Consider the following 110055-nt stretch of genomic DNA (forward strand, 5'->3'; position numbering starts at 1 on the left):
GGAACTGAGGCTTAGAGAATACTACTAATAATAATAATGTTGGCATTTGTTGAGCGCTTACTATGTGCAAAGCACTGTTCTAAGCGCTTGGGGGGATACAAAGTGATCAGGTTGCCCCACGTGGGGCTCACAGTCTTAATCCCCATTTTACAGATGAGGTAACTGAGGCTCAGAGAAGTGAAGTGGCTTGCCCAAGGTCACACAGCCTACGTGGCAGAGTCGAAATTAGAACCCACGACCTCTGACTCCCAAGCCTGCACTCTTTCCACTGAGCCAAGCTGCTTCTATTTATTTATTGAGGGCTTACTGTGTGCAGAGCACTGTACTACGGGCTTGGGAAAAGTACAGTACAGCAATAAACAGTGACAATCCCTGCCCACAACGAACTCACAGTCTAGTTAGAGAAGTCAGAGGACATGGGTTCTAATTCTGGCTCCGCCACTTGTCTGCTGTGTGACCTCGGACAAGTCACTTCACTTCCTCTGTGCTCTCTATATGTTGCCAACTTGTACTTCCCAAGCGCTTAGTACAGTGCTCTGCACACAGTAAGCACTCAATAAATACGATTGATTGATTGATTGATTCAGTGACCTCATCTGTAAAATGGGGATTAAGACTGTGAGCCCCACGTGGGACAACCTCATCACCTTGTATCTACCCCATTCATTCATTCATTCATTCAATCGTATTTATTGAGCACTTACTGTGTGTAGAGCACTGTATTATCCCAGTGCTTTGAACAGTGCTTGGGACATAATAAGCGCTTAAGAAATACCATTATTATTATTATTATTCTAATCCCAACTCTGCCACTCCTCTGCTGTGTGACCTCGGACCACTTCACTTCCTCTGTGCTTCAGTGACTCCATCTGTAAAATGGGGATTAAGACTGTGAGCCTCACGTGGGACAACCTGATCACCTTGTATCTACCCCATTCATTCATTCATTCATTCATTCAATCGTATTTATTGAGCATTTACTGTGTGCGGAGCACTGGACTACCCCAGTGCTTAGAACAGCGCTTGGGACATAATATGTGCTTAACAAATACCATTATTTTTATTATTATTCTCATCCCGACTCTGCCACTCTTCTGCTGTGTGACCTTGGACAAGTCACTAGTAGAAAGAGCCCGGACTTGGGAGTCTGAGGACGTGGGTTCTAATCCCAGCTCCGCCACTTGTCTGCTGTGACCTCAGTGACCTCATCTGTAAAATGGGGATTAAACGTGTGACCCCCATGGGGGACAACGTGATTACCCTGTATCTCCCCCAGCGCTTAGAACAGTGCTTGGCACATACTAAGCGCTTAACAAAGGCCATCATTATTAAGACTGTGAGCTCCACGTGGGACAACCTGATAACGTTGTATTTACCCCAGCGCTTAGAACAATCAATCAATCGTATTTATTGAGCACTTACTGTGTGCAGAGCACTGTACTAAGTGCTTGGGAAGTACAAGTTGGCAACATATAGAGACGGTCCCTACCCAACAGTGGGCTCACAGTCTAAGAGGGGGAGACAGAGAACAAAACCAAACATACTAACAAAATAAAATAAATAGAATAGATATGTACAAGTAAAATAAATAAATAAATACAGTAATAAATATGTACAAACATATATACAGTACAGAACAGTGCTTCGCACAGAGTAAGCGCTTAACAGTTATTATTATTATTATTACTATTACTATTATTATTATTATTATTATTATTATACGGATAAGGGAGGAGGCGGTGTCACGCGGCTCCACGGGCCGGCAGCGCCCCCTGCTGGACGGATGAGGGAGATACTGCGCCTCCGAGTTGGCAGAGCCCCCTGCTGGACGGATGAGGGAAAGTCAGCGACACTTGGTTCCACGGCCGGCAGCGCCCCCTGCTGGACGGATGAGGAAGTGGGCCGGCGGCCCGCGGCTCCGCGAGCTGGCAGAGCCCCCTGCTGGACGGATGAGGGAAGGGGCGGTGACACGCGGCTCCGCGAGCCGGCAGAGCCCCCTGCTGGACGGATGAGGGAGCTGCGGCGCCACGGAGTTGGCAGAGCCCCCTGCTGGACGGATGAGGGAGTGGGCCGGCGGCTCCCGGCTGCGCGGGCCGGCGGCTCCCGGCAGCGCGGGCCGGCAGCGCCCCCTGCTGGAAGGATCGGAGGATGCGGCGCCGCGGAGTTGGCAGAGCCCCCTGCTGGTCGGATGAAGAAGTGGGCCGGCGGCTCCCGGCTCTGCGAGCCGGCAGAGCCCCCTGCTGGACGGAGGAGGGAAAGGAGGCGACACGCGGCTCCACGGGCCGGCAGCGCCCCCTGCTGGACGGATGAGGAAGTGGGCCGGCGGCCCGCGGCTCCGCGAGCCGGCAGAGCCCCCTGCTGGACGGATGAGGGAGATGCGGCGCCACGGAGTTAGCAGAGCCCCCTGCTGGACGGATGAGGGAAGGAGCGGTGACACGCGACTCCAAGAACTGGCAGAGCCCCCTGCTGGACGGATGAGGGAGATGCGGCGCCACGGAGTTAGCAGAGCCCCCGGCTGGACAGGTGAGGGAGATGCGGCGCCACGGAGTTAGCAGAGCCCCCTGCTGGACGGATGAGGAAGTGGACCGGCGGCTCCCGGCGCCGCGAGCCGGCAGCGCCCCCTGCTGGACGGATGCGGGAAGGGGCGGCGACAAGGAGTTGGCAGAGCCCCCTGCTGGACGGATGAGGAAGTGGGCCGGCGGCCCGCGGCTCCATGGTCCGGCAGAGCCCCCTGCTGGACGGATGAGGGGGACGCGGCGCCACGGAGTTGTCAGAGCCCCCTGCTGGACGGATGAGGAAGTGGGCCGGCGGCCCGCGGCTCCGCGAGCCGGCAGAGCCCCCTGCTGGACGGATGAGGGAGACGCGGCGCCGCGAAGTTGTCAGAGCCCCCTGCTGGTCGGAGGAGGGGAGGCGCGGGTCCCTGCCGGCCCTGGCCGGGGAAGGTGACAGGCAAGTCAAGTCAATCGCATTTATTGAGCGCTTACTGTGTGCAGAGCACTGCACTAAGCGCTGGGGAGAGTACGCTATAGCACATTCCTTGCCCACAATGAGCTTACAGTCTAGAGGGGGAGACAGACATGGATAGAAATAATCAATCAATCAATCGTATTTATTGAGCGCTTACTGTGTGCAGACCACTGTACTAAGCGCTTGGGAAGTACAAGTTGGCAACATACATATAGAGACGGTCCCTACCCGACAGTGGGCTCACAGTCTGAAAGGGGGAGACAGAGAACAAAACCAAACACACTAACAAAATAAAATACATAGAATAGATATGTACAAGTAAAATAAATAAAGAGTAATAAATATGTTCAAACATATATACATATATACAGGTGCTGTGGGGAGGGAAGGAGGTAAGATGGGGGAGATGGGGGGGGCAAGGGGGAGAGGAAGGAGGGGGCTCAGTCTGGGAAGGCCTCCTGGAGGAGGTGAGCTCTCAGCAGGGCCTTGAAGGGAGAAAGAGAGCGAGCTTGGCGGATGGGCGGAGGGACGGCAGTCCGGGCCAGGGTGAGGACGTGGGCCGGGGGTCGATGGCGGGACAGGCGAGAACGAGGCCTAACGGTGAGGAGATTAGCGGCAGAGGAGCGGAGGGTGCGGGCTGCGCTGGACAAGGAGAGAAGGGAGGTGAGGTAGGAGGGGGCCAGGGGATGGACAGCCTGGAAGCCCAGGGGGAGGAGTTTCTGCCTGATGCGCAGATTGATCGGTAGCCATTGGAGGTTTTTGAGGAGGGGAGTAATATGTCCAGAGCGTTTCTGGACAAAGATAATCCGGGCCGCAGCATGAAGTATGGATTGAAGTGGAGAGAGACACGAGGATGGGAGATCAGAGAGAAGGCTAGTGCAGTAGTCCAGACGGGATAGGATGAGAGCTTGAATTAGCAGGGTAGCGGTTGGGATGGAGAGGAAAGGGCGGATCTTGGCATGACATGTTGAGTTTTAGGTGGCGGGCAGACATCCAGATGGAGATGTCCTGAAGGCAGGAGGAGATGCGAGCCTGAAGAGAGGGGGAGAGAGCAGGGGCAGAGATGAAGATCTTGGTGTCATCAATCAATCAATCAATCAATCGTATTTATTGAGCGCTTACTATATGCAGAGCACTGTACTAAGCACTTGGGAAGTACAAATTGGCAACATATAGAGACAGTCCCTACCCAACAGTGGGCTCACAGTCATCAGCGTAGAGATGATAGTTGAAGCTGTGGGAGCGAATGAGGTCACCAAGGGAGTGAGTGTAAATAGAGAACAGAAGGGGACCAAGGACTGAACCTTGGGGAACCCCCACAGTAAGAGGATGGGAGGGGGAGGAGGAGCCCGCAAAAGAGACTGAGAATGAATGACCAGAGAGATGGACATGTGGTGTGGGGCTGGGTGGAGGGGGGATAATAATGATGGCATTTGTTAAGCGCTTACTACATGCCAAGCACTGTTCTAAGCGCTGGGGTAGATACAAGGTGATCAGGTGGTCCCACGTGGGGCTCACAGTCTTCATCCCCATTTGACAGATGGGTAACTGAGGCCCAGAGAAGTTAAGTGACTTGCCCAAAGTCAAACAGCTGACAAGTGGTGGAGCCAGGATTAGAACCTATGACCTCTGACTCCCAAGTCCAGGCTCTTTCCACTGAACCACACCACTTTTCTGTAATAATAATAATAATGTTGGTATTTGTTAAGCGCTTACTATGTGCCAAGCACTGTTCTAAGTGCTGGGGGAGATACAAGTTCATCAGGTTGTGCCATGTGGGGCTCACAGTCTTCATCCCTATTTTACAGATGAGGCACAGAGAAGTGAAGTCACTTGCCCAAAGTCACAGAGCTAAGCGCTTAGTCCAGTGCTCTGCACACAGTAAGCGCTCAATAAATACGATTGAATGAGCGAATGAAAGTGGCAGAGGCGGGATTAGAACCCACAGCCTCTGACTCCGAAGCCTGGGCTCTTTTCACTGAGCCACGCTGTTCTCTAGTAGGAATCATTCTAGGATGAAGGAAGGGAGCAAGTCATCATCATCATCATCATCATCAATCGTATTTATTGCGCGCTTACTGTGTGCAGAGCACTGTACTAAGCGCTTGGGAAGTACAAGTTGGCAACATATAGAGACAGTCCCTACCCAGCAGTGGGCTCAGGACAATGCAGAAGGGAGAGAGAGAAAGGGAAGGTGGGGCTTAGTCTGGGAAGGCTTCTTGGAGGAGATGGGCCTTCAGTAAGGCTTTGAAGGTAGGGAGAGTCGCGGTCTGTGGGATTTGATTACTAGAACTTCCCAAGCGCTTAGTACAGTGTTCTGCACACAGTAAGCGCTCAATAAATCGTATGAATGAATTGAATGAATCGTATGAATCAATCATCTGAATCAATGAATGAATTGAATGGATCGTTTTTATTAATGAATCACGGTCTGTGGGATTTGATTACTTGTACTTCCCTAGCACTTAGTACAGTGTTCTGCACACAGTAAGCGCTCAATAAATCATATGAATGAATTGAATTGAATGAATCGTCTGAATCAACCGTATGAATCAATGAATGAGTTGAATGAATCGTATTTATTAATGAATCACAGTCTGTGGGATTTGATTACTTGTACTTCCCAAGAGCTTAGTACAGTGTTCTGCACACAGTAAGCGCTCAATAAATCCCGGCTCCGCCAATTGTCAGCTGTGTGACTTTGGGCAAGTCGCTTCACTTGGCTCAGTGGAAAAGAGCCCGGGCTTGGGAGTCCGAGGTCATGGGTTCAAATCCCTACTCCACCAATTGTCAGCTGTGGGACTTTGGGCAAGCTCCCCCTTCTAGACTGTGAGCCCACTGTTGGGTAGGGACCGTCTCTAGATGTTGCCAACTTGTACTTCCCAAGCGCTTAGTACAGTGCTCTGCACACAGTAAGTGCTCAATAAATACGATTGAATGAATGAATGAATGAATGAATGAACTTAACTTCTCTGTGCCTCAGTTACCTCCTCTGTAAAATGGGGAATAATAATAATAATAATGTTGGTATTTGTTAACTATGTGCCAAGCACTGTTCTAAGCGCTGTGGGGGAAAACAAGGTAATCAAGGTTGTCCCACGGGGGGCTCACAGTCTTCATCCCCATTTTACAGACGAGGGTAGTACTGAGGCACAGAGAAGTTAAGTGACTTGCCCAAAGTCACACAGCTGACAAGTGGCAGAGCCGGGACTGTGAGCCCCCCGTGGGACAACCTTCTTCTAGACTGTGAGCCCACTGTTGGGTAGGGACCGTCTCTATATGTAGCCAACTTGGAATTCCCAAGCGCTTAGTACAGTGCTCTGCACACAGTAAGTGCTCAATAAATACGATTGAATGAATGAACAAACGAACAACCTGATCACCTTGTAACCTCCCCAGCGCTTAGAACAGTACTTAGTAAGCCCTTAATAAATGCCATTATTTATTTATAATAATAATAATGACATTTATTAAGCACTTACTATGTGCCAAGCACTGTTTTAAGCGCTGGGGAGGTTACAAGGTAATCAGGTTGTCCCACGGTGGGCTCAAAGTCTTCATCCCCATTTTACAGATGAGGGAACCGAGGCACAGAGAGGTGAAGTGACTTGCCCAAAGTCACACAGCTGACAAGTGGCGGAGGACGGATTCGAACCCATGACCTCAGACTCCCAAGCCCGGGCTCTTTCCACTGAGCCACGTGAATGAGTTTGAGGAGGGCAGGCGTTCCAGGCCAGAGGGAGGACGGGGGCGAGATGTCGGCGGCGAAATAGACCGGATCGAGGAACAGGGAGAAGGTTAGCATTAGAATATTGTTGTCTTGCCCTCTCCCAAGAGCTTAGTCCAGTGCTCTGCACACAGTAAGCGCTCAATAAATATGACTGTATGAAGGAAAAGCAGCACGTGAAGCAGCATGGCTCAGTGGAAAGAGCCCGGGCTTTGGAGTCAGAGGTCATGGGTTCAAACCCCAGCTCCGCCAACTGTCAGCTGTGTGACTTGGGGCAAGTCACTTCACTTCTCTGGGCCTCAGTTACCTCATCTGTAATATGGGGATTATAATAATAATAATAATGGCATTTAGTAAGCACTTACTGTGTGCCAAGCACTGTTCTAAACGCTGGGGAGGTTACAAGGTGATCAGGTTGTCCCACGGGGGGCTCACAGTCCTGGCTCCGCCACTTGTCAGCTGACTTTGGGCAAGTCACTTAACTTCTCCGTGCCTCAGTTCCCTCATCTGTAAAATGGGGATAACGACTGTGAGCCCCACGTGGGACAACCTTGATTACCTTGTATTCCCCCTCAGTGCTTAGAACAGTGCTTGGCACATAGTAAGCACTTAACAAATACCAACATTATTATTATTAATCCCCTACTGAGAGCTCACCTCCTCCAGGAGGCCTTCCCACACTGAGCCCCCTCCTTCCTCTCCCCCTCCTCCCCCTCCCCATCCCCACCGCCTTACCTCCTTCCCCTCCCCACAGCACCTGTATATATGTATATATGTCTGCATGCATTTATTACTCTATTTATTTTATTTGTACATATTTATTCTATTTATTTTATTTTGTTAATATGTTTGGTTTTGTTCCCTGTCTCCCCCTTCTAGACTGTGAGCCCGCTGTCAGGCAGGGACCGTCTCTATATGTTGCCAACTTGTACTTCCCAAGCACTTAGTACAGTGCTCTGCACACAGTAAGCACTCAATACAATTGAATGAATGAATGAATTCTCTAAGACTGTGAGCCCCCTGTGGGACAATCTTGTACAATCTTGTACATATTCTATTTATTCTTGTACATATTCTATTTATTTTATTTTGTTAATATGTTTTGTTTTGTTCTCTGTCTCCCCCTTCTAGACTGTGAGCCTGCTGTTGGGTAGGGACCGTCTCTAGATGTTGCCAACTTGGACTTCCCAAGTGCTTAGTACAGTGCTCTGCACACAGTAAGTGCTCAATAAATACGATTGAATGAATGAATGAATCTGACAATCTGATCCCCTTGTCATCTCCCTAGCGCTTAGAACAGTGCTTTGCACATAGTAAGTGCTTAATAAATGCCATTCTTCTTCTTCTTCTTCTTCTCCCCCTCCTCCCCCTCTCCATCCCATCTTACCTCCTTCCCTTCCCCACAGCACCTGTATATATGTATATATGTTTGTACATATTTATTACTCTATTTATTTATTTATCTTACTTGTACCTATCTATTCTATTTATTTTATTTTGTTAGTATGTTTGGTTTTGTTCTCTGTCTCCCCCTTCTAGACTGTGAGCCCACTGTTGGGGTGGGACTGTCTGTGTTGCCGACTTGTACTTCCCAAGCGCTTAGTACAGTGCTCTGCACACAGTAAGCGCTCAATAAATACGATTGATTGATTGATTGATTATTATTATTATTTTGTTAATATGTTTTGTTTTGTTCTGTCTCCCCCTTCTAGACTGTGAGCCCACTGTTGTGTAGGGGCCATCTCTAGATGTTGCCAACTTGTACTTCCCAAGTGCTTAGTATAGTGTTCTGCACACAGTAAGCGCTCCATAAATACGACTGATTGATTGATTGATTTATTAGCAGGGGCTTGGGCAGGCTGAGGAGAAAAACCGCGCCTGCGCAGACGGAGCAGGGGTTGAGCCGTCGCCCTCGGGTCACGTGGTCGGCAGGAGATGCTCCGGCCTGACGCTGGGGGGGCGGTGCGCGGACGACGTCATGACGTCACCCTAGTCCCCGCCCCTCCAGGGCGCTGATTCGCTCCCGCTTGGCTCCCCCTTCGCTCCCATTGGTCGGGATCCCCTAACGTGTAGCGTCAGGCTCCAGCTTTCCCGTCTTGCTTTGCGCGGGGGGGGGGGGGCAGACATGGTCCGATTCAAGCACAGGTGAGGCCTTCTCCTCGCGGCTCTGCCTTACATTCATTAATAACAATAATAATAATAATAATAATAACGGTGCTATTTGTTAAGCGCTTACTGTGTGCCCAGTGCTCTGCACACAGTAAGCGCTCAATAAATACGACTGATGATGCCAAGCACTGTTCTAAACGCTGGGGTAGATACAAGGTCATCAGAGAAGCAGCGTGGCTCAGTGGAAAGAGCCCGGGCTTTGGAGTCAGAGGTCATGGGTTCGAATCCCGGCTCCACCACAAGTCTGCTGTGTGACCTTGGGCAAGTCACTTCACTTCTCTGAGCCTCAGTCCCCTCATCTGTAAAAATGGGGATGAAGACTGTGCGCCCCACATGGGACAACTTGATCATACTGTATCCCCCCAGCGCTTAGAACAGTGCTTTGCACATAGTAAACGCTTAACAAATGCGTTATTATCAGGTCGTCCCACGTGGGGCCCACAGTCTTCGTCCCCATTTTACAGATGAGGGAACTGAGGCCCAGAGAAGAATAAGAATGATGGCATTTATTAAGCGCTTACTATGTGCAAAGCGCTGTTCTAAGCGCTGGGGAGGTTACAAGGTGACTAAGCGCTAATGAAGCGCTTAGTACAGTACTCTGCACACAGTAAGCGCTCAATAAATACGATTGATTGTGGACTGTGAGCCCGTTGTTGCGTAGGGATCCTCCCCCTCTCCAACCCCCCCCCCCCCCCCCGCCTTACCTCCTTCCCTTCCCCACAGCACCTATATATATGTAGATGTGTTTGTACGGATTTATTTTTACTCTATTTTACTTGTACATATCCATTTTATTTTGTTAATATGATTTGTTTTGTTCTCTGTCTCCCCCTTCTAGACTGTGAGCCCGCTGTTGGGTAGGGACCGTCTCTATATGTTGCCAACTTGGACTTCCCAAGCGCTTAGTACAGTGCTCTGCACACAGTAAGCGCTCAATAAATACAGTTGATTGATCGACCGTCTCTATATGTTGCCAAGTTTTACTTCCCAAGCGCTTAGTACAGTGCTGTGCACACAGCGCTCAATAAATACGATTGATTGATTGACCGTCCCTATATGTTGCCAACTTTTACTTCCCAAGCGCTTAGTACAGTGCTCTGCACACAATAAGCGCTCAATAAATACGATTGATTGACCATCTCTATATGTTGCTAACTTGTACTTCCCAAGTGCTTAGTACAGTGCTCTGCACCCAGTAAGCGCTCAGTAAATACGATTGAATGAATGAAGGTGATCAGGTCCCACGTGGGGCTCACAGTCTTCATCCCCATTTTACAGATGAGGGAACTGAGGCCCAGAGAAGAATAATAATGATGGCATTTAGTTAGCACTTACAATGCGCAAAGCACTGTTCTAAGCACTGGGGAGGTTACAAGGTGATCAGGTGGCTCCCACGGGTGGCTCACAGTCTTCATCCCCATTTTACAGTTGAGGTTACTGAGGCCCGCTGAAGTGACTTGCCCAAAGTCACACAGCTGACAAGTGGCGGAGCCAGGATTAATAATAATAATAATGACATTTATTAAGCGCTTACTATGTGCAAAGCACTGTTCTAAGCGCTGGGGTGGATACAGGGTGATTAGATTGCCCCACGTGGGGCTCACAGTCTTCATCCCCATTTGACAGATGATTTTATTTCTTTCTTTTTTATTTTTTATTTTTATTATTTATTTTTTATTGCTATCTGTCTGCCCACCAACCCCAGACTGTGAACTCGTTGTGGGTAGGGATTGTTTCTCTTTATTGCTGGATTGTACTCTCCCAAGCGCTTAGTCCAGTGCTCTGCACACAGTAAACCCTCAATAAATCCGACTGAATGAACAGAGAAGGAGCATGGCTTAGTGGAACGCACCCGGGCTTGGGAGTCAGAAGTCATGGGTTCTAATCCCGGCTCCACCAATTGTCAGCTGTGTGACTTTGGGCAAGTCATTTAACTTCTCTGGAACTCGGTGACCTCATCTGGAAAATGGGGATTAGGACTGTGAGCCCCACGTGGGGCAGCCTGATTACCTTGTATAATAATAATAATAATGGTATTTGTTAAGCGCTTACTATGTGCCCAGCACTGTTCTAAGTGCTGGGGTAGAGGTCATCAGGTTGTCCCTTTCCACATGTTTTGTTTGTTGTCTGTCTCCCTCTTCTAGAGTGTGAGCCCATTGTTGGGTAGGGACCGTCTCTAGATGTTGCCAACTTGGGCTTCCCAAGCACTTAGTACAGTGCTCTGCACACAGTAAGCGCTCAACAAATACGATTGAATGAATGAATGAATGAATAAGCCACGCTGCTCCCCTTGTATCTACCCCAGTACTTAGAACAGTGCTTGGCACATAGTAAGCACTTAACAAATACCGTTATTATTATGATTAAGCGCTTACTGGGAAATGGGAAATGTTTTGTTGTCTGTCTCCCCCTTCTATTCATTCATTCAGTCGTATTTATTGAGCGCTTACTGTGTACAGAGCACTGGACTAAGCGCTTGGGAAGTACAAGTCGGCAACATACAGAGACAGTCCCTACCCGGCAGCGGACTCACAGTCTAGAAGGGGGAGACAGACAACAAAACAAAACGTGTGGACAGGTGTCAAGTCGTCAGACTGTGAGCCCATTGTGGGGTAGGGACCGTCTCTATATGTTGTCTACTTGTACTTCCCAAGCGCTTAGTCCAGTGCTCTGCCCACAGTAAGCGCTCAATAAATACGGTTGAATGAATGAATGAAAAATGGGAGGTGAGGTAGGAGGGGGCGAGGGGATGGAGAGCTTTGAAGTCACATCCCGGTGTGTTTTCCCTCACGCCTGTTCCCCGGTCAGGTACCTGCTGTGCGAAGTGGTGTGTGCGGAGCCCCGCTGCCGCCCGGGGCTGGAGGATCGGTTCCTGGTCCGCCTGGTGCGAGAGGCCGTCGCCCGCCTGCACGGAGACTTCGGCGCCGCCGCCTGCGGCATCGCCTTCACGGGTGAGCCCCGCGGGCCGGAGAGATGCATGCTCGCTTCGGCAGCACATGTACTAAAATTGGGAACGATACAGAGCAGATTAGCACGGCCCCCGCGCAAGGATGACACGCAAATTCATGAAGCGTTCCATATCTATCCTATTTATTTTATTTTGTTAGTATGTTTGGTTTTGTTCTCTATCTCCCCCTTTTAGACTGTGAGCCCACTGTTGGGTAGGGACTGTCTCTATATGTTGCCAGTTTGTACTTCCCAAGCGCTTAGTCCAGTGCTCTGCACACAGTAAGCGCTCAGTAAATACGATTGATGATGACCGCGTTCATTAATGATACTAATAAGAACAATGGCATCCATTAATCGCTTACTATTTGCCAGGCCCCGTACGAAGCGCTGGGGTGGAGCCAAGCAAATCGGGTTGGACGCAGTCCTTGTCCCACGTGAGGCTCGCGGTCTCCGTCTCCCTTTTACAGATGAGGGAACTGAGGCCCAGAGAATAATAATAATAATAGTGATGGCATTTGTTAAGCGCTTACTATGTGCAGAGCACTGTTCTAAGCGCTGGGGAAGTTACAGGGTGATGAGGTTGTCCCACGGGGGGCTCATTCATTCATTCAGTCGTGTTTATTGAGCGCTTACTGTGTGCAGAGCACTGGACTAAGCTCTTGGGAAGTACAAGTTGGCAACATATAGAGACGGTCCCTACCCAACAGCAGGCTCACAGTCTAGAAAAACAAAACAAAACATATTAACAAAATAAAATAAATAGAATAAATAAGTACAAGTAAAATAAATAAATACAGTATATGTACAAACATATATACATATATACAGGTGTTGTGGGGAGGGGAAGGAGGTAAGGGAGGAGTGGGAGAGGAAGGAGGAGGCTCAGTTTTGGAATGCCTCCCAGTCTTAATCCCCATTTTACAGATGAGGGAATTGAGGCCCAATGAAGTGACTTGCCCAAAGTCACACAGCTGACAATTGGCGGAGCAGGGACTTGAACCCATGACCTCTGACTCCAAAGCCCGGGCTCTTTCCACTGAGCCACGCTGCTTCTCGTAGCCCAAGGTCACACAGCAGACACGTGGCAGAGCGAAGCAGCATGGCTTAATCAATCAATCAATCAATTGTATTTATTGAGCGCTTACTGTGTGCAGAGCACTGTACTAAGTGCTTGGGAAGTACAAGTTGGCAACACATAGAGACAGTCCCTACCCAACAGCGGGCTCACAGTCTAGAAGGGGGAGACAGAGAACAAAACCAAACATACTAACAAAATAAAATAAATAGAATAGATATGTACAAGTAAGATAAATAGAGTAATAAATATGTACAAACATATATCCATATATACAGCTGCTGTGGGGAAGGGAAGGAGGAAAGATGGGGGCGATGGAGAGGGGGACGAGAGGGAGAGGAAGGAAGGGGCTCAGTCTGGGAAGGCCTCCTGGAGGAGGTGAGCTCTCAGTAGGGCTTAGTGGAAAGACTTCAAATTCCGACTCCGCCATTTGTTGCTGCGGGATCTTGGGCAAGTCACTCTACTTCTCTGTGCCTCAGTTACCTCATCTGTAAAGTGGGGATTAGGACTGTGAGCCCCAGTGGGGCAGCCTGATTACCTTGTATCTACCCCAGCGCTTAGAACAGTGCTTGCCTCATAGTAAGCACTTAACATATACCATTATTATTATGATTAAGCGCTTACTGGGTGCAGAACACTGTACTAAGTGCTTATGAGGGGACCCTGCTGTTACTTCCCTTTATTTTCATAGTGCTTATTAAGCACATCCTATGGGCTAGGAAATGTACTAAGCACTGGATTAGAAACATGGTGATCAGGTCGGACACAGTCCCTGTCCCAGGTGGGGTTCACAGTCTTCGTCCCCATTGTCCAGATGACATATATATGTGTATATATATATGTATATATGGTTGTACATATTTATTACTCTTTATTTTACTTGTACATATCTATCCTATTTATTTTATTCTGTTAGTATGTTTGGTTTTGTTCTCTGTCTCCCCCTTTTAGACTGTGAGCCCACTGTTGGGTAGGGACCGTCTCTATATGTTGCCAATTTGTACTTCCCAAGCGCTTAGTCCAGTGCTCTGCACATAGTAAGCGCTCAATAAATGCGATTGATGATCATGATGAGGTAACTGAGGCACAGAGAAGCAAAGTGACTTGACCAAGATCACACAGCAGGCAAGTGGTGGAGCAGGAATTAGAACCCAGGTCCTTCTTACTCTCACGCCCGGGTTCTATCTACCAGGCCACAGTGCTTCTCAGTTATACCAGTCGTGCAAATGGGCTCACTGGCCAGATTGATTAATTGTGGCATTTGTTAGGTGCTCAGGACTCTTCTTCAAATGCCAACTCTGTTGTCGTCTCTCAAGTCCTTAGGGCTATGTTCACAGAAATGGCTCAATAAATACCATTGATTGATTGATTAAGGCTGTGTCCCATGGCCATGAGGGGAGGGGCGGGCCCGCGGCAGATCAAGGATTCCCAATGGTAGCAGTGCTTTGCACATAGTAAGCGCTTAATAAATGCCGTTATTATTATTAATTAGCCTTCTCGTCTCCCTGCCCTGAGAGTCGCGACTGCCATGGCGAGAGGAAGCCTCACTGATGCGTGGCTCAGCGGAAAGAGCACGGGCTTGGGAGTCAGAGGCTGTGGGTTCGAACCCCGCCTCCCCCACATGTCTGCTGTGTGACCTTGGGCAAGTCACTTCACTTCTCTGTGCCTCAGTTCCCTCATCTGTAAAATGGGGATTAAGACTGTAAACCCCACATGGGACGACCTCATCTCCTTGTATTCCCCCCAGCACTTAGAACAGTGCTTTGCACATAGTAAGCGCTTAACAAGTACCAACATTATTATTATTATTATTATAAAAAGAAGAGCCGTGCCACACAGAATGGGATCAGTATTCTCTCCCCGGTATCTGTGCCAAACTGTGATGGTTGTTTATGTCTGTGGATTATGGCTGTGCCTTCCAACATTTCTAACTTACCTCTGGTAACTCACGAACCTATCGTCCACACCAAACTTTCCATGAGCCGTGTAATATTCCTAATTTTTCACTTAAAATGTCCCTCACTTTTCTCTCTCAAACCTATTAAGACATTCTCGTCCAGAGTGACAGCCAGGAGAGGGTGAAATAAATGAATCAGTCATCAGTGGTATGTATTGAATGCTTACAGTGGGAAGAACACTGTACTAATCAATCAATCAATCGTATTTATTGAGCGCTTACTGTGTGCAGAGCACTGGACTAAGCACTCAGGAGGGTACAGTACAACAAAAGTTGGGAGGCACGATCCCTGCTTACAGTCTAGGAGACAAGAACGTTGTAGGGTAGAATGATATGTATATATGTTTGTACATATTTATTACTCTACTTATTTATTTTATTTGTACATATCTATTCTATGTATTTTATTTTGTTAGTATGTTTGGTTTTGTTCTCTGTCTCCCCCTTTTAGACTGTGAGCCCACCGTTGGGTAGGGACTGTCTCTATATGTTGCCAATTTGGACTTCCCAAGCGCTTAGTACAGTGCTCTGCACATAGTAAGCGCTCAATAAATACGATTGATGATGATGATGATATTGAGAGGTATGGAGGGCGGATATTCTGTTAAATCCAAGAGCAGAAAATCTCGGGCTCAGTCTGAAGAATCCAACAATAAACCTAGTTTTGCCACTTGCCTGTTGTGTGACCCTGGATAAATCACTTATTTTCTTTGTGCCTCAGTTACCCCATCTGTTAAAAGGGGATAAGGTACCTGTTCTTACTCCGTCGTAGAGCGGGCAGGGAACGTGTCTACCAACTGATAATAATAATGGTATTTGTTAAGCACAGTTCTGTTGTATTCTACTCTTCCAGATGCTTAGTCCAGTGCTCTGCCCATGATAATCAATCAATCGTATTTATTGAGCGCTTACTGTGTGCAAAGCACTGTACTAAGCGCTTGGGAAGTACAAGTTGGCAATATATACAGTCCCTACCCAACAGTGGGCTCACAGTCTGGAAGGGGGAGACAGAGAACAAAACCAAACATACTAACAAAATAAAATAAATAGAATAGATATGTACAAGTAAAATAAATACACAGAGTAATAAATATGTACAAACATATACAGGTTATATAACTGCTCAGTAAATACCAATGACTGATTTGCTTATATTGTACCCACCCCAACACTTAGTACATAGTAGGCATTTAACAAATACTATTATCATTATCATTAGTAGTCACAGTAGTAGTAGAGGATCCAACCCACAGGCCTAGCTTTAGCAGGAAGGTTTGGCTAGAATTACAAACTCAAGTTTCCACTCTGGATCTGATACTATTTACCCATTTACCCTGTATATATGTATATATGTTTGTACATATTTATTACTCTATTTATTTTACTTGTACATATTTATTCTATTTTATTTTGTTAATATGTTTTGTTTTGTTGTCTGCCTCCCCCTTCTAGACTGTGAGCCCACTGTTGGGTAGGGACCGTCTCTATATGTTGCCAACTTGGACTTCCCAAGCGCTTAGTCCAGTGCTCTGCACACAGTAAGCGCTCAGTAAATACGATTGATTGATTGATTTCTTTTTCTTGCTGCCAAGAAACAGTTACTGTGTCACATGAAGACTGAGGGTTGGCAGAGTCCTTTATAATACTTTGCAAAACTACAGATAATAGTAATTGTGGAATTAATTAAAAAGTGCTTACTATGGGCCAAGCACTGTGCTAAACCCCCGGTTGTTCTCATGAATTAGAATACCCCGTCACCCGGTATTCTGTAGCCCAGCTGTGGAATAAAAGTTGAGGACAGAGGCCTTAGATCTTATTTTGGACTCTGGAGTGAGCCCCATTAGGGCCCACTGACCTACCCCAGGCTCAGAGGAAAGGATCGTGCCGTCATTTAATAATAATAATAATAACTGTGGCATTTGTTAAGCGCTTACTATGTGCCAGACACTGTACTAAGCGTTGGGGTGGATACAAGCAAATCAGGTTGGACCCAGCCCCAGTCCCACAGCGGGCTCACGGTCTCAATCCCCATTTTGCAGCTAGGGGAACTGAGGCCCAGAGAAGTGAAGTGAGTTGCCCAAGGTCACACAGCTAACAAGTGGCAGAGCTAGGATTAGAACCCATGACCCTCTAACCCCCAGGCCCGTGCTCTATCCACTGTGCCTTCTCCTTTCTTTAGTAGTCGTGTCTTCAGCCCATTCGCCTTGCCCTCTCTACTTGCACATACGACCTGCCTCTGGAACGGAAAGCCCTCCCTCCCTCTTCATAGCTAACAGACAGTGACTCTCCCCACCCTCAGAAGTGTTTGTGCAGTTCCCCCATTAGATGGTAAGCATCTTGAGGGCAGGGCCTGAGTGTGTTGCTCGTACCCTCCCCAGTATCTAGGACACAGAAGCCGCGGTAAGCGCCGTTAATTGAGGGGCCGCGTTTGACCCAATTTCTCCGGATTTAGCAGTCACGGAGAATCAATCAATCAATCAATCGTATTTATTGAGCGCTTACTGTGTGCAGAGCACTGGACTAAGCGCTTGGGAAGTACAATCAATCAATCGTGTTTATTGAGCGCTTACTGTGTGCAGAGCACTGTACTAAGCGCTTGGGAAGTACAAATTGGCAACACATAGAGACAGTCCCTACCCAACAGTGGGCTCACAGTCTAAAAGGGGGAGACAGAGAACAAAACCAAATATATTAACAAAATAAACTAAATAGAACAGATATGTACAAGGAAGATAAATAGAGTAATAAATATGTACAAACATATATACATATATACAGGTGCTGTGGGGAAGGGAAGGAGGTAAGGCGGTGGGGGGGGATGAAGAGGGGGAGGAGAAGTGTCTACCACTGTATCGGACTTGTTTTCATCATCAATCATCAGTCGTATTTATTGAGCACTTACTGTGTGCACTGTACTAAGCGCTTGGGAAGTACAATCAATCAATCAATCGTATTTATTGAGCGCTTACTGTGTGCAGAGTACTGTACTAAGCGCTTGGGAAGTAGAAGTTGGCAACACATAGAGACAGTCCCTACCCAACAGTGGGCTCACAGTCTGAAAGGGGGAGACAGAGAACAAAACCAAACATACTAACAAAATAAAATAAATAGAATAGATATGTACAAGTAAAATAAATAGAGTAATAAATATGTACAAACATATGAACATATATACAGGTTTTCATCGTCAACCTAAAATAACGTACAGCTCTACAACCGGCACAACAACTAGACAATAGATAGGAGATTTAAATGAACGTACTTAGTGTTTTTAATTTATTATTATTATTTTTTCCGTTTTTAATGTATTTAAATGAGAAGGGAGGGGCTCCGGCGACAAAGGGAGCCGAGCTAAATCCCAGCTTCTGTAATCTGGGCCATCCTTTTGGCAAATCCGTCAGCCGGAGGGTGGCCCAAAGGGATGGGGGATTAGCCCTTTGCGATGGCTCGCCATCTGAGCTGCAGCTGTGACTCGTTCGGCCCTGCCGCTGCCGCAGGCCGGAGCGGCTCCGGAAATATTCCACCCGTTTTCCCGTCCCGTGCCGCTTACCGTTTGGGAGTTTGGTGCCTGCGGCTCTTTCTCGAAGGCATCGAAGAGTCCCGGGAGGGCTGTGGAAGGCTAATCAGAGCCTAATGGGGCTCACTCCAGAGTCCAAAATAAGATCTGAGGCCTCTGTCCTCAGCTTTTATCCCACAGCTGGGCTACAGAATACCGGGTGACGGGGTATTCTAATTCATGAAAACAACCGGGGGTTTAGCCCGGCACTTGGCCCATAGTAAGCGCTTTTTAATTAATTCCACAATTGGCTTCCTAGTGAAATACCTCAACGCCTACACGGGAACAGTGCTGTTGCGCTGTCGCCGAGATTACTACCAGCTCCTCTGGTCCACTCTCCCCTTCATCACTTGCTTGGAGAACAAGGGGCAACGATACCCGTGTTTCTTCAACACCTTGCACGTCGGAGGTGAGTCGCCTTTCTGCTCTCCGGGCCGGAAACTTGCACGCTCCGTGTACGCTCTGTGTGAAGCAGCATCTCTTCATTTATATGAATGTCTGTTTCCCTCTCTAGACTGGAAGCTCACTGTGCGCTGGGAATGGATCTATTCTGTTGTACCCTCCCAGGTGTTTAGTACAGCGCTCTGCGCATACGAAGCACTCAGTAAATACAACTGACAAAGCAGCGTGGCTCTCTGGAAAGAGCCTGGGCTTGGGAGCCAGAGGTCACGGGTTCTGATAATAATAATAATAATGATGATGGCATTTATTAAGCGCTTACTGTGTGCAAAGCACTGTTCTAAGCGTAGGGAGGTTACAAGGTGATTAGGTTGTCCCACAGGGGCTCACAATCTTAATCCCCATTTTACAGATGAGGGAACTGAGGCCCAGGGAATAATAATAATCATAATGATGGCATTTATTAGACGCTTACTGTGTGCAAAGCCCTGTTCTAAGCGCTAGGGAGGTTACAAGGTGACCAGGTTGTCCCACAGGGGCTCACAGTCTTCATCCCCATTTTACAGATAAGGGAACTGAGGCCCAGGGAATAATAAGAATCATAATGATGGCATTTATTAGGCACTTACTGTGTGAAAGCACTCTTCTAAGCGCTGGGGAGGTTACAAGGTGATCAGGTTGTCCCACAGGAGCTCACAGTCTTCATCCCCATTTTACAGATGAGGGAACTGAGGCCCAGAGAATAATACTGGCATTTATTAGGCGGTTACTATGTGCCAAGCACTGTTCTAAGCGCTGGGGAGGTTACAAGGTGATCAGGTTGTCCCACGGGGGGCTCACAGTCTTCATCCCCATTTTACAGATGAGGGAACTGAGGCCCAGAGGATAATAATAATAATGATGATGGCATTTATTAGGCGCTTACTATGTGCAAAGCACTGTCTAAGCACTTGGGAGGTTACAAGGTGATCAGGTTGTCCCAAGGGGGGCTCACAGTCTTCATCCCCATTTTACAGGTGAGGGAACTGAGGCCCGGAGAAGTGAAGTGACTTGCCCAGAGTCACAAAGCTGACAAGTGGCGGAGCTGGGATTTGAACCCATGACCTCCGACTCCAAAGCCCGGGCTCTTTCCACCGAGCCCCGCTGCTGCTTTCCTTCCTCAGTGGAGGGATTGCCTTGAATGCGTCAGTCCACCAGGCTGCCCCATCATCCACGGTGTCCCTAGCACACTGCACAACCCCAGGTCTAACTGGTTGCACTGGAGGGGGGGGGTGACCGTGCAGAAAAAGGAGCAAGGCGCATGTGTGTGTGTGTGTACACACACACACACACACACACACACACAAAATCTCTCTCTCTCTCTCTCTCTCTCTCTCTCTCTCTCTCACTCTCACTCTCACTCACTCACTCTCACTCTCTCTTACATCACTCTGAGAATTGGACCGCATGTTGAACCTATGTAAACTGAAGCAAAAGTGTCTGTAGCTGGGGTACCACCCAGGATCGATCGATCAATCAATCAATCGTATTTATTGAGCGCTTACTGTGTGCCGAGCACTGTACTAAGCGCTTGGGAAGTACAAATTGGCAACCTATAGAGACGGTCCCTACCCAGCAGTGGGCTCACAGTCTAAAAGGGGGAGACAGAGAACAAAACCAAGCATACTAATAAAATAAAATAAATAGAATAGATATGTACAAGTAAAATAAATAAATAAATAGAGTAATAAATATGTACAAACATATATACAGGTGCTGTGGGAAAGGGAAGGAGGTAGGATGGGGGGGTGGGGGGACGAGGTGATGACCTGGAATGTGTGTGATTCTCTGTGTGACCTATTAAGTCCGACATGGAACTTTGAACAATTAAACTGCCACTCCCTTCTCTAAAATGCCAGTAAACTAATAGACTTAATTAACAGTCCAATCGCTTGTGATTACCTTGGTTCCTTTGGCTAACGGTATAGGAATTTAATCCATTAAACCTCAGAAGGCAGTGTTAACGACCCTGGATCTAATTTCTTCCTTTAATTTATGAAAGCATGCTGACTATTGTGTGCACAGTAAGTACCCAGGAAATTCATTCCATTAAACCTCGGAAGGCAGTGTTATCAACCCTGGATTTAATTTCTTCCCTTAATTTATGAAAGCATGCTGACTATTGTGTGCACAGTAAGTACCCGGGAAATTCATTCCATTAAACCTCAGAAGGCAGTGTTATCGACCCTGGATTAAATTTCTTCCCTTAATTTATGAAAGCATGCTGACTATTTTGTGTGCCCAGTAAGTACCCAGTAAATTCATTCATTCATTCATTCATTCAGTCGTATTTATTGAGCGCTTACTGTGTGCAGAGCACTGTACTAAGCGCTTGGGAAGTCCAAGTTGGCAACATATAGTGACGGTCCATACCCAACAGCGGGCTCACAGTCTAGAAGGGGGAGACAGACAACAAAACAAAACATATTAACAAAATAAAATAAATAGAATAAATATGTACAAGTAAAATAGAGTAATAAATACGTACAAACCTACATACATATAGTAGTAAATGCTACTGAATGACCAATTGATGAAATCAGAATAAGGTCTGTGAGCATAAAGAAGATCCACAAACAACTCTGTTCCTAGCGGTTTCCAACATGCCTTGGAATGAACACGCAATACCTCAGCTACTCTATTATGAAAGCATTAGTCTGAAAGCATTAGTCAGTGGGATGGGTACTGAGATTCTGAAATCCCTAATAAAAACAATAATATTGATAATAATGGCATTGGTTATATGCTTACTATGGGTCTAGCACTATACTAGGTGCTGGGATAGATACAAGTTCATCAGGTTAGGACAAAGTCCCCAACCCACCTGGGGCTCACAGTTTAAGTTGGAGAGACATTAGGTAACCATTACACCTCAATCAATCAATCAGTCATATTTATTGAGCGCTTACTGTGTGCAGAGCACTGTACTAAGCGCACCTCAATTTAAGACTTGTTATGGGATGCTTTTTTTCTCCCCCGAAAATCCAGTGACTGGCTCTGACAAAGGAGATAAAGTAGTTCATTTTCCAAGAGAATTCAGATCGAGTGATGGGATGGGGACTGGAGTGGGATTGGAAAAAAGAAAACATGGCCTGGGAAACATATCTATAAATAATAGATTATAAAGTATTTATTATGTATTTATGTTTATTTATCTCCCCCTGTAGACTGTAGGCAGCCTCCTTGAAGTCAGGGAGCATGTTTACCAATTCTTTTGTATTGTGCTTTCCCAGGAGCTTACTATAGTGCCCTGCATACAGTAAGCACTCAAATACTAGTGATTGACTGATCACTGACTGGGAAAGCTTTACCATGTAAAGAGGATAGAAGAGCAAATTAGGATTTTCCTTGTACTGAGCCCAGGGAAAAGAGGGTTAGAAATCAGGGAAATGTGGGAAGAAGTGACCTACAGGATGCTCTAGGACTTTTTTTCCCATTTTGCCATTTGTACTTTGTTTAAAAATCAATTAACTCCCCAAATGCAAATAATCTTCTTATCCCGACTCTGCCACTTGTCAGATGCGTGATTTTGAGCAAGTCACTTAACTTCTGTGTTCCTCAGTTACCTCATCTGTAAAATGGGGATTAAAACTGTGAGCCCTATGTGGGACAACCTGATCACCTTGTTCCCCCCCCCTTCCCCCCCCCCCACCCCGTGCTTAGAACAGTGCTTGGCACATAGCGCTGAACAAATGCCATCATCATCATCATTATTATTATTAGTGGATAGAGGCACTGCACTCAGATGACCAGTCTGACTGGAGGCATCTGTAAAATGGGGGTTAAGACTGTGAAGCCCCGTGTGGGACATGGACTGGGTCCAACCTGATTAACTTGTATCTTCGTCAGCGCTTAGTACAGTGTCTGTTACACAGTTTAAATGCTTAACACCACGATTCTCGTTATGACGTTCATTAGGCACCATACTGAGCGCTGGGGTAATTAGGTTGGAGACGGTCCCTGTCCCCCATATGGCTCTTGGTTTTCATCTCTACGCTGGTGACACCCAAATCTACATTTCTGCATCTGCTCTCTCTCCCTCCCTTCAGGCTCGTCTCTCCTCCTGCCTTCAAGACATCTCCATCTGGATGTCTGCCCGCCATCTAAAACTCAGTGTGTCCAAGACTGAACTCCTTATCTTCCCTCCCACACCCTGCCCTCTCCCTGACTTTCCCATCTCTGTTGACGGCACTACCATCCTTCCCGTCTCACAAGCCCGCAACCTTGGTGTCATCCTCGACTCTGCTCTCTCATTCACCCCTCACATCCAACCCGTCACCAAAACCTGCCGGTCTCACCTCTGCAGCATCGCCAAGATCCGCCCTTTCCTCTCCATCCAAACCGCTACCCTGCTGGCTCCATCTCATCCTCTCCCGACTGGATGACTGCATCGGCCTCCTCTCTGATCTCCCATCCTCGTGTCTCTCCCCACTTCAGTCTATGCTTCACGCCGCTGCCCGGATCATTTTTGTGCAGAAACGCTCTGGGCATGTTACTCCCCTCCTCAAAAATCTCCAGTGGCTACCAATCAACCTATGCATCAGGCAAAAACTCCTCACCCTGGGCTTCAAGGCTGTCCATCCATCCCCTCGCCCCCTCCTACCTCACCCCCCTTCTGTCCTTCTCCAGCCCAGCCCGCACCCTCCGCTCCTCTGCCGCCGCTCACCTCCTCACTGGGCCTCGTTCTCGCCTGTCCCGCCGTCGACCCCCGGCCCACGTCCTCCCCCTGGCCCGGAATGCCCTCCCTCCGCCCATCCGCCAAGCTTGCTCTCTTCCTCCCTTCAAATCCCTCCTGAGAGCTCACCTCCTCCAGGAGGCCTTCCCACACTCAGCCCCCTTTTTCCTCTCTCCCTCCCCCCACCCTACCTCCTTCCCCTCCCCACAGCACCTGTATATATGTTTGTACAGATTTATTACTCTATTTTACTTGTACATATTTACTATTCTATTTATTTTATTTGGTTAATATGTGTCGTTTTGTCGTCTGCCTCCCCCTTCTAGACTGTGAGCCCGCTATTGGGTAGGGACCGTCTCTGTATGTTGCCAACTTGTACTTCCCAAGCGCTTAGTCCAGTGCTCTGCACACAGTAAGCGCTTAATAAATACGATTGAACGAATGGATGAAATGCCAATTTTCAGATGCGGGGGCTTTTTAGCTCCCTTGCTCCAAAGGTTAATGGATTATAAAGCCTGAGGTTTCTGTCTAGTGAGGGAAGAGCGCTCGAAAGCTATAGCCTTTTCTTTAGGCTGTATGCCTAAAGGTGGGGTAGGTGGGGGCAGGCCTTCCTCACCTGTACTAGAAATTTACCGTTTCTTCCGTTGGGCAGGTACAATCAGAAGCTGTCAGAAGTTCCTGATTCAGTACAACAGCCGGCAACTACAGATCTTACTGCAGAAGTGCACCAGCGAAGGTAAGGCGCGGTTCGCGGGGGCTCGGCCCCTCTCATCCCACCGGACGGAGTTTCGGGTTTCGTGACCGTCTCTGCCCGAGGCCTCTTCTTCACCCCCCGGTTTCTGCCTCCCTGCCAGAGGAGCGGGAATCCATCCGGAAGTCCATCCTGAGCTGTTCGTTGGAGGAAGAGCAAGGGCAGGATGAGCTGTCCGACGCCGGAGAGGAGACCGCGGCGGCACTGGAGCCGACGGCTTCCTGAGAAGTCGGGCTTCATCAAGGTGAAGGGGGAGAACGATGACTTCCACGGCCTCGCCGAAGGGCCGGTCGAATCGGGGATTCTTGGCCGCTGCCCGCGTTCTGTTCGGAGTTGGCTCTTGCGTCTTTCCGAGCACCGAGGACTGGTATTCCCACTTGCTTTTCACCCTAAAGATGCCCCGCCTCCACTTCCCTTGGAGCTGGGCCACGGTGGGCTCTCTGCCTGGCAGCAGTTGTCCTCCCAAACCCAAAGAGGGGACCAAAGAAATGCTTTCCTCGGGCTCGAGACCACGTAGCCGTGGAGGGATTTCAGAAGGGGAGACGTTGCCGACGGACGCAGTGGCCGTCAGTGTGCGTGAGAATGAGCTGAGGAGACCTTTAATAAAGCCCTCTCAGAGGCACGGCCACGGCGGGCTTCCTTCCTTTTCTCCTAATAATAATCGTGGTAGTAATTAATGATGGCATTTGTTAAGCACTTACCATGTGCCAAGCACTGTTCTAAGCACTGGGGCAGATACAAGTAATCAGGTTGTCCCATGTGGGGCGGGGGGGGGGGGGTGTCACCGTCTTAATCCGCGTTTTATAGATGAGGTAACTGAGGCCCAGAGAAGTCAAGTGGCGTGCCCGAAGTCACACAGCTGATAAGCGGCAGAGCCGGGATTTGAGCGCACTGCTTACTCTGTGCCAGACGCTGTTCTAACTGCTGGGGTAGATACAGGATTGGACATGGGGTTTCAGGGTCTTAATCACCATTTTACGGATGAGGAAACAGGCCCAGAGACGAGAAGCGACTTGCCCGGGGTCACACGTAGGCAGCTGGCGGAGCCAGGGTTCGAACCCAGGTCCTCTGACTCCCTAGGCCTGGGTTCTTTCCGCCTGGCCGCCTTGCTTCTTTTCCCAAGCTGTCTCCTCCTGCTCTGCCACCATCATCTCTTTGCTACTCAAAAATTCCCAAGTGCTTAGTCCAGTGCTCTGCACACAGTAAGCGCTCAATAAATACGATTGATTGATTGATTGATTGCTCCAAGGGAACCCTGCCATGAAAGATGGTGCAACACAGGTGAGCTCTGAGGTGAGTGAAGAACTTGGGTTCCAGCTCCTCCTCCTCCTTCCACTGGCCTGCTCTGTTGTTTGTTATCTAAGCCTGTTTCTTTTCTCTTTTTTTTTTTTTAAAAAAAAGGTACCTATGTGCTTGCCAAGCACTGTAATAATAATAATAATAATGTTGGTATTTGTTAAGCGCTTACTATGTGCACAGCACTGTTCTAAGCGCTGGGGGGAACACAAGGAGATGAGGTTGTCCCATGTTGGGCTCACAGTCTTAATCCCCATTTTACAGATGAGGGGACTGAGGCACAGAGAAGTGACTTGCTCATGGTCACACAGCAGACGTGGGGGAGGCGGGATTCAAACCCATGACCTCTGGCTCCCAAGCCCACGCTCTTTCCACTGAGCCACACTGTAGTAAGCACTAGGGTAGATACAAGATAATCAGGTTGGACACAGTCCCATGTGGGCCTCAGTTTGTCAGAGGAGGATTTAATCCCCATTTTACAGCTTCCCTCTGGCCCGTAAACTCCTCGGAGGCAGGGAATGCTGCCAACTCTCAGTGCTTAGGACAGTGCTCTGCACTCGGTAAGCACTCAAACGCTATATTGGTTGATTGAAATGAGACACAGAGAAGTTAAATGCCCAAAGCCAGGATTAAAACCCAGGTCTTGATACCCAGGCCCTGCTCTTTCCCCTAGGCCCCACTCCTTTCTCATCTTTTAAAGGGGAAGGAACGCTTCCCTCTCCCTAGGTCCAAGGAGCGTGTGAAAATGGGATGATGCACGTGCTTTTTCTAATTCAAGGAAGAAGGGAGACCGTTTTTCTCTCTCCTAGATGACAGCCTGACCGACCGAAGGGACAGGTGCAGCAAACGGCTCATCCCGGCCCGGCCTAACCACCGCAGGGGCAGCCGGAGAAACGGAGGGCTCACACTTCCTCTTGTGCATATGATTTATTGCAACTGTTTGCCTTGGCCATTACGGTACACCTAGGGTTCATTGAATTCATCACCACCAACAACAACAACAAAAAGAAAACAAAACAACATCACTTAACTCAGTTTCAAATCAAACCCCGGGTAGAGGAGAGACTGTGCTTGTAGACGAAGCGGGAGGGAGGCCGGAGGAGCCCAGAGCCCAGCCGGGGAGGGCTGAGTTCGGGGCGTACGAGGCCCTGCCATCTCCGCGCACATTGGCGACTCCCACTCCCCTTTATCGGGAACCTTTCCCTTCCCCGCTCCCATAAGGTCACTGATTTTTGCTCCCGGGTCAGCAGGCCGAGTGGTTAAGAGCCCATCCCCTCTCACTGGGTGTCCGGAAATCCAGCCCTCTGAAGCCGGCCCCTCTCCGGGACGGAGTTGGGATAGCTGCCTGACTGGAGAGACGGCTGTGATCGGATCCTGATTCCACTCCCATCCCTCCCACTGTTAGGAAAAAAGAAAAAAATCAAAAAAGTCGGAGAGACTAATTATCGAAAAGACGGGAGCTGCGATTAGTGTGCTCCATGACACCGTGCCTTCGCCCCGGGAGACGCAACGCAGCAGCCCGAGGGGGTGGGGGGCGGTTGTTTTTTGGCTAAAAGCAACCCCCCGACCCTCCGGCCGGCAGTCGGTCACTAAGGGCACAGCTTCCCGGATTTCCAGCTGGGCCCGGACACGCGCCGCCACGTGACTCGGACGTCGGACCGACTTGGCACACGCCAGAAACCTTGGCGGACGCTTCTCTCGTGGGAGGGGGGGGTGTCAATACTTTATTTCGGTGTAAAGTGGTGAAGCTGGAAAATACACTGTATTTAAAAATTATTTTCTTGGTTTCCCCTTCGAGCCCCGGAAACCGCCCTTCCCACCCACCCCCCACCCAGAGCTCATCTGCTCAGACTCCAGTACTTAAAAACTCTAGCAGCAAAAACAAAGCAAAAGGGAAAGAAAAACCGGGAGAGGGGAAGTTTCTGGGGCCAGCAGAGTCACTTGGTGTGGACCACTGAGGTGCTGAACAGCAGTTTCTTCTTCTGTTTCTTCCTCTTCTTGCCGCCTTTCTCGTCTGTTAAAGAAAAGTCGGCCACCTTAGCTCTGGGTCTGTTCTTGCATTTCTTAATAATAATAATGGCATTTGTTAAGCGCTTACCCTGTGCAAAGCACTGTTCTAAGCCCTGGGGAGGATGCAAGTCGATGAGGTTGTCCCACGAGGGGCTCACAGTTTTAATCCCCATTTTACAGGTAACTGAGGCACAGAGAAGTGACTTGCCCAGAGTCACACGGCTGACAATCAGCAGAGCCAGGATTTGAACCCACGACCTCTGACTCCAAAGCCCGGGCTCTTTCCACTGAGCCACGCTGCTTCTTAAGCGCTTACTATGTGCAAAGCACCGTTCTAAGCGCTGGGCAGGTTACAAGGTGATCAGGTGGTCCCACGGGGGGCTCACGGTTTTAATCCCCATTTTACAGATGAGGTCACTGAGGCACAGAGAAGTTAAGTGACTTGCCCAAAGTCACGCAGATGACAGTTGGTGGAGTCAGGATTCAAACCCATGACCTCTGACTCCAAAGCCCGTGCTCTTTCCACTGAGCCACACTGCTTCTCTAATAATGATGGCATTTATTAAGTGCTTACTATGTGCTAAGCACTGGGGGGGATACAAGGTGATCAGGTTGTCCCACAGGGGGGCTCACACTCAATCCCCATTTTACAGATGAGGTCACTGAGGCACAGAGAAGTTAAGTGACTTGCCCAAAGTCACACAGCTGACAACTGGCAGAGCCGGGATTTGAACCCCTGACCACTGGACTCCAAAGCCCGGGCTCTTTCCACTGAGCCATGCGGCTTAATTAATAATAATTTTGGTATTTGTTAAGAGCTTACTATGTGCCAAGCACTGGATACAAGGTAATCACGTTGTCCCACATGGGGCTCAGCCTTAATCCCCATTTTCCAGACGAGGGAACTGAGGCCCAGAGACGTTAAGTGACACCCCAAGTCACACAGCTGATCGTCTAGACTGTGAGCCCACCGTTGGGTAGGGACCGTCTCTAGATGTTGCCAACTTGGACTTCCCAAGCGCTTAGTACAGTGCTCTGCACACACTAAGAGCTCAATAAATACGACTGAATGAATAAGAGGCGGAGCTGGGATTAGAACCCATGACCTCTGACTCCCAAGCCCGGGCTCTTTCCACTGAGCCACGCTCTCTTAAGCGTTTACTATGTGCCAGGCACTGAACTGAACGCTGCGGTGAGACCCAAGCCAGCGGGCTTGGGTACAGTCCACGTTCCAGATGATGGCTCATAATCCCTGTTTTATAGAGAACCGAAGCGTGGCAGTGCTATGAAGTAAGCGCTCCACAGGCCACCATCATCCAGTGGACTTGCCCAACCAAGGTCGCCCAGGAGACAGGTGGTGGAGCCGGCTTTAGAACCCAAGTCCAGTGACTTCATCATCATCATCATCATCAATCGTATTTATTGAGCGCTTACTATGTGCAGAGCACTGTACTAAGCGCTTGGGAAGGACAAATTGGCAACGTAACTTCCCCTTTGGCCACGCCGCTTCTAGGGCTGGGAACTCAGGGGCGCTGCCCTTAATAATAAATAATGATGATGGCATTTATTAAGCGCTTACTACGTGCAAAGCACTGTTCTAAGCGCTGGGGAGGTTACAAGGTGATCGGGTTGCCCCACGGGGGGGCTCACGGTCTTCATCCCCATTTTACAGATGAGGTAACTGAGGCACGGAGAAGTCAAGTGACTTGCCCAAAATCACACAGCTGGCAATTGGTAGAGCCAGGATTTGAACCCATGACCTCTGACTCCAAAGCCCATGTTCTATTCTATTTATTTTGTTAATATGTTTTGTTTTGTTGTCTGTCTCCCCCTTCTAGACTGTGAGCCCACTGTTGGGTAGGGACTGTCTCTATGTGTTGCCGACTTGTACTTCCCAAGTGCTTAGTACAGTGCTCTGCACACAGTAAGTGCTCAATAAATATGATTGATTGATTGATTTGGGCAAGTCACTTCACTTCTCTGGGCCTCAGTTCCATCTGTAAAATGGGGGTGAAGACTGTGAGCCCTGCGGGGGGCAACCTGATCACCTTGTAACCCCCCCAGCGCTTAGAACAGTGCTTCATTCATTCATTCATTCCGTTGTATTTATGGAGCGCTTACTGTGGGCAGAGCACTGTACTAAGCGCTTGGGAAGTTCGGAAGCAGCGTGGCTCAGTGGAAAGAGCCCGGGCTTTGAAGTCCGAGGTCATCGGTTCAAATCCCGGCTCTGCCACTTGTCAGCTGGGTGACTTCGGGCGAGTCACTTCACTTCTCCGGGCCTCAGTTACCTCCTCTGTAAAATGGGGATCAATCAATCAATCAATCAATCAATCGTATTGATTAAGACGGCGTGGGGCAACCTGGTCACCTTGTAAATTCCCCAGCGCTTAGAACAGTGCTTTGCACGTAGTAAGCGCTTAATAAATGCCATCATTATTATTATTATCATCAGGTTGTCCCACGGGGGGGGGGGCTCCCAGTCTTCAACCCCATTTCACAGACAGGGAAACTGAGGCCCTGAGAAGTGAAGCCACCCAGCTGACAGGTGGCGGAGTGGGAATCCGAACCCGCGACGTCAGACTCCAAAGCCCGGGCTCTTTCCACTGAGCCGCGCTGCTTCAGTTGGGAGCAGGCGTGAGGCCAGACCCGAGCAGATCTCCTTGTCCTTCCCAAGCGCTTAGCACAGTGCTCCGCACAGAGTAAGCGCTCAGTAAAGACGATTGATGATGGTGACCTCCGCCCTGCCTTACCGGGGAGGGGCCGTCCGGGGGCCGGGGTGTCCAGTCTGAGGAAGGCCGCCTCGATCGCCTGGCTGAAGGAGTTCTGGAAGCTGGGCACGGGCACCCGGTCCGAGCTGTCGCTCTCGCCGTCGCTGTCCACGGCGCCGGGAGGGGCAAGGCAGTTCTCGTCTGGAAGCAGCAGCGGACGACGGGTCAGGATCCCGTAGCCCACCCTTTGTTGCCCTCCCTCATTTAGACCTGAATATTCATCATCATCATCATCATCATCATCATCAGTCGTATTTATTGAGCTCTTACTATGTGCAGAGCACTGGACTTAAGCGCTTGGGAAGTACAAACTGGCAACATCTAGAGCCAGTCCCTACCCAACAGTGGGCTCACAGTCTAAAATCATGCATTTGTTCGTTGAGCGCTTACTACGTGCCAAGCGCTGGGGGAGATATACCTGTATATACGTTTGTACATATTTATTACTCTATTTATTTTACTTGTACATATCTATATTTTATTTTGTTGGTATGTTTGGTTTTGTTCTCCGTCTCCCCCTTCTAGACTGTGAGACAGCTGTTGGGTAGGGACCGTCTCTATATGTTGCCAACTTGTACTTCCCAAGAGCTTAGTACAGTGCTCTGCACATAGTAAGTGCTCAATAAATATGATTGATTGATATACCTGTATATATGTATATGTTTGTATATATTTATTACTCTATTTTACTTGTACGTATCTATTCTATTCTATTGAATTCTATTCTATCTATTCTATTCTATATCTATTCTATTCTATATCTATTCTATTCTTTATCTATTCTATTCTATTCTATATCTATTCTATTCTACATCTATTCTATTCTATATCTATTCTATTCTATTCTATATCTATTCTATTCTATTCTATTGAGGAGCAGCGTGGCTCAGTGGAGAAGAGCCTGGGCTTTGGAGTCAGAGGTCATGGGTTCGAATCCCGGCTCCGCCACATGTCTGCTGTGTGACCTTGGGCAAGTCACTTAACTTCTCTGAGCCTCAGTTCCCTCATCTGGAAAATGGGGATGAAGACTGTGAGCCCCCCGTGGGACAACTTGATCACCTTGTATCCACCCCCAGCGCTTAGAACAGTGCTCTGCACATAGTAAGCGCTTAACAAATGCCATCATTATTATTATTCTATTTATTTTATTTTGTTAGTATGTTTGGTTTTGTTCTCTGTCTCCCCCTTTTAGACTGGGAGCCCACTGGTGGGTAGGGACTGTCTCTAGATGTTGCCAATTTGTACTTCCCAAGCGCTTAGTACAGTGCTCTGCACATAGTAAGCGCTCAATAAATACGATTGATGATGATGATGATGATGGTCAGGTTGTCCCCTGTGGGGCTCACAGTCTTCATCCCCATTTTACAGATGAGGTCACTGAGGCACAGAGAAGTTGGGTGACTGGGCCAGCTGACAAGTGGGGGAGCCGGGATTAGAACCCACGACCTCTGGCTCCCAAGCCCGGGCTCTTTCCACGGAGCCAAGCTGCTTCTCAGCAGTCATCATCATCATCAATCATATTTATTGAGCGCTTACTGTGTGCACAGCACTGTACTAAGCGCTTGGGAAGTACAAATTGGCAACATATAGAGACAGTCCCTACCCAACAGTGGGCTCACAGTCTAAAAGACCATTCTAGACTGTAGGGAAGCTTGTTGTGGGCAGGGGGCCAGCCTGCCCACTCGGTTCCATTGTTGTCTCCCACGCCCTTAGTACAGTGCTCGATACATAATAATGACAATTATGGTACTTAAGTGCTCAATAATAATAATGGCATTTGTTAGGCGCTTACTACATGCAAAGCACTGTTCTAAGCGCTGGGGGGGATACAAGGTGATCAGGTTGTCCCACGGGGGGCTCACAGTCAATCCCCATTTTCCAGATGGGGTAACTGAGGCTCAGACAAGTTAAGTGACTGGCCCAAGGTCACACAGCAGACATGTGGCAGAGTCGGGGTTCGAACCCGTGACCTCTGACTCCCAAGCCCGGGCTCTTTCCACTGAGCCACGCTGCTTCCTATGTGCCCAGACTGTGAGCCCACTGTTGGGTAGGGACCGTCTCTATATGTTGCCAACTTGTACTTCCCAAGCGCTTAGTACAGTGCTCTGCACACAGTAAGCGCTCAATAAATACGATTGATTGACTGACTGATTGCCAGGCACTGTACTAAGTGCTGCAGTAGATACAAGCAAGTGGGGTTGGGCACAGTCCCTGTCCCCTGTGGGGGGGCTCCCGGTCTCAATCCCCATTTTAAAGGTGAGGTCACTGAGGCCCGGAGACATAAAGTGACTTGCCCAGGGTAACGCAGCAGAGAAGGGGCAGAGTCGGCATTCGAACCCATGACCTCTGACTCCAAAGCCCGGGCTCTTTCCACTGAGCCATGCTGCTTCTAGACTGTGAGCCCACTGTTGGGTAGGGACTGTCTCTATATGTTGCCAACTTGTACTTCCCAAGCGCTTAGTCCACTGCTCCGCACACAGTAAGCGCTCAATAAATACGACTGATTGATTGACTGATTGCCAGGCACCGTAATAATAATAATAATTGGCATTTGTTAAGCACTTACTATGTGCAAAGCACGGTTCTAAGCGCTGCAGTAGATACAAGCAAATGGGGTTGGGCACAGTCCCTGTCCCTTCATCATCATCAATCATATTTATTGAGCGCTTACTATGTGCAGAGCACTGGACTAAGCGCTTGGGAAGTACAAACTGGCAACACACAGAGACGGTCCCTACCCAACAGTGGGCTCACAGTCTAAAAGAGCTAAAATGGGCTTTAAAGGGCTTCAATGCCCTTTAAAATGGGCATTGAGACTGGGAGCCCCCCACGGTGGGGGGCTCCCAGTCTCAATGCCCATTTTAAAGGTGAGGTCACTGAGGCCCGGAGAGGTAAAGTGACTTGCCCAAGGTCACGCAGTCGGGATTAGAGCCCCCCCCCCAGGCCCGGGATCTCGTCAAATACCACTGATGATGATGATGATGATGGCGGCTCATTGACCTCGGGAGCTTCCTCACCTTTCTTCGGGGCAGCTTTGGGCCACAGGTCCGCTTTCGCCTTTCCAACCCTCAGCATCTGCCGGAAAGAAAGAGCCATCAGGGATCGGCGGTAGACTCCAACGACCCAGCTTGGCCCCGCCGCCGCCCGCCCCGGCCCATTTAGCTATTTATATCCTCCTCCTCGGATCCCTGCCCGGACGGGACCATCGAGTCGTTACTCCGATTCCGAGCAGCCAGGCGGGAGGCCCCGGGAAGCAGCGCGGCCCAGACTCTTAAGCCCGGTGTACAGGATAAAAAGTGATAAATAATAAATGAATGATGAATAAAAAGTGCTTAAACACTGTTAAAGAAAGATAGCGATATTTTAGACCGTGAGCCCACTGTTGGGTAGGGACCGTCTCTATATGTTGCCCACTTGGACTTCCCAAGCGCTTAGTCCAGTGCTCTGCACACAGTAAGCGCTCAATAAATATTGATTGATTGACCTTAGGCGCTTTTAGACTGTGAGCCCACTGCTGGGTAGGGACTGTCTCTATATGTTGCCAATTTGTACTTCCCAAGTGGTGGTGGTGATGATGAGGGTATGTGTGAAGGCACTGTTCTAAGCGCTGGGGGGGGGAGGATACAAGGTGATCAGGTCGCCCCACGTGGGGCTCACAGTTTTAATCCCCATTTTCCAGATGAGGGAACTGAGGCCCAGAGAAGTGAAGTGACTTGCCCCAAGTCACACAGCTGACAAGTGGCGGAGCGGGGATTTGAACCCATGACCTCTGACTCCAAAGCCCGGGCTCTTCCCACTGAGCCACGCTGCTTCACAAGTGCTTAGTACAGTGCTCTGCACACAGTAAGCGCTCAATAAATATGATTGATTGATTGATTGACCTTAGGCGCTTTTAGACTGTGAGCCCACTGTTGGGTAGGGACTGTCTCTATATGTTGCCAATTTGTACTTCCCAAGTGGTGATGATGATGATGATGATGGTATTTGGTATTTGTTAAGCGCTTACTGTGTGCGAAGGCACTGTTCTAAGTGCTGGGGCGGGGTGGGGGAGGATACAAGGTGATCAGGATGCCCCACGTGGGGCTCACAGTTTTAATCCCCATTTTACAGATGACGGAACTGAGCCCCAGAGAAGTGAAGTGACTTGCCCGAAGTCACCCAGCTGACAAGTGGCGGAGCCGGGATTTGAACCCATGACCTCTGACTCCGAAGCCCGGGCTCTTCCCACTGAGCCACGCTGCTTCCCAAGTGCTTAGTACGGTGCTCTGCACACAGTAAGCGCTCAATAAATACGATTGATTGATTGATTGACCCAGTCTTTACGGGGAGTTGGGGAGAGTGGGCTCCTCAGTAATGGCTGCAGGGACGAAAGGGAGAGAGGTGGTTTTGCTTCGCCCCACTGGGTGCGGCCGGCCCCCACCTCATCCGGAGCTTCATCAGATTTCCTGCTTTTCCTGAGATAGTCCTTCTCCCACATCCCCTCGGGCCTTGTATGAGCAACAGCGAGCGATTAAGCGAGGGATTTGTTGGCATAAGGAACTTACTCATTCACCCCACCGTCTCCATGGTCTCAAATTATCCCTGCACCTCAAATTTTTCCCTCAAATTTCCCAAACGCCCCTAGCCAAGGGGCTGCTTTCCCGCACGCGCCTCTCCGCCCAGGTTTTACTTTCTTCGAAACCACTGGTTTCTCCTTTGGATTAGGAGGCTCGACCAGCGGGGTCATCCCCGTGAAAATCTTTCCCCTAAAAGCTCCCAAGGCTCTCAAATCCAATGCCCCTTCGTCCCCCTCTCCATCCCCCCCACGTCTCACCTCCTTCCCTTCCCCAGAGCACCTGTATATATGCGTGTTTGTACATATTTATTACTCTATTTTACTTGTACATATCTATTCCATTTATTTTATCTTGTTAAAATTATTTATTCTATTTATTTTATTTTGTTAGTCTGTTTGGTTTTGTTCTCTGTCTCCCCCTTTTAGACTGTGAGCCCACTGGTGGGTAGGGACTGTCTCGATATGTTGCCAACTTGGACTTCCCAAGCGCTTAGTGCAGTGCTCTGCACACAGTAAGCGCTCAATAAATACGATTGATGATGGTGATGATGATGCCAACTTGTACTTCCCAAACGCTCTGCATACAGTGCTCTGCATACAGTAAGCGCTCAATAAATACGATTGATTGATTGATTGATTGATTGATGCCCCGACACTGGGACTCTACGGGTCAGACTCGCGCTTGGCTCTTCCAAACCCGCAGGTGAGCGTGACAATCTGAGTCGTTTGCTAAACGAACCTCGAAGACGTCTGCCCGGTTTACGGCTCCGCTACCCGCCGAGAAGCAGGCCGTCTCCTGTTCTTTCTAGCGGGCAGGAGGCTTAGCGACGGGAACGGCAGAAACGATTCAGGCAGGGTTTTCCGCTCTCACGGCGGCTTTTACCCTCCACCCTGCCCGTGGTGGGCAGGGAACGTGTCTTCTACCGACTCTGCTGTGCTGGAGTCACCCAAGCGCTTAGTACAGTGCTCTGCACACCATAAGCCCTCGATAAATACCACCAATGATGCTTTTCCAAGCAGACATTCCCGGGTACGTAAATCCATCTAGACTCTGAAGGCACAGGGCTGAAAAGGCCTCTCTGCTGCTTGGGCCAATTTTTGCTACAAGCCGCTGTCTGCCTCCGGCAGCCTCTTGCTCCAGACACTCCGTGAAGATTACTACTACTTATTATTACTACTATTACTGCTAATAGTGGTACCTGTTAAACCCCGTGCCAAGCACTGTCCTAAACACCGGGGCGGTTACCAGATCAGGTGGACACAGTCCCTGTCCCACATGGGGCTCTTAGAGCCTGAAGAGGAGGGAGTGGGATTGAATCCCCATTTTATGGGTGAGGAAACTGAGGCCCAGAAAAGTGAAGTGACTTGCTCACGGTCACCCGGGAGACATGGGGCCGAACCAGGATTAGAACCCAGGTCCTCTGACTGCCTCTTCCCGCTACGCCGTGCTGCTCCCTACGCGGGGAAGCAGCAGGGCCTATCGGATTGAACTTCCCTCATCCTCGGAAACGGGCCAACGTTCGCTTCCTCCCCAGGCCTCGGCACCCATTCTGCCTCCTTTGAGAGCGCCCAGATCGGCACGACTTAAGATCCATCTGATCTTCCCAACTAGGAGGGATATCGCCCTAATGAAGGGCGTCTGATCTTCCCAACTAGCAGGGATATCGCCCTAACGAAGCATCTCCTAACGCTGGACCGGAAAAATGGGCTTCGTCTCCACCGCTGAGAAAGGAGCCCCGGCGGCTCCGGCGGAAACCCTTCGCTGGGCCGGAGCCACTGGCCCCTCAGATGCCACATCCGTCAGGGCTTTTCCTTTGCCCTCTAGTGATTTCTATTTCTGACGTCAAGTCGGTCCAAGAGGCACTCCTGGACAGTTGTTCCCGAAACGCTTCTGCCATTTAGCTTTAGATGGCTACAGCTGACTCCCCTTTCCTTCCCTCTGCCCCGCTCTCTGCCCCCAGCAAACAAAAGTGGTTTAATCCGACAGCACGATGGGAACCTTTCCACTTCCTCTCGGCGGCCGTGAACCTCGACGCCTCTCGGGCCTCAAACCACCGCTCGGCTTCCAGAAGCGGGGTTTGCCTAGGCAAAGTCCCCTGTTAATAATGACGGTGTTAAGCGCTCGCTACGTGCTGTCCTAAGCGCTGTTCTCCCCACTTCCCAACTCCCTTCAGGTGAGCTCCCCTCCGGCGACCTCGGCCCACCAGGAGGACGGACGGAGGTGACGCTCCTTACCCTCTCCGCTCCGGGGGCTTTTACCTGGGCAAAGGACGGGAAAGGAGACTCTTCTTCCAGGCTGCCGACAGAGAACGGTGGGCTGCCGGTTCTGGCGGCAGGGGACCCAGGAGGCGGGTGACAGTCTGTGAGAGAGGAACCAGAGACGCCATTACCCTCTCTGATCTCCCATCCTCGTGTCTCTCTCCACTTCAATCCATACTTCACGCTGCTGCCCGGATTATCTTTGTCCAGAAACGCTCTGGGCATATCACTCCCCTCCTCAAAAATCTCCAGTGGCTACCAATCAATCTGCGCATCAGGCAGAAACTCCTCCCCCTGGGCTTCAAGGCTGTCCATCCCCTGGCCCCCTCCTACCTCCCCTCCCTTCTCTCCTTCTACTGCCCAGCCCGCACCCTCCGCTCCTCCACCGCTAACCTCCTCACTGTACCTCGTTCTCGCCTGTCCCGCCGTCGACCCCCGGCCCACGTCCTCCCCCGGGCCTGGAATGCCCCCAATCCCTCTGCCCTTCCGCCAAGCTCGCTCTCTTCCTCCCTTCAAGGCTCTGCTGAGAGCTCACCTCCTCCAGGAGGCCTTCCCAGACTGAGCCCTTTCCTTCCTCTTCCCCTCGTCCCCCTCTCCATCCCCCCATCTTACCTCCTTCCCTTCCCCACAGCACCTGTATATATGTATATATGGTTGTACATATTTATTACTCTATTTATTTATTTTACTTGTACATTTCTATCCTATTTATTTTATTTTGTTGGTATGTTTGGTTCTGTTCTCTGTCTCCCCCTTTTAGACTGTGAGCCCACTGTTGGGTAGGGACTGTCTCTATGTGTTGCCAATTTGTACTTCCCAAGCGCTTAGTCCAGTGCTCTGCACATAGTAAGCGCTCAATAAATACGATTGATTGATTGATTGATTACCGCCGCAGAGCCGGCGAAGCCCGCCACGGAAACGAAGGCACGGGGCAGCGGTCGGGATAAGGGGAAAAAATGTTCCGGTGCGGGGAACAAGCCTACGCCGGGGGGTAAGATTTCCAGTAGCGGCCGAGACCGTCACCTGTTTGAGAGCCAGGGCTTTTGCTGAGAGGAGACTGGGAGAAGGAACCCTGGCCTTCGGTGCTGGTGGGAACAGAAGTCGAGTCTGCCGGGCAGGAGCTGAAGGCGGGAAACTGCTGCAGGTTCTCCAGGGCGATATGGACTTCTGGGTCTAGGGTGGAAATGGGCAGAGTCATCATCATCATCATCATCATCATCAATCGTATTTATTGAGCGCTTACTATGTGCAGAGCACCGTATTAAGCGCTTGGGAAGTCCAAGTTGGCAACATCTAGAGACAGTCCCTACCCAACGGCGGGCTCACAGTCTAAAAGGGGGAGACAGAGAACAAAACCAAACATACTAACAAAATAAAATAAATAGAATAGATATGTACAAGTAAAATAAATAACTAGAGTAATAAATATGTACAAACATATATTGTCAATTTACTTTATATGTACAGACATATATTGTCAATTTATTTTATCTGTACATATTTATTCTGTTTATTTTGTTAATATGTTTGGTGTTGTCCTCTGTCTCCCCCTCCTAGACTGTGAGCCCGCTGTTGGGTAGGGACCGTCTCTAGATGTTGCCAACTTGGACTTCCCAAGCGCTTAGTATGGTGCTCTGCACACAGTAAGCGCTCAATAAATACGATTGATTGATTGATTGGACTTCCCAAGCGTTTAGTACAGTGCTCTGCACACAGTAAGCGCTCAAATACGATTGAATGAATGAATGAATGAATGAATTTCACAGTTGGGAAAGCACCGGGAGGTAACTTCCCCAGAAAGGTGATGGTAATAATAATAATGATAAATAACAGTAATAATGGCATGTTAAGTGCCAAGCACCGTACAAAGCGTTGGGGAGGATACATGCCAATCAGGTTGGCTACAGTATAATAATAATAGTAATAATGGTATTTATTAAGCGCTTACTATGTGCAACGCACTGTTCTAAGCGTTGGGGGTATACAAGGTGATCAGTTTGTCCCACGTGGGGCTCACAGTCTTAATCCCCATTTTACAGATGAGGGAACTGAGGCACAGAGAAGTTAACTGACTTGCCCAGAGTCCCACAGCTGACAACTGGCGGAGGTGGGATTTGAACCCATGACCTCTGACTCCAAAGCCCGGGCTCTTTCCACTGAGCCAGGCTGCTTCTCGGGACAGCAGTATCTGTCCCACAAGGGCTCAAAGTTTAAGTAGGATGGAGAAGAGGGACTGAACCCCCATTTTTCAGATGAGGAACCCAAGGGCCAGAGAAGGGAAGTGACTCGCCCACGGTCACACAGCAGGCAACTGGCAGAGCCGGGATTAGAACCCACGTCCTCTGACTCCCAAGCCCTGCTCCTTCCACTGGGCCACACTGCTCCTCCATTTATTTGTTTCCTAATGGACTACATCGAGTAACACTGAGAAGCAGCGTGGCTCAGTGGAAAGAGCCCGCGCTTTGGAGTCAGAGGTCAGGGGTTCAAATCCCGGCTCCGCCAACTGTCAGCTGGGTGACTTTGGGCAAGTCACTTCTCTGCGCCTCAGTGACCTCATCTGTAAAATGGGGGTTAAGACTGTGAGCCCCCGGGGGACAACCTGATCACCCTGTAACCTCCCCAGCGCTTAGAACAGTGCACATAGTAAGCGCTTAACAAATACCATCATCATTATTATTATTATTATTATTAATGGACTACATCGAGTAACGTGATGCAGCAGAACTCTTCATCAGTTATTACGCGGCTCACACACAGTGGCTGTATTATTTATGAGCTCCCTGCTCCAGGAGGCCTTCCCAGACTGAGCCCCCTCCTTCCCCTCTCCATCCCCCCCGCCTTATTACGGACTTATTACTCTATTTTATCTGTACATATTTATTCTATTTATTGTATTTTGTTAATGTTTTGTTTTGTTCTCTGTCTCCTCCTAGACTGTGAGCCCCTACTGAGAGCTCACCTTCTCCAGGAGGCCTTCCCAGACTGAGCCCCTTCCTTCCTCTCCCCCTCGTCCCCCTCTCCATCCCCCCCAGCTTACCTCCTTCCCTTCCCCACAGCACCTGTATATAGGGATATATGTTTGTACATATTTATTACTCTATTTATTTTACTTCCCCCCATCTTACCTCCTTCCCTTCCCCACAGCACCTGTATATATGTATATATGCCTGTACATATTTATTACTCTATTTATTTAATTATTTTACTTGTACATATCTATTCTATTTATTTTATTTGGTTAGTATGTTTGGTTTTGTTCTCTGTCTCCCCCTTTTAGACTGTGAGCCCACTGATGGGTAGGGACTGTCTCTATATGTTGCCAACTTGGACTTCCCAAGCGCTTAGTCCAGTGCTCTGCACATAGTAAGCGCTCAATAAATATGATTGATGATGACTTATTACTCTATTTATTTATTTTACTTGTACATATCTATTCTATTTATTTTATTTTGTTAGTATGTTTGGTTTTGTTCTCCGTCTCCCCCTTTTAGACTGTGAGCCCACTGTCGGGTCGGGACCGTCTCTATATGTTGCCAACTTGGACTTCCCAGGCGCTTAGTCCAGCGCTCTGCACACAGTAAGCGCTCAATAAATACGATTGATTGATTGATTGGGTAGGGACCGTCTCTATATGTTGCCAACTTGGACTTCCCAGGCGCTTAGTCCAGCGCTCTGCACACAGTAAGCGCTCAATAAATACGATTGATTGATTGATTGATTGGGTAGGGACCGTCTCTAGATGTTGCCAACTTGGACTTCCCAAGCGCTTAGTCCAGTGCTCTGCACATAGTAAGCGCTCAATAAATACGATTGATTGATTGATTGGGTAGGGACCGTCTCTAGATGTTGCCAACTTGGACTTCCCAAGCACTTAGTCCAGTGCTCTGCACACAGTACGCGCTCAATAAATACGATTGACTGATTGATTGGGTAGGGACCGTCTCTAGATGTTGCCAACTTGGACTTCCCAAGCGCTTAGTCCAGTGCTCTGCACACAGTAAGCGCTCCATAAATACGACTGAATGAATGAATCAACGAACATCCCCAGAACGCCCGCTCGCCGTTCCAGTTACCGGAACGGTTCCGGTTTCTGCGGCGCTCTCGGCTCTTCGGTCACGGAGTGGAGCGGCCCCGGTCCCAGAGCGCGCGCGTGCGCATCTTCCCGGAGGTGAGATCCGGGATCCGGGGGAGGCCGACCGAAACCCGGCCCGGGAATGCCGCACTTACACTTGCCCTGCTTCTTGTTCTCCTCCATCTCGATCCTGCGCTCCCGCCGCCGCTCGTCGCGAGCCTTCTTCTGCCGCAGCCGCTTCCTCTTCTCGATGTCATCTGCGGGTGACAGTCGGGCTACGTCAGCCTTCCTGGCGGCCCGGGGGCGGCGGGGCACGCGGCCGGAAGAGTTTGGGGGTCTCAAACGACAAAGCGGGGGGCAGACTGGAAGGAGCAGAAGCCCTGGACGGGACAGCTGGTTCTTGGGAGCGGCACGGCAATGCATAAAACACAAGGAGGAGGGAATCGGGACTTCCCCGGGAATGACAGAAAAATAACAATAATAACAACAATGGCATTTGCTAAGCGCTTACTATGTGCAAAGCACTATTGTAAGCGCTAAGGGAGATACAAGGTGATCAGGTTGTCCACGTGGGGCTCACAGTCTTAATCCCCATTTGGGAGCGTGGCTCAGTGGAAAGAGCCCGGGCTTTGGAGTCAGAGGTCATGGGTTCGGATCCTGGCTCCGCCAACTGTCAGCTGTGTGACTTTGGGCAAGTCGCTTGACTTCTCTGTGCCTCAGTGACCTCATCTGTAAAATGGGGATGAAGACTGTGAGCCCCCCGTGGGACAACCTGATCACCTTGTAACCTCCCCAGCGCTTAGAACGGGGCTTGGCACATAATAAGCGCTTAAGCAGCAGCGTGGCTCAGTGGAAAGAGCCCGGTTGTACTTCCCAAGCGCTTAGTACAGTGCTCTGCACACAGCAAGCGCTCAATAAATACAATTGATTGATTGATTTGGGCAAGTCACAACTTCTCTTGTGCCTCAGTGACCTCATCTGAAAAACGGGGATTAAAACTGTGAGCCCCCCGTGGGACAGTCTCATCACCTTGTAACCTCCCCAGTGCTTAGATCAGTGCTTTGCATGTAGTAAGCACTTAACAAATACCATCATTATTATTATTTTTACAGATGAGGTAACTGAGGCACAGAGAAGTTAAGTGACTTGCCCAAAGTCTCACAGCTGACAAGCGGCGGAGCCGGGATTTGAACCCAAACCTTCCAGAGTCAAGTCGGAGGCTAGGAAGCCCATCTTTGGGAGGGGCTTGGGAAGAGGGAAGGGATGGTGGAGTGGTTAAGAGAGGGATCGGGGGCAATAATCTTTGTTCTGCAGGCTGGAGACCAGTGGCTCAGTGGAAAAAGCACAGGCTTTGGAGTCAGAGGTCATGGGTTCAAATCCCAGCTCCGCCACTTGTCAATCAATCGTATTTATTGAGCGCTTACTATGTGCAGAGCACTGTACTAAGCGCTTGGGAAGTACAAATTGGCAACATATAGAGACAGTCCCTACCCAACAGTGGGCTCACAGTCTAGAAGGGTGACTGGGTGAAAGGTCAGCTGGGTGACTTTGGGCAAGTCACTTCACTTCTCTGTGCCTCAGTTCCCTCATCTGTAAAAATGGGGATGAAGACTGCGAGCCCCATGTGGGACAACCTGATCACCCTGTAACCTCCCCGGTGCTTAGAACAGTGCTTGGCACATAGTAAGCGCTTAATAAATGCCATCACTATTATTATTATTATTGTCATCTATGTAAAGGTGAGCCAGTAAATTGCATTGCTGCGACATCTCACTCTCGGACTGCTAATTTATAATGGGGCGATGGGCGGGTTCTTCCCCTTTTCTTGGGGGGTGAAGGAAAGGGGAGGATTCTCTTCCAGGAACTCCGGTACACGCTTGACCAGAGGTGGCCGTTATCCACACCGGCCACGGATACGAGTCCCCGGGCTCGGTGGCTCGGTGCTCCGCGGCCCGGGATCTTCCCGGGAAAAAGCGGCACGCGGGGACGTGCTCACCGGAGAAGATCTCCAGCGTTTCCCGGGACACCACCGGCGGCTGCAGGGCCAGTTCACAGATGCTGAACTCACAGGTGAGCGGCAGGTGACAGAGGTAGCGATGGCGCTGCCGGACATCCTGCAACGGCAACGAGATTCCAGCGCCGGCCGGGATACGGGGCCGCGGGAGAGGGAGCCGGAGCTCCGCCGGGCTGCTTTAAGGAGGGCAAACGCTCACCTCGTTCATGGAGTAGCCGGCTACCTCCACCACAGTGGCGGTGATCTTTTCCGGGCTCTGCTCCAGGCTGCCGTACTGCCGCACGAGACAACGCACGTTCACGGGGTGCAGGAACATGTACTGCCCGTCCTCCGCTGGGGAACAGGACCGTCATCGTCACATCAGCATCATCGTCGTCTTGGGGCCCCGCCGCCCTCCACGGCCCCCCGGCCGCCGGAACCCCGACTTGGGCTCTGGGGAGGACTTTTTTTGGACCCGGGGAAGAGGCCAACTGGAGGAAACTCCCCCGGGGAGCACCCAAGCCCTCCGTTAGAGGCCCGCACCTTGATAGAAGTAGTAACAGGGAGAGGTTCCCGGGTCCTGGAGGCCCTGGCTCCCGGCTTTCGGCTCCTGCCCGGTGGTCTCCAGGCAACCGGTCCCTTCCCCGGCACTTCCACCGGCGACGTCCGAGCCGCCCGCCGCCGACGTCGCCGCCGGACCCGCTTCGGCGGCCGGCTCGTCGTCCTCCGCCGGCGGGGGAGCGGGAGGGGGAGGAGAAAGGCGGGGAGGGGAGGTGGCCGGGCCCCCGGGACAAACCTCTGCGGTTACTTCGTCAAAGGCGGACAGATACTCCAGCACGCCCTGGTGGGACGGAAACCCAGTCGGTGGCAATCAAATTCCGGGGAAGCGGCAGTCTAGGGTCCATTCCCAGCTCTGCCTCGGGCCCAGTGGGTGTCGGGAATGGGAACGGAGCGGGATTGAGGGGAGACCCCCACCACTGCTTCCTCACAGAGGTTCGCGGGGGGCACTTGGGGATGGCGTCCAACCAGATTAATTTGCATCCACCCTAGTACTTAGAACAGTGCTCGGCACACTAATGGTAACAATAATATGAAAAATAATAACGTGAAGGGCTATAATCACCCAAAGGGGGTCCTTGGAAGCTGGAGTCCTGGCCTCAAGACCGGCATCCCTGCCTCATCGGGCCGAGAGCAGGATCGATGATGAGGCCGCCGGGGCCGGGGCGGGGCACACCCACCTTGTCCGGCTGGACCACGGTCTCCTTGTCAGCTTCGAGCAGAACCAGAGCCTCTAAAGCTGTGACCACGCCGCTAACCCCGCCTCCTCCAGCTTCTTCCAACCCGGATAAAGCCTCCTCTCGATCCTGGAGAAATAAAGAGGAGCCGTGGAGCAGAGCAGAGGTAACCTGCAGCGAGCGGGGCAAGGGCACGCTCCGCCTCTAACAAGGGGCACATTACCTCCAAGAGGCCTTCCCTGACTAAACCTTCATCTCCTCTTCTCCCCTTCTGTGCCGCCCTTACGTTTGGATTTTCACCCTTCCCTCAGCCCCATGGCTCTGACGTCTACATCCCTCATTTACCTGCTCATTCGTAGTAACGGTCCGTCTCCCCCTTTAGACCGTAAGCCTGTTGTGGGCGAGGGAACGGGTCTATCGCCTCTGTTTTATTGTGCTCTCCCGAGCGCTTAGTACGGTGCTCTGCACACAGTAAGTGCTCAATAAATACGATTGAATGAACTGAATGAATGAATGAACAGAAAGCGCTCAGCAAGTAGGACCCACTTCTAGACTGTGAGCCCACTGTTGGGTAGGGACCGTCTCTATGTGTTGCCAACTTGTTCTTCCCAAGCGCTTAGTACAGTGCTCTGCACACAGTAAGCGCTCAATAAATTTGAATGAATGAATGAATGGATGGTGCGTCTTGTTCCAGGCCCGGGACTGGGATTCAGGGCGGCAGATTCCAGGAAGTTGGGAGTGGGACTCCTGTTCCTCCCAAGCTGTTCCTCCCAGGGCATGATGGTGTCTCAGGAAACACCTCTGATGCAAGTGAACCTAATGACTGCAGCTAGAACAGTGCTTTGCACATAGTAAGTGCTTAATAAATGCCATTATTATTATTATTATTATTATTATTATTATTATTATTATTATTATTATTATCAGAAACCAATGCCCCCCTAAGGGGGCAGAGGGCCCGGCTGGCAGCAATGCCAAATGAGTAGTTCTTGTTACTCGGGCTCTTCGGCATATGGCACTGTCGCCTGTTAGGCCAGTCTTTTGTCACTCATTCATTCATATTTATTGAGCGCTTACTGTGTGCAGAGCACTGGACTAAGCGCTTGGGAAGTACAAATCGGCGACACATAGAGACAGTCCCTACCCAACAACGGGCTCACAGTCTAGAAGGGGGAGACAACAAAACAAAACAAGTAGACAGGTGTCAATACCGTCAAAATAAATAGAATTATAGCTATATACACATCATTAATAAAATAGAGTAATAACTATGTACAAATAGACACAAGTGCTGTGGGGAGGGGAAAAGGGTAGGGCGGGGGGGGCGATGGGGAGGGGAGGAGGAGGAGAGGATAAGGGGGGGCTCAGCTTGGGAAGGCCTCCTGGAGGAGGTGAGCTCTCAGTAGGGCTTTAAAGGGAGGAGGAGAGCCAGCTTGGCGGATGTGTGGAGGGAGGGTATTCCAGGCCAGGGGGAGGACGTGGGTCGGGGGTTGACGATGGGATGGGAGAGAACAAGGAACACTGAGGAGGTGAGCGGTGGCAGAGGAGCGGAGGGTGCGGCCTAGGATGGAGAAGGACAGATGGGAAATGAGGGAGGAGGGGGCGAGGTGATGGAGAGCCTTGAAGCCGAGAGTGAGGAGTTTTTGCTTGATTTGTAGGTTGACAGGCAGCCACAGGAGATTTTTGAGGAGGGGAGTGACATGCCCAGAGCGTTTCTGTACAAAGAAGTATAGACGGAAGCGGGGAGAGACAGGAGGATGGGAGATCAGAGAGGAGGCCGATGCAGTCATCCAGTCGGGAGAGGACGAGAGATTTTACCGGCAAGGTAGCGGTTTGGATGGAGAGGAGAGGGCGGATCTTGGTGATGTTGTGGAGGTGGGACCGGCAGGTTTTGGTGACGGGCTGGATGTGTGGGGTGAATGAGAGAGCGAAGGCGGGGGTAATGCCGAGGTCGCAAGCTTGTGAGATGGGAAGGATGGGAGTGCCGTCCACAGTGACGGGAAATTCAGGGAGAGGACAGGGTTTGGGAGGGAAGATAAGGAGCTCGGTCTTGGACATGTTGAGCTTTAGATGGCAGGCAGATATCCAGGAGGAGATGCCCTGAAGGCAGGAGGAGATGCGAGCCTGGAGGGAGGGAGAGAGGACAGGGGAGGAGATGGAGATTTGGGTGACGTCTGCGTAGAGATGATAGTTGAAGCGGTGGGAGCGAATGAGTTCACCAAGGGAGTGAGTGTAGATGGAGACAGAAGGGGACCGAGAACTGACCCTTGAGGAACCCCTACAGTGAGGGGATGGGACGGGGAGGAGGAGCCCACGAAGGAGACTGAGAATGAACGGCCGGAGAGCTAGGAGGAGAACCGGGAGAGGACGGAGTCTGTGAAACCAAGGTTGGATAGCGTGGTGAGGAGAAGGAGGTGGTCCACAGGGTTGAAGGCAGCTGAGAGGTCGAGGAGGATTAGGATTGAGTAGGAGCCGCTGGATTTGGCAAGAAGGAGGTCATCGGTGACCTTTGAGAGGGCAGTTTCGGTGCACTGCAGGGGACGGAAGCCAGATTGGAGGGGGTCGAGGAGAGAGTTGGAGTGGAGGAATTCAAAGCAGCGAGTGTAGAGCGCTTACTGTGTGCAGAGCACTGTACTAATAACAGTAATAATGATGGTACTTGTTCAGCACTTACTATGTGCTAAGCACTGGACTAAGTGCTTGCGCGAGTGCAATGTGACAATAAACAGACACATTCCCTGCCCACAATGAGCTCAGAATCTCGAGGAGGAGACAGATACTAAGAGAAATAAATTCCAGCTGTGGACATAAATGCCGAGTGATCTCAGAGACGTGCCGCAGCTCCCTCTGGTTTCCAGCCCTCCCCTCTCCCCCTCGCCAGGGACCAACATCATCTTTTCCTAGATGAGCCCTCAGTACAGTGCTCTGCACATTGTAAGCGCTCAGTAAGTACCGCTGTTCGACTGATCGATAACCCTCAAGGCAGGGCCACTCCTGGAAAACAAGCCCAAGTACTCTACAGATCTCATAGCCAGTTACCTCCTTCCCTTCCCCACAGCACCTGTATATATGTTTGTACATATTTATTACTCTATTTATTTATTTATTTTACTTGTACCTATCTATTCTATTTTATTTTGTTAGTATGTTTGGTTTTGTTCTGTCTCCCCCTTCTAGACCGTGAGCCCACTGTTGGGTAGGGACTGTCTCTAGATGTTGCCAGCTTGTACTTCCCAAGCGCTTAGTACAGTGCTCTGCACACAGTAAGTGCTCAATAAATACGATTGATTGATTGATTATTGAAGTCTGCCCGTTGAAGATGGACGGATTGGGTCAGGGAAGCGCTGAACGTAATTATAATTTCTGTATTTGTTAAGCACCTACTATGGGCCAGGCGCTGTACTGAACGCTTGGGAAGTACAGTTCGGCAACAGATAGAGACAGTCCCTACCCAACAACAGGCTCATAGATAAAAAATAATAATAATGATGGCATTTATTAAGCGCTTACTATGTGCAAAGCGCTGTTCTAGGCACTGGGGAGGTTACAAGGTGATCACGTTGTCCCACAGGGGGCTCAGTCTTAATCCCCATTTTACAGATGAGGTCACTGAGGCCCAGAGAAGTTGTTAAGTGACTTGCCCAATTGGCAGAGCTGGGATTTGAACCCATGACTTCTGACTCCAAAGCCCATGCTCTTTCCACTGAGCCACACTGCTTCTCCAAATACAGAGAGAAAAAGGTCACTTAATAATAGTAATTACTGATTACGGCATTTCTTAAGCACTTACTACTACATGCCAGGCACTGTACTACCCGCGGGGTGGAGCCAAACAAATCAATCAATCGTATATATTGAGCGCTTACTGTGTGCAGAGCACTGTACTAAGCGCTTGGGAAGTCCAAGTTGGCAACATATAGAGACGGTCCCTGCCCAACAGTGGGCTCACAGTCTAGAAGGGGGAGACAGAGAACAAAACCAAACATACTAACCAAATAAAATAAATAGAATTGATATGTACAAGTAAAATAAATAGAGTAATAAATATGTACAAACATATATACATATATACAGGTGCTGTGGGGAAGGGAAGGAAGTAAGATGGGGGGATGGATAGTAATTACTGATTATGGCATTTCTTAAGCACTTACTACTACGTGCCAAGCACCGTACTACATGCGGGGTGGAGCCAAGCAAATCAATCAATCAATCGTATATATTAAGCGCTTACTATGTGCAGAGCACTGTACTAAGCACTTGGGAAGTCCAAGCTGGCAACATCTAGAGACGGTCCCTACCCAACAGTGGGCTCACAGTCTAGAAGGGGGAGACAGAGAACAAAACCAAACATACTAACCAAATAAAATAAATAGATGTACAAGTAAAATAAATAGAGTAATAAATATGTACAAACATATATACATATATACAGGTGCTGTGGGGAAGGGAAGGAGGTAAGACGGCGGGGGGATGGATAGTAATTACTGATTATGGCATTTCTTAAGCACCTACTACTACGTGCCAGGCACCGTACTACGCGCGGGGTGGAGCCAAGCAAATCATCATCATTATCATCATCATCAATTGTATTTATTGAGCGCTTACTGTGTGCAGAGCACTGCTTAGACTGTGAGCCCACTATTGGGTAGGGACTGTATATGTTGCCAACTTGTACTTCCCAAGCGCTTAGTACAGTGCTCTGCACACAGTAAGCGCTCAATAAATATGACTGATGATGATGATGATGATACTAAGCGCTTGGGAAGTCCAAGTTGGCAACATATAGAGACAGTCCCTCCCCAACAGTGGGCTCACAGTCTAAAAGGGGGAGACAGGGAACAAAACCAAACACGCTAACAAAATAAAATAAATAGAATAGATAGGTACAAATGGGGTTGGACGCCGTGCCTGTCCCCGCTTGGGGCTCGCAGTCTCAATCCCCATTTTCCAGATGAGGGAGCCGAGGCCCAGGGAAGAGAAGCCACTTGTCCGGGGTCGCCCGGCGGTGCCGGGACGAGCCCCCGTGGCCTTCCGACACCCGGGCCCGGGCTCTCTCTCCACCAATCAATCAATCAATCAATCGTATTTATTGAGCGCTTACTATGTGCAGAGCACTGTACTAAGCGCTTGGGAAGTACAAATTGGCATCACATAGAGACAGTCCCTACCCAACAGTGGGCTCACAGTCTAAAAGGGGGAGACAGAGAACAGAACCAAACATACCAACAAAATAAAATAAGTAGGAAAGAAATGTACAAGTAAAATAAATAAATAAATAAATAAATAGAGTAATAAATATGTACAACCATATATACATGTGCTGTGGGGAAGGGAAGGAGGTAAGACGGGGGGATGGAGAGGGGGACGAGGGGGAGAGGAAAGAAGACCCGGCTGTCATCATCAATCGTATTTATTGAGCGCTTACTATGTGCAGGGCACTGGACTAAGCGCTTGGGAAGTACAAATTGGCAACATATAGGGACGGTCCCTACCCAACAGTGGGCTCCCGGTCCCGTTCGAAGGATTACCTTGAGCTCCTGGATGGCCGCCTCGATGAAGCAGGCCTCGGGGGTGTGCCGCTCTTCCTCCAGCTGCTGCTGTAATGCGGCCTTCTCCTCCAACACCACTCGCTGCAGGACCTGCTCCTTAGAAGCCAGCAGAAGCTTGGAGAACTGGCTGTGCTGCTCATCTGGCCGAGAAACCAATCGATCGATCAGTCAGTCGTATTTATTGAGCGCTGACTGCGTGCAGGGCACTGTACTAAGCGCTTGGGAAGTCCAAGTTGGCAGCATAGAGAGACGGTGCCTACCCGACAGTGGGCTCACAGGCTAGAAGGGGGAAAGGACCAACAGCGTCGCTTGCTCAAACGAGGGACGCCCGGTAGCGTGGATTTGGGCCGCTGCGCGGGGCAGAGTTGGCCTAGGAAACCCAGTAGAGCGGCGGGACCCACCTCGTTTTATTTATTTTTAATTGGTATTTGTTAAGGACTTACTGTGGCAGGCCCTTGGGGTAATAGCAATAATAAATGGTATTTGGTAAGCACTTACTACGTGGCAGGCACTGGACTAAGCGCTGGGGGTAATAATAATAATAATAAATGGTATTTGCTAAGTACTTACTATGTGGCAGGCACTGGACTAAGCGCTGGGGGTAATAATAATAATAATAAATGGTATTTGTTAAGCACTATGTGGCAGGCACTGTACTAAGCGCATGGGGTAATAATAATAATAAATGGTATTTGTTAAGCACTTACTATGTGCCAGGCACTGGACTAAGCGCTGGGGGTAATAATAATAGTAATAATAATAATAATAATAAATGGTATTTGTTAAGCAGTATGTGGCAGGCACTGTACTAAGTGCATGGTGTAATAATAATAATAATAATAATAATAATAATAATAATAAATGGTATTTGTTAAACACTATGTGGCAGCCACTGTACTAAGCACATGGGGTAATAATAATAATAATAATAAATGGTATTTGTTAAGCACTTACTATGTGCCAGGCACTGGACTAAGAGCTGGGGGTAATAATGATAATAATAATAATAATAAATGGTATTTGTTAAGCACTATGTGGCAGGCACTGGACTAACTGCACGGTGTAATAATAATAATAATAATAATAATAAATGGTATTTGTTAAGCACTGATTTTGTGCCAGGCACTGGACTAAGCACTGGGGGTAATAATAATAATAATAAATGGTATTTGTTAAGCACTATGTGGCAGGCACTGTACTAAGTACATGGGGTAATAATAATGATAATATATGGTATTTATTAAGCACTTACTATGTGCCAGGCACTGGACTAAGAGCTGGGGGTAATAATAATAATAATAATAAATGGTATTTGTTAAGCACTATGTGGCAGGCACTGTACTAAGCGCATGGGGTAATAATAACATTAAATGGTATTTGTTAAGCACTTACTATGTGCCAGGCACTGGACTAAGCGCTGGGGGGTAATAATAATAATAATAAATGGTATTTGTTAAGCACTATGTGCCAGGCACTGTATTAAGTGCATGGGGTAATAATAATAATAATAATAATAATAATAATAAAAAATGGTATTTGTTACTTAAGCACTTACTATGTGCCAGGCTCTGTACAAAGCACTGGGGGAATAATAATAATGATAATAATGATAACAACAATAATGGTATTTGTTAAGCGCTTATTATGAGCCAAGCACTGTTTAAAGCACGGGGGTGAATACAAGGTTATTGGCTTGTCCCACGTGGGGCTCACACTTTTAATCCCCATTTTATAGGTGAGGGAACTGAGGCACAGAGAAGTGACTTGCCCGGGGTCACACGGACAAGCGGCGGAGCCGCGATTAGAACCCAGGTCCTCTGACTCCCAAACCTGTGCTCTTTCCATTAAGCCACGCTGCTTCTCTATATAAGTACCGGGTTGGACACAGTCCCTGTCCCCTATAGGACTCACAATCTTAAGCACGAGCCTGGGGGTCAGAAGGTCATGGGTTCTAATCCCGGCCCTGCCCCGTGTCTGCTGTGTGACCTTCCGCAAGTCACTTCACTTATCTGAGACTCGGTGACCACAACTGTAAAATGGGGATGGAGACTGAGACCCTCTCGTGGGACAGGGACTGTGTCCAGTCTGATAAATCTGTATCTACCCCTGCACTTAGTACAGCGCTTGGCACGTAGTAAGTACTTAAATACTATCATTATTATTAACATTAATAATCCCCATTTTACAGATGAGGTCACTGAGGCGCAGAGAAGTTAAGTGACCTGCCCACGGTCACACAGCAAATCGTTCCGGTAATGGATCCGTAGAGTTTTCTTGATAAAAATAGAGAAGCGGGCAGTCGAGTCTCCGCCCTCGACTCTCTCCCGTGCCGCCGCTGCCCGGCACGGGTGACTTTTGACTGGTAATAATACTAATTTTGGTATTTATTAAGCGCTTACTATGTCCAAAGCACTGTTCGAAGCACTGCTAGTGGGTTGCCTGCCACTTGCTAGCCACTGCCCAAGCTAGGAATGAAATGGGTAGGCCTCCCGGTCCGGCCGGTCCCTTCCCTTACTAAGCGCTTAGTACAGCACCCTGCGCGCTGTAAGTGCTCAATAAATACGATTGATTGATTGATTGATTCCCCGCCGGAGCCGGAGGGCCGGGACGGGGGGCCAGCCAGCGGGTGAGTTCCCGGGCGGCCTGGAGACCACTACACCGTGAGCCCACTGATGGGTAGGGACCGTCTCTATGTGTTGCCAACTTGGACTTCCCAAGCGCTTAGTACAGTGCTCTGCACACAGTAAGCGCTCAATAAATACGCTTGATTGATTGGAATGCCCCCAATCCCTCTGCCCATCCGCCAAGCTAGCTCTCTTCCTCCCTTCAAGGCCCTACTGAGAGCTCACCTCTTCCAGGAGGCCTTCCCAGACTGAGCCCCTTCCTTCCTCTCCCCGTCCCCTCACCTTACCTCCTTCCCTTCCCCACAGCACCTGTATATATGTTTGTACATATTTATTACTCTATTTATTGATTGATTTATTTTACTTGTACCTATCTATTCTATTCATTTTATTTTATTAGTATATTTGGTTTTGTTCTCTGTCTCCCCCCTTTTAGACTGTGAGCCCGCTGTTGGGTAGGGACCCTCTCTATATGTTGCCAACTTGGACTTCCCAAGCGCTTGGTCCAGTGCTCTGCACACAGTCAGCGCTCAATAAATACGATTGATTGATTGATCGATAACTGAGACCGGTTGAGACTGATAAAGTACTCGAAACTCTCCAGGTGGCATCTCGAGAGGGGCTCGGGAGAATTAATAGTAGGCAATAGGGGTGGGGGGAGAAAAAAACAAAACACAACAATCATCATCATCAATCGTATTTATTGAGCGCTTACTATGTGCAGAGCACTGTACTAAGCGCTTGGGAAGTACAAACTGGCAACATATTTGTATATATGTATATATGGTTGTACATATTTATTACTCTATTTATTTATACTTGTACATTTCTATCCTATTTATTTTACTTTGTTGGTATGTTTGGTTCTGTTCTCTGTCTCCCCCTTTTAGACTGTGAGCCCACTGCTGGGTAGGGACTGTCTCTACGTGTTGCCAATCTGTACTTCCCAAGCGCTTAGCACATAGTAAGCACTCAATAAATACAATTGATTGATTGATTGATTGATATAGAGACAGTCCCTACCCAACAGTGGGCTCATCGGGATGGTCACACTATCTTGGGCCCCCCGGCAGGGACTACTCTTCCGAGGCTCCGAAAGACGAGGACCACCAGGGTCGCCTATTGGCAATTCCCTTCGTCCCAGCTGTCGGGAACTAAACCTCGCGGGAAACGAACGCCCCTCGTCGACCTCCGCCAAAGGCCTCGGGGGGGGGGGGTCCCTTTCGGCCGCCCCTCCGCAACGTGCCTCCTGAAGGGCAACGGACTCACCTCCCAGGTGAATGGGCCGCTCTACGTTCCTCCACTTGGATTTGGGCAGCGCGACCGAGACCCCCTTCTCCCGCCTCATGAGCTGCATCGTGATGGTGTCGCCGACGGCGTACTGGCGCGACTCGGTTGCGACGACGCTGCAAGCCGGGAAGGGGAGCGTCAGGGGGGAGAGTTCAGGCTACCGGGGCCCGTCGGGGCCTCCAAATCGCCTGCCCGCCTCACCTCTTCAGGTCTTTCTTGTGGACGGAACTGTAACAGATGGGGCATTTACTCCAGGTCCTGTCGCTCAGAGACAGGTAGTGAAGGAGGCACGCCCAGCAGAAGATATGCCCGCAGCGCGTGATCTTCGCCGCCGTCGGCGGGTACAGGCATATTGGGCAGGACGGCACTTCGTGGCTACAGATGCGCTGGGGGAAGCCAAGAGAAGGGAAAGACATCAACGCTTTGGGTTCCGCCCTCGTGCTCGGCCTAGAAAGAATCTGAGCTGCCGCTCTTCATCGTCATCATCATCATCAATCGTATTTATTGAGCGCTTACTACGTGCAGAGCACTGGACTAAGCGCTTGGGAAGTACAAACTGGCAACATCTAGAGACAGTCCCTACCCAACAGTGGGCTCACAGTCTAAAGGGGGGAGACGGAGAACAAAACCAAACATACTAACAAAATAGAATAGATATGTAGAAATAAATTAAATAAATAAATAGAGTAGAAAAAGAATATTTTTTTAAAGACTTTCAACTGAAACGGGATAAGGGTTTTGTTGTTTTTTCTCCAAAGGCTTCATGGCCACATGAGAATACCCTCTTCGGAAACGAAGACCCGCCAGCCTGTTAGGATTCATCCAGAGGCTGGGCTCTGACCCTAATCAATCAATCGTATTTATTGAGCGCTTACTGTGTGCAGAGCACTGGACTAAGCGCTTGGGAAGTACAAGTTGGCAACCTATAGAGACGGTCCCTACCCAACAGTGGGCTCACAGTCTAGAAGGGGGAGACGGAGAACAAAACCGAACATATTAACAAAATAAAATAAATAGAATAGATATGTACAAGTAAAATCAATCAATCGTATTTATTGAGCGCTTACTGTGTGCAGAGCACTGTACTAAGCGCTTGGGAAGTACAAGTTGGCAACCTATAGAGACAGTCCCTACCCAACAGTGGGCTCACAGTCTAGAAGGGGGAGACGGAGAACAAAACCGAACATATTAACAAAATAAAATAAATAGAATAGATATGTACACGTAAAATCAATCAATCGTATTTATTGAGCGCTTACTGTGTGCAGAGCACTGTACTAAGCGCTTGGGAAGTACAAGTTGGCAACCTATAGAGACAGTCCCTACCCAACAGTGGGCTCACAGTCTAGAAGGGGGAGACGGAGAACAAAACCGAACATATTAACAAAATAAAATAAATAGAATAGATATGTACACGTAAAATCAATCAATCGTATTTATTGAGCGCTTACTGTGTGCAGAGCACTGTACTAAGCGCTTGGGAAGTACAAGTTGGCAACATATAGAGACAGTCCCTACCCAACAGCGGGCTCACAGTCTAGAAGGGGGAGACGGAGAACAAAACTGAACACACTAACAAAATAAAATAAATAGATATGTACAAGTAAAACAGGGATTAAAACTGGGAGCCCCCCGTGGGACCACCTGATCACCTTGTAACCTTCCCAGCACTTAGAACGGTGCTTTGCACACAGTAAGCACTTAACAAATACCATTATTATTATTTTATTGTCTTGGCAACATGAGTGAGGTGGGTTTGGTGTATGTGGGGCCCGTGACCAATTCTGTTCTACCGTACTCTCCCACACACAGGAAGCGCTCAATAAATAGCAATGATTGATTGATTAGCCGGCACTCTAACGCAGCATTCTCGGTGATGGACGTGGGAGGGTTTGCTCTGCAGAAACGTCAGTGCTGAGCACTTCTGCTGGCCCGGGGATGCCTTCCAGCTTTGCCGAGACCCGGATATTTTGGCTAGTCACCGGGCGCGTGGGAGACGTCAACACAGCCCGCTGCATCATGAGGCGACATCACTGTGTTTGCGGTACAGTGCTCCGCACATAGTAAGTGCTCAATAAATACGATTGATGACGATGTGGTACTTAAAAGAGTCCCCCACGGGTTGACATTGGGATCGGGCTCCTCTCTTACAAAGATCCCAGTTTCTCCAGTCGGGTAAATCGGAGAATTTTACACGAGGAGGGAGGCGGACACCCCCAGACTTCCTCAGAGTACACCTTCCCCGTAGAGCTGATCCCACATCATCACCCTCGGCGCTCCGGGAGAGCCAAACTGCCCGAGGGAAGCGTCAGGGAGCCTTCGACCACAATCTGCTTCTGGAACAAGACCGGAAAGACGGCCTCAAAGCACACGGGCAGATTCCAGCTCTGCCAGGGAAGTGCCGCCTGCCTTCTTCCCCGCCTACCCCCGCACGCGTTGTTAGTGGGACTGGGCTACTGACCACTTGCTCCACAAAGTCCCAGTTGACTAAAGTATCCGGATCGGCAAAGTGAACGGTGTAGTCCTGGTCTGCAGAAACCACAAACTGGCAGCTAGAGAATAAAGAAAACAGCGTGATGAGCTCTCCATCCCCCCCATCTTACCTCCTTCCCTTCCCCACAGCACCTGTATATATGGATATACGTTTGTACATACTTATTACTCTATTTATTTTACTTGTACATATCTATTCTATTTATTTTGTTAGTATGTTTGGTTTTGTTCTCCGTCTCCCCCTTTTAGACTGTGAGCCCACTGGTGGGTAGGGACTGTCTCTATGTGTTGCCAATTTGTACTTCCCAAGCACTTAGTACAGTGCTCTGCACACAGTAAGCGCTCAATACGATTGATGATGATGATGATGACAGGCCCTCGGCGAGAAAGGCCCCAACCCCCCGCATTCCCAACCTTCTTCCCCGTCACATTTCGAAAAAGTAATCAATCGTATTTATTGAGCGCTTAACTGTGTGCACAGTTCTATAATAATAATGCTGGTATTTGTTAAGCGCTTACTAAATGCTGAGCACTGTTCTAAGCGCTGGGGTGGACACAGGGTAATCAGGTTGTCCCGCGTTAGGGCTCACAGTCTCAATCCCCATTTTACAGAAGAGGTAACCGAGGCACCGAGAAGTGAAGTGACTTGCCCAAAGTCACACAGCTGACAAGTGGCGGAGGCGGGATTTGAAGCCAAGACCTCTGACTCCTAACCCCAGGCTCTATCCACTAAGCCACGCAGCTTCTCTGTACTGAGCGCTTGGGAGTGTACGCTATAACAGAGCTGGAAAACCAGGAGTTGCCGTGACATACTGAAAATATCCCAGATGCCTGGACTGAAAGGAGAGTTTAAAAAGGGGGAAACAGGGGGGCTGGGGAGAAATGCCAATAATAGGCTAAGCTTCCCTGACAGCCTCTAGTTGCAGCCATGAACCCAGATACCAAAAATGGCTAGTTTTTAAGACATCCCATCTGTAGATCACGCTAACTCGGCCTAAGTAAGCTCTCCTGAGTCCCCCACGTAAAATGCCGAGAATTGACCAAAGTCTGTCAATACTACTGGAACCCTACGTGGGTTACCCTAGAGTGGACCCCACGAACCTTCAAGACCAATGAGGCCTGTGGTCGAAAAGCACTCAGAGTGGGAAGGGGAAGAAGGGAGCCACAGGCCTCCAGGATGGAATCCCGCTGAGAGCTCACCTCCTCCAGGAGGCCTTCCCAGACTGAGCCCCTTCCTTCCTCTCCCCCTCGTCCCCCTCTCCATCTCCCCCATCTTACCTCCTTCCCTTCCCCACAGCACCTATATATATGTATATATGTTTGTACAGATTTTTTACTCTATTTGTACATATCTATTCTATTTATTTTATTTTGTTAGTATGTTTGGTTTTGTTCTCTGCCTCCCCCTTTGAGACTGTGAGCCCACTGTTGGGTAGGGACTGTCTCTATAGGTTGCCAATTTGTACTTCCCAAGCGCTTAGTACAGTGCTCTGCACATAGTAAGCGCCCAATAAATATGACTGATGATGATGATGATGATGAATCCTTCCCACCCTACAGCGACCATCATTAGACCGCCTTCCCAAACCCAGCCCAACGGAAAATCATCCCCTTCCTGCCAACCCGAAACCTTCTCCCAAGTGTCCCACTCCCAGTAGCTTGGTCCAGCCAGCATCCCTCTTCTTCATTTGCCTCCAGGCTATGGAGGAAGTGGGAGACCTATGAGAAGCGTTCAAAAACTAGCCACCGGAAATCCCGCTGTGATCGATAAGTGGGATCACGGAAGAGGGTCAGGCTTCCTCACTCCCGGGCTTTGCCCGGCAAACGAAAGCGAATCCTCCTGGTCAAAAGAGATGACTGCCCGGCTGGCTCCCTTTGGGCAACGTACCCTTTTGGGGACGAAAAGGGGAGGTGCCGGTCCGCACCCCTCTGGGCAAGCCAGCCCACGGCGAACAAGTGGCAGAGACGGGGCTGGAGGACTTGGATTCTCATCCCAACTCCGCCACCTCACCATCATCATCAATCGCATTTATTGAGCGCTTACTATGTGCAGAGCACTGCACTGAGCGCTTGGGAAGTACAAATTGGCAACATATAGAGACAGTCCCCACCCAACAGTGGGCTCACAGCCTGCTTCTCGACCTGGGGCGAGTCGCTTGACTTCTCTGTGCCTCGGTTTCCTCAACTGTCAAATGGGGATCCAATCCCTGTTATTATTATTATAATGGCATTTATTAAGTGCTTACTATGTGCAAAGCACGGTTCTAAGCGCTGGAGAGATTACAAGGGGATCAGGTTGTCCCATGGGGGGCTCACAGTCTTAATCCCCATTTTACAGATGAGGTAACTGAGGCACAGAGAAGTTAAGTGACTTGCCCAAAGTCGCACAGCTGACAATTGGCAGAGCTGGGATTTGAACCCATGACCTCTGACTCCAAAGCCCGAGCTCTTTCCGCTGAGCCACTCTGCTTCTCTGTTCTCCCTTCTACTTAGACTGTGAGCCCCATGAGGGACAGAGACCGTCCGACCTGAATGATTTGTTCTACCACTGCGCTTAGAACTGTGCTTGACATATAGTAAGCACTTAAATACCATTTCAAACAAAAAAAAAAACAAACCACCAACAAAAACCCAAACAGCATCTTAGCCTCTGAGGTCAAGAAGGTCTACACTCACTTCCTCCCCCAAAAAGAGAGGCTCCCGCGCCTCCTCAACGAGGCCCTGAAGCCTACAGGCGGTCGGTCCCAGGAAAATCTGAGAATGTGTGCGTTTGCCATCCGAACTCTTGGCTTCTTTACGAAGCCAAATCTCCAGCCTTCCCCGTTCCTTAGCTCGACGAGCAAACGGTTCAGGGGCCTTCCTGTAGGTAGCCCGATCCCAAACCCTGGTCTGATCCTCCGGCCACGGTGAGGGTCCGCCTCTGCCTCTTCCCCAAATCCTCTCGGGCTAACAAGCAACATCTCTGAGCCCACTGTTGGGTAGGGACCGTCTCTATATGTTGCCAACTTGGACTTCCCAAGCGCTTAGTACAGTGCTCTGCACACAGTAAGCGCTCAATAAATACGATTGATTGATTGCAGTGAGTGGTTAACAAATGCCGCAATTATTGACAATAGTCTTAAGTTTTGTGTTTCGTTTTTTAACGGGGGGGAAAATAAGTGTGATAGCATACCCTCAAGAGTCACCAGGAACTAAAGCCAGCCCAGTCAGTTGGGTTTGAAGTTCCGACGTGATGGGTTTAGCTTTGAAATGTAAATAATTGTTTTCTTAAGTGTGTGGAACTTCGGGCCTTTTGGCCTGCACAACACTTGCAAATGTCGGGTAGTAATTATTTTCCCAAACCATCCCAATATGCTGTTATTTCCAGAAGATTCTTTTCAACTAGCCCCACATCGGTGCCTTTTCTTGAAAGCTGCAGTGACTGCTTATATGTTGCCAATTTGTACTTCCCAAGCGCTTAGTACAGTGCTCTGCACATAGTAAGCGCTCAATAAATACGATTGATGATGATGATGACCCCTATTTAGAGCAGAGGCAGGAGGACAAGAAGATGGTTCTTGGCTCCTGTTCCTAGACAAAGAAATCGCTCCGCTTCCTACGAAGGAAGCAGGTGGACGGCAAACGTGTCCTGCCCTCTTGCCTCTGGCCCCTCTGGGGCCTCCGGGAGCCTGGGCTGCTGATTTGGCAGCCCGATGTGGCCCGGCTCTCTTTGCTTTAGGTCCTTTGGAGCCAAGCTGAGCATGGAGGCAGTGGAGTGGGTTGGGAGGCGGCTCCGGCCAAACCCCAAGATCCAGCTTTGGGTCGGGACGAGGCCCCGCGTGTAATAACAAGCGCAACAATTGTGGGATTTGTTAAGCGCGTACCACGTCAGGCACTGTTCTAAGAGGAACTAGCTCTCTTCCAAGCCCTGAGAGCTCACCTCCTCCAGGAGGCCTTCCCAGAGTGAGCCTCCTCCCCTCCCCATCATCCCCACCCCCCTCTGCCCTACCCTCTTCCCCTCCCTACAGCACTTGTGTAAATTTGCACATATTTTTTAGTCTATTTTATTAATGTGTATGTATCCTCTCTCCCTCATCCCCCTCTCCATCCCATCTTACCTCCTTCCCTTCCCCACAGCACCTGTATATATGTTTGTACATATCTGTTACTCTATTTATTCATTTATTTTACTTGTACATATCTATTCTATTTATTTTATTTTGTTAGTATGTTTGGATTTGTTCTCTGTCTCCCCCTTTTAGACTGTGAGTCCACTGTTGGGTAGGGACTGTCTCTAGATGTTGCCAACTTGTACTTCCCACGTGCTTAGTACAGTGCTCTGCACACAGTAAGCGCTCAATAAATACGATTGATGATGATGATGATATAGCTATAATACTATTTATTCTGACGGCATTGACACCCGTCTACTTGTTTTGTTGTCTGTCTCCCCCTTCTAGGCTGTGAGCCCATTTTTGGGTAGGGACTGTCTCTGTCTGTTGCCGAATTGTACTTTCCCAGGGCTCAGTCCGGTGCTCTGCACACAGTAAGCGCTCAATAAATACGATTGAATAAATGAATGAATGATAAAGGTGGGTTGGATATGCAGTCAGGCAGAGCCCCTGGTCCACATGGGGCTCAAAGTCTCAGGGGGAGGGAGAACCAGCCGGTGTGGCTCAGTGGAACAGACCCCTGGCTTTGGAGTCCGAGGTCATGGGTTCAAATCCCGGCTCTGCCAACTATCAGCTGTGTGACTTTGGGCAAGTCACTTCATTTCCCTGGGCCTCAGTTCCCTCACCTGTCAAATGGGGATGAAGACTGTGAACCCCACGTGGGACAACCTAATCACCTTGTAACCTCCCCAGCACTTAGAACAGTGCTTTGCACATAGTAAGCGCTTAATAAATGCCATCATCATTATTATTATTATTATTTAATTCCCGTGGTACAGAGCGGGGAACTGAGGCCCAGAGAAGTGAGGTGACTTGCCCAAGGTCACACAGCAGGCAAGTAGTGGAGCCACTCGGGCCCGTCAACTCCGAGGCCCTTTCCGCTAGGCCCTGCTGTTCCCCTTGCTCACAGGAGCTTTGGCTTCACCCCAGCGTTAAGCGTAATTATAGACACTGTGCTGTGCACTGTGCACGAGAACCTTGAAATGCGACCTTGACAGAGTCCAACTAATCTTCCATTCATTCGTTCAAGCGTACTGATTGATTTTAGACTGTGAGCCCACTGTTGGGTAGGGACTGTCTCTGTGTGTTGCCAATTTGTACTTCCCAAGCACTTAGTACAGTGCTCTGCACATAGTAAGCGCTCAATAAACACGATTGATTGATTGATTTTAGACTGTGAGCCCACTGTTGGGTAGGGACTGTCTCTGTGTGTTGCCAATTTGTACTTCCCAAGCGCTTAGTCCAGTGCTGTGCACATAGTAAGCGCTCAATAAATACGACTGATGATGATGATGATTGATTGAGCGCTTACTGTGTGCAGAGCACTGGACTAAGCGCTTGGGAAGTACAAGCTGGCAACATATAAAGGCAGTCCCTACCCAACAGCGGGCTCACAGTCTAGAAGGGGGAGACAGACTACAAAACAAAACATATTAACAAAATAAAAGAGAATAAACATGTACAAGTAAAATAGAGTAATAAATCTGTACAAACTTATATACATATATACAGGTGCTGTGGGGAGGGGACGGAGGTAAGGCGGGGCGCGATGGGGAGGGGGACCCCAGCCAAAAAAAAATGCAACGAAGCATCGGCTCAGTGGCTTTCCGACTACCACCCGCATCTCCTTCCTTCCAAAATGTTCCCTGCCTCCCTCTAGGCCCGCTGCATCCTCCTCAGGACTCACTTGGCTTGGAGGAAGAGCTCCTTATTGAAGGGTTTGTGGCCCCATTTGTTTCTTTTCCCCCAGTTGCCGTGTCCCCCGCTGCCGTCGGAGTGACCGCCGTGGCCGCGGGGCTCGAAGGTGAAGTTCAATAAGTGGTTCAGGTTTATCTTCTTAGGGCCAGAGAACTGGGCAGGGCTGAACTCTGCCCGCTGAGCCTCTGCTACCTAGACGGAGGAGAGAAAGACAACATTTGGGATCGGGGCACCGGGTCCGCTCGTCCACTGCAGGCGCCGGCACCTCCTCTCCTCCTCCTCCTGATCAGGAAAAGGGCAGCAGGAGGAAAGGGGCTTAAAGAGTAAAAGCTCGTCTGGACTTAATAATAATAATAATGGCATTTGGTAAGCGCTTACTATGTGCACAGCACTGTTCTAAGCGCTGGGGGGGGACACAAGGTGATCAGGTTGTCCCACGTGGGGCTCAGTCTTCACCCCCATTCCCAGATGAGGTCACTGAGGCTCAGAGAAGCCAAGTGACTTGCCCCAGGTCACCCAGCAGACACGGGGCAGAGCCGGGATTCGAACCCAGGAGCTCTGACTCCAAAGCCTGGGCTCTTTCCACCGAGCCGCGCTGCTTCTCTTGGATGATGTCCTCCGAAGTCAGCGAAATGGAGGATTCCACAAAGGGCGTAAGAGGATTTTGGTTCAGAGGATTTTGGTTCAGAATGCGGCTCCTCCTCTTTCTAAAAGGACAGGCGAGCGGAGCTCACGGGTATGCGGGGCGAAGTTCTTTATCTTGAAGACAGAAGCCTGGAGAACACCCTAGACTGTTTTAAGTCACCCCTGTTAACAGTCGGCAGTCTCTGGAGCCCGCGGAGACCAACCCGTTACCTCGGGCTTCTCCCCCCACCAGAAACGGCCGGTTTCGGATTCGCTCCGTAACATTTTTAATGCACAGCCCGAATGACAACTCGTGGACCGGAAATCAATCTGATCAGCTTGGAATTCCTTTTTTTCATATCGTCAAACCCTCGGTGCGTCCCAGGCACTAGAATAGATGCAGGCTGATCAGGTTGGATGCGATCCACAGTCCCACGTGGGGCTCACAGTCTTAATCCCCATTTTAGAGATAAGGTAACAGGCACAGAGACGTGACGTGACTTGCCCACGGTCACACAGCTGACAGGTGGCGGGGCCGGGATCAGAACCCACGACCTTCTGACATCCCCGGCCTGCGCTCTTTCCGCTAGGCCACATTGCTTCTCTTTGAAAGCGTTCTGGAAGGGGGAAAGAGACTCCAGGAGAGCATCCCCTGACCCCAGCCTCGGAATTCCTCCCGGCCCCGCGGCTATCCCCCCACCCGGAATACTCTCCACGTCACTACGCGGAGGCCAGGCATCAGGATGATCGTTCCCTTAATGCCAGCCGAGAACTCGGGAATTCCCAAACGGGTCTGGAATCGGCCTTGGGCTTACGTTTACTATAAAGGGGAGGAACCGGTCAAGCCGCGAGTCACACAGCGCGTCATCCACAAGGCCGTGCCCGGTTGCTCGTCTCTCCCTCAGTCAGCCGGCCCATCGTATTTATTGAGCGCTTACTGCGTGCAGGGCACTGTACGAAGCGCTTGAGAGAGTATAACAGAACAATAAACGGACACATCCCCTGCCCGCAGGGAGCTTGCGGGGCTGTCGGCTGGACACGGGCGTGATCCGGACTCCTGCCACGGGGCCCAGCAGGAGCTCTCGAGTTGGCACATCGGCGTCCTGGGCAGCTGCGGCCCATCCCCTTCCTTCCCTTTGCCCAACCACACGATGAGCTGGCGACAGCTCGGCTCTCACACCCCTGAAGGAACCTCCTCAAAACCCTTACCTCATCTCGTCTTCCACCATTAGAAGAAGAGCTAAAGAGTTTGCCGCCGCCGCCGCCGCCGCCGCCCCTCTGAGGGGGCGTCTTGTTAAAAGCTTTGCTTTTCTGTGAGTTGGAGCGACGGGACTGGCTGGAAAAGTTTTCATTTTTGGGATAGGAAGTCTCTCGTTTCCGGTTATAACGCTTGCCTCCGCTCGCATTCTTTCCATCTGAAAGAAAGAGACGACCGTCAAGGGCCTACTTATTCGCCGCTTCAGTACACCCCGGCTCCGGACCTCACCCCCTCCCACGGACAGAGCTTTCTAGTTGGGATGAAGACCGGGAGAAATAGCCAGGACACCGGAATGCCAACTGAGACCCTACGACGAATGGTTTGGGGCCCACCTCATCCTGGAGTCTGGTCTGAGCAGCGTGGCTCAGTGGGAAGGGCCCGGGCTTTGGAGTCGGAGGTCATGGGTTCAAATCCCGGCTCCGCCACTTGTCAGCTGGGTGACTTTGGGCAAGTCACTTCGCTTCTCTGGGCCTCAGTTCCCTCATCTGGAAAATGGGGATTGAGATGTGAGCCCCCCGTGGGACAACCTGACCACCTTGTAACCTCCCCAGCACTTAGAATCAATCAATCATATTTACTGAGCGCTTACTGTGTGCAGAGCACTGTACTAAGCGCTTGGGAAGTACTTAGAACAGTGCTTTGCACATAGTAAGTGCTTAATAATGCCGCCATTATTATTATTATTATTATTATTACTGGTCTTTAGGAAAAGATGGAGCTGCCTCCTACGTGCTCCTGCAGGACAGTTCCAATTTCTACGGTTAACTGATATTTGACGGCAACAATTCATTCAAAGGGTAAAGGACCAGGGGGAAGAAAACCACGGGGCAAGACAGAATTTATATTGGGAGTGGGGTACTGCCTCTGCGCTCGCTTCGAAACCTTGGAAGACGGCAATCCACAGGTCCAGGCTTTCGGATCCCACCCGAAAAAGAAAGCAAGGCAACGCAGTAAGATAACAACCTCAGTCAAGAGCAACCAGTTATCAGGCACCTTAAGGCCACTTCACGTGCCAAACTCAACACAGGACGCTTCTGTCAAATTCAAGGGTTTTAGGGCCGCTTGCATTTCTGTCCCCAAATAGAAAATTCTACAGGGTCCCGGACCGGACAGAGCCCCTCCAACCGGGAGGTCTCTTCGGTCTGGACAGCAAGGAGCGGTGGAATTACACTACTGGTTAATCCCATGCGGCTCCACGAACCCAAGACCGAAACCCGTCCTTTGGTCCCCCTGAGGAGGCAGGGGTGCAACCTAGATGGGTAAAGAGCCCAGGCCTAGGAGTGAGGAGACCCGGGTTCCGGTCCCAGCTCTGCCACAGGCCTGCTGAGTCACCTTGGGCAAGTCCCTGAACTTCTCTATGCCTCAGTTTCCACATCTCAAAAATCTCCAGTGGCTACCAATCAATCTGTGCATCAGGCAGAAACTCCTCACCCTAGGATTCAAGGCTGTCCATCCCCTCACGCCCTCCTACCTCACCTCCCTTCTCTCCTTGTCCAGCCCAGCCCGCACCCTCCGCTCCTCCGCCGCTAATCTCCTCACCGTACCTCGCTCTCACCTGTCCCGCCATCGACCCCCGGCCCACGTCATCCCCCGGACCTGGAATGCCCCCAATCCCTCTGCCCATCCGCCAAGCTCGCTCTCTTCCTCCCTTCAAGGCCCTGCTGAGAGCTCACCTCCTCCAGGAGGCCTTCCCACACTCAGCCCCTTCCTTCCTCTCCCCCTCGTCCTCCTCTCCATCCCCCCCATCTTACCTCCTTCCCTTCCCCACAGCACCTGTATATATGTATATATGTTTGTACATATTTTTTTACTCTATTTATTTTATTTGTACATATCTATTCTATTTATTTTATTTTGTTAGTATGTTTGGTTTTGTTCTCTGTCTCCCCCTTTTAGACTGTGAGCCCACTGTTGGGTAGGGACTGTCTCTATATGTTGCCAATTTGTACTTCCCAAGCGCTTAGTACAGTGCTCTGCACATAGTAAGCGCTCAATAAATACGATTGATGATGATGATGATTTATAAAATTTGTTTTTTTGTTTTTATGGTATTTGTGAAGCGCTTTCTATATACCATTTCCTCCTGCCTTTACGACATCTCCACGCGGTTGTCCCGTCGTCACCTCACGTACAAAACTGAACTCATCTTCCCTGTCCTCCCCCGACTTTCCCATTACTGAAGACAGCACCATTTATTCATTCAGTCATATTTATTGAGCGCTTACTGTGTGCAGAGCACTGGACTAAGCGCTTGGGAAGTACAAGTTGGCAACATATAGAGATGGTCCCTACAAAACAGCGGGCGCACGGCCACCATCCTTCCTGTCTCACAAACCCATAACCTTGGCATTGCCTTTGACTCCTCTCTTTCATTCAACCCACAAATTCGATCCATCGCTAAATCCTGTGGCTCCCACTTTCACAACTTCGCTAAAATCTACCCTGTCCTCTCCATCCAAACTGCTACCATGTTAATACAATCTCTTGTCCTGTCAATCAATCAATCAATCAATCGTATTTATTGAGTGCTTACCACGTGCAGAGCACTGTACTAAGCGCTTGGGAAGTACAAATTGGCAACATATACAGACAGTCCCTACCCAACAGTGGGCTCACAGTCTAAAAGACTAATCTAAAAGATCCAGTTCACACTTCACTCTACAGCCTGGATCATTTTTCTACAAAAACATTCGGGATACGTCTCCCCTCTTCTCCAAAAACTCCAGCGGTTGCCCATCCACCTCCGCATCCAAAAGAAATTCCTAGACTAGCTTGTTGCGGTCAGGGAATGTGTCTGTTTATTGTTGCACTGTACTCTCCCAAGTGCTTAGTACAGTGCTCTGCACACAGCAGGCGCTCAATAAATACGATTGAATGAATGTTCTAAGCGCTGGGGTAGAGAATCAGGTTGGACACGGTCCATGTCCCATATGGGGCTCACAGTTTTAATCCCCATTTTACAAAGGAGGTAACTGAGGCTTGGAGAAGTTAAATGTCTTGCCCGAGGTCTCAGAGCAGACACGTGGCAGAGCAGGATTAGAACCCAGGTCCTTCCGACCCCCAGGACTGTGCGGTAGCCACTAGGCCATGATGTTTCTCAAATGGGAGTAAGATAGCTGCTCGCCCTAACTCTTCAATTCTGAACTTTGGGTCGGACGGGGACTGTTTCCTGCCGGATTATCCCGTACCTATCTCGGCGTTTCATCACCATCATCATCAATCGTATTTACTGAGCGCTTACTGTGTGCAGAGCACTGCATTAAGCGCTTGGTAAGTACAAATTGGCAACATATAGAGACAGCCCCTACCCAACAGTGGGCTCACAGTCTAAAAGGGGGACACAAAACCAAACATACTAACAAAATAAAATAAATAGAATAGATATGTACAAGTAAAATAGAGTAATAAATATGTACAAACATATATACATATATACAGGTGCTGTGGGTTTCAGACAATCCTTGGCACATAATGAGCATTTAATAAAAACCGTGATTAACTACCCCTCTTTCCACTCTAGCTTCTCTCCTTGCCCCATGACACCCAGCTGTCCAAGTTCCTTAGTGTGCCTAGGGACATCATCATCATCAATCGTATTTATTGAGCACTTACTATGTGCAGAGCACTGTACTAAGTGCTGGGGAAATACAAATTGGCAACATATAGAGACAGTCCCTACCCAAAAGTGGGGTCACAGTCTAAAAGACAACATAAATAGCTGAATGTGTAAGGTTATCTTGGAAGAGAGCCCTGGGGCTTTCCTGACACTGTGGCCTACGGTGTAGACAAATGTAAACCACTGTTACCATATAGTAAGCGCTTCGTGGCTCAGTGGAAAGAGCCCGGGCTTTGGAGTCAGAGGTCATGGGTTCAAATCCCAGCTCCAGCACTTGTCAGCTGTGTGACTTTGGGCCAGTCACTTCACTTCTCTGTGCCTCAGTTCCCTCATCTGTAAAATGGGGATGAAGACTGTGAGCCCCCTATGGGACAGCCTGATCACCTTGTAACCTCCCCAGTGCTTAGAACAGTGCTTTGCACATAGTAAGCGCTTAATAAATGCCATCATTATTCCCTCGTCCCCCTCTCCATCCCCCCATCTTACCTCCTTCCCTTCCCCACAGCACCTGTATACATGTATATATGTTTGTACAGATTTATTACTCCATTTATTTATTTATTTTACTTGTACATATCTATTCTATTTATTTTATTTTGTTAGTATGTTTGGTTTTGTTCTCTGTCTCCCCCCTTTTAGACTGTGAGCCCACTGTTGGGTAGGGACTGTCTCTATATGTTGCCAATTTGTACTTCCCAAGCGCTTAGTACAGTGCTCTGCACATAGTAAGCGCTCAATAAATACGATTGATGATGAAGATGATGATAAGCCTTCACACAAAGCAAAACCCCAAGCTCGAGAATTTGAGAGACTTCAGGAGGGTGACCCAGCTTGCTTTGTTTCATTATTCACTCATTCAATCGTATTTATTGAGCGCTTACTGTGTGCACAGCACTGGACTAAGCGCTTGGGAAGTACAAGTTGGCAACATATAGAAACGGTCCCTACCCAACAGTGGGCTCACAGTCTAGAAGGGGGAGACAGAGAACAAAACAAGACATATTAAGAAAATAAAATAGAATAAATATGTACAAATAAAATACATAGAGTAATAAATATGTACAAACATATATACAGGTGCTGTGAGGAGGGGAAGGAGGTAAGGCGGGGGGGGAAGGGGAGGAGGGGGAATTATTGATCACTGAATATCAAATCCAGGGTTGAGGGAGACCTGCCTGGAAAGGGAGAGGGGAGTCAAAGGTAGCTTGTCAGCTGTGTGACTTTGGGCAAGTCACTTCACTTCTCTGTGCCTCAGTTCCCTCATCTGTAAAATGGGGGTTAAGACTGTGAGCCCCCCGTGGGACAACCTGATCACTCTGTAACCTCCCCAGCGCTTAGAACAGTGCTCTGCACATAGTAAGCGCTTAATAAATGCCATTTAAAAAAAAAAAAAAAGGCTTTGCCCGAGGGAAGCGGCATGGCCTGGTGGAAAAAGCACGGACTGGGACCCGGGTTCTAATCCCAGCTCTGCCAATTGCTGGCCGTGTGACCTTGGGCAAGTCACTTTGCTTCTCTGTGCCTCAGTTTTCTCAGGTGTGAAATGGGAATTCAATACCCGTTTCCCCTGCTCCTTAGATTGGGAGCCCCATGAGGGGCAGAGACTGTGTGTGACTGTGTACTTGTACCTACCCCGGAACTTAGAAGATTGTTTGGCATGTAAATGCTTAACAGATGCCATTAAAAAAAAAAAAAAGGTCCATTAGGTAATGAGCCCCTTCTGTGTGCTAAGCACTCTACTTATTAGGCATCTGCCAGAGAGAAATAAGATCACAAGACGCAGTCCTTGCCCTTGAGAAGTCTCCAATCTAACTGGGGAAACAGGTAGGCACGAAGAACGAGGACATAACTGGTTTGACGGCAGGAAAAGTATGAGGATGAAATACATGATTCAATAAGGAAGTTGCCAAGAGCCTATTGAGCAATGAGAAAGAAAAAGCAGAAGAGCACCATCAGTCAATGGACTTTACTGAGCGCTAAATGTACTAAGCGCTTAATAATAACAATAACAATAATGGTATTTATTAAGCGCTATGTGCAAAGCACTGTTCTAAGCGCTGAGGAGGTTACAAGGTGATCAGGTTGTTCCACGTGGGGCTCACAGTCTTCATCCCCATTTTACGGATGAGGGAACTGAGGCACAGAGAAGTGAAGAGACTTGCCCGAAGTCATTCATTCATTCATTCATTCAATCGTATTTATTGAGCGCTTACTAATAATGATGGTATTTATTAAGTAAGTGCTTAGTACAGTGCTCTGCACATAATAAGTGCTCAATAAATACGATTGATGATGTGCAAAGCACTGTTCTAAGCGCTGCGGAGGTTACAAGGTGATCAGGTTGTCCCACGTGGGGCTCAGACTTCATCCCCATTTTACAGATGAGGTCACTAAGGCACAGAGAAGTGAAGTGACTTGCCCAAAGTCATTCATTCATTCAATCGTATTTATTGAGCGCTTACTAGTAATGATGGTATTTATTAAGCGCTTACTATGTGCAAAACACTGTTCTAAGCGCTGGGGAGGTTACAAGGTGATCAGGTTGCCCCACAGGGGGCTCACAGTATTAATCCCCATTTTGCAGATGAGGTAACTGAGGCACAGAGAAGTGAAGTGACTTGCCCAAAGTCACACAGCTGACAAGTGGCGGAGCCGGGATTTGAACCCATGAACTCTGACTCCAAAGCCCGGGCTCTTTCCACTGAGCCACGCTGCTTCTCTACTACTGCTTACTGTGTGCAGAGCACTGTTCTAAGCGCTTGGGAAGTCCAAGTTGGCAACATCTAGAGACGGTCCCTACCCAACAGCGGGCTCACAGTCCAGAAGGGGGAGACGGGCAACAAAACATATTAACAAAATAAAATAAATAGAATAAATATGAAAAAATAGAGTAATAAAATACGTACAAACATATATACATATATACAGGTGCTGCAGGGAGGGGAAGGAGGTAAGGTGGGGGGATGGGGAGGGGGAGAGGAAGGAGGGGGCTGAGTGTGGGAAGGCCTCCTGGAGGAGGTGAGCTCTCAGTAGGGCTTTCAAGGGAGGAAGAGAGCGAGCTTGGCGGATGGGCAGAGGGATTGGGGGCATTCCGGGCCAGGGGGAGGACGTGGGCCGGGGGTCGACGGTGGGACGGGCCAGAATGAGGCCCAGTGAGGAGATTAGCGGCAGAGGAGCGGAGGGTGCGGGCTGGGCTGGAGAAGGACAGAAGGGAGGTGAGGTAGGAGGGGGCGAGGGGATGGATGGACAGCCTTGAAACCCAGGGGGAGGAGTTTCTGCCTGATGTGTAGGTTGATTGGTAGCCACTGGAGATTTCTGAGGAGAGGAGTAACATGCCCAGAGCGTCTCTGGACAAAGACAATCCGGTCAGTGGCATGTAGTACGGATTGAAGTGGGGAGAGACAGGAGGATGGGAGATCGGAGACGAGGCTGATGCAGTCACCCAGCTGACAAGTGGCGGAGCCAGGATTTGAACCCATGACCTCTGACTCCAAAGCCCGGGCTCTTTCCACTGAACCACGCTGCTTGGGAGAGAACGCTACAACCTAGTTTGTAGACACGGTCCCTCCATCATTCCTAAGCCCATCATCACATCGTCATACACCCAGGACCTCTTGAAACAAGAGCAAAGGAGGCTGAGAATAAATCTCCCATTTCTGAGCTGAGGAATTGGGGGATACTCCCAGCCCTCCTAGTCAAAGGGGCTACATTCTTGCAAATCCACTTTAGGGAGTCAAATTGTTGCATTCATATGCATCAATATGGCCCTGCTGAGAGCTCACCTCCTCCCGGAGGCCTTCCCAGACTGAGCCCCTTCTTTCCTCTCCCCCTCGTCCCCCTCTCCATCCCCCCGTCTTACCTTCTTCCCTTCCCCACAGCACCTGTATATATGTATATATGGTTGTACATATTTATTACTCTATTTATTTATTTTACTTGTACATTTCTATCCTATTTATTTTATTTTGTTGGTATGTTTGGTTCTGTTCTCTGTCTCCCCCTTTTAGACTGTGAGCCCAGTGTTGGGTAGGGACTGTCTCTATGTGTTGCCAATTTGTACTTCCCAAGCGCTTAGTACAGTGCTCTGCACATAGTAAGCGCTCAATAAATACGATTGATTGATTGATTGATCTGACCCTGCACATAAACTGATTCTTCTGACAATCCACCAATCCCTCAACGGCACTTACTGAGTGCTCAATGCCTGCAGAGCACTGTACTAAGCGCTTGGGAGATACCAAAGAATTTGCAGATCGGTTCCCTACCCACCAGGCGCATTCACTCATTCAATCATATTTATTGAGCGCTTACTGTGTGCACAGCACTGGACTAAGCGCTTGGGAAGTACAAGCCGGCAACATATAGAGACGGTCCCTATCCAAGAACAGGCTCACAGTCTAGAAGGGGGAGACAGATGACAAAACAAAACGTGTGGACGGTCCCTATCCAACAACAGGCTCACAGTGTAGAAGGGGGACACAGATGACAAAACAAAACGTGTGGACAAGTGTCATATCATCAGAACAAACAGAATTAAAGCTAGATGCACATCATTAACAAAATAAATAGAATAGTAAATATGTACAAGTAAAATAGAGTAGTAAATCTATACAAACATATATATAGGTGCTGTGGGGAGGGGAAGGAGGTAGGGCGGGTGGGATGGGGAGGAGGAGAGGAAAAAGGGGGCTCAGTGTGGGAAGGCCTCTTGGAGGAGGTGAGCTCTCAGTAGGGCTTTGAAGGGAGGAAGAGAGCTAGTTTGGCGGATGTGCGGAGGGAGGCCATTCCAGGCCAGGGGGAAGAAGTGGGCCGGGGGTCGACGGCGGGATGGGAGAGAAAGATGCCCAGTGAGGAGGTGAGTGGCGGCAGAGGAGCAGAGGGTGTGGGCTGGACTGTAGAAGGAGAGAAGGGAGGTGAGGTAGGAGGGGGTGAGGTGATGGACAGCCTTGAAACTGAGAGAGAGGAGTTTTTGCTTGATGCATATGTTGCCAGGCAGCCACTGGAAATTTTTGAGGAGAAGTGTAACACGCCCAGAGCGTTTCTGCACAAAGATGATCCAGGCAGCAGCATGAAGTATAGACTGAAGTGGGGAGAGACAGGAGGATGGGAGATCGGAGAGAAGGCTGATGCAGTAATCCAGTTGGGATACGATGAGAGACTGAACTAGCAAGGTAGTGGTTTGGATGGAGAGGAAAGGGCGGATCTTGGTGATGTTGTGCAGGTGAGACTGGCAGGTTTGGGTGATGGATCGGATGTGAGGGGTGAACGAGAGCGGAGTTGAGGATAAGACCAAGTTTGTGGGCTTGTGAGACAGTGTGGCAGCCTGCACCCAAACAGGATCTGGTCATAGGCGAACCTTCCCTAATTCCCTAACAATGCTCTAGCCGGAATGCCTCATGAAAGCCCGTGTTAGGGTCAAATTGAACGTACTCATCATCATCATCACCAATCGTATTGAGCGCTTACTGTGTGCAGACCACTGTACTAAGCGCTTGGGAAGTACAAATTGGCAACATATAGAGACAGTCCCTACCCAACAGTGGGCTCGCAGTCTAAAAGGGGGAGACAAAACCAAACATACTAACAAAAAAAAATAAATAGAATAGATATGTACAAGTAAAATAGAGTAATAAATATGTACAAACATATATACATATATACAGGTGCTGTGGGGAAGGGAAGGAGGTACACCCAGTGCCTCAGAACCGGAGTGGGGAAAAATAAAATCAAGTATGCCAGCAGGAAATACAGCTTTCCTCTGGGTTTTAGCCACCACGTAATTTCTCGCTGACTTCACGGCAATCATTAAGTACAGACGTCACGTAACCTGAAAGTTGAGGAGTGGACACTCCCTACTGTTCTCCCAGCACACCTGCTAATCCAACCTTGCAAGTCTGTAATTAAAAACCAACCATCCTCAGCCAGGCTGTCTTCACTCTGCTTCTTCAACCTCTGCGACCGTAGTCGGCGGGCCGAACAGGGGGAATCCCCTCACCACAGAAGAGGACAAACCGGGCTTTTACTGCGGGAGGTGAGCTTGGAATAATCAAGTCAAAAGTTCATTCATTCAATCGTATTTATTGAGCTTTTACTACTGGACTAAGAGCTTAGGAAGCTGGCGACACATAGGGACAGCCCCTACCCAACAACGGGCTCACGGTCTAGAAGGGGGAGACGGACAACACAACAAAACAAGTGGAAAAGTTCTCCCACAGAGAGCCCTAAAACAGCTGGGCTTAAGGCCATGCTTTCCACAGACCGAGCATTTGATTTCCGCCACTATTACAACAGCAGCAGCGGCGGCAGGGAAAAGATTTCAGGAACATTATGCAACCCTGACAGCGCTGCTTTGACAAACACAGAGTAAACACTCGATTCTACTCAAAACAGGTTCCTAGGACTGCTGATTAACAACTACAGGCCTCTACCCTCTCTCCATGAACCACGGGCCTGAGAGGGCAGGCACGCCGAACTCCAAGTCACCGGTTATCTGGAGAACCACATGACGGACAACTCAAGATTAAGGATTCGGCCAGGCCTGGGGCCCACAGATAAAACTCGGTCCTATTTTTGTGGGGCTGTGGGGAGTCGACAGGGCTTCAGACCTCGGAAGCGGCTACTTGGGCAGGAATGCCCGGGTTTTGGAAATCTGAGTCTGCCTCGTGGAAAAAGCCAGGTCTGATTCTAGCAGTGTGCATTTCTTCAGTTCCACACCACGCTCCGGACAGACTAGATCGCGCTGGTGGCCCAAATCCAACACGCAAGATCAGTGACTAAATTCGTTCCTTCAATCGTATTTATTGAGCACTTTCTGTGAGCAGAGCGCTGCACTAAGCGCTTGGGAAGTCCAAGCTGGCAACGTATAGAGACGGTCCTTACCCGACAGCGGGCTCACAGCCTAGAGGGGGGAGACAGTGGACAAAACAAAACATGGAGACAGGTGTCAAAGGAAAGATGGTCCAGTCCTGAGCACTAGCCAACCCCAAACCCAGCCGGAGGGACTCTGGCCCCCCTTCCCCATCAACACAATCTCCCCTTTCCAGCACATCTGGACTCACACCCGGGGCTGGGGGACCGAAACCCCATCCCCTAAATTATTTCTCCAGCCCGGCTCCCAGTAGCGAAACTCAACAGGTCCGAGCCAACAAGACTAGAAGCCCGGGCCTTCTACAAAACAAGCCTAAATCTCAATCTACAAACCAAGCCCCAAGATTAAATCCAGAGACTCTGCCTATTCAGATTTCCCTACCCCGCACTGCACCGCAGGAAACTCACATCTTCCTTTCTCTGACTATGTCAACATAAACATCCCCGAATGATTGTCAAACCGGCCCAGGGTGCAATCGTTCGGTTGCCGGGTCATTTCTAAAACTGGTTTTGACAGGTCAGAGCAGCAGCGCTTAACCGGGTTCCACAAAATGGGTGGCATCGCCTTCCACCCTGGGGTCGGGTTAAATGTCTTCGGCCAAAGGAGCCCAGCCAAAATGACTGTCTGCCCCCGCCCCAGAGCAGGGATCGTGTCTACTAATTCCACTGTCCTCTCACAAGCGCTTGGTATACCGCTCTGTGTACAGAAGACGCTCAATAAATACTGTTGCTTTGGGTCGATTTTGAAAGGCAGCATCTGGCTGTGGGGGACGGGGCCCTGTATGCGCGTCGGTGATGTCGTACACTCCCAAGCCCTTCGTAAAATGCTCTGCACGCAGTAAGCGCTCGGAAAATGCGAACGAACGGCCCTGCCGCTTGTCTCCTCGTCCCCCTCTCCATCCCCCCCATCTTACCTCCTTCCCTTCCCCACAGCACCTGTATATATGGATATATGTTTGTACATATTTATTTAACTTGTACATATCTATTCTATTTATTTTATTTTGTTAGTATGTTTGGTTTAGTTCTCCGTCTCCCCTGTTTAGACTGTGAGCCCACTGTTGGGTAGGGACTGTCTCTATACGTTGCCAATTTGTACTTCCCAAGCGCTTAGTCCAGTGCTCTGCACATAGTAAGCGCTCAATAAATACGGTTGATGATGATGATGGGTGGGGGTGCTCAAGTGCTGCTATTCTCCCATATTTGATGGGGCCCGGATTAGGGTCAGAATTAGCGAGCCCCTCACGTTCCAGATATCCAAATCATTCAATGTTTCGAGTCCTAAACTATAGGCTCAAAGCTATTCCCACCCACCCTTGTCCCTCCTCCCCCACTACCCCCTTAGACTGTCGTCGTGGGCAGGGAAGGGTGTCGACCAATTCCATTCTATTGTACTCTCCCAAGCGCTTAGTACAGTGTTCTGCCTAAGGTAAGTATTCAATGAATACCTCTGAGTGACCGATTTGATTCCAACAGTTGAAGTCCGGCCAAATTTGTTCAGATTTTCTCCTGACTGATGTACACACATGCTTCATTCATTCATTCAACCGTATTTACTGAGCGCTTACTGTGTGCAGAGCACTGTACTAAGCGCTTGGGAAGTACACATTGGCAACATCTAGAGACGGTCCCTACCCGACAGCGGGCTCACAGTCTAGAAGGGAGAATGCTTAAACTAATGACTTGCCTTCCGGTTACCAATCAGGGGAACATTATACTGGGAGAAGCCTCATGACCTGCTGGCGCATTCGCCCAAGCACTTATCCTATCCTGCCTTGATTATTATATCAGCCCCTTTGCAGACTGGATCACTTTCCTTCAAAACCATTCAGACCGTGTTTCTCCACTCCTCAAAGAACTCCAGCGGTTGCCCACCCACCTCCACCTCAAAGAAGAAACTCCTCACCGTTGGCTTTGAAGCAGTCGATCACCTCACCTCCCAATCAATCGATCAATCGTATTTATTGAGCGCTTACTGTGCTCCCACCACCCGGGCCGCACACTCCGCTCCTCTAATGCTAACCTGCTCGCCTACCTCGATCTCATCTATCTCGCCGCCGACCTCTCGCCCACAACCTGCCTCTGGTCTTACTATCAGACACGTAATTGCTCTCCCCCACTTCAAGGCCTTATTGAAGACGTGCCTCCTCCAAGAAGCCTTCCCTAAGCCCTCCTCTCTTCTTCCCCCATTCCCTTCTGCATTGCCCTGACTTGCTCCCTTCATTCATCCTCCCTCCCAGCCCCACAGCCAATATGACTACATCTGTAATTTATTTATTCAGGTATATTAAAGTCTGTCTCTGCCTCTAGACCGTGTGGGTAGGGAATGCGTCTGTTGTTGTACTGTACTCTCCCGAGCCATGAGTAAAGTGCTTTGCACATTGTAAGCGCCCAATAAATACGATTGATCGGATGAGTGAGTGAATGACCTGGCCTTCTCCAACCCCTCAACAGTACCGTGTCTCTATTTCTTTACAACCTCACTGGGATGTTTGCTTTTCCTCCTTCAGTCCACATAACATGCTCTGGCCCGGTTCATCTTCCTGAAATACTGCTCAACACGTCTCTCCACTCCTCCAAAGTTTCCAATGGCTACCAGTCTCCCACTGCTTCAAAAAATAATAATAATAACTTTTTTAAAAAAAACCCTCTTACCATTGGCCTAAAGGACCTCTACCAGTTTTCTCCATTTTACCTATCTGGGTCTCTTCGTCTGCTTCTTCCAAGCTCACTCTGCTCTTGTCTGTCCAGCCTGTCACCCCTTGGCTCATGCTGTTTTCATTCATTCATTCATTTAATCCTATTTATTGAGCGCTTACTGTGTGCACAGCACTGTACTAAGTGCTTGGGAAGTACAAGTCGGCAACATATAGAGACGGTCCCTACCCAACAACGGGCTCACAGTCTAGAAGGGGGGAGACAGACAACGAAACAAAACATGTGGACAGGTGTCAAGTCATCAGAACAAACAGAATTAAAGCTAGATGCACATCATTAACAAAATAAATAGTAAATATGTACAAGATAAATAGTAAATATGTACAAGACCCTTTCCCCTGACCTAAGCTGCTCGCAGAAAGGAAACCACTGCACGTTAATTGACATTAAATGTTATTATCGAGTATGTTACAGGGTGCACACAAAGCTGGCTTATGGTAGACAGAGAAAATAGACCAAACAGCACATATTTAAGATGAAGCGGAAGCCTGGACTGTTTCTCCAGGCCCAAAGTCCTGGGAATACTACGGCTGTGTTGGAATGCTCCTCAGAGAGGATTCCGGAATGGACAAACAAGGCTCAAGGGGCAGAGCCTGGGTCTTACCCATAAATGTCTGAAGTGATGGTCATTTATAGTAGGCTTTATTTAGAGATCAGACTGTACTGAGGTTTCTTGAGGGGTTGAGGAAAGGAAGACTAGGATTCACTATGCTAGTAATCAATTATCTGACTACCTGAGGGAAGAAAATTTTATGAGCCTAAGTCACCTCTCTAAAAAAAAACTTAAAAACTATTTGATATAGCATGAACTCCTGCTAATAGTAGTATTTATTAATCTCTTGGGTGCAGAGCACAGTACTAAGCACTGAGAAAGAATACATAGATGGGAATTAGGCATGGTCCCTGTCCCTTAGGAGGCTCACAATTCTAAGAGAGAGAGAGACAGACACACAGGGCCATGTTTTGACCTTTTGGCCCGTTTGGTGAAATTGATTAAACAGAATATTTTGACAAATCAGGGCCATTCACCGAGTAATAATAATAACGATGGTATTTGTTAAGCGCTTACTATGTGCAAAGCACTGTTCTAAGCACTAGGGAGGTTATAAAGTGATCAGGTTGTCCCACGGGGGGGCTCACAGTCTTGATCCCCATTTTACAGATGAGGTAACTGAGGCACAGAGAAGTTAAGTGACTTGCCCAAAGTCACGCAGCTAACAAGTGGCGGGGGACAGGATTAGAACCCATGACCTCTTACGCCCAAGCCCGGGCTCTTTCCACTGAGCCACCCTGCTTCTATAAAGAGGGTAAATCCGTGCATTATGAACCACCAGGATATCCTCTTTCTGCTACTTTTCTCTCACACTACATTAAAAGAAACTTACTGGAGTTTGTGGCTTGCTGTTTGGTTTCAAACAAAAAAGGTGGGCTCTACATCCCTCAAGACTGTAAGCTCGTGGGCAGGGAATGTGTCCTTTCGACTCTGTTATAACGGACTCTCCCAAGCACTTAGTACAGTGCTCTGCACACAGTAAACACTCAGATACAACTGACTGTCTTTTAGACTGTCTTTACAATCTTTTAGACTGTGAGCCCACTGTTGGGTAGGGACTGTCTCTATATGTTGCCAACTTGTACTTCCCAAGCGCTTAGTACAGTGCTCTGCACACAGTAAGCGCTCAATAAATACGATTGATTGATTGGATAAATGTGTCAGCCCTGACAAATCACTCCCCAAACTGCTGGCTGTGAAGACTATTTGGCTTCTATTCCTACTTGAGTCTTTGGTGAAATTACAGAACAGAGGGGGGGCTCATATATCTGTAAGCATCATCATCATCATCAATCGTATTTATTGAGCGCTTACTATGTGCAGAGCACTGTACTAAGCGCTTGGGAAGTACAAATTGGCAACATATAAGCAGTCACTAAAGCTTTCAAGAAAAGGCACCGATGTGGGGCTAGTTGAAAAGAATCTTCTGGAAATAACAGCATTTTGGGATGGTTTGGGAAAATAATTACTACCCGACATTTGCAAGTGTTGTGCAGGCCAAAAGGCCCAAAGTTCCACACACTTAAGAAAAAAATTATTTACATTTGAAAGCTAAACCCATCATGTCCAACTTCAAACCCTACTGACTGGGCTGGCTTTAGTTCCTGGTGACTCTTGAGGGTATGCTATCACACTTGTTTTCCCCTCCGTTAAAAAACGAAACACAAAACTTAAGACTATTGTCAAGAATTGTGGCATTTGTTAACCATTCGCTACAATCAATCAATCGTATTTATTGAGCGCTTACTGTGTGCAGAGCACTGTACTAAGCGCTTGGGAAGTACAAGTTGGCAACACATAGAGACGGTCCCTACCCAACAGTGGGCTCACAGTCTAGAAGGGGGAGACAGAGAAGAGAACCAAACATACTAACAAAATAAAATAAATAGAATAGATATGCACAAGTAAAATAAAGACAAGCACTGTACTAAACACTGGGGCCGATACAACACAATCAGAGCAGACACAGCCCCTTGTACAACGTTTGTGGGTGTGCGACAAGGGAGGACATAGACTGATTGCCTACTTGTTTTGTTGTCTGTCTCCTCCCCGCTAGACTGTGAGCCCGTTGTTGGGCAGGGATTGTCTCTATCTGCTGCCAAACTGTACTTTCCAAGCACTTAGTACAGTGCTCTGCACAAAGAGCTCAATAAATACGATTGAATGAATTGAATCCTTATTTTACAGCTAAAGAAACTGAGGCCTAGCGAAGCGCCTTGCCCAAGGTTACACAACAGGCCAGTGACCGCGCCGGGATAGAAAAAAAACAGGTCTCAGGCCTGCGCTCTTTCATCATCAATCGTATTTATTGAGCACTTACTGTGTGCAGAGCACTGTACTAAGCGCTTGGGAAGTACAAATTGGCAACATATACAGTCCCTACCCAACAGTGGGCTCACAGTCTAAAAGGGGGCTCTTTCCACTAGTGAGGCCACGTTCTTACTAAACGCGAGAGCCACCCAAAAAGCAATCCCAAGCTTTATACGCGTGTCCTGATAAAAGGATATTTAATGACTATTTTGACTTATTGGGTAGAGCCGTAGCAACCTCCTAAAAAGTTCCCTGATCCCCTTCCCTCTGCCGAGTTGGGTCTCTGACCCTGGGGACTCCAGTCACGGGTTTCGGGGGGCATTTCTCCCCTCCCCCGGCCCCCACCCCGCTCTGTTGATATATCATCATATCAATCGTATTTATTGAGCGCTTACTGTGTGCAGAGCACTGTACTAAGCGCTTGGGAAGTACAAGTTGGCAACATATACAGACAGTCCCTACCCAACAGTGGGCTCACAGTCTAAAAGTCGGTTTATATACCCAGGCTGGGGGGGAAGGGGAAACCATTTAACCATAACTCTATCTATTTTGATGGTACTGATGCCTGTCTACTTGTTTTGTTGTCTGTCTCCCCCCTTCTACGCTGAGAACCCGCTGTCGGGTAGGGAGCGTCTCTGTTGCCCAATTGTACTTTCCAGGCGCTTAGTACAGTGCTCTGCAACACGGTAAGTGCTCAATAAATATGACTGAATGACTGAACGAATTAACTTAACAGTCTTTTAGACTGTGAGCCCACTGTTGGGTAGGGACTGTCTCTATATGTTGCCAATTTGTACTTCCCAAGCGCTTAGTACAGTGCTCTGCACATAGTAAGCGCTCAATAAATACAATTGATGATGAATTTAACTGCCAATTCGCTCAAGATGGCAGTTTGGGAAAGCTTCCCATTAAGGTGTACAGGGTCAGGGGACGGCCTCTTTTCACTTCTGTGTTGGAGGAGGGGGCTGGAGGGTTGTCAGCAGGGTCTGCCCGCCCCCAACTCTATACGAACCGGAGAGCAGCATGGCCTAGTGGATAGGCCACGGGCCTGGGAATCGGGTCATGGGTTCTAATCCCGCCCCCGCCGCTCGTCTCTTGTGAGGCCTTGGCTTCCCTGTGCCTCAGTTCCCTCCTGTGTAAAATGGGGATTCGGACTGTGAGCCCCATGTGGGGCAGGGACTGTGTGTCCAACCTGATCTGCTTGTATCCGGCGTTTAGTACAGTCCCTGGTGCATAGTAGGCGGTTAAATACCGTCATTAGCATTATTATTGGGTACTGCGGCCAGGACACCCCGTCCCTCCCTCGCCGGACCGTCAGCACGCTGTGGGCAAGGAATGCGCCTGTTGATTGTCCTATGATGCACTCCCGGGCACTCCGTCCGGTGCTTCGCACACAGTGGGCGCCCCATCAATACGACCGACTGCTTGGCAGGGTATCATCATCATCAATCGTATTTATTGAGCGCTTACTGTGTGCAGAGCACTGGACTAAGCGCTTGGGAAGTACAAGTTGGTAACATATAGAGACAGTCCCTACCCAACAGTGGGCTCACGGTCTAAAAGGGGGAGACGGAGAACAAAACCAAACATACTAACAAAATAAAATAAATAGAATAGATATGTACAAGTAAAATAGAGTAATAAATATGTACAAACATATATACATATATACAGGTGCTGTGGGTATGGGGTTGGTTGGTGGTGCCTGGGTCCTATCTCTGGCCTGGAATGCCCTCCCTCCACACATCCGCCAAACTATCTCTCTTCCTCCCTTCAAAGCCCTACTGAGAGCTCACCTCCTCCAGGAAGCCTTCCCACACTGAGCCCCCTTTCCCTCTCCTCCTCCTCCTCTTCCTCCCCATCACCCCCCCTCCTTCTGTTCTCTCCCCTTCCCCTCCCCACAGCACTTGTGTCTCTTTGTACATATTTATTACTCTATTTTATTAGTGATGTGCATACAGCTAAAATTTTATTTATTTATTGTGATGGTATTGACACCCACCGGTTTTGTTCCCTGTCTCCTCCCTCTAGACCGTGAGCCCGTTGTTGGGTAGGGACCGTCTCCATCCGTTGCCAAACTGTACTTCCCAAGCGCTCAGTCCAGCGCTCTGTTCAATAAACGCGGTGGAATGAATGAATCTATAATTCTATTTCTCTGTTTTGATTCATTCATTCAATCGTATCTATTGAGCGCTTACTGTGTGCAGAGCACTGGACTAAGCGCTCAGGAAGTCCAAGTTGGCAACATATAGAGACGGTCCCTACCCAACAACGGGCTCACAGTCTCGAAGGGGGAGACGGGCAACAAAACAAAACATGGGGACAGGTGTCATGTCATCAGAATAAATAGAAGTAAATAGAATAGAATAAATAGAAGTAAATAGAATAGAATAAATAGAAGTAAATAGAATAGAATAAATAGAAGTAAATAGAATAAATACAAGTAAAGAGAATAGAATAAATAGAAGTAAAGAGAATAGAATAAATAGAAGTAAAGAGAATAGAATAAATAGAAGTAAATAGAACAGAATAAATAGAAGTAAATAGAATAGAATAAATAGAAGTAAAGCTAGATGCACATCATTAACAAAATAAATAGAATAGTAACACTGCAGAACACTGTACTAAGTGCTTGGGAGAGTATGGCATAACAATAAATTGGACATATTCCCTGACCGCAACAAGCTTACAGCCTAGAGGCGTTTACCCCAGCCCTGATTTTTAAAAAAATATATAGTACTTGTTAAGCGCTTACTTTAGGTCAAGCGATGTTCTAAACGCTGGGGTAGATACAAGTTAATCGGGTTGACACAGTCCCTGTCCTACATTGGACTCACACTCTCAATCCTCATTTTTTACAGATGAGGTAACTGAGGCACAGAGAAGCCAAGTGCCCTGCCCAAGGTCACACAGCGGACACGCGGCGCTGTTGATGCCCGTCTACTAGTTTTGTCCGTCTACACTGTGAGCCCGTTGTTGGGTAGGGACTGGGTTGCCAAATTGGACTTTCCAAGCGCTTAGTCCAGTGCTCTGCACACCGTACTCATTCATTCATTCCACACAGTACTCATTCATTCATTCCATCGTATTTACTGAGCGCTTACTGTGTGCCGAGCACTGGACTAAGCACTTGGGAAGGACAAGTCGGCAACATCTAGAGACGGTCCCTACCCAACAACGGGCTCACAGGCTAGAAGGGGGAGACGGGCAACAAAGCAAAACGTCAGTGCTCAATCCATAGTTTTGATCGCTATAATTCTATTTATTCTGACGGTTTTGACACCGGTCTATGTGCTTTGTTTTGTTGTCTGTCTCCCCCTTCTAGACTGGGAGCCCGTTGTTGGGTAGGGACCGTCTCCCTTATGTTGCCGACTTGTCCTCTCCCAAGCACTCAGTCCAATCAATCAATCAATCAATCGTATTTATTGAGCACTTACTGTGTGCAGAGCACTGGACTAAGCGCTCGGGAAGTACAGGTTGGCAACATATAGAGCCAGTCCCTACCCAACAGTGGGCTCACAGTCTAAAAGGGGGAGACAGAGAACAGAGTCCAGTGCTCTGCACACAGTCAGCGCTCAATATGACAATGAATGAATCAGCCCCTTCCTTCCTCTCCCCCTCGTCCCCCTCTCCATCCCCCCATCTTACCTCCCTCCCTTCCCCACAGCACCTGTATATATGTATATATGTTTGTACAGATTTTTTTACTCTATTTATTTATTTATTTGTACATATCTATTCTATTTATTTTATTTTGTTACTATGTTTGGTTTTGTTCTCTGTCTCCCCCTTTTAGACTGTGAGCCCACTGTTGGGTAGGGACTGTCTCTATATATTGCCAATTTTTACTTCCCAAGCGCTTAGTACAGTGCTCTGCACATAGTAAGTGCTCAATAAATACGATTGATGATGATGATGATGAATCTACAATTCTATTTATCTATTTTGATGGTATTGATGCCTCTCTACTTGTTTCGTTGTCTGTCTCCCCCCTACTAGACTGTGAGCCCGTTGTTGGGTGGGGGTCGTCTCTCCAAGCGCTTAGTCCAGTGCTCTGCACACAGTCAGCGCTCAATAAATACGACTGAATGAATGAATCTACAATTCTATTTATCTGTTTTGATGGTATTGATGCCTCTCTACTTGTTTTGTTGTCTGTCTCCCCCCTACTAGACTGTGAGCCCGTTGTTGGGTGGGGATCGTCTCTCCAAGCGCTTAGTCCAGTGCTCTGCACACAGTCAGCACTCAATAATTACGACTGAATGAATGAATCTACAATTCTATTTATCTATTTGGATGGTATTGATGCCTCTCTACTTGTTTTGTTGTCTGTCTACCCCCTACTAGACTGTGAGCCCGTTGTTGGGTGGGGGTCGTCTCTCCAAGCGCTTAGTCCAGTGCTCTGCACACAGTCAGCGCTCAATAAATACGACTGAATGAATGAATCTACAATTCTATTTATCTATTTGGATGGTATTGATGCCTCTCTACTTGTTTCGTTGTCTGTCTCCCCCCCTACTAGACTGTGAGCCCGTTGTTGGGTAGGGATCGTCTCTCCAAGCGCTTAGTCCAGTGCTCTGCATACAGTCAGCGCTCAATAAATACGACTGAATGAATGACTCTACAATTCTATTTATCTATTTGGATGGTATTGATGCCTCTCTACTTGTTTTGTTGTCTGTCTCCCCCCTACTAGACTGTGAGCCCGTTGTTGGGTAGGGATCGTCTCTCCAAGCGCTTAGTCCAGTGCTCTGCACACAGTCAGCGCTCAATAAATACGACTGAATGAATGAATCCACAATTCTATTTATCTATTTGGATGGTATTGATGCCTCTCTACTTGTTTTGTTGTCTATCTCCCCCCTACTAGACTGTGAGCCCGTTGTTGGGTGGGGGTCGTCTCTCCAAGCGCTTAGTCCAGTGCTCTGCACACAGTCAGCGCTCCAGAAACACGACTGAATGAGTGAATTGATCTATTCTGATGGTATTGACACCACTCTACTTGTTTTGTTGTTGTCCGTCTCCCCCTTCTAGCCTGTGAGCCCGTTGTCGGGTAAGGACCGTCTCTATATGTCGCCCAACTGGACTTCCCAAGCGCTTAGTCCAGGGCTCTGCACGCAGTCAGCGCTCAATAAATAGGACTGAAGGAACGAGTTTATCTATTCTGATGGTATTGACACCAGTCTACTTGTTTTGTTGTTGTTGTCCGTCTCCCCCTTCTAGCCTGTGAGCCCGTTGTTAAGGACCGTCTCTCTCTGCTGCCCATTTGGACTTCCCGAGTGCACAGTCCGGTGCCCCGCACACAGTCAGCGCTCAATAAATATGACTGAATGAAGCGTAGCTCAGGGGAAAGAGCACAGGCTCTGGAGTCCAAGGTCATGGGTTCGAACTCCGGCTCTGCCAATTATCAGCTGTGTGACTCTGGGCGAGTCACTTGTTTTGTTCTGTTGCCTGTCTCCCCCTTCTAGACTGTGAGCCCGCTGTTGGGTAGGGATCGTCTCTATATGTTGCCAGCTTGTACTTCCCAAGCGCTTAGTACAGTGCTCTGCACACAGTAAGCGCTCAATAAATACGATTGATTAATAACCTAATCACCTTGAAACCTCCCCAGCACTTAGAAGGGTGCTTTGTGCATAGTAAGCGCTTAACAAAGCGCTTACTATGAAAGCTAAGAAAGAAGCAGCGTGGCTCAGTGAAAAGAGCCTGGGCTTTGGAGTCAGAGGTCATGGGTTAGAATCCCGGCTCCGCCACATGTCTGCTGTGTGACACTAGGCAAGTCACTTAACTTCTCTGAGCCTCAGTTACCTCCTCTGCAAAATGGGGATTAAGATTGTGAGCTCCCCGTGGGACAACCTGATCACCTTGTATCCCCCAGTGCTTAGAACAGTGCTTTGCACATAGTAAGCGCTTAATAAATGCCATAAAATAAAAAAAAATGCCATCATTATTATTAAGGACCGGCTCTCTCTGCTGCCCAACTGGACTTCCCAAGCACTTAGTCCAGTGCTCCGCACACAGTCCACAAATCAGCTGGAATGAATGAATAAGATGAAGCCTGGGAGCCCCCCATGAGACAACCTAATCACCTTGTAACCTCCTCAGCGCTTAGAGCAGTGCTTTGCGCATAGTAAGCACTTAACAAATGCCATCATTATTACTAAGGACCGGCTTTCTCTGCTGCCCAACTGGACTTCCCAAGTGCTTAGTCCAGTGCTCCGCACACAGTCCACAAATCGGCTGGAATGAATGAATAAGATGAAGCCTGGGAGCCCCCTGTGAGACAACATAATCACCTTGTAACTTCCCAGCGCTTAGCATAGTGCTTTGCGCATAGTAAGCACTTAACAAATGCCACCATTATTATTAAGGACCGGCTCTCTCTGCTGCCCAGTAGGACTTCCCAAGTGCTTAGTCCAGTGCTCTGCATACAGTCCACAAATCGGCTGGAATGAATGACTAGGATGAAGCCTGTGAGCCTCCCATGAGACAACCTAATCACCCTGTAACCTCCCCAGCGCTTAGAGCGGTGCTTTGCGCATAGTAAGCACTTAACAAATGCCATCATTATTATTAAGGACTGGCTCTCTCTGCTGCCCAACTGGACTTCCCAAGCGCTTAGTCCAGTGCTCCGCACACAGTCCACAAATCGGCTGGAATGAATGAATAAGATGAAGCCGGGGGCCCCCCATGAGACAACATAATCACCTTGTAACCTCCCCAGTGCTTAGAATGGTGCTTTGCGCGTAGTAAGCGCTTAACAAATGCCATCATTATTATTATTAAGGACTGTCTCTCTCTGCTGCCCAGTTGGACTTCCCAAGCGCTTAGTCCAGTGCTCTGCATACAGTACACAAATCGGCTGGAATGAATGAATAAGATGAAGCCTGTGAGCCCCCCATGAGACAACATAATCACCTTGTAACCTCCCCAGCGCTTAGAACGGTGCTTTGCGCATAGTAAGCGCTTAACAAATGCCATCATTATTATTAAGGACCGGCTCTCTCTGCTGCCCAACTGGACTTCCCAAGCGCTCAGTCCAGTGCTCCGCACACAGTCCACAAATCGGCTGGAATGAATGAATAAGATGAAGCCTGGGAGCCCCCTGTGAGACAACATAATCACCTTGTAACTTCCCAGCGCTTAGCATAGTGCTTTGCGCATAGTAAGCACTTAACAAATGCCATCATTATTATTAAGGACCGGCTCTCTCTGCTGCCCAACTGGACTTCCCAAGTGCTTAGTCCAGTGCTCCGCACACAGTCCACAAATCGGCTGGAATGAATGACTAGGATGAAGCCTGGGAGCCCCCCGTGGGACAACCTGATCACCCTGTAACCTCCCCAGTGCTTAGAACGGTGCTTTGTGCACAGTAAGCGCTTAACAAATGCCATCATTATTATTAAGGACTGGCTCTTTTTGCTGCCCAGTTGGACTTCCCAAGTGCTTAGTCCAGTGCTCCGCACACAGTCCACAAATCAGCTGGAATGAACGAACAGGATGAAGCCTGTGAGCCCCCCATTATTACTATTATTAAGGATTGGCTCTCTCTGCTGCCCAGCTGGACTTCCCAAGCGCTTAGTCCAGTGCTCCGCACACAGTCCATAAATGTAATAAATGCCATTAGCGTTATTAAGGACTGTCTCTCTCTGCTGCCCAGCTGGACATCCCAAGCGCTTGGTCCAGTGCTCCGCGCACGGCCCACAAATTGGCCGGAACGAATGAACAGGACGAAGACTGTGGGCCCCCTGTGGGACAACATGATCACCTTGTAACCTCCTCAGCGCTTAGAACAGTGCTTTGCGCATAGTAAGCGCTTACACAAATGCCATCATCATTCTTCTTCTTCTCTGGGCCTCAGTGACCTCATCTGTCAAATGGGGATGAAGACTGTGAGCCCCCCGTGGGGACACCTGATCACCTTGTAACCTCCCCAGCGGTTAGAACAGTGCTTTGCACATAGTAAGCGCTTAACAAATGCCATAATTATTATTATTATTATTAAGGACTGTCTCTCTCTCCTGCCCAGTTGGACTTCCCAAGCACTTAGTCCAGTGCTCCACACACAGCCCACAAATTGGCTATAATGAATTAACAGGATGAAGACTGTGAGCCCCCCGTGGGACAACCTGATCACTCTGTAACCTCCCCAGCGTTTAGAACGGTGCTTTGCGCATAGTAAGCACTTAACAAATGCCATCATTATTATTATTATTATTAAGGACTGTCTCTCTCTGCCGCCCAGTTGGACTTGCCAAGCGTTTAGTCCAGTGCTCCGCACACAGTCCACAAATCCGCTGGAATGAATGAACAGGATGAAGACTGTGGGCTCCCCGTGGGACAACCTAATCACCCTGCAACCTCCCCAGCGCTTAGAACAGTGCTTTGCACGTAGTAAGCATTTAACAAACGCCATTATCATCATCATTATTATTATTAAGGACTGGCTCACTCTGCTCCTCAGTTGGACAGCACTGTCACACGTAATAATAGTAATAATAATGATGGCATTTATTAAGCGCTTACTATGTGCAAAGCACTGTTCTAAGCGCTGGGGAGGTTACAAGGTGATCAGGTTGTCCCACAGTGGGGGCTCACAGTCTTCATCCCCATTTTACAGATGAGGGAACGGAGGCCCAGAGAAGTGAAGGGACTTGCCCAAAGTCACCCAGCTGACAAGTGGCGGAGCCGGGATTTGAACCCATGACCTCTGACTCCAAAGCCCGGGCTCTTCCCACTGAGCCATGCTGCAGTCTTCATCCCCATTTTCCAGATGAGGGAACTGAGGCCCCGAGAAGTGAAGTGACTGGCCCCAAGTCGCCCAGCTGACAGGTGGCGGAGCCGGCATTCGAACCCGTGACCTCTGGCTCCAAAGCCCGGGCTCTTTCCACTGAGACTCTCTCTTAAACGCCATCATTATGATGATGATGATGATAATCATGAGTGAAGCATGATCCTTTCAAAGCCCTACTGAGAGCTCACCTCCTCCAGGAGGTCTTCTCAGACTGAGCCCCCTCTTTATCCCCCCCCGCCTTACCTCCTTCCCCTCCCCACAGCACCTGTATATATGTATATATCTTTGTACGGATTTATTACTCTATTTATTTATTTTATTTGTACATATTTATTCTATTTATTTTGTTAATGTGTTTAGTTTCGTTGTCTGTCTCCCCCTTCTAGACTGTGAGCCCACTGTTGGGTAGGGACCAGTCTCTATATGTTGCCAATTTGTACTTCCCAAGCGCTTAGTCCAGTGCTCTGCACACAGTAAGCGCTCAATAAATATGATTGATTGAATGAATGAATGAATGAAGCAGCGTGGCTCAGTGGAAAGAGCCTGGGCTTTGGAGTCAGAGGTCACGGGTTCAAATCCCAGCTCCGCCACTTGTCAGCTGGGTGACTTTGGGCAAGTCACTTTACTCCTCTGGGCCTCAGTGACCTCATCTGTCAAATGGGGATGAAGACTGGGAGCCCCACGGGGGACAGCCTGATCACCTTGTAACCTCCCCAACAAAATAAAGTGAGCCCACTGTTGGGTAGGGACCGTCTCTAGATGTTGCCAACTTGGACTTCCCAAGTGCTTAGTCCAGTGCTCTGCACACAGTAAGCGCTCAATAAATACGATTGTCTTACCTCCTTCCCTTCCTCACAACACCTGTATATATGTTTGTACATATTTATTACTCTATTTTACTTGTACATATCTATTCTATTTATTTTGTTAATACGTTTGGTTTTGTTGTCTGTCTCCCCCTCCTAGACTGTGAGCCCGCTGTTGGGTAGGGACTGTCTCTATGTGTTGCCAACTTGTGCTTCCCAAGTGCTTAGTCCAGTGCTCTGCACACAGTAAGTGCTCAATAAATACGATTGATTGTCTTACCTCCTTCCCTTCCCTACAGCACCTGTATATGTTTGTACATATTTATTACTCTACTTATGTTCCAACTTGTACTTCCCAAGCGCTTAGTACAGCACTCTGCACACAGTAAGTGCTCAATAAATATGATTGACTGATTGATTGTACATATCTATTCTATTTATTTTATTAATATGTTTTGTTTGTCTCTCCTTTCTAGACTGTGAGCCCGCTGCTGGGTAGGGACCGTCTCTATGTGTTGCCAACTTGGACTTCCCAAGCGCTTAGTCCGGTGCTCTGCACACGGTAAGTGATCAATAAATACGATTGATTGTACATATATATTCTATTTATTTTATTAATCTGTTTTGTTCTGTTGTCCGTCTCCCCCTTCTAGCCTGTGAGCCCGCTGTCGGGTAGGTACCGTCTCTATGTGTTGCCAACTTGGACTTCCCAAGCGCTTAGTCCAGTGCTCTGCACGCAGTAAGTGCTCAATAAATACGATTGATTGATTGGTGGTACATATCTATTCTATTTATTTTATTAATCGGTTTTATTTTGTTGTCCATCTCCCCCTTCTAGCCTGTGAGCCCGCTGTTGGGTAGGGACCGTCAATATGTGTTGCCAACTTGTACTTCCCAAGCGCTTAGTCCAGTGCTCTGCACACAGTAAGCGCTCAATAAATACAACTGACTGATTGTAAATATCTACTCCACTTGTTTTATTAACCTGTTTTGTTTTGTTGTCCGTCTCCCCCTTCTAGCCTGTGAGCCCGCTGTTGGGTAGGGACCGTCTCTATGTGTTGCCAACTTGGACTTCCCAAGCGCTTAGTCCAGTGCTCTGCACACAGTAAGCGCTCGATAAATACGACTGACTGATTGTACATATCTATTCTATTTATTTTATTAGCCTGTTTTGTTTTGTTGTCTGCCTCCCCCTTCTAGACTGTGAGCCCGCTGTTGGGTAGGGACTGTCTCTAGATGTTGCCAACTTGGACTTCCCAAGCGCTTAGTCCAGTGCTCTGCACACAGTAAGCGCTCGATAAACACGATTGATTGATTGGTGGTACATATCTATTCTATTTATTTTATTAATCGGTTTTGTTTTGTTGTCCGTCTCCCCCTTCCAGACTGCGAGCCCGCTGCCGGGTAGGGACCGTCTCTATGTGTTGCCGACTTGGACTTCCCAAGCGCTTAGTCCGGTGCTCTGCACACAGTAAGCGCTCGATAAATACGACTGATTGGTTGTACATACTTATTCTATTTATTTTATTAATATGTTTTGTTTTGTCTCCCCCTTCCAGCCTGTGAGCCCGCTGTTGGATAGGGACCGTCAATATGTGTTGCCAACTTGGACTTCCCAAGCGCTTAGTCCGGTGCTCTGCACACAGTAGGCGCTCGATAAATACGATTGGTTGATTAAGGAATGCCGTTATTATTATTATAATAACTGTGGAGGGGGTTGAGGGTCGCTTACCGGCCTTGGGCTTAGAGTCTGCGGCAGGCCCGGCCGAGGCGGAGCGGGGGGTGGGGGCCCACGGCGGGGGCGGCGGCGGCGGCTGCGACTGCGGGCCTTTTCCGGGGGCGGAGGACGACGACGACGACGACGACGAGGACGAGGGGCCGCCGCTCTTGTCCATGTCGGGACCCGAGGAGGACGGTGACGAAGAGGACGGCGACGAGGAGGAGGAGGTGGTGGTGGTGGTGGTGGTGGTGGTGGTGGAGGGGCCGGGCGCCGAGGGCCGGAGCGGGGCGGGCCAGCACGGCGCCCAGGCTCATGGCGTGCGGCGGCGGCGGGAGGCCTGAGCCCTTCATGGCCACATCTTCCTCCCTTCGCTTCTCAGGCGGGATGAGGAGGAGGAGGAGGAGGAGGAGGACAGGGGGGAGGAGGAGGAGAGGGAGGGAGGGAGGAAGGAGGAAGGGGGACGGGGACGAGCCGCACACGGGCGGCCCCAGGCCCAGCCTCGGGCCCTGCTGCTCCGGCAATGGCGACCGCTCGCCACCCAGCGGGCCCCGCCGCCCCCTCCGGCCCTCTATATATATATAGCGGGGGGGGGGGGGGGGGGGGGGCGCGCGACGGGCACTCTGGGAAATGGAGTGCTCGTCCGACCGCGGGGCACTCTGGGAGATGGAGTGCTCACCCCGGCGCCGGGCACTCTGGGTAATGGAATGCTTGCGTGCGCATGCTCTCCCTCCCTCCCTCCCTCTCTCCCTCTCCCTCCCTCCCTCCCTCCCTCCCTCCCTCCCTCTCTCTCTCTCCTCTCTCTCTCCCTCTCTCTCTCTCTCTCTCTCTCTCTCTCTCTCTCTCTCCCTCCCTCCCTCCCTCTCTCCCTCTCCCTCTCCCTCTCTCCCTCTCTCCCCCTCCCCCTCCCTCTCTCCCTCCCCCTCCCTCTCTCTCTCTCCCCCTCCCTCCCTCTCTCGCAGAGCACTGTACTAAGCACTTGGGAAGTCCAGGTTGGCAACATCTAGAGACAGTCCCTACCCAACAGTGGGCTCACAGTCTAGAAGGGGGAGACAGAGAACAGAACAAAACATATTAACAAAATAAAATCAGTAGGATAAATATGCACAATAAATGGAGTAATACTCTCTCTCTCCCTTTCTCTCCCTCCCTCCCTCTCTCTCTCTCTCTCTCCCCCCTCCCTCTCCCCCTCCCCCTCTCTCTCTCCCTCTCCCCCTCTCTCCCTCTCTCCCCCTCGCAGAGCACTGTACTAAGCACTTGGGAAGTCCAAGTTGGCAACATCTAGAGACGGTCCCTACCCAACAGTGGGCTCACAGGCTAGAAGGGGGAGACAGAGAACAGGACAAAACATATTAACAAAATAAAATCAGTAGGATAAATATGCACAGTAAATGAATAGAGTAATACTCTCTCTCTCCCTTTCTCTCCCCCCCCCCCCCTCCCTCCCTCTCTCCCCCATCGCGGGGCACTCTGAAAACTGGAAAGCTCCCCCAGCGCCGGGCACCCTGGGAAATGGAATGCTCTCTCTCTCTCCCCCTCTCTCCCCCCACCGCGGGGCACCCTGGGAAATGGAATGCTCCTTCAGCGCCGAGCGCGGGGCACCCTGGGAAATGGAATGCAATCTCTCTCTCTCTCTCTCTCTCTCTCTCTCTCTCTCTCTCTCTCTCTCTCTCTCTCTCTCTCTCTCTCTCTCTCTCTCTCTCTCTCTCTCTCTCTCTCTCTCTCTCTCTCTCTCTCTCTCTCTCTCTCTCTCTCTCTCTCTCTCTCTCTCTCTCTCTCTCTCTCTCTCTCATATATCGCGGGGCACTCTGAAAAAGGGAATGCCCCCCCCCAGCGCCGGGCACCCTGGGAAATGAAGTGCTCTCTCTCTCTCTCTCTCTCTCTCCCTCCCCCCCTTCCTCATCGCGGGGCCTTGAAAAATGGAATGCTCCCCCAGCGCCGGGCACCCTGAGAAATGAAGTGCTCTCTCTCTCTCCCTCCCCCCCCTTTCCCCCCTCCCTCCCTCATCGCGGGGCCCTGAAAAATGGAATCCTCCCCCAGTGCGGGGCACCCTGGCAAACGAAGTGCTCTCTCTCCCTCTCCCCACCGCGGGGCACCCTGGGAAATGGAATGCTCCCTCAGCGCCGAGCGCGGGGCACCCTGGGAAATAAAGTGCTACCCCCCCCATCGCGGGGCACCCTGGGAAATGGAATGCTCACCCTGCGCCGGGCGCGGGGCATCCTGGGAAATAAAGTGCTCCCCCATCGCAGGGCACCCTGGGAAATGGAGTGCTCCCCCTGCGCCGGGCGCGGGGCACCCTGGGAAATAAAGTGCTTCCCCCAATGAATACGATTGAATGAATGGAATGAATCTCGGGGCATCCTGGGAAATGGAGTGCCCCCCCCCCTTCATTCATTCATTTTATTTTGAATGTACATATTGTATATATCTTTTCTATTTATTTTATTTTGTTAGTATGTTTGGTTTTGTTGTCTGTCTCCCCCTTTTAGACTGTGAGCCCGCTGTTGGGTAGGGACTGTCTCTAGATGTTCCGAATTTGTGCTTCCCAAGCGCTTAGTACAGTGCTCTGCACATAGTAAGCGCTCAATAAATACGATTGATGATGATGATTCATTCATTCCGTCAATCGTATTTACTGAGCGCCTACTGTGTGCGGAGCACTGGACTAAGCGCTTGAGAAGTCCAAGTCGGCCGCAGGTAGAGACGGTCCCTACCCGACAACGGGCTCACAGGCTAGAAGCAGCGTGGCTCAGTGGAAAGAGTGGAGTCGGAGGTCATGGGTTCAAATCCCGACTCCACCAGCTGTCGGCCGTGTGACTTTGGGCAAGTCACTTAACTTCTCTGACCCTCAGTTCCCTCATCTGTAAAATGGGGATTAAAACTGTGAGTCCCCCATGGGACAACCTGATCACCTTGTAACCTCCCCGGCGCTTAGAACAGTGCTTTGCACCTAGTAAGCGCTTAACAAATATCATTATTATTATTATTATTAGAAGGGGGAGACAGACAACAAAACAAAACACGCCAGTTGTCAGACTTTGGGCAAGTCACTTCACTACTCTGGGCCTCAGTTCCCTCATCTGTAAAATGGGGATTAAAACTGTGAGTCCCCCATGGGACAACCTGATCACCTTGTATCCCCCCCAGCGCTTAGAACAGTGCTTTGCACACAGTAAGCGCTTAACAAATACCATTATTATTATTAGAAGGGGGAGACAGACAACAAAACACTCCAGTTGTCAGTTGTGTGACTTTGGGCAAGTCACTTCACTACTCTGGGCCTCAGTTCCCTCATCTGGAAAACGGGGATGAAGACTGGGAGCTCCCAGTGCGAAAACCTGATCACCTTGTTACCTTCCCAGCGCTTCGAACGGTGCTTGGCACATAGTAAGAGCTTAATAAATGCCATTATTATTGTTGTTCATTCAGTCGTATTTATTGAGTGCTGTGTGCGGAGCACTGGACTAAACGCTTGGGAAGTACAAGTCGGCAACAGGCAGAGACGGTCCCTACCCAACAACGGGCTCACAGTCTAGAAGGGGGAGACGGACAACAAAACATGTAGACAGATGTCAAAATCATCAGAACAAATAGAATTATAGCTATATTCATACATTCATTCAATCGTATTTATTGAGCGCTTACTGTGTGCAGGGCGCTGGACTAAGCGCTTGGGAAGTACAAGTCGGCAACAGATACAGACGGCCCCAGAAGCAGCGTGGAGTGCTGTTTGCAGAGCACTGTATTTGGCCCTCAGGAGAGTAGTACAGTGCTAAGCGCTTAGTATAGCATTAGTATACATTAGTGCTTTGCACACAGTAAGCGCTCAATAAGTAATAATAATGATGGCATCTATTAAGCACTTACTATGCACAAAGCACTGTTCTAAGCGCTGGGGAGGTTACAAGGTGATCAGGTTGTCCCACGGGGGGCTCACAGTCTTCATCTCCACTTTCCAGATGAGGGAACTGAGGCCCAGAGAAGTTAAGTGACTTGCCCAAAGTCACCCAGCTGACAATTGGGGGAGCCGGGATTCGAACCCACAAACTCTGACTCCAAAGCCCGGGCTCTTTCCACTGAGCCACGCTGCTTCCCTGAATGAAATAAATGCCATTTATTTGCGATTGAATAAGTGCAACTGAATGAATGAACTGAATAAGGATGAAGGCGAACAGGTAATCCCCATTTTTACAGATGGGGAAACAGGCGTTATGTTGAATGAATGGGCCTTTTCCCCCCATCTGTAAAATGGGGATTACCGGTTCTCCCTCGTCCTTTTTCAATTCACTCAATCGTATTTATCGACGACTTATCATGTGCAAAGCACTGTACTAAGCACTTGGGAGAGTTCAACAACAGGCACAATCCCTGCCCACAAGGAACTCAGAGTTTAGAGAGGGAGACAGACATCCTCCTTCCCCTCCCCACAGCACCCATATATATGTTTGTACATATTTATTACTCTATTTTACTTGTACATATTTACTATTCTATTGATTTTATTTTGTTAATATGTTTTGTTGCCCGTCTCCCCCTTCTAGACTGTGAGCAACACTGTTGGGTAGGGACCGTCTCTGTATGTTGCCAACTTGTACTTCCCAAGTGCTCAGTACAGTGCTCTGCACATAGTAAGCGCTCAATAAATACGATTGAACGAGCCTCCTCCTCCAGGAGGCCTTCCCAGACTGAGCCCTTCCTTCCTCTCCCCCTCGTCCCCCTCTCCATCCCCCCCATCTTACCTCCTTCCCTTCCCCACAGCACCTGTATATATGTATATATGGTTGTACATATTTATTACTCTATTTATTTATTTTACTTGTACATATCTATCCTATTTATTTTATTTTGTTAGTATGTTTGGTTTTTTTCTCTGTCTCCCCCTTTTAGACTGTGAGCCCACTGTTGGGTAGGGACTGTCTCTATATGTTGCCAATTTGTACTTCCCAAGCGCTTAGTACAGTGCTCTGCACATAGTAAGCGCTCAATAAATACGATTGATGATGATGATGATTGAAATACATTAATTCAGATATATGCAGTGCTCAGCGCTTAGAACAGTGCTTTGCACATAGCACTTAATAAATGCCATTGTTATTATTATTATTATTAGAAGTGCTAAGGGGCTGGAAAGGAGGATGGATGAAGGGAGCAAGTCAGGGCAACGCAGAAAGGAGTGGGAGAAGAGGAGGGCTAAATCAGGGAAGGCTTTTTGGAGGAGATGTGCCTTCAATAAGGCTTTGAAGTGGGGGAGAGCAATTTTCTGTCTGATATGAGGAGGGAGGGCGTCCCAGACCAGAGGCAGGATGCGGGCGAGAGGTCGGCAGCGAGATGGACGAGATGACTGAGGTACAGAGAGCGGGTTAGCATTAGAGGAACAAAGCATGCGGGCTGGATTGTGGTACGAGAGTCATAACAACGACATTTGCTTTTAGACTGTGAGCCCACTGTTGGGTAGGGACTGTCTCTATATGTTGCCAATTTGTGCTTCCCAAGCGCTTAGTACAGTGCTCTGCACATAGTAAGCCCTCAATAAATACGATTGATTGATTGATTGATTGATTGATAGCATTTATTAAGCGCTTACTGTGTGCAAAGCACGAGAGTAGTGCGATGAGGCAGGAGGGGGCAGGGTGATTGACTGCTTTAAAGCCAATGGTGAGGAGTTTTTTTGTTTGATGTGGAAGGGCAGCCACTGGAGTTTCTTGAGGACTGGAGAAACGTGTTCTGCACTTTTTTTGAAGGAAAATGATCCGGGCAGCAGAGCGGAGTATGGACGGGAGTGGGGAGAGACAGCAAGGAGGCTGATACAGCAATCAAAGCGAGATAGGACAGGCACAGAGAAATTAAGTGACTTGCTCAAGGTCGCACAGGAGTTTAGAAGCAGGAACCCATGGTCCCTGAATCCCAGGCCTCGAGTCTTTCCATTAGGTCACGCTGCCTCTCTTTTTCGTGAAGTTGACTCATTCTAACATAAGTCTGATCGTGGGATCAGTTTCACACTTCCATGGGCCACTGCGTGACCTTGGGCAAGTCACTCAACTTCTCTGTGCCTCTGTTACCTCATCTGTAAAATGGGCCATGATGCTGGGAGCCCCAGGTGGGGCAGGGGCCGTGTCCACCGTGATTAGCTTAGAGTGTGAGCCCACTGTTGGGTAGGGACTGTCTCTGTATGTTGCCAATTTGTACTTCCCAAGCGCTTAGTACAGTGCTCTGCACACAGTAAGCGCTCAATAAATACGATTGATGATGATAGGACAGGTACAGAGAGATTAAGTGACTTGCTCAAGGTCGCACAGGAGTTTAGAAGCAGGAACCCATGGTCTCTGAATCCCAGGCCTAGAGTCTTTCCATTACGTCACGCTGCCTCTCTTTTTCGTGAAGTTGACTCATTCTAACATACGTCTGATCGTAGGATCAGTTTCACATTTCCATGGGCCACTGCGTGACCTTGGGCAAGTCACTCAACTTCTCTGTGCCTCTGTTACCTCATCTGTAAAATGGGCCATGATGCTTGGGAGCCCCATGTGGGGCAGGGGCCATGTCCACCGTGATTAGCTTAGACTGTGAGCCCACTGTTGGGTAGGGACTGTCTCTATAGGTTGCCAATTTGTACTTCCCAAGCGCTTAGTACAGTGCTCTGCACACAGTAACCGCTCAATAAATACGATTGATGATGATCTCCTTGGAAAAGAAGCGGGCTTGGGAGTCAGAGGTCATGGGCTGAAATCCCTGCTCCGCTGCTTGTCAGCGGTGTGACTTTGGGCAAGTCACTTCACTTCTCTGGGCCTCAGTTACCTCATCTGCAAAATGGGGATTAAGATAGTGAGCCCACATGGGACAACTTGATCACCTTGACAACTTCCCAGACCTTAGAACAGTGCTTTGCATATAGTAAGCACTTAACAAATACCAAAATTTATTATCATTATTATTATTATTATTATCTCCCCCAGGGCTTAGTACAGCGCTTGACACATAGTTAAGCGCATAACAATTACCACCATCATCATTATTATAAATACGATTGATTGATTGATTGAAAAATGTTCCTAAAAAAGAGAAGGAAATTATATAGGGACAACTCCTCCCCATCCCCCCGACCCTGCCTCCTTCCCCTCCCCTCCCACAGCATTTGTGTATATTTGTACAGATGTATTACTCTATTTATTTTAATTGTACGTATTTACTATTCTATTTATTTTGTTAATGATGTGCATACAGCTTTAATTCTGTTTGTTCTGACGATTTTGACACCTGCATACATGTTTTGTTTAGTTGTCTGTCTCCCCCTTCTAGATTGTAAGCCCGTTGTTGGGTAGGGACCGTCTCTAGATGTTGCTGACTTGTACTTCCCAAGCGCTTAGTACAGTGCTCTGCACACAGTAAGCGCTCCATAAATACGATTGAATGAATGAATGAATTATTATTATTTAAGTGCTACGTGCCAGGCACTGTACTAAGCACTGGGGGAGATACAAGCTAATCAGGTTGAGCACAGTCCGTGTCCCATGTGGGACTCACAGTCAATCTAAATTTTACAGACGAGGGAACCGAGGCCCAGAGAAGTCAAGTGACTTCCCCAAGGCCACACAGCAGACAACCGGTGGAGCCGGGATTAGAACCCAAGTCCTTCTGACTCCCAAGTCCTTGCTCTGTCCACTAGACACACCGCTTAAGTATGTTGCAAAGTCAGAGAAGATGTTTCCCTTTTGTTTCCGTTTCACCAAAATCATTCGTATGGTTTGAGAAGCAATGAAATAAGAGTAAAATTGAAAGAGTTTTACGCTTTCTCTCCCACCATCGGAAGTGAAATTCACCATCTTGGAGAGATTCCTGTTCGGGCGTATTTCCCGATGGAATTCCCGGAGTAAGGTGAGGCACTCCTGGGTGAATATAAACCTAGAATCAGCAGGACAAAAAATGCGGAAGTAGCAGATGAGAAACTCCCAAAGGAATGATGATCAACGATAAGGACGAGGGGAGACACAAGCAGTCTCATCCTTCCTCAATTTACCTTCTTCAAGGTTATAAACATGGATACCCAGCAGTGGACCTGTATATATGTATATATGTTTGTACATATTTATTACTCTATTTATTTTACTTGTACATATCTATCCTATTTATTTTACTTTGTGAGTATGTTTGGTTTTGTTCTCTGTCTCCCCCTTTTAGACTGTGAGCCCACTGCTGGGTAAGGACTGTCTCTATATGTTGCCAATTTGTACTTCCCAAGCGCTTAGTCCAGTGCTCTGCACACAGTAAGCGCTCAATAAATACGATTGATGATGATGATGATGGTTTCCTACTCTAAGATAAACACAAAAATCAACAATTTGGTTAGAGCTAGAGTGAGTTGAGCAATAAACTTCTGGGTTTTCCTGGTTTAGAGAAGCCACACGAATTGTATGACGCGTCAATAAAATCTCACTTCACCTCACACAAATGCGTTTCCATAAAGCACTGAAATAAGGTGGAGCGTCACAATCAATCAATCAATCAATCGTATTTATTGAGCGCGTACTGTGTGCAGAGCACTGTACTAAGCGCTTGGGAAGTCCAAGTTGGCAACATTGAGACAGTCCCTACCCAACAGTGGGCTCACAGTCTAAAAGGGGGAGACAGAGAACAAAACCAAACATACTAACAAAATAAAATAAATAGAATAGATATGTACACGTAAAATAAATAGAGTAATAATAAATAGAGTATAAATAGAGTAAATAGAGTCACATGAACCAAGTAGACCTGTGCCCTACGAAGGGAAGAGGAGAAGGTTTAGCTGATTCAGCCACCGTCAAGCGGGCACTGGGGGAAAGCAGGAATAAGACATTTTAAAGCATTACGTTCACAAGGAAGTGAATTCGGTGAATGTGTGTTTCACTTGTACAATTAGCTCTTTGCACACAACTGCACTGGGGCCTTGTTTGAGGCCCCAGAGGACCTGAGGTCCCCCTCGTCCCCCTCTCCATCCCCCCATCTTACCTCCTTCCCTTCCCCACAGCACCTGTATATATGTACATATGGTTGTACATATTTATTACTCTATTTATTTATTTTACTTGTACATTTCTATCCTATTTATTTTATTTTGTTGGTATGTTTGGTTTTGTTCTCTGTCTCCCCCTTTCAGACTGTGAGCCCACTGTTGGGTAGGGACTGTCTCTATGTGTTGCCAATTTGTACTTCCCAAGCGCTTAGTACAGTGCTCTGCACATAGTAAGCGCTCAATAAATACGATTGATTGATTGATTAAGGTCCCTTCCGATCCATTCCCTCCCTCACAGAGATTTTCTTCCTCAGCCTGGTTAGGTGACACACAGAAGAGTCAAGTACATCCTTACTCCTCCCCCCAGCTGGGCTCCTTTTCCTTTAAACAAAGGCTATGACAATTGTCGAGGAGGGAATTAAGCATCCCTTTCTTCTCTTGCCAAGATTATCCTTAGAACTCTTTTTCAAATCGCTTCCCAAAGCTGGGTGGGAAGCGCGCCCTTGATTTTGCTTGCCACTTATTCAATTTCTGATTCTTGAAACCACCAATTCCAACAAAGAGGAGGAGGAGGAGAGGGCAAAATATCTGGTCACAGTAAATTCTTCAGTTTCAGGCACAGTTCGTGGGGTCCAGAGATTTTTTTTCTTACAATGGGAAGTTCCCGGGGTGGATAAACGTAAATCCAGGTGGAAGCACATGGGAAGCCAAGGAAAACGCTCTCCTCCCTCTTCCTTTCTGCTGAAGGTGGCTTGCACTAAATCTTCCAAAACCGCAGAGATTAAAGAAGCAACACGGTACAGTGAATGGAGCCCAGGCCTGGGAATCAGAAGGTCGTGGTCTGCTGTGTGACCTTGGGCAAGCCACTTCACTCCCCTGTGCCTCAGTTACCCCATCTGTAAAATGGGGATTGAGAATGTGAGCCCCACGTGGGACAGGGACTGTGTCCAACTCAATTTGCTGGTATCCACCCCAGTGCTTAGTACAATGCCTGGCACATAGTGAGCGCTTAACATTCTTTCAATCTCATTTACTGAGCGCTTGCTGTGTGCAGAGCACTAAGCACCGGGAAAGTACAATTCGGCAACAGGTAGAGACAATCCCTATCAAACAACGGGCTCACAGTCTAGAAGGGGGGAGACAGACGGCAAAGCAAAATAAGTAGACAGGCGTCTATAGCATAACAAACACGATTAAATTATTATTATTAATAATAAAAAATAAAATGCCTTCCCCGTGCTAGGATGAGCTGGAAATGCCCTCCCTCTGCCCATCCGCCAAGCTCGCTCTCTTCCTCCCTTCAAGGCCCTGCTGAGAGCTCACCTCCTCCAGGAGGCCTTCCCACACTGAGCCCCTTCCTTCCTCTCCCCCTTGTCCCCCTCTCCATCCCCCCCATCTCACCTCCTTCCCTTCCCCACAGCACCTGTATATATGTATATATGCTTGTACATATTACTCTATTTATTTATTTATTTTACTTGTACATATCTATTCTATTTATTTTATTTTGTTAGTATGTTTGGTTTTGTTCTCTATCTCCCCCTTTTAGACTGTGACCCCACTGTTGGGTAGGGACTGTCTCTATATGTTGCCAATTTGTACTTCCCAAGCGCTTAGTACAGTGCTCTGCACATAGTAAGCGCTCAATAAATACGATTGATGATGATGATGATGGAAATGTGATCTTGTGAAAGTTGGAGGGAAAATGAGCAGCTGGATCTTAGCACAGGAGAACCGTGGCTCAGTGGAAAGAGCCCGGGCTTTGAAGGCAGAGGTCGTGGGTTCAAATCCCGGCTCCGCCACTTGTCGGCTGGGTGACTTTGGGCAAGTCCCTTCACTTCTCTGGGCCTCAGTTCCCTCATCTGGAAAATGGGGATGAAGACTGTGAGCCCCACGTGGGACAACCTGATTACCTTGTATCCACCCCAGCGCTTAATACAGTGCTTGGCACATAGTAAGCCCTTAACAAATACCAACATTATTATTATTTATTATTACCCCATTAAATTTCAAAATGTGTGTTATTCAGTGCCACACCCAACACACAAGGCCAGCAAGTGCCAGCCTTTCTCTGGATTTTCTCCTGACATCTGATCCAGCAGTGATACTAAAACCCAATTTCTCCCTTTGTACTTTGGATAGCAGACTCAGGGGAATAGCCATCATAGAAAGGTTCACGGTCTAATGTCTAGAGCCCGGGCCTGCGAGTCAAGAGGTCATGGGTTCTAATCCTGGCTCTGCCTCTTGTTTGCTGTGTGACCTTTGGGCAAATCACTTATAATGATGGTATTTTGGACCGTGAGCCCACTGTTGGGTAGGGACTGTCTCTATATGTTGCCAATTTGTACTTCCCAAGCGCTTAGTACAGTGCTCTGCACACAGTAAGCGCTCAATAAATACGATTGATGATGATGATGATAATTGCATGTATTGAGCACTGTGTGCAAAGCACTGTTCTAAGTACTGGGGAGGTTACAAGGGGATCAGGTTGTCCCACGGGGGGCTCACAGTCTTCATCCCCATTTTCCAGATGAGGGAACTGAGGCACAGAGAAATGAAGTGACTTGCCCAAAGTCACCCAGCTGACAAGTGGCGGAGCCGGGATTTGAACTCATGACCGCTGACTCCAAAGCCCAGGCTCTTTCCACTGAGCCACACTGCTTCATGCTGCTTACTATGTGCCAAGCACTGTTCCAAGCAGTCTCTGGGCCTCTGTTACCTCACCTGTAAAATAGGGATTAAAACCATAAGCCCCATGTTGGACACGGACTGGGTTCAACCCAACTTGCTTGTATCCACCCCAGCGCTTAATACAGAGAAGCAGTGTGGTTTAATGGAAAGAGCCCGGGTTTGGGAGTCAGAGGTCATGGGTTCAAATCCCGACTCCACCACTTGTCTGCTGTGTGACCTCGGGCAAGCCACTTCACCTCTCTGTGCCTCAGTTCCCTCATCTGTAAAATGAGGATCAAGACTGTGAGCCCCACGTGGGACAACCTGCTCGTCTTCTATCTACCCCAGCGCTTAGAACAGTGCATGGCACATAGTAAGCGCTTAACGAATACTATCATTAATAATAATAATAATAATGGCATTTATTAAGTGCTTACTATGTGCAAAGCACTGTTCTAAGCACTAAGGTGATCAGGTTGTCCCACGGGGGGCTCCCAGTTTTAATCCCCATTTTACAGATGAGGTAACTGAGGCACAGAGAAGTGAAGTGACTTGCCCAAAGTCACACAGCTGACATTTGGTGGAGCCGGGGCTTGAACCCATGACCCCTGACTCCAAAGCCCGGGCTCTTTCCACTGAGCCACGCTGCTTCTCTATTATATTATTATAATTATATACAGTGCCTGGTACATAGTAAGTGCTTATGCTCACTGTGGGCAGGGAATGTCACTGTTTATTATTATGTTGCCGAACTGTACTTTCCAAGCGCTTAGTACAGTGCTCTGCACATAGTAAGTGCTCAATAATAACGATTGAATGAATGAAAGTTGCACTTTCCCAAGCTCTCAGGACAGTGCGCTGCACACGGAAAGCGCTCAATAAATACAAATGAATGAAAGAAATACCACAGTTGTTATTACTATTAGAAGCGAAGACAATGGGACCTTTACCTTGAGTGAATCGTTTAGCAGAGTCCACGAGAAACTAAAGAGCTCCTTAAATTATGATTGATCACAAGTTTCTAGTGCATGGCTTCGCCTCTTTCTAGTTCTTGAGTCAGAACAGTCCAAAGGTCCAAATAAACATAGAAAAAGACATCAGATCCATTCAAAATACATCAAAAACGCAGACTTAATTTTGGAGGAAGAAGAGAGGGGGAAAGGGTCCAATCCCCCAGAGTTTTACCTTCACAGGAAAGTGTTGCCTGAAGTAGCGAAACTAAACAGGTTGGGCAAATAAAATAACAGATAAAATAACAAATAAAATAAAATAATAAATAAAGAGAAAAGGAGAAAGATCAACTCCTCTCTCCAGGAGACAGTGAGCAAATCTATCCTTGAAACAGGGTAACTAAACAGGTTGGATAACTAAAATAAAAACCAGTAGAGAGAAAAGGAGAAAGATTAACTCCTCCCTCCAAGAAACAGTGAGCAAATGTAGCCCTGAAACAGGGTAACTAAACAGGTTGGTTAACTAAAATAAAAACCAGTAGAGCAAAAAGGAGAAAGATTAACTCCTCCCTCCAAGAAACAGTGAGCAAATGTAGCCCTGAAACAGGGTAACTAAACAGGTTGGTTAACTAAAATAAAAACCAGTAGAGCGAAAAGGAGAAAAATCAACTCCCCCCTCCAGGAAGCTGTGAGCAAATCTATCCCGGAAAGAGGGTAGTGAACTGGTTGGGTAACTAAAATAAAAATTAGTAGAGAGAAAAGGAGAAAGAGCAACTCCCCCCTTCAGGAATCAGTAAGCAAATCTATCTCTGAAACAGAGTAAACTGAACAGGTTGCACAACTAAAATAAAAATTAGTAGAGCAAAAAGGAAAAAGATCAACTCTTCCTTTCAGGAAACATTGAGGAAATCAGTCCCTGAAACAGGGTAAACTGAACAGGTTGGATAACTAAAATAAAAATAGGGAGGAAAGGAGAAAGATCAACTCTTCCCTTCAGGAAGCAGTGAGCAAATCTCTCCCTGAAACAGGGTAACTCAACAGGCTGGATAACTAAAATAAAAACTAGTTGAGAGAAAAGGAAAAACATCAACTTCTTCCAGGAAGCAGTGAGCAAATCTATTCCTGAAACAGGGTGACTGAACAGGTTGCGTAACTAAAATAAAAATTAGTAGAGCAAAAAGGAAAAAGATCAACTCTTCCTTTCAGGAAACAGTGAGGAAATCTATCACAAAAACAGGATAAACTGAACAGGTTGGGTAACTAAAATAAAAATTAGTAGAGAGGAAAGGAGAAAGATCAACTCTTCCCTTCAGGAAGCAGTGAGCAAATCTTTCCCTGAAACAGGGTAACTCAACAGGTTGGATAACTAAAATAAAAACTAGTAGAGAGAAAAGGAAAAAGATCAACTCCTTCCAGGAAGAAATGAGCAAATCTATTCCTGAAACAGGGTGACTGAATAGGTTGCATAACTAAAATAAAAATTAGTAGAGGAAAAAGGAAAAAGATCAACTCTTCCTTTCAGGAAACAGGTGAGCAAATCTCTCCCTGAAACAGGATAACTGAACAGGCTGGGTAACTAAAATAAAAATTAGTAAAGAGGAAAGGAGAAGGATCAACTCTTCCCTTCAGGAAGCAGTGAGCAAATCTATCCCTGAAACAGGGTAACTGAACAGGTTGGGTAACTAAAATAAAAATTAGTAGAGAGGAAAGGAGAAAGATCAACTCCTTCCAGGAAGCAGTGAGCAAATCTATTCCTGAAACAGGGTGACTGAACAGGTTGTATAACTAAAATAAAAATTAGTAGAGCAAAAAGGAAAAAGATCAACCCTTCCTTTCAGGAAACAGTGAGGAAATCTATCCCTAAAACAGGGTAAACTGAACAGGCTGGGTAACTAAAATAAAAACTAGTAGAGAGAAAAGGAAAAAGATCAACTCCTTCCAGGAAGCAGTGAGCAAATCTATTCCTGAAACAGGGTGACTGAACAGGTTGTATAACTAAAATAAAAATTAGTAGAGCAAAAAGGAAAAAGATCAACTCTTCCTTTCAGGAAACAAGTGAGCAAATAGCTCCCTGAAACAGGGTAACTGAACAGGCTGGGTAACTAAAATAAAAATTAGTGGAGAGGAAAGGAGAAAGAGCAACTCTTCCCTTCAGGAAGCAGTGAGCAAATCTCTCCCTGAAACAGGGTAACTGAACAGGTTGGGGAACTAAAATAAAAATTAGTAGAGAGGAAAGGAGAAAGATCAACTCCTTCCAGGAAGCAGTGAGCAAATCTATTCCTGAAACAGGGTAACTGAACAGGTTGTATAACTAAAATAAAAATTAGTAGAGCAAAAAGGAAAAAGATCAACCCTTCCTTTCAGGAAACAGTGAGGAAATCTATCCCTAAAACAGGGTAAACTGAACAGGCTGGGTAACTAAAATAAAAATTAGTAGAGAGGAAAGGAGAAAGATCAACTCTTCCCTTCAGGAAGCAGTGAGCAAATCTCTCCCTGAAACAGGGTAACTCAACAGGTTGGATAACTAAAATAAAAACTAGTAGAGAGAAAAGGAAAAAGATCAACTCCTTCCAGGAAGCAGTGAGCAAATCTATTCCTGAAACAGGGTGACTGAACAGGTTGTATAACTAAAATAAAAATTAGTAGAGCAAAAAGGAGAAAGATCAACCCTTCCTTTCAGGAAACAGTGAGGAAATTTATCCCTAAAACAGGGTAAACTGAACAGGCTGGGTAACTAAAATAAAAATTAGTAGAGAGGAAAGGAGAAAGATCAACTCTTCCCTTCAGGAAGCAGTGAGCAAATCTATTCCTGAAACAGGGTAACTGAACAGGTTGGGTAACTAAAATAAAAATTAGTAGAGAGGAAAGGAGAAAGATTAACTCCTTCCAGGAAGCAGTGAGCAAATCTATTCCTGAAACAGGGTGACTGAACAGGTTGTATAACTAAAATAAAAATTAGTAGAGCAAAAAGGAAAAAGATCAACCCTTCCTTTCAGGAAACAGTGAGGAAATCTATCCCTGGAACAGGGTAAACTGGACAGGTTGGATAAATAAAATAAAAATAGGAAGGAAAGGAGAAAGATCAACTCTTCCCTTCATGAAGCAGTGAACAAATCTCTCCCTGAAACAGGGTAACTGAACAGGTTGTATAACTAAAATAAGAATTAGTAGAGCAAAAAGGAAAAAGATCAACTCTTCCTTTCAGGAAACAGTGAGGAAATCTATCCCTGAAACAGGGTAAACTGAACAGGTTGGATAACTAAAATAAAGAGAGGAAAAGAGAAAGATCAACTCTTCCTTTCAGGAAGCAGTGAGCAAATCTCTCCCTGAAACAGGGTAACTCAACAGGTTGGGTAACTAAAATGAAAATTAGTAGAGAGGAAAGGAGAAAGATCGACTCTTCCCTTCAGGAAGCAGTGAGCAAATCTGTTCCTGAAACAGGGTAACTCAACAGGTTGGGTAACTAAAATAAAAAGCAGTAGAGGGGAAAGGAAAAAGATCAACTCTGCCTTGCAGGAAGCAGCGAGCAAATCTATCCCTGAAATAGGGTAAACTGAACAGGCTGGATAATTAAAATAAAAACTAGTAAAGAGAGAAGGAGAAAGATCAAATCCCCGCTCCAGGAAGCAGTGAGCAAATCTATCCCCGAAACAGGCCCTCGCTAAAACAGGTGGAGAAGCAGCATGGCTCAGGGGAAAGAGCCCTGGCTTGGGAGTCGGGGGTCATGGGTTCTAATCCCGCTCCGCCGCTTGTCAGCTGTGTGACTTTGGGCAAGCCACTTCACTTCTCTGGGCCTCAGTGGCCTCATCTGGAAAATGGGGATGAAGACTGTGAGCCCCACATGCGACAATCCGATCACCTTGTATCCACCCCAGCGCTTAGAACAGTGCTTGGCACATACTAAGCACTTAACAAATGCCATCATTATTATTATGAAAGCAGTGTGGCTCAGTGGAAAGAGCCTGGGCTTTGGAGTCAGAAGTGGTGGGTTCAAATCCCGGCTCCGCCAACTGTCAGCTGTGTGACTTTGGGCAAGTCACTTCGCTTCTCTGGGCCTCAGTGACATCTGGAAAATGGGGATGAAGACTGTGAGCGCCCCTGTGGGGCAACCTGATCACCTTGTAACCTCCCCAGCGCTTAGAACAGTGCTTTGCACACAGTAAGCGCTTAACAAATACCATCGTTATTATTATTATTATCATTATTCTCTGGGCCTCAGTGACCTCATCTGGAAAATGGGGATGAAGACTGTGAGCCCCATGTGGGACAACCTGATTACCTTGTATCCCGCAGTGCTTAGAACAATGCTTGGCACATAGCAAGCGCTTAACAAACGCTATCATTATTATTATGATTACTATTAGAACAGTGCCCAGTGCTTAGAACAGTGCTTTGCACATTCATCATCATCATAGTAAGTGCTTAACAAATTCCACCATTATTACGATTACTATTATTAGAACAGTGCCCAGCGCTTAGAACAGTGCTTGGCATCTAGTAAGCGCTTAACAAATGCCATCATCATCATCACCATCATCATCATAGTAAGCGCTTAACAAATGCCATCATTATTATTATGATTACTATTATTAGAACAGTGCCTAGTGCTTAGAACAGTGCTTGGCACCTGGTAAGCGCTTAACAAATGCCATCATCATCATCATCATCATCATTGTCATCATAATAAGCGCTTAACAAATGCCATCATTATTATGATTACTATTATTAGAACAGTGCCTAGTGCTTAGAACAGTGCTTGGCACCTGGTAAGCGCTTAACAAATGCCATCATCATCATCATCATCATCATCATTGTCATCATAATAAGCGCTTAACAAATGCCATCATTATTATGATTACTATTATTAGAACAGTGCCTAGTGCTTAGAACAGTGCTTGGGACCTGGTAAGCGCTTAACAAATGCCATCATCATCATCATCATCATCATCATCATCATCATCATAATAAGTGCTTAACAAATGCCATCATTATTATAACGATTACTATTATTAGAACAGTGCCCAGCACTTAGAACAGTGCTTGGCACCTAGTAAGCACTTAACAAATGCCATCATCATCATCATCATAGTAAGCGCTTAACAAATGCCATCATTATTATTATGATTACTATTATTAGAACAGTTCCCAGCGCTTAGAACAGTGCTTGGCACCTAGTAAGCGCTTAAAAAATGCCACCACCATCATCATCATAGTAAGCGCTTAACAAATGCCATCATTATTATTACGATTACTATTATTAGAACAGTGCCCAGTGTTTAGAACAGTGCTTGGCACCTAGTAAGCGCTTAACAAATGCCATCATCATCATCATCATCATCATAGTAAGCACCTAACAAATGCCATCATTACTATAACGATTACTATTATTAGAACAGTGCTTTCCACACAGTAAGCGCTTATCAAATGCCATCATCATAGTAAGCGCCTAACAAATGTCATCATTATTATGATTACTATTATTAGATCAGTGCCCAGTGCTTAGAACAGCGCTTGGCACATAGTAAGTGCTTAACAAATGCCATCATCATCATCATCATCATCATTGTAAGTGCTTAACAAATTCCATCATTATTATGATTACTATTATTAGAACAGTGCCCAGTGCTTAGAACAGTTCTTTGCACATAGTAAGCGCTTAGCAAATGCCATCATCATCATCATCATAGTAAGCGCTTAACAAATGCCATCATTAATATTACAATTACTATTATTAGAACAGTGCTTGGCACATAGCAAGCGCTTAACAAATGCCATCATTATTATTACGATTACTATTATTAGAACAGTGCTTGGCACATAGCAAGCGCTTAACAAATGCCGTTATTATCATCATCAATCATATTTATTGAGCGCTTACTGTGTGCAGAGCACTGTACTAAGCGCTTGGGAAGTACAAATTGGCAACATATAG

General features: G+C 48.4%; 2 protein-coding genes and 1 non-coding gene across 3 annotated transcripts; 2 read left to right on the plus strand and 1 right to left on the minus strand.

Annotated features, from left to right (window-relative positions):
* The first annotated feature begins 8819 nt into the window (after positions 1 to 8819).
* On the plus strand, positions 8820 to 27336 carry POP5 (POP5 homolog, ribonuclease P/MRP subunit). The gene is made up of 6 exons (XM_038762470.1): positions 8820 to 8839; positions 11672 to 11814; positions 18660 to 18809; positions 24166 to 24249; positions 24368 to 24508; positions 26370 to 27336. Exons 1-5 carry the CDS (start codon positions 8820 to 8822, stop codon positions 24487 to 24489), a joined length of 519 nt encoding a protein of 172 aa, XP_038618398.1. The 3' UTR covers positions 24490 to 24508; positions 26370 to 27336.
* LOC119943158 lies at positions 11841 to 11948 on the plus strand. Its single transcript, XR_005455632.1, has one exon. It is a non-coding gene; the product is annotated as a U6 spliceosomal RNA (small nuclear RNA).
* Positions 27337 to 27391: 55 nt separating the features above from the next.
* On the minus strand, positions 27392 to 91898 carry RNF10 (ring finger protein 10). The gene is made up of 17 exons (XM_038762469.1): positions 91530 to 91898; positions 64091 to 64296; positions 62247 to 62449; positions 56377 to 56467; positions 54117 to 54301; positions 53895 to 54031; positions 49981 to 50141; positions 44456 to 44581; positions 43761 to 44058; positions 43438 to 43571; positions 43221 to 43338; positions 41380 to 41481; positions 38176 to 38325; positions 37153 to 37253; positions 33356 to 33413; positions 30321 to 30479; positions 27392 to 27574 (listed from the first exon to the last, which is right to left on the minus strand). Exons 1-17 carry the CDS (start codon positions 91690 to 91692, stop codon positions 27498 to 27500), a joined length of 2469 nt encoding a protein of 822 aa, XP_038618397.1. The 5' UTR covers positions 91693 to 91898; the 3' UTR covers positions 27392 to 27497.
* Positions 91899 to 110055: the final 18157 nt, after the last annotated feature.

Source organism: Tachyglossus aculeatus, chromosome 21 (genome assembly GCF_015852505.1).
Source record: "Tachyglossus aculeatus isolate mTacAcu1 chromosome 21, mTacAcu1.pri, whole genome shotgun sequence".
NCBI classification, from domain to species: domain Eukaryota; kingdom Metazoa; phylum Chordata; class Mammalia; order Monotremata; family Tachyglossidae; genus Tachyglossus; species Tachyglossus aculeatus.

Excerpts from the sequence above, each read along its gene's own strand:
- RNF10 (XM_038762469.1), bottom strand. The coding sequence starts at position 91,692 with ATGGACAAGAGCGGCGGCCCCTCGTCCTCGTCGTCGTCGTCGTCGTCG. Across the intron at positions 54,302-56,376 it reads GGGACTTTGTGGAGCAAGTG|CGCATCTGTAGCCACGAAGT; the intron begins GTCAGTAGCCCA and ends GGCTTCCCCCAG. Across the intron at positions 33,414-37,152 it reads CTTTCCCGTCCTTTGCCCAG|ATGCTGAGGGTTGGAAAGGC; the intron begins GTAAAAGCCCCC and ends TCTTTCCGGCAG.
- POP5 (XM_038762470.1), top strand. The coding sequence starts at position 8,820 with ATGGTCCGATTCAAGCACAG. Across the intron at positions 18,810-24,165 it reads CAACACCTTGCACGTCGGAG|GTACAATCAGAAGCTGTCAG; the intron begins GTGAGTCGCCTT and ends TCCGTTGGGCAG. Across the intron at positions 24,250-24,367 it reads GCAGAAGTGCACCAGCGAAG|AGGAGCGGGAATCCATCCGG; the intron begins GTAAGGCGCGGT and ends CCTCCCTGCCAG.